Source organism: Pristiophorus japonicus, unplaced genomic scaffold, assembly GCF_044704955.1.
Source record: "Pristiophorus japonicus isolate sPriJap1 unplaced genomic scaffold, sPriJap1.hap1 HAP1_SCAFFOLD_308, whole genome shotgun sequence".
NCBI classification, from domain to species: domain Eukaryota; kingdom Metazoa; phylum Chordata; class Chondrichthyes; family Pristiophoridae; genus Pristiophorus; species Pristiophorus japonicus.
The window spans coordinates 1-119,442 of NW_027252868.1; the positions used below are offsets into that span (position 1 = coordinate 1).

Genomic DNA, 119,442 nt, shown 5'->3' on the forward strand with positions numbered 1-119,442 from the left:
TTCTTTTCATTTGCATCTTCTTTTCGTCTTTCCTTGTTGTTCATCTCATCTTCTTGTTTCTCTTCCTTTTAATTCATCTTCTTTTCTCTTCCTTTTTAATTCATCTCTTTCATTTCATGCTGCTTTTTCTCTTCCTTTCATTTCATCTTCTTTTTCCTTCCTGTTTTCATTTCAGCTTCTTTTTCTCTTCCTTTTTTCATTTCATCTTATTTTGTCTCTTCCGTTTTCATTTCATGCTTCTTGTTCTCTTCCTTTTTCATTTCATCTTCTGTTTCTCTTCCTGTCATTGCATCTTGCTTTTCTCTTCCTTTTCCCACCACACACACACATCACACACACCCCCCCCCCCCCCTGCTGCTTCTTCCCCTCTCTCTCACCCTCTCTCACTACAACCCCAACCACACCCCACCACCACCCCACCCCATCCTCCCCCTCCTCATCCCCATCCCCCTTCCTCTCCCCCTCCTCTTCCCCTCCTCTCCCCCTCCCCTCCATCACCCCCTCCTCTCCCCTCCTCATCCCACCACCTTCCTCTCCCCTTCCTCTCCCCCTCCTCATCCCCACCTCTCCCCACCCTTCCTCTCCCCCTTCCTCATCTCATCCCCCATTCCTCTCCCCCTCCTCATCCCACCCCCTCCTCCTCCCATCCCCCTCCTCATCCCATCCCCCTCCTCATCCCATCCCCCTTCCTCTCCCCCTCCTCATCCCATCCCCCTTCCTCTCCCCCTCCTCATCCCATCCCCCTTCCTCTCCCATCTCCTCATCCATCCCCCTTCCTCTCCCCCTCCCTTCCTTCCCCTCCCCTTCCATCCCCCTCCTCATCCCATCCCCCTTCCTCCTTCCTCTCCCTCTCCTCCTTCCTCTCCCCCTCCTCCTTCCTCTCCCCTCCTCCTTCCTCTCCCCCTCCTCCTTCCTCTCCCCCTCCTCATCCCATCTCCCTTCCTCCCCCCTCCTCATCCCATCCCCCTTCCTCTCCCCTCCTCATCCATCCCATCCCCCTTCCTCTCCCCCTCCCTCTCCCCCTCCTCATCCCATCCCCCTTCCTCTCCCCCTCCTCATCCCATCCCCCTTCCTCTCCCCCTCCTCATCCATCCCCCTTCCTCTCCCCCTCCTCATCCCATCCCCCTTCCTCTCCCCCTCCTCATCCCATCCCCCTTCCTCTCCCCCTCCTCATCCCTTCCCCCTTCCTCTCCCCTCCTCATCCCATCCCCCTTCCTCTCCCCCTCCTCATCCCATCCCCCTTCCTCTCCCCCTCTTCATTCCATCCCCCTTCCTCTCCCCCTCCTCATCCCATCCCCCTTCCTCTCCCCTCTCATTCCATCCCCCTTCCTCATCCCCCCTTCCTCTCCCCCTCCTCATCCCATCCCCCTTCCTCTCCCCCTCCTCATCCCATCCCCCTTCCTCTCCCCCTCCTCATCCCATCCCCCTTCCTCTCCCCCTCCTCATCCCATCCCCCTTCCTCTCCCCCTCCTCATCCCATCCCCCTTCCTCTCCCCCATCCCCTTCCTCTCCCCATTCCCCTTCCTCTCCCCATTCCCCTTCCTCTCCCCATCCGCCTTCTCCTCCCCATCCCCTTCCCCTCCCCATCCCCCTTCCCCTCCCCTCCTCATCCCATCCCCTTACTCTCCCCCTCCTCATCCCATCCCCCTTCCTCTCCCCCTCCTCATCCCATCCCCCTTCCTCTCCCCCTCCTCATCCCATCCCCCTTCCTCTCCCCCTCCTCATCCCATCCCCCTTCCTCTCCCCCTCCTCATCCCATCCCATCCCCCTTCCTATCCCCATCCCATCCCCTTCCTCTCCCCCTCCCTCTCCCCCTCCTCATCCCATCCCCCTTCCTCGCCCCCTCCTCATCCCATCCCCCTTCCTCTCCCCCTCCTCATCCCATCCCCTTTCCTCTCCCCCTCCTCATCCCATCCCCCTTCCTCTCCCCCTCCTCATCCCATCCCCCTCCTCGTCCCATCCCCCTTCCTCATCCCATCCCCCTTCCTCTCCCTTCCTCATCCCATCCCCCTTCCTCTCCCCTTCCTCATCCCATCCCCCTTCCTCTCCCCTTCCTCATCCCATCCCCTTCCTCTCCCCTCCTCATCCCATCCCCCTTCCTCTCCCCCTCCTCATCCCATCACCCTCCCTCTCCCCCTCATCATCCCATCCCCCTCCCTCTCCCCCTCCTCATCCCCCTCCTCATCCCATCCCCCTCCCTCTCCCCTCCTCATCCCTCTCCCCCTCCTCATCCCATCCCCCTCCCTCTCCCCCTCCTCATCCCATCCCCCTCCCTCTCCCCCTCCTCATCCCATCCCCCTCCCTCTCCCCCTCCCTCTCCCCCTCCTCATCCCATCCCCCTCCCTCTCCCCCTCCTCATCCCATCCCCCTCCTCATCCCATCCCCCTCCTCATCCCATCCCCCTTCCTCATCCCATCCCCCTTCCTCTCCCCCTCCTCATCCCATCCCCCTCCCTCTCCCCCTCCCTCTCCCTCTCCCCCTCCCTCTCCCCCCTCCCCCTCCCTCTCCCTCTCCCCCTCCCCCTCCCTCTCCCCCTCCCCCTCCCTCTCCCCCTCCCCCTCCTCATCCCATCCCCCTCCCCCTCCTCATCCCCCTCCCCCTCCCCCTCCTCATCCCATCCCCCTCCCCCTCCTCATCCCATCCCCCTTCCTCTCCCCCTCCTCATCCCATCCCCCTTCCTCTCCCCCTCCTCATCCCATCCCCCTCCCTCTACTCATCCCATCCCCCTCCCTCTCCCCCTCCTCATCCCATCCCCTCCCTCTCCCCCTCCTCATCCCATCCCCCTCTCCCCCTCCTCATCCCATCCCCCTCCCTCTCCCCCTCCTCATCCCATCCCCCTCCCTCTCCCCCTCCCTCTCCCCCTCCTCATCCCATCCCCCTCCCTCTCCCCCTCCTCATCCCATCCCCCTCCCTCTCCCCCTCCTCATCCCATCCCCCTCCCTCTCCCCCTCCTCATCCCATCCCCCTCCCTCTCCCCCTCCTCATCCCATCCCCCATCCCACTCCCCACCCCATCCCACTCCCCACCCCATCCCACTCCCCACCCACTCCCCACCCCATCCCACTCCCCACCCCATCCCACTCCCCACCCCATCCCACTCCCCACCCCATCCCACTCCCCACCCCATCCCACTCCCCACCCACTCCCCACCCCATCCCACTCCCCACCCCATCCCACTCCCCACCCCATCCCACTCCCCACTCCCCAATGCACATTGGGCCCATACTCTCTGGAATTAAGAAGAAAGAGTGGTGATCTAATTGAAATACAAGATTCTGAGGGGGACTGACAGTGTAGATGCTGAGAGGTTGTTTCCCCTGTCTGGAGAGTCGAGAACTAGGGAACATAGTCTCAGGATAAGCGGTCGGCCATTTAAGACCGAGATGAAGAGGAATTTCTTCACTGAGAGGGATGTGAATCTTTGGAGTTCTCTAACCCAAAGGGCTATGGATGCTGAGTCCCTGAATATATTTAAGGCTGAGATCGATAGATTTTTGGACTCTGGGGGAATCAAGGGATATGGGGATTGGGTGGGAAAGTAGAGTTAAGGTCGAAGATTGACCATGATCTTCTTGAACGGGGGAGCAGGCTTGAATGGTAAAGGTGGGGGGGGGGGGGGGGGGACCCTGATAATAAAGGATGACAAAGAATAATAAAGAACCTAGTTTCCCCTTAATTGCATCTCTGCTATTCTCCTCAACAATTCCATGCGGCAGCAAATCCCACATTCTCAACACTCTCTGGGTAAAGAAGTCATTCTCTTAAAACTGTGCCTTCATATAGTGTGACAGGAGGGAGATAATTGCACCAAGACCTGCCCCCAACTCCTCCTGTCTATTTTTCTGTATTACCAATTTGGGTTTTTTTAAGACTCAGAAGGTTATGGGTTTAAATCCTGCTCCAGAACCTTGAGCACAAAATCTAGGCTGACACACCAATGCAGTGCTGAGGGAGCACTGCACTGTCGGAGGTGCCGTCTTTCGGATGAAATCTTAAACCGAGCCCCCCCCCCCGGTCTACCCCCTCAGGTGGATGTAAAAGATCTCACGGCACTATTTTGAAGAGCAGGGGAAGTTATCCACAATACCCTGGCCAATATTTATCCCTCAACCAACATCAACAAAAACATATTATTTGGTCGCTAACACATTGCTGCTTGTGGGAGCTTGCCGTGTGCAGATTGACGGCCACGTTTCCTACATTACAACCACAAGTACACTTCAAAAGTAGTTCCAGATCACAACAACTCGCTGTGTTTAAAAAAACAAAGTTGCATTTCACCCCGCTTCTTAAATCGGTGCCAACACTGAGCCACGTGAGGAGATATTAAGTCAGGTGACCAAAAGCTGGTAAAAGAGGCAGGTTTTAAGGAGCGCTTTAAAGGAGAGGGGTAGAGAGGCGGAGAGGTTTAGGGAGAGAATCCAGAGCTCAGGGCCCAGGCAGCTGAAGGCACGGCTGCGGTTTGTGAATTTAAAAATGATCCGCTATATGGTGCCCACTCCAAATAACAGACTTGGCAGGTCCGGAATTAGGTGCATTACCTTCCAATAGATGAAACATTTGATCTGTGCCCTCTGCAGCACATCCTGTACCCAGCAGCCAGGCCTGTGGCTCACTCACTGGGCAGCAGACCCTGTCATTGCAAACACTATTTCAATGTGTTTCCCCTCTGTAACAATCCACAACAACATTCAACACATTATATATAGTACAGACTGGAGCAAACACATCCTCCTCATCCTCCTCCTCCTCCTCCTCCTCCTCCTCCTCCTCAATCCCCCCCTCCCCTCATCCCAGCCCTCACCCCCCGGGTATAAAACCAGGCGGCCGCTCCCACCGGCTCCAACTCACCGACACAAGGGCCCAGCGCCGCGTCACTGGCGCCCGGCCCAAACACACTGCCCGAGCTCCGAGTCCCACTGAGGCCCGGGTCCGGGCCCACCTCCCTCACTCTGAGTGACAGACGCTCCGGCCAATCCGCTTCCCCCGGGAGAGCCCCGCCACCGCAAACCCGTCTCCCTCACTCTGAGTGACAGGCGCTCCGGCCAATCGGCTTCCCCCGGGAGCTCTTCACCGGGCCGCCCCTGGCCAATCAGTGCCGCCGGGAGGCGGGGTTTGCGGCCATGATTTGGGTTGAGCGAGGCTCGCGCTCAGAGCTTGGCGGTTGGGTTGAAATATTTGAATGTTTAACGGGCGGTGACCTTTGCCCCTGTGTTCCACTCCAGGACATTGTGACGTATTTACTGAGGCGGCCGAGAGCTCGGGCCTTACACTAAACATCCGTAAGACAAAGGTCCTCCTGCAGCCTGTCCCCGCCGCACAGCACTGCCCCCCAGTCAGCAAGGTCCACGGCGCGGCCCTGGACACCGGGGACCATTCCCCAAACCTCGGGAGTCTCTTATCAACAAGGGCAGGCATTGACCACCAGATCCAACACCGCCTCCAGTGCAGCCTTCGGCCGCCTGAGGAAAAGAGTGTTTGAAGACCAGGCCCTCAAACCTACCACCAAGCTCATGGTCTACAGGGCTGTAGTAATAGCTGCCCTCCTGTATGGCTCAGAGACATGGACCATGTACAGCAGACAGCTCAAGTCGCTGGAGAAATACCACCAACGATGCCTCCGCAAGATCCTGCAAATCCCCTGGGAGGACAGACGCACCAACGTTAGCGTCCTCGACCAGGCCAACATCCCCAGCATTGAAGCACTGACCACACTCGACCAGCTCCGCTGGGCAGGCCACATTGTCCGCATGCCAGACACGGGACTCCCAAAGCAAGCGCTCTACTCGGAGCTCCGTCACGGCAAACGAGCCAAAGGTGGGCAGAGGAAACGTTATAAGGACACCCTCAAAGCCTCCCTGATGAAGTGCAACATCCCCACTGACACCTGGGAGACCCTGGCCAAAGAGCGCCCTAAGTGGAGGAAGTGCATCCGGGAGGTTGTTGAGCACTTCGAATCTCAACACCGCGAGCGTGAAGTGGTCAGGCACAGGCAGCGGAAGGAACGTGTGATAATTCAGTGCCACCCACCACTTCCTCCGACGAATATCTGTTCCACATGTGACAGGGTCTGTGGCTCTCATATTGGACTGTTCAACCACCAAAGATCTCATATTTTAGGAGTGGAAGCAAGCCTTCCTCGATTCCGAGGGACTGCCTATGAAAAAAAAGAGGGATTGGCGGGACAACAACAACAACAACTTGTCTTTATATAGCGCCTTTAATGCAGTAAAACGTCCTCTGGCGCTTCACAGGAGGGTCACAGATTGTTTTATCTATTCCGAGGTGGATCTGCGATTGTCACCAAACTAATCTGCCTCCCACAATATCTACAGAATCCCGGGAATAACCACAACTTCCCCGAGAATGGTTTTCATCATCAGCAGCGCTCCCTGGAACCAGGATGACTTGCTTCCACATGGGCTTGCAGATGTTTCAATGAAGGAGCCGATATTCCAGTCCTGAATTCCAATTGAAGGGTGGAAGATGCCTGTGCCTGGATTGTTTTAACGTGTGGTGACCGTCTCACACCAGCCACCACACGGGATTGACAGAGCTCGGCTTTTATCCAGTGGCAAGGGTTAACCACGATGGCTGGAGACCTGCTCTGCTTCAAGGACCTAGTGCGCACACATCGCAGTGTGGGCAGGTCCGTGCTGCCCCTGGGCTCTCGGCTCTTCTGGGCCCCGAACCCTCATTCATAGCACCTCCACCACGATCTCTCACCATTTCTCCGCCACGATCTCTCACCGTTCCTCCGCCATGATCTCTCACCGCTCCTCCGCCACGATCTCTCACCGTTCCTCCGCCACGATCTCTCGCCGTTCCTCCGCCACGATCTCTCACCATTCCTCCGCCACGATCTCTCACCGCTCCTCCGCCACGATCTCTCACCGTTCCTCCGCCACGATCTCTCACCGTTCCTCCGCCACGATCTCTCACCGCACCTCCGCCACGATCTCTCACCATTCCTCCGCCACGATCTCTCACCGTTCCTCCGCCACGATCTCTCACCGCACCTCCGCCACGATCTCTCACCGCTCCTCCGCCACGATCTCTCACCGCACCTCTGCCACGATCTCTCACCGCACCTCCGCCATGATCTCTCACCGTTCCTCCGCCATGATCTCTCACCGCTACTCCGCCACGATCTCTCACCATTCCTCCGCCACGATCTCTCACCGTTCCTCCACCACAATCTCTCACCGCACCTCCGCCACGATCTCTCACCGTTCCTCCGCCACAAAAACATTCGCCACACCTCCGCCACGATCTCTCACCGTTCCTCCGCCACGATCTCTCACCGCTCATCCGCCCCAACCTTCCCGCTCCTCCGCTGTACCTGGACCCCGCCGATGTTCCTGCCCACGCTCCAAACTGTGACCTGGGTTTAGATGATGTCATCCAGTCGCCCACCTCGAAGCCGTCGCATACTTGTAGCAGCTCACTCTGGAAGCTGCAGTGGTATGCTCTTTTATCCTCCTGACCCGCGGTGGTCTTTTTTTCCTTCAAAAATATACTTTATTCATATAAAATTTTCACAATACATTGGAAAATAGTTCAGTACCTTGCGGTCAGCAATTCCATACAATTCGTTTGGATGCTGACAGCAATTCCATACGATGCACTAGCGTGCATTTCATTTCAAGGTACAGTTTAGTACAATCCATAAATCACGTTACATGTAGTACTGTGCAAATAAGGGTATTACATGGAGCAGATAATAACAGGTTTACATTACGTTCCAGGATACATTTCAATACCGATCACGAATCACGTTACATGTAGCACTATGCAGATGAAAGCAGTACACGGAACGGATAAGAATATGTCCTCTCACAGGTCGAGGTGACCTACGATATTCCAAGACCCACGCTGCTCTTTTATCCTCCCGACCTGCGGTGGTGCCCTCTCACAGGTCGGGGTGGCCCACGATATTCCAGGACCCACGCTGCTCTTTTATCCTCCCGACCTGCGGTGGTGTCCTCTCAGAGGTCAGGGTGGCCCATGATGAATGAATGCCCCGGGAATAAGTTGCCCTGATGTTGACGCTCAGATTGTAATTATTTCTGTGGTGCCCAACTTTAATATTCTCCTGAAAGTCCCACTGCAATCCAGTTCCAGTTCCATTGAGGGTGCAAAATAAAAGATAGCCATCCGTGGCTAACTAAAGAAATAAAGGACGGTATCCAATTAAAAACAAAGTCATAAAAAAGTTGCCCAAACTCGTGGAAGGACAGAAGATTGGGAAGCTTTTAAAAGCCAGCAAAGAATGACTAAAAAAATCATTAAGAAAGGGAAGATAGACTATGAAAGTAAACTAGCACAAAATATAAAAACAGTTGGCAAGAGTTTCTCTCGGTATATAAAAAGGAAAAGAGTGGCTAAAGTAAATGTTGGTCCCTCAGAGGACGAGAACGGGAATTAGTGATGGGGAACATGGAGATGGCAGAAACTGTGAACAAATATTTTGTATCAGTCTTTACGATAGAGGACACAAACAATATTCCAACAGTGGATAGTCAAGGGGCTATAGGGCGGGGGAGGAACTGATCACAATCACTAAGAAGTAAGGTAATGGGTCTAAAGGCAGATAGATCCCCTGGACCTGATGACTTGCATCCTAGCGTCTTAAGAGAAGTAACAGCAAGGATAGTGGATGCATTGGTTATAATTTACCAAAATTCCCTGGATTCTGGGAGGCCCCAGCAGATTGGAAAACTGCAAATGTAACGCCCCTATTTAAAAAAGGAGGCAGACAAAAAGCAGGAAACTAGACCAGTAGCCTAACATCTGTGGTTGGGAAAATGTTGGAGTCCATTATTAAAGAAGCAGTAGCAGGACATTTGGAAAAGCATAATTTGGTCAGGCAGAGTCAGCATGGATTTATGAAGGGGAAGTCATGTTTGACAAATTTGCTGGAATTCTTTGAGGATGTAACGAACATGGTAGATAAAGGGGAACCAGTGGCTGTGGTGTATTTGGACTTCCAGAAGGCATTTGACAAGGTGCCACATAAAAGGTTACTGCGCAAGATAAAAGTTCACGGGGTTGGGGGTAATATATTAGCATGGATAGAGGATTGGTTAACAGAAAACAGAGTCGGGATAAATGGTTCATTCTCGGGTTGGCAATCAGTAACTAGTGGGGTGCCGCTGGGACCCCAACTATTTACAATCTATATTAACAACTTGGAAGAAAGGACCGAGTGTAACGTAGCCAAGTTTGCTGACAATGCAAAGATGGGATAAAAAGCAATGTGTGAGGAGGACACAAAATACCTGCAAAACGACATAGACAGGCTAAGTGAGTGGGCAAAAATTTGGCAGATGCAGTATAATGTTGGAAAGTGTGAGGTCATGCACTTTGGCAAAAAAAAATCAAAGAGCAAGTTATTATTTAAATGGAGAATAAGTGCTGCAGTACAGCGGGACCTGGGGGTAGTTGTGCATGAAACACAAAAGGTTAGTATTCAGGTACAGCAAGTGATCAGGAAGGCCAATGGTATCTTGGTCTTTATTGCAAAGGGGATGGAGTATAAAAGCAGGGAAGTCTTGCTACAGTTTTACTGGGTATTGGTGAGGCCACACCTGGGATATTGCCTTGGTTTCCATATTTACAAAATGATATAATTGCTTTGGAGACAGTTCAGAGAAGGTTCACTCGGTTGATTCCGGAGATGGGGTTGTTGACTTACGAGGAAAGGTTGAGTAGAATGGGCCGATCCTCATTGGAATTCAGAAGAATGAGAGGTGATCTTATCGAAACATATAAGATTATGAGAGGGCTTGACAAGGTGGATGCAGAGAGGATGTTTCCACTGATAGGGGAGACTTGAACTTGGGGGCATGATCTTAGAATAAGGGGCCGCCCATTTAAAACTGAGATGAGGAGAACTTTCTTCTTGCAGGATTGTAAATCTGTGGAATTCGCTGCCTCAGAGAACTGTGGAAGCTGGGACATTGAATAAATTTAAGATAGCGGTAGACAGTTTCTTAACCGATAAGGGATTAAGGGGTTATGGGGAGCGGGCAGGAAAGTGGATCGGAGTCTATAATCAGATCAGCCATGATTGTATTAAATGGTGGAGCAGGCTCCAGGGGCCATATGGCCTACTCCTGCTCCTATTTCTTATGTTCTTATGTAAAAGGCCGATGATAATCAGCCCTTGATGAATCGACTAACTGTGGCAGATCAGGATGTGATCTTTGGGTTTGAGCTTCCCGTGTGCTAATCTTCTCCTTCTAATACCCTGTAAAAGGAGTTTACAAAAGTCATCACTGTAAGTCCAGGATAGAACTTCAGAACATTCTCTCCTTCCTGTCCCATGGGCCATGCAGCGCCGATACACCTGGGTAATCTGGGCCTATCACTGATCGTAAAACCCGCAGCTCCCTCCCCGCTGGACACACACGTGACAACCAATGGGTCAATGGTTTTCCTGGTGCCCTCCCCGCCCCTGGTGCCAGGCTCGGTACTCGGCCATCCTGTGGAGTCGGTGCCCTCCCCACCAGGCTATATGACGTCACAGAGACTGCGTTGCCAGGTTACTGATGTCACACAGCTTGCGTTGCTGGGGTTCTGACGTCACACACCCCTTGCTAGATTACTGATGTCACACAGCTCGCGCTGCGGATTGGTGACGTCACTGGCGCTGAGCGAGCGGCGGCGCGTGTTTGAATCGCAGACATGTGACCCGGAGCGAGCCCGCCTCCGACTGTGGTCGGGGTAAATAGCAGATACTTGGCCGCGATTGGTGGGCCGCCTGTCAATCACGTAAACCAACCAATTGCGGGGGCGGACAACGCCTCCCTGAGCGCGCTGTGAGGCGGCACTGCGCATGTCCAGGATCCCCGGAGATCGGCCGTTGGTGAAGGTAAACAAGATGGCGGAAAGTGAGCGGAGCTGAGCGGCGCCGGGGGAGAGTGTCCCGGGGGGGAGAGGGTGAGAGACACGGACACACAGACTGACAGAGGCTCACCCCCAGTCTGGGGGGAGGAGACAGATGTGGGGGGGGGGCGGTGGGAAAGCTGAGGGACTCTGAAATCGTCCCCCTCCTCCCCCTCCTCTTCGCCCCCTCCCCTCGGCTCCTCATCACGGTCCCCGGGGCCCAGTGAGATCAGACAGTGTGTAACCCGGGGAGATTTCTGGTGATTTTCTGTAAGTCCAGACGGGCGGGAGAGATCTGAGGAAATGGATAAAATCAAACAGAAATACTGGAAACTTTGGAAAAACACTTTACACTAGATTCCACTTCACAACATTAATCTTCTAATTTTCTGCCCTGTGATAATTAGATCTCCTGGTGAATGGCAGAGTGATTGAGAAAGTTCCACAGCTGGAAGGAAACGGGGATTGTGGACTGAGGAACAACAGCAGGTGAACCAGCACAGGATTGTGAGAGCACCAACCAGTGAGCCCCTTCCGATTGAAAGCGCTTCAATAGATCGACTGTGGAGAAAGGTAAGAGAAAGTGCCATTTACTCAGATATACACCGATCCTGTAGACAGTACACACAGGTTACAAGGTAAGACAGGAAATGAGACCGGGAGAGACTAACCACCAAGTACAATTATCCAGCATGAGGCCGTGCAATGGGATGTGAAGTGAGATCAGTTTCTGTCTCTAAACACAGTCACAGTGAATCTTGTGTGTGTTTTAGAGTAAAGGGCTTTGATCTAAGAGGTGACTCCAGTTTGAGGCACAGCCCAGCAGATGGACCGGTCTCTGTACATTAGGTGCGGCTGAACTCACACCGACACCATCAGATCTCAATGTTCAAATATTTCCCATCTGGTGAGAAAGCCAATGGAAAGATTGAACCGGAAGCACATCGTCAATTCACTGATCACGGTGCACAGACCCATCTGAAAGACCAGCACGGCCTATCACCCACAGAATCAATTATTCATTCATGAACATTGAGAATTATAAGAAAATATATTGATAACTACTTATATTGATAACTACTAATATTGAAGCATTGATCACTAGAGATGTATAGTATTCTAATGTACTGAAACACAGATATGGAGAGTTGCAATTTATTGATTGGCGTCGTACTTGACCCCGAGATGAGCTTCCGAACCCATATTCCCTCAGTCACCAAGTCCGCTTACTTCCACCTCCATAACACCGCCGGTCTTTGCCCCCTCCTCAGCTCATCTGCTCAAACCCACATCCATGTCTCTGATCGTCCTCACAACTCACATTCTCCGTAAACTTAAGCTTAAACTGAGGGGGCTTAGTTTTAAGGTGGTTGATGGGGATTTGAGGGGGGGGGGGCTTTTTTACCCAGAGGGTTGTGGGGATCTGGAACTCATTGCCTGGAAGAGTGGTGGACACAGAAACCCTCACCACTTTTAAGTGATGGTTGGATGGGCACAAAGTGCCGTAACCTGCAGGGTTACGGACCTAGAGCTGGTAATTGGGAATAGACCAGATCACCTCTTGTTGGCCGGCGCAGATATAATGGTAAGTGCTGCAGGGAATTGAATATGGCCAGGGTGATCTGGACTAGTTTCGATCGCCTGGATGGGTAGGAGAGAAATTTTCCCAGATTTCTTTTTCCCTAAATTGGCCTGGGTTTTTGCCTCTCCCAGGACTTCACATGGCTCTGGTTGGGGTGGAGTGTGGAATTTTTCGGTGCAAGGGGCGTCGCAGTTGTGTGAGGCGGACTGGTTGGGCTGGGTGCTATTTACCTTTCCGCCATTGTTCATAGGTTTACATAGAAACATAGAAAATAGGTGCAAGAGTAGGCCATTCGACCCTTCCAGCCTGCACCGCGATTGAATGAGTTCATGGCTGAACATGCAACTTCAGTACCCCATTCCTGCGTTCTCGCCATACCCCTTGATCGTCCTAGTAGTAAGGACTACATCTAACTCCTTTTTGAATATATTTAGTGACTTGGCCTCAACAACTTTCTGTGGTAGAGAATTCCACAGGTTCACAACTCTCTGGGTGGAGAAGTTTCTCCTCATCTCGGTCCTAAATGGCTTACCCCTTAACCTTAGACTGTGACCCCTGGTTCTGGACTTCCCCAACATTGGGAACATTCTTCCTGCATCCAACCTGTCTAAACCCGTCAGAATTTTAAACGTTTCTATGAGATCCCCTCTCATTCTTCTGAACTCAGTGAATACAACCCCGGTTGATCCAGTCTTTCTTGATATGTCAGTCCCGCCACCCCGGGAATCAGTCTGGTGAATCTTCGCTGCATTCCCTCAATAGCAAGAATGTCCTTCCTCAAGTTAGGAGACCAAAACTTTACACAATACACCAGGTGTGGCCTCACCCAGGCCCTGTACAACTGTAGTAACACCTCCCTGTCCCTGTACTCAAATCCCTCGCTATGAAGGCCAACATGCCATTTGCTTTCTTAACCGCCTGCTGTACCTGCATGCCAACCTTCAATGACTGATGTACCATGACACCCAGGTCTCGTTGCACCTCCCCTTTTCCTAATCTGTCACCATTCAGATAATAATCTGTCTCTCTGTTTTTACCACCAAAGTGGATAACCTCACATTTATCCACATTAAACATCATCTGCCATGCATTTGCCCATTCACCTAACCTATCCAAGTCACTCTGCAGCCTCATAGCATCCTCCTCGCAGCTCACATTGCCACCCAACTTCGTGTCATCCGCAAATTTGGAGATACTACATTTAATCCCCTCGTCTAAATCATTAATGTACAGTGTAAACAGCTGGGGCCCCAGCACAGAACCTTGTGGTACCCCACTAGTCACTGCCTGCCATTCTGAAAAGTAGCCATTTACTCCTACTCTTTGCTTCCTGTCTGCCAACCAGTTCTCAATCCACGTCAGCACACTACTCCCAATCCCATGTGCTTTAACTTTGCACATTAATCTCTTGTGTGGGACCTTGTTGAAAGTCCAAATACACCACATCAACTGATTCTCCCTTGCCCACTCGACTGGAAACATCCTCAAAAAAGTCCAGATGATTTGTCAAGCATGATTTCCCTTTCACAAATCCATGCTGACTTGGATCTATCATGTCACCTCTTTCCAAATGCGCTGCTATGACATCCTTAACAATTGATTCCATCATTTTACCCACTACTGATGTCAGGCTGACCGGTCTATAATTCCCTGTTTTCTCTCCCTCCTTTTTTAAAAAGTGGGGTTACATTGGCTACCCGCCGCTCCATAGGAACTGATCCAGAATCTATGGAATGTTGGAAAATGACTGTCAATGCATCCACTATTTCCAAGGCCACCTCCTTAAGTACTCTGGGATGCAGTCCATCAAGCCCTGGGGATTTATCGGCCTTCAATCCCATCAATTTCCCCAACACAAATTCCTGACTAAGAAGGATGTCCTTCAGTTCCTCCTTCTTACAAGACCCTCTGACCCCTTTTATATCCGGAAGGTTTTTTGTGTCCTCCTTAGTGAATACCGAACCAAAGTACTTGTTCAATTGGTCTGCCATTTCTTTGTTCCCCGTTATGACTTCCCCTGATTCTGACTGCAGGGGACCTACGTTTGTCTTTACTAACCTTTTTCTCTTTACATATCTATAGAAGCTTTTGCAGTCCGTCTTAATGTTCCCTGCAAGCTTCCTCTCGTACTCTATTTTCCCTGCCCGAATCAAACACTTTGTCCTCCTCTGCTGAGTTCAAAATTTCTCCCAGTCCCCAGGTTCGCTGCTATTTCTGGCCAATTCTTATGCCACTTCCTTGGCTTTACTACAATCCCTGATTTCCCTTGATAGCCACGGTGGAGCCACCTTCCCTATTTTATTTTTACGCCAGACAGGGATGTACAATTGTTGTAGTTCATCCATGCTGTCTCTAAATGTCTGCCATTGCCCATCCACTGTCAACCCCTTAAGTATCATTCGTCAATCTATCCTAGCCAATTCACGCCTCATACCTTCAAAGTTACCCCTCTTTAAGTTCTGGACCATGGTCTCTGAATTAACTGTTTCTTTCTCCCTCCTAATGTAGAATTCCACCATATTATGGTCACTCTTCCCCCAAGGGGCCTCTCACAACGAGATTGCTAATTAATCCTCACTCATTACACAACACCCAGTCTAAGATGGCCTCCCCCCCACCACCCCCCGAGTTGGTTCCTCGAAGTATTGGTCTAGAAAACCATCCCTTATGCACTCCAGGAAATCCTCCTCCACTATATTGCTTCCAGTTTGGTTAGGCCAATCTATATGCATATTTTTATGTAACCTTCAGGGCTGCTGACCGAGGGCCGTGCAGCTCTTTGTTGGCCGGCTCGGACACGATGGTCCGAAATGGCCTCTTCTGCGCTGTAAATTTCTATGTTTCTTCAACACTCCTGCCCGTATCCTTACTCAAGAACACAAGAAGTAGCAGCAGGAGTTGGCCATACGGCACTCCCATCTGCTTCGCCATTCAGTAAGATCTCTCTTCGATAGAGAATTTTAAAGATTCACAACTCTGAGTGAAGAAATAGCTCCTCCTCAAAGTCTTAAATGACCGATCTCTTATCCTAATACTAGGACCCCTAACTCTAGACTATCCAGCCCTTGTCAATTCCTCTAAGAATTTTATATGTTTAAATGATATCACCTTCCGTTCTTCTAAACTCCAGAGAATATAGGCCTATTCTACTCAATCTGTCTCAGCCCTCTCATCCCAACTTGTACCAATTTCCGTTCATCCATCACCCCTGTGCTCGCTGAACTAAATTGGCTCCTGGTCCATCAATGCCTCGCTTTCAAAATTCTCATCCTTGTTTTGAAATCCGTCCAGGATCTTGCCCCTCCCTATTGCTGTAACCTCCTCCAGCGCGACAACCCTCAGATCTTTGCATTCCTCCAATTCTGGCCTCTTGAGCAGCCCCAATTTTCATTCCACCAATATTGGTGGCCGTACCTTCAGCTGCCAAGTCCATAAGCTCTGGAATTCCTCCCAAAACCTCTCCACCTTTAAAATGCTCCTTAATACCTACCCTTTGAACAAGCTTTCAGTCACCTGTGCTCATATTTCCTTGCGTGACTGGGTGTCAAATTTTGTTTGCTAACAGCCCTGTGAAGTGTCTTGGGACATTTTACTACGTTTAAGGCGTGATATAAATGCAATTTGTTGCTGATAACTGAAGATATTTTGAATTGTAATATAACGAGACTACAAGCATGGGGAATTGAAATAGATTGATAACTGCAGAGGAAGAGGTTTGTTATGTATTGCTAATAGCGTGAATTCTTTTAACGTGAGGTGGCCCTTGACATTAGCTACCACACAGGCTTGGCAGAGCACAATCTTGGTCCAATGGCAAGGGGATTCAAGATGACTGGAGACCAGGCTCTGCTGCATGTTTCCTCTGGCACTGATTCTCACTGGAATACAGTTTCCTCTGGCACTGACTCTCACTGGGATACAGTTTCCTTTGGCACTGACTCTCACTGGGGTAGTTTCCTCTGGCACTGACTGTCACTGGGGTAGTTTCCTCTGGCACTGACTCTCACTGGGGTACAGTTTCCTCTGACACTGACTCTCACTGGGGTACAGCTTCCTCTGACACAGATTTACTGTGTACCTAATTTGTGCTGTCCCTGCCCTGAAAGTGCATGATGGGACAGTTTAACCTGAAACTGATCAGGAGCTGTGGATGGAAAGTTTTCATTGCAGTGGCAGATCGTACTGCTGCTGAATTTTAATTGATAAGCTGCTCAGCACGATCGGGACGGACACCGAAGTTTGCCCTGCGGCAGAGTAGAGGGAACTTTACTCTCTATCTAACCCATACACCACCTTGTCTGTGGGAATTTAGTGGCATTTTGAAAGCAATTGCTCGGGTACATCAAGAGAAATTTATTCTGCTGCTTGGGGTGTTTAGGACGAGGGGACATAACCTTAAAATCCGAGTCAGGCCATTCAGGAGCGATGTTAGGAAACACTTCTTCACTCAATGGATGTTTGAAGTGTGGAACCCCACAATAAGCAATTGATGCTCACCCATTGAATAATTCTGGGCCGGTTGTGATGTCTGCCCAATGACCGTTGCTTGTTCCCTTGGATTGGATCATTATTTATTCCCTTTGGTTTGTTTTCAGTTTCACTGCTGGACCCACCACTTAAAGCACTTTGTCTGATCTGCCTCTGGGAATGAGCAGACTCCTCCCTCATCTCCCACACTGCACCAGCTCTCCTCCTCTTTCCCCCCCCCCCCTTGGTTGTGTTCCACACTTTGGGCCTTGGACCTTCACCGGGGATTCTCAGTATGAACAGGGGGATGTGTGTTGAGACAGGATGTCCCAGCTCTCCTCCTTTAAAGGGACATGGAGAGGACCCACTGGGCTGAATGGCCTTGCTTTATGACATCACTGCAGTGCCTAGCAACCAACCTCCCTGAGCCCTGCTCATTATGGGCTGGCAGTGTCTGATGGGACAGTGTAGAGGGAGAAAGATTTAGATTTATTTGGCGCCTTTCATGACCACCGGAGCCCTCAAAGCGCTTTACAGCCAATGAAGTACTTTTGGATTGTAGTCACTGTTGTAGTAAGGGAGCTTTACTCTGTATCTAACCCGTGCTGTACCTGCCCTGGGAGTGTTTGATGGGACAGTGTAGAGGGAGGTTTACGCTGTAGCTCACCTGTGCTGTACCTGCCCTGGGAGTGTTTGATGGGACAGTATATAGAGAGTTTTACTCTGTATCTAACCCGTGCTGTACCTGCCCTGGGAGTGTTTGATGGGTCAGTATCGAGGGAGCTTTACTCTGTATCTAACCTGTGCTGTACCTGCCCTGGGAGTGTTTGATGGGACAGTTTAGAGGGAGCTTTACTCTGTATCTAACCCGTGTTGTACATGTCCCGGGACTGTTTGATGGGATAGTATAGAGAGGGTTTTACTCTGTATCTAACCCTGTGCTGTACCTGCCCTGGAAGTTTTTGACGGGATAATGTAAAGGAAGCTTTGCGCTGTATCTAACCCATGTTGTACCTGATCTGGCAGAGTTTGATGGGACAGTTTAGAGGAAGCTTTTCTCTCTATCTAACCCATACTGTAACTGCCTTGGGAGTATTTGATGGGACAGTGTGGTGGGAGCTTTTCTCTGAATCTAACCCATACTGTACCTGCCCTGGGAGTGTTTGATGGGATAATGTAGACGGAGATTTACTGTGTACCAAACCTGTGCTAACCTAGCAAGTTGTGAAGAGGACGCCAATAATCTACAAAGGAATATAGATAGGCTAAGTGAGTGGGCAAAACTTTGGCAGATGGAGTATAATGTGGGAAAATGTGAGCTTGTCCACTTTGGTAGGAGAAATAAAAAAGCAAATTATTATTTAAATGGGGAGCGAATACAAAATGTCGTGTACAGATGGATCTGGGGGTCCTTGTACATGAAACACAAAAATTTAGCATGCAGTTACTGCAATTAATTAGGAAGGCAAATGGAATGCTGGCCTTTATTGCAAGAGGGATGGAGTATAAAAGTAGGGAAGTCCTGCTGCAACTGTATATAGCATTGGTAAGACCATAACTAGAGTACTATGTACAGTTTTGGTCTGCTTGTTTTAGGAAGGATATACTTGCAATGGAGGCAGTTCAGAGAAGGTACACGAGGTTGATTACTAAGATGAAAGGTTGAGCAGGTTGGGCCTATACTCCTTGGAGTTTAGAAGACTTAGAGGTGATCTCATTGAAATGTATACAATTTTGAGGGGGCTTGACAGGATAAATGCAGAGAGCATGTTTCCCTTCGTGGGGGAATCTAGAACTAGGTGGCATAGTTTCAGGATAAGGGGTCGCTCATTTAAAACGGAAATGAGGAGGAATTTCTCCAGGAGGGACGTGAATGTTTGGAATTTTGTACCTCCGAGAGCTGTGGGGGCTGGGTCATTGAATGTATTTAAAGTGGGGATAGACAGATTTTTGAAAGATAAGGGAGTCAAGGTTTATGGGGAGCGGGCAGGGAAGTGGAGTTGAGGCCTGGATCCGATCAGCCATGATCTTATTGAATGGCGGAGCAGCCTCGGGAGGCCAAATGGCCTACTCCTGCTCCTATTTCTTGTGTTCTATACCTGCCCTTGGAGCTTTTGATGGGACAGTGTCAAGGGAGCTTTACTCTCTGCCTAACCCGTGCTGTACCTGCCCTGGGAGTGTCTGATGGGACAATATAGAGGGAGGTTTACTCTGTTTCTGACCCGTGCTGTACCTGTTCTGGGAGTGTTTGATGGGCAGTGTAGAAGGAGCTTTACTCTGTATCCAATTTTGCTGTACCTGCCCTGGGAGTGTCTGATGGGACAGTGCAGAGGAAGCTTTACTCTGTATCTGACCTGTACTGTACCTGCCCTGGGAGAGTTTGATGGGATAATGTAGATGGAGATTTACTGTGTATCTAACCTGTGCTAACCTAGCAAGTTATGAGGGGGACGCAAGGAATCTACAAAGGGATATAGAGAGTCTAAGTGAGTGGGCAAAACTTTGGCAGATGGAATATAATGCGGGAAAATGTGAGGTTATCCACTTTGGTCAGAGAATAATAAAGCTAATTATTATTTAAATTGTGAGATTACAAAATGCGGTGGTACAACGGGATCTGGGGGACCTTGTACATTAAACACAAAAAGTTAGCATGCAGTTACTGCAATTAATCTGGAAGCAATGGAATGTTGGCTTTATTGCAGGGGGGATGGAGTATAAAAGTGGGGAAGTCCTGCTGCAACTGTACAGGGTGTTGGTAAGACCACACCTGGAGTACTGCGTACAGTTTTGGTCTCCTTATTACAGGAAGGATATACTTGCACTGGAGGCAGTTCAGAGAAGGTTCCCGAGGTTGATTACTGAGATGAAGGGATTTTCATAATGAGAAATGTTGAGCAGATTGGGCCTGAACTCATTGGAGTTTAGAATACTTATTGAAAAGTATAAGATTCTGAGGGGGCTTGACAGGGTAGATACAAAGAGGATGTTTCCCTTCGTGGGGGAATCTAGAACTAGGGGGCATAGTTTCAGAATAAGGGGTCGCCCATTTAAAACGGAAATGAGGAGGAATTTCTTCTCTGAGGGTTGTGAATCTCTGGAATTCTCTCCCTCAGAGAGCTGTGGGGGCTGGGTCATTGAATGTATTTAAGGTGGAGATAGAAAATGTTTGAACGATAAAGGAGTCAGTGATTATGGGGAGTGGGCAGTGAACTGGAGTTGAGGCCTGGATCTGATCAGACATGATCTTGTTGAATGGCGGAGCAGCCTCGAGGAGCCAAATGGTCTACTCCTGCTTCTATTTCTTATGTTCCATACCTGACCTTGGAGTGTTTGATGGGACAGTGTAGCAGGAGATTTGCCCTGTATCGAACTCGCGCTGTACCTGCCCCGAGAGTTTTTGACAGGACAGTGTAGGCGGAGGTTTACTCTGTATCTAACCTGTGCTGCACCTGCCCTAGGAGTGTTTCGTTAGACAGTTTACAGAAGAACATAAGAAACAGGAGTAGGCTATATGGCCCCTCGAGCCTGCTCCGCCACACAATAAGATCATGGACTCAGCTCCACTTTCCCGCCCGCTCCCCATAACCCCTTATCCCCTTATCGTTTAAGAAACTGTCTATTTCTGTCTTGAATTTATTCAATGACCCAGCTTCTACAGCTTTCAGAGGCAACGAATTCCACAGATTTACAACCCTCTGAGAGAAGAAATTTCTCCTCATCTCTGTTTTAAATGGGCGGCCCCTTATTCTAAAATCATGCCCTCTAGTTCTAGTCTCCCCCATCAGTGGAAACATCCTCTCTGCATTCACCTTGTCGAGCCCCCTCATAATGTTATGCGTTTCGATAAGATCACCTCTCATTCTTCTGAACTCCAATGAGTAGAGGCCCAACCTACTCAACCTTTCCTCATAAGTCAACCCCCTCAGCTCCGGAATCAACCTTGTGAACCTTCTCTGAATTACCTCCAAAGCAAGTATATCCTTTCGTAAATATAGAAACCAAAACTGCACACAGTATTCCAGGTGTGCCCTTACCAAAACCTTGTATAGCTGTAGCAAGACTTCCCTGTTGTTATACTCCATCCCCTTTGCAATAAAGGCCAAGATACCATTCGCCTTCCTGATCACTTGCTGTACCTGCCTACTATGCTTTTGTGTTTCGTGCACATGTACGCCCAGGTCCCGCTGCACTGTGGCACTTTGCAATCCTTCTCCATTTAAATAATAACTTGCTGTTTTATTTTTCCTTCCAAAGTGGATAACCGCACATTTTCCCACATTGTACTCCATCTGCCGAATTTTTGCCCACTCACCTAGCCTCTATGTCCTTCTGCAGATTTTTTGTGCCCCGGTCACACATTGCTTTTCCTCCCATCTTTGTATTGTCAGCAACCTTGGCTATGTTACACTCAGTCCCTTCTTCCAAGTCGTTAATATAGATTGTAAATAGTTGGGGTCCCAGCACTGATCCCTGCGGCACCCCACTAGTTACTGCTTGCTAACCAGAGAATGAACCATTTATCCCGACTCTCTGTTAGTTAGCCATCCTCTATCCATGCTAATATATTACACCCAACCCCGTGAACTTTTATCTTGTGCAGTAACCTTTTATGTAGCACCTTGTCAACTTATCTATTTTGTTACAAATGCTACGTGCATTTAGACACAGTGCCTTTAAGTTTGTTTTTTTACCTTTAAATCCTGCTTATTTCCTATCTCCTTCAAACTCACTTTCTTTATTTTTGCTTTCTAATTCCAGCTTTACTCCTCTCCCTACTGAATCTATTTTCAGGTTCCCATCCCCCTGCCAAGCTAGTTTAAACCCTTCCTAACAGCACGAGCAAACCCACCCGCGAGGATATTGGTCCCTGCTATGTTGAGGTGCAACCCGTCCGACTTGTACAGGTCCCATCTCCCCTCAAAGCAGTCCCAATGCCTCAGGAAACTAAAGCCCTCCCACCTGCACCATCTCTCCAGCCATCTGCTCGATCCTCCTATTTCTGTACTCACTAGCTCGTGGCACCGGGAGTAATCCAGAGATTACTACCTTTTGAGGTCCTGCTTTTTAATCTCTCTCCTAGCTCCCTAAACTCTGCCTGCAGGACCTCATCCCTCTTCCTACCCATGTCATTGGTACCAATGTGGACCACGACCTCTGACTGTTCAACTCTCCCCCCAGAGTGTAGAGAGAGCTTTACTCTCCACATAACCTGTGGTGTACCTGTCTTGTGAGTGATTGATGGGATACTTGAGAGGGAGCTTTGCTCTGTATCTAACCCATGCTCTACCTGCCCTGTGAGCTTTGATGGGTTGGTGTAGGGGAAGCTTTCCTCTATATCTAACCCATATTCTACCTGCCTTAGTTGTGTCTGATGGGACAGTGTAGAGGGCGGTTTACCCTGTATCTAATCCGTGCTGTACCTGTTCTGGGAGTGTTTCAGGAGACAGTTAGAGGGAGCTTTAATCTGTACCTAACCCATGTTGTGCCTGCTCTGCGAGTGTTTGATGGATAATGTAGACGGAGATTTACTTTGTATCTAACCTGTGCTAAATTAGCAAGTTGTGAGGAGGACGCAAAGAATCTACAAAGGGATATAGAGAGGCTCAGTGAGTGGGCAAAACTTTGGCAGATGGAGTATAATGTGGGAAAATGTGTGGTTATCCACTTTGGTAGGAAAAATAAAACAGCAAGTTATTATTTAAATGGGGAGAGATTACAAAATGCGCCAGTACAGAGGGATCTGGGGGTCCTTGTACATTAAACACAAAAAGTTAGCATGCAGTTACAGCAATTAATTAGGAACGCAAATGGAATGTTATCCTTTATTGCAAGGGGGATGGAGTATAAAAGTGAGAAAGTCCTTCTGCAATTGTACAGGGCGTTGGTGAGACCACACCTGGAGTACTGCGTATAGTTTTGGTCTCCTTATTTAAGGAGGGTAAACTTGCACTGGAAGCAATTCAGAGAAGGTTCCCGAGGTTGATTACTGAGATAAAGGTGTTGTCATAAGAAGAAAGGTAAAGCAGGTGGGGCCTATACTCATTGGAGTTTAGAAGACTTAGAGGTGATCTTATTGAAACGTATAAGATACTGAGGGATTTGACAGGGTAGCTACAGAGAGGATGTTTCCCCTCGTGGGGTAATCTAGAATTAGGGGGCATAGTTTCAGAATAAGGGGTCACTCATTTAAAACTGAAATGAGGATGAACTTCTTAACTGAAGGACGTGAATCTTTGGGATTCTCTACCTCCGAGAGCTGTGGAGGCTGGGTCATTGAATGTATTTAAGATGGGGATAGAGAGATTTTTGAATGATTAGGGAGTCGAGGGTTATGGGGAGCGGGCAGGGAAGTGGAGTTGAGGCCAGGGTCAGATCAGCCATGATCTTATTGAATGGCAGAGCAGGCTCGAGGAGCCAAATGGCTTACTCCTGCTCCTATTTCTTATGTTTATACCTGCCTTGGGAGTGTTTAATGGAACAGTGCAAAGGAAGCTTTCCTCTATATCTAATCCAGGCTGTACCTGCCCTGAGAGTGTTTGATGGAACTGTGTAGAAGGAGATTTACTCTGTATCTAACCAGTACTGTACCTGTCCTGGGAGAGTCTGATGTGACAGTGTCGAGGGAGGTTTACTCTACCTAATCCGTGTTGTACCTGCCCTGGTGGGAGAGTGTAGACGGGGCTTTCCTCTGTATCTGACCCGTGCTATACCTGCCCTGAGAGTGTTTGATCAGGGTGTGTAGAAGGAGCCTTGCTCTTATCTATCCTATGCTATGCCTGCCCTGTGTGTGTTTGATGGGACAGTGTAGAGGGAGCTTTACTCTGTATCTAACCCGTGCTGTACCTGCCCTGGCATTGTTTGATAGGGGAGTATAGATGGAGCTTTACCCTCTGCCGAACCCATGCTATACCTGCCCTTGGAGTGTTTGTTGGCCGGTGTAGAAGAATCTTTTCTCTGTATCTAACCCGTACTGTACCTCCCCTGGGAGTGTTTGATGGGACGGGATCGAGGGAGCTTTACTCTGTATCTAACCCGTGCTGTGTGGGCCCTTGGAGTATTTGATGGGACAGTGAAGTGGGACCATTACTGTGTATTAAGACCCAAGGTTGCAAGCCATCAGGTCCAGGGGACTTTTCCATCTTGAGTCCCATTATTTTACTGAGCCCTATTTTTGTGATAGTGATTGCTTTAAGTTTCTCCCTCACTATAGCCCCTTGATTATCTATTATTGGGATGTTTTTAGTGTCTTCTACCGTGAAACCTGATACAGATTATTTGTTCAAAGTCTCTGCCATTTCCCTGTTCCCCATTATTAATTCCCCAGTCTCATTCTCTAAAGGACCAATGTTTACTTTAGCTACCCTATCCTTTTTACTTACCTGTAGAAGCTCATACTATCTTTTTTATATTACTTGCTAGTTTACTCTCATAATCTATCTTCCCTCTATTATTTCTTTAGTCATTTGCTGTTTTTTTTTAAAAATTGCCAATGCTCCGGCCTCCCACTGATCTTGGCCACTTTGTATGACATTGTTTTCAAATTGATACCATCCTTTACTTCCTTCGTTAGCCACGGATGGTTCTCCCTTCGCTTAAAGTCTTTCCTTCTCACTGAAATATATTTTTGTTGAGTTATGAAATATCTCCTTTATTGTCTGTCACTGCTTCTCAACTGTCTTACACTTTAATCTATTTTCCCAGTTGACTTAAGCCAACGTTTTTTTTTATACGTTCCCGGGATGTAGGCGTCGCTGGCAAGGCCAGCATTTATTGCCCATCCCTAATTGCCCTTGAGAAGATGGTGGTAAGCCACCTTCATGAACTGCTGCAGTCCGTGTGGTGATGGTAGTGCCACAGTGCTGTTAGGGAGGGAGTTCCAGGAATTTGACCTCGCGACGATGAAGGAATGGCGATATGCTTTCAAGTCAGGATGGTGTATGACTTGGAGGGGAACGTGGAGGTGGTGGTGTTCCCATGCGCTTGCTGCCCTTGTCCTTCTCGATGTTAGAGGTCGCGGGTTTGGGAGGTGCTGCCGAAGAAGCATTGGTGAGTTGCTGCAGTGCATCTTGTAGATGGTACACACTGCAGCCACGGTACGCCGGTGGTGGAGGGAGTGAATGTTTAAGGTGGTTGATGAGGTGCCAATCAAGCGGGCTGCTTTGTCCTGGATTGTGTCGAGCTTCTTGAGTGTTGGAGCTGCACTCATCCAGGCAAGTGGAGAGTATTCCATCACACTCCTGGCTTGTGCCTTGTAGATGGTGGAAAGGCTTTGGGGAGTCAGGAGATGACACACTTGCCGCAGAATACCCAGCCTCTGACCTGCTCTTGTTGCCACAGTATTTATTTGGCAGGTCCAGTTAAGTTTCTGGTCAATGGTGACCCCCAGGATGTTGATGGTAGGGGATTCGGCGATGGTAATGCCATTGAATGTTAAGGGGTGGTGGTTAGACTCTCACTTGTTGGATATAGTCATTGTCAGGCACTCGTGTGGCACGAATGTTACTTGCCACTTATCAGCCCAAGTCTGAATGTTGTCCAGGTCTTGCTGCAAGCGGGCATGGACTGCTCCATTATCTGAAGAGTTTCGAATGGAACTGAATATTGTGCAGTCATCAGCGAACATCCCCAGTTCTGCTTTCATACCTTTGTAGTCACCTTTATTTAGAATCAGGGCACTGGTTTGAGGTCTGACTTTCTCGCTCTCCAACTGAATTTGAAATTCAACCATGTTATGGTCACTTTTTCCTAGAGGATCCTTTACTATGAGATAATTTATTAATCTTGTCTCATTACACAGTACCAGATCTAAGATAGCCTGCTCCATGATTGGTTTCTTCAACTTACTGTTCAAGGAAACCATCCCGGATACACTCTTATAAACTCTTCCTCAAGTCTACCTTGGCCAATTTGATTTGTCTAATCAATATGAAGATTAAAGTCGCCCATGATTATTGCCGTACCTTTCTTACAAGCCTCCATTATTTCTTGATCTATACACCGTCCAACAGTGTAGCTACTGTTAGGGGGCCTATGGACTACGCCCACCAGTGACTTCTTCCCCTTATTATTTCTTATCTCCACTCAAACTGATTCTACATCTTGATCTTCTGAGCCAATATCATTTCTCACTACTGCACTGATCTCATCTTTTATTAACAGAGCTACCTCACCTTTTCCTTTCTGTCTATTCTTCTGAATTGTTTAATACCCCTGAATATTCAGTTCCCAGCCTTGGTCACCTTGCAACCACGTTTCTCTAATGGCTATCAGATCATACCCATTTGTATCTATTTGTGCCGTCAACTCATCTATCTTGTTACGAATATTATGTGCATACAGATAAAGAGCTTTTAATTTTGTTTTTTTACCATTTTTACCTGCTTTGACCCTACTTTCTGTTACACTCTTATTTTATACATTCTGTCCCTTCCTGTCACAGTCTGGTTATCATTTCCCCCACCGCTACCCTGCTCTATTGCCTTCTCCATGCTCTTTGCCTTTTTAAATTTCTGCTCACCTGAACCCTCCCCCCACCCCCAGTACTGATGCCAGTGCCCCATGAACCGAAACCCATTTCTCCCACACCAGTCTTTGAGCCACACAGGCAACACAGCCTTCAGGACTCACGCTCTTGGCTACAGAGAACAGTATCTATCCCCCTAACTGTACTCTTTCCTACCACTACAACATTTATTTTTAGTCCCCCCACTTGAATGGCCTGCTGTATCACGGCACTGTGGTCAGTTTGCTCATCCTCCCTGCAGCCCCTGCCCTCGTCCAAACAAGGAACAAGAATCTCGTACCTGTTGGACAATTGCAAGGGCTTTGGCTCCTCCACCACTACCTCCTGGGTCATAAGAACATAAGAATTAGGGACAGGAGTAGGCCATCTAGCCACTCGAGCCTGCTCCGCCATTCAATAAGATCATGGCTGATCTGGCCATGGACTCTGCTCCACTTACCCGCTCTCTCCCCATAACCCTTAATTCCCTTATTGGTTAAAAATCTATCTATCTGTGACTTGAATACATTCAATGAGCTAGCCTCAACTGCTTCCTTGGGCAGAGAATTCCACAGATTCACAACCCTCTGGGAGAAGAAATTCCTTCTCAACTCGGTTTTAAATTGGCTCCCCCGTATTTTGAGGCTGTGCCCCCTAGTTCTAGCCTCCCCTACCAGTGGAAACAACCTCTCTGCCTCTATCTTGTCTATCCCTTTCATGATTTTAAATGTTTCTATAAGATCACCCCTCATCCTTCTGAACTCCAATGAGTAAAGACCCAGTCTACTCAATCTATCATCATAAGGTAACCCCCTCATCTCTGGAATCAGCCTAGTGAATCATCTCTGTACCCCCTCCAAAGCCAGTATATCCTTCCTTAAGTAAGGTGACCAAAACTGCACGCAGTACTCCAGGTGCGGCCTCACCAATACCCTGTACAGTTGCAGCAGGACCTCCCTGCTTTTGCACTCCATCCCTCTCGCAATGAAGGCCAACATTCCATTCGCCTTCCTGATTACCTGCTGCACCTGCAAACTAACTTTTTGGGATTCATGCACAAGGAATCCGTACCTCCACGGCCGAGGCTTTATGTGGCGGTCGGAAGAGAGGGCTGTGGCTGGTGAGGTGACCAGGGTCAGGGACCTGCTCGATGGCGGAGGAGCGGGCTGGATGGCGCCAGACACGCTGGCGCGGCGCCTAAATTCTGCCAACGTCCGCCACGCGGCCGATGCCATCGAGTCGCTAAAAACAGCTCTGGGCCCTGACTCCGTTAGGTGCATCGAGGAGGCTCAAGCACGTGGGGAGATCCCGTCCGAACTGACCCCCGTCCGGACGGAATTCCTCATCGGCGCCAAACCCCGGAACCTCCCTCGGGGGCCGGCGCCTCACAACTTGAGCCGCCTCGGGGAAATCCCCTCCGTGCCTTTCAGTTCCGCGCGGAGGGGTTTCCTGTACGGGCTGCTCCTGCACACCCTCAACTTTGCCATCCTCGCCGGCCGTCCGGACACGCCATGGCGTACCATCTTGCCGTCCGGAGGAGGCGGGGGTCCCCGATGGAGGGCACTCTACGCAGGGGTCCTCCCACTATTCATCGGGGACTTGGCCTGGAGGGTGGTGCACGGAGCAGTGCCGTGCAACAAATTTTTAAGCCGGTTCACGGACTCCCAGGCCGCCTGCAATTTCTGCAGTCTGGAGGAGTCCGTGTTCCATGTTTTTATTGAATGCACAAGGTTGCAGCCCCTGTTCCACTATTTGAAGGGGCTGCTCCTGAAATTCTGGCTGCACTTCAGTCCCACTCTCCTGATCTTTGGGCACCCTGTGCGGAGGGGAGCGGGTAGGTCCGAAGGCCTCCTCGTAGGACTGCTCCTGGGCACGGCCAAGGGTGCCATCAGCCGGTCCAGGCAGCGGGCGGTCGAGGGGGTCGTTCAACCTGACTGCCTGCCTCTCTTCCGCTCTTACATCCGGTCCAGGGTGTCCTTGGAGATGGAGCACGCGGTGTCCACCGGTACGCTCGCGGCCTTCCGCGAGAGGTGGGCACCGGAGGGACTGGAGTGCATCATCACGCCCGGCAACCAAATTTTAATTTGATTTTACGTTTTTAAGTTTAATTTGTTTTAATTGCCGGTGCTTTTAGTGTCCCCCTTCCCTTTTATAGGGGGCACTGGAAAAATTTGATTTTAGCGCCCCAAAAAAAAAACCAAAAAACAAAAAAAAAAAGGGGCCTTGAAAATGTCTGGAGTGTCACCCAGGTCGGGTGGCACCGTTTAATGTTTTTATGTTTTGCAGGTAAACTCAAAAGAGTTTCATGCACAAGGACCCCCAGGTCCCTCTGCATCTCAGCATGTTATAATTTCTCCCCATTCAAATAATATTCCATTTGACTTTTTTTTCCCCAAGGTGGATGACCTCACACTTTCCGACATTGTATTCCATCTGCCAAACCTTCGCCTATTCGCTTAACCTATCCACATCTCTTTGCAGCCTCTCTGTGTCCTCTACACAACCCGCTTTCCCACTAATCTTAGTGTCATCTGCAAATTTTGTTACACTACACTCTGTCCCCTCTTCCAGGTCATCTATGTATATTGTAAGCAGTTGTGGTCCCAGCACTGATCCCTGTGGCACACCACTAACCACCGATTTCCAACCCGAAAAGGACCCATTTATCTGTTCGCCAGCCAATTCTCGATCCATTCTAATACATTTCCTCTGACTCCGCGTACCTCTATCTTCTGCAGTAACCTTTTGTGTGGCACCTTATCGAATGCCATTTGGAAATCTAAATACACCATATCCATTGGTACACCTCTATCCACCATGCTCGTTATATCCTCAAAGAATTCCAGTAAATTAGTTAAACATGATTTCCCCTTCATGAATCCATGCTGCGTCTGCTTGATTGCACTATTCCTTTCGAGATGTCCCGCTATTTCTTCCTTAATGATAGCTTCAAGCATTTTCCCCACTACAGATGTTAAACTAACTGGCCCCCACAGCTGCCTCGCATGTAGTCACACCCTCCTGTCCCTGACCACAGACCAAATTTGAATTAATTAATCTAAGAGGTGTGACTGCCTCCTGGAACACAGGGTCCAGGTAAGTCTCCCCCTCCCTGATGTGTCGCAGTGTCTGCAGCTCAGACTCCAGCTCATCAACGCGGAGCCGAAGTTCCTCGAGCAGCCAACACTTACTGCAGATGTGGTCGCCTTGGACCTCAATGGGGTCAACCAGCTCCCACATGCAGCAGCAGTAACACATCGCTGCCCTGCCATCTCGAATAGATTTAATTAAGTTTTCACGTTTTGAAAGTTTAGATTTTTAATCCCAGCTCTTAATTTAAACCAATGCCCAAGAAAGGAGGGAGAGAGAAAACAGGGAATTATAGACCGGTCAGCCTGACATCGGTAGTGGGTAAAATGATGGAATCAATTATTAAGGATGTCATAGCAGTGCATTTGGAAAGAGGTAATATGATGGGTCCAAGTCAGCATGGATTTGTGAAAGGGAAATCATGCTTGACAAATCTTCTGGAATTTTTTGAGGATGTTTCCAGTAGAGTGGACAAGGGAGAACCAGCTGATGTGGTATATTTGGACTTTCAGAAGGCTTTCGACAAGGTCCCACACAAGAGATTAATGTGCAAAGTTAAAGCACATGGGATTGGGGGTAGTGTGCTGACATGGATTGAGAACTGGTTGTCAGACAGGAAGCAAAGAGTAGGAGTAAATGGGGACTTTTCAGAATGGCAGGGAGTGACTAGTGGGGTACCGCAAGGTTCTGTGCTGGGGCCCCAGCTGTTTACACTGTACATTAATGATTTAGACGAGGGGATTAAATGTAGTATCTCCAAATTTGCGGATGACACTAAGTTGGGTGGCAGTGTGAGCTGCGAGGAGGATGCTATGAGGCTGCAGAGTGACTTGGATAGGTTAGGTGAGTGGGCAAATGCATGGCAGATGAAGTATAATGTGGATAAATGTGAGGTTATCCACTTTGGTGGTAAAAACAGAGAGACAGACTATTATCTGAATGGTGACAGATTAGGAAAAGGGGAGGTGCAAAGAGACCTGGGTGTCATGGTACATCAGTCATTGAAGGTTGGCATGCAGGTACAGCAGGCGGTTAGGAAAGCAAATGGCATGTTGGCCTTCATAGTGAGGGGATTTGAGTACAGGGGCAGGGAGGTGTTGCTACAATTGTACAGGGCCTTGGTGAGGCCACACCTGGAGTATTGTGTACAGTTTTGGTCTCCTAACCTGAGGAAGGACATTCTTTCTATTGAGGGAGTGCAGCGAAGGTTCACCAGACTGATTCCCGGGATGGCGGGACTGACCTATCAAGAAAGACTGGATCAACTGGGCTTGTATTCACTGGAGTTCAGAAGAATGAGAGGGGACCTCATAGAAACGTTTAAAATTCTGACGGGGTTAGACAGGTTAGATGCAGGAAGAATGTTCCCAATGTTGGGGAAGTCCAGAACCAAGGGACACAGTCTAAGGATAAGGGGGAAGCCATTTAGGACCGAGATGAGGAGGAATTTCTTCACCCAGAGAGTGGTGAACCTGTGGAATTCTCTACCACAGAAAGTTGTTGAGGCCAATTCACTAAATATATTCAAAAAGGAGTTAGATGAAGTCCTTACTACCAGGGGAATCAAGGGGTATGGTGAGAAAGCAGGAATAGGGTACTGAAGTTGCATGTTCAGCCATGAACTCATTGAATGGCGGTGCAGGCTAGAAGGGCAAAATGGCCTACTCCTGCACCTATTTTCTATGTTTCTAAAAGAGAGAAAAACTGACCAATCAATCACTTCCCTGCTTTCCTGTGACCTCACACTTTGAATCTTTTTACTTCTTACCCTCCCAGGTCACTTGGTGCTGTTTCGGCTGTCTGCTCGGCTGACTCACGCCCTTTGTAGGCTTACCGCTGCTCCCACTCTCGGGCCCTTTCCGAAGTCCCGCTGCTCGGCTGACTCACACTCTTTGTAGGCTTACCGCTGCTCCCACTCTCGAGCCCTTTCCGAAGGGATGGGCGCAAGTAGGTTTTTCCCCCTCGTGTTGGTTCTCTCACCACCTGCTGCAGGCCCAGTCTGACAGCTATATCCTTCAGGACTCGGCCAGCTCGGTCAGTAGTGGTGCTGCTGAGCCAGTCTTGATGGACATTGATGTCCCCCACGCAGAGTACATTCTGTGCACCTTGCTACTCTCAGTGCTTCTTCCACGTGGTGTTAAACATGGAGGAGCACTGATTCATCAGCTGAGGGAGGGCGGTGGGTGGTAATCAGAAGGAGGTTTCCTTGCCCATGCTTGACCTCGAGCCATGAGACTTCATGGGATCCGGAGTCAATGTTGAGGACTCCCAGGGCCACCCTCCCGACTGTATACTACTGTGCTGCCACCCCTGGTGGGTCTGTCCTGACGGTGGGACAGGACATACCCAGGGATGGTGATGGAGGAGTCTGGGACATTGGTTGAAAGGTATGATTCTGTGAGTATGACGATGTCAAGCTGTTGCTTGACTAGTCTGGGACATCTCTCCCAATTTTGGCACAAGTCCCCAGATGTTGGTGGGAAAGACTGGGCTGGGTGTCCCGTTGTCGTGTCCGTAACCGGGCGGAGCTCGATGCCGGGTGGTCAGTCCGGTTTTATTCTTATTATTGATTTTCGTAGCGGTGGATCAATTGATGAATCAGTATGGTCTTGAATGGCGGAGCAGGGTCGAGGAGCCAAATGGCCTACTCCTGCTTCTAATTCTTATGTGTTTATATCTTAGCCCAGATCATTTCTCTATATTAAGAGCAATGGTCCCAACACTGACCCTGGGGAACACCACTGTTTACATCCCTCCAGTCTGAAGAACATCCATTAACCACTACTCTCTGTTTTCTGTCCTTTACCCAACTTCCTCTCCACGCGGCCCCACTCCCTTTAATACTGTGAGCCTTAATTTGATCAACAAGCCTCCTGTCCGGCACCTTATCAAACACCTTTTGACAATCCATCTACACAACATTCCCTGCATTTCCTTTCTCACTGCACTGTGTTATTTCCTGCAATAATCCCTGCTGTCTGTCCTGAATCAACCCATTTCACCACCAAATGTTGCAAAGTTTACTTCTGTAGCCAGAATCCCCCGCGCAGGGGTAAAGTGCTCTATCAATGACAACAGGAGCCCAGACGTGGGACCGTGCTGTGCTCTGAGCAGGCGCAGTGTCAGTGGTGGAGGTGGTCTGAGGCGGAAGAGACGTTCCGCGAGTCGGTAGGAGCTTGTGGGCTCAGCGGAGGAATTGGACCCCTGGGTGGGCTGGGCAGCTTCATAAATACCTGGTGTTGGCCTCAGGCCCCGAATACGAGCCCACAGGCCCCATGTTTGACCCGCGGTGATAGACTCGACCGCTCGGGGTAACTAGCCAAATTCTTGGACAGGATCAGGGTGCCTGCGCGGCCATCTTGCTACAGGAGCAGAGGGTGGGCGGGGCTTTAGAGTCCCAGTGACCAGAAGAGAAACTCATTCCTCATTTATTCTCAGTCTGCACACTAGGAATGTAGAACTGAACTCAACCAGAGAAGAGGGAGTGAGAAAACAGCAGATGGAAGAAAGAAATGATGGAGATGGTGCGATGACTTTGGATTTCAGCAGCAGGAGGAGGGAGAGTGTGTGGGACGGGAATTTACAGCTTTGGGGGAACAAGAGAGGAAAGAATGTTCCGTAGAAACTAGGATTGTCTGTCCTCAATTTCTATCCTGCACTTCCAGTGCTGACTTTTGTAAACTCCTTTTACAGGATATTAGAAAAGGAGGATTTGCAGACGGGAAACTCCAACCAATCATATCGAGATCTGACAGAGTCACTCGATTCACCTGTATATCATCAGCCTTTGAATGTGGAAGGAGAAACATTTGTCTGTTCTGTTTGTGGGAAAAGATTTTCAACATTAGTGTGACTGCTAAAGCACTGAGACACAGACACCCGAGTGTTCCAGTGCACTGACTGTGGAAAGAGCTTTAACCAGTTACACAACCTGAAAAAACATCGCACTATTCACAGCGGGGAGAAACCGTACACGTGCTCTGTGTGTGGTTGAGGCTTCAACTGATCATCCAACCTGGAGAGACACAAGGACACCCACACCATGGAGAAACCGTGGAAATGTGGGGATTGTGGGAAGGGATTCAATTGTCCCTCTGAGCTGGAAACTCATCGCTGCAGTCACAACGGAGAGAGGCTGTTCACCTGCCTCGTGTGTGGGAAAGGATTCACTTATTCATCCAGCCTGCTGGTACATGAGCGAATTCACATTGGGGAGAAGCCGTTCACCTGCCCCGTGTGTGAGAAGGGCTTCACTCAGTCATCCAACCTGCGGACACACCAACTCACTCACACTGGGGAGAGGCCATTCATCTGTTCCGAGTGTGGGAAGGGATTCACTTGTTTATCCAACCTGCTGAGACACCAACGCATTCACACTGGGGAGAGGCCGTTCATCTGCTCTGCGTGTGGGAAGGGATTCACTCGATCATGTGAGCTGCTGACACACCAACGCATTCACACTGGGGAGAGGCCGTTCATCTGTTCTGAATGTGGGAAGGGTTTCACTCGATCAACCCATCTGCTGACACACCAACGCATTCACACTGGGGAGAGGCCGTTCACCTGCTCCGTGTGTGGGAAGGGATTCACTCAATTATCCATCCTGCTGATACACCAACGCATTCACACTGGGGAGAGGCCGTTCACCTGCTCTGAGTGTGGGAAGGGGTTCACTCAGTCATCCAACCTGCTGAGACACCAGCGACTTCACAAGTGACTGCGGGGGTTGGACTCTGCTGTTATTGTTGCTGTTAATCACATCCTGGTCTGAACCATGTTCACTCAGACCGTTGGGGTTTGTTGCTGCTGGTGTAATTAATCCCTACAACTGGGCTGGAGTTTAATTTTCTGGATATCATCGAATGGTTACAGCAGAGAGGGAGGCCTTTCGGACCGTCGAGCCCGTGCTGGCTCTCTGCAAGAGCACTTCAGCTAGTCCCACTCCCTGCCCTTTCCCCGTAGCCCTGCACATGCTTTATTTCCGATACTTATCCAATTCACTTTTTGAAAGCCACGATTGAATCTGCCTCCACCAGCCTTTCAGGCTGTGCATTCCAGATCCTAACCACTCGCTGCGTAAAAAAAAAAATATTTTCTCATGTCGCCTTTGGTTCTTTTGCCGATCACCTTGAATCTGTGTCCTCTGGTTCTCCACCCTTCCGCCAATGGGAATATTTTCTCTCTACTCTGTCTAGACCCCTCATGATTTTATCAAATCTCCTCTCAACCTTCTCTGTTCTAAGAACAACCACCCCAGCTTCACCAGTCTATCCATGTAACTGAAGTCCCTCATCCCTGGAATCATTCTTGTAAATCTTTTCTGCACCCTCTGTCAAATAACTGTCAAATAAATCAGCTTTGTTTCCTACATACAGTGAGTCGATTCCTTGATTTCTCCATGGGGGAGACTAATTGATGTCCTGTTACCGATTGTTTCAGTTTTGAACCTTTTTTCCGTTGTTAAAGGAAGACTTGTATTTATAAAATGTTTTTCATGGCCTCTGTTTTAGTGAGGTTGATTGAGGGATAAATGTTAGCCAGGACACCAGAGATCTCTTCTTCGAAATAACGTCGTGGAATCTTTTACGCCCACTTGAGAGGTCAGATGGTTCTGATTCTTTTTTTATTCGTTCACAGGATGTGGGCATCGCTGGTAAGGCCAGCATTTATTGCCCATCCATAATTGCCCTTGAGAAGATGATGGAGAGCCACCTACTTGAACTGCTGCAGTCCATCTGGTGATGGTACTCCCATAGTACTGTTGGGGAGGAAGTTCCAGGATTTTGACCCAGCGATAATGAAAGAACGGCGATATGCTTCCAGATCAGGATGGTGTGTGACTTGGAGGGGAACGTGGAGGTGGTGGTGTTCCCATGCGCCTGCTGCCCTTGTCCTTCTTGGTGGTACAGGTCGTGGGTTTGGGAGGTGCTGCCGAAGAAGCCTTGGCGAGTTGCTGCAGTGCATCTTGTACCTGGTAAACACTGCAGCCACGGTACGTCAATGATGGAGGGAGTGAATGTTTAAGGTGGTGGATGGGGTGCCAATCAAGCAGGCTGCTTTGTACTGGATGGTGTCGAGCTTCTTGAGTGTTGTCACAGTTGCACCCATCCAGGCAAGTGGAGAGTATTCCATCACACTCCTGACTTGTGCCTTGTAGATGGTGGAAAGGCTTTGGCGAGTCAGGAGGTGAGACACTCGCCGTAGAATACCCAGCCTCTGACCTGCTCTTGTTGCCACAGTATTTATGTGGCTGGTCCAGTTAAGTTTCTGGTCAATGGTAACCCCGAGGATGTTGATGGTAGGAGATTCGGCGATGGTAATGCCATTGAATGTTATGGGACAGTGGTTAGACTCTCGCTTGTTGGAGATAGTCATTGCCTGGCACTTTTGTTCGTGAATGTTACTTGCCACTTATCAGCCCAAGCCTGAATGTTGCCCAGGTCTTGCTGTATAAAGGCATGAACTGCTCCATTATTTAAGTTGTGAATGGAACTGAACACTGTGCAGTCATCAGCAAACATCCCCACTTCTGACCTTATGAAGAAAGGAAGGTCATTGATGAAGCAACTGAAGATGGTTGGGCCTAGGACACTGCCCTGAGGAGCTCTTGCAGCAATATCCTGGGGCTGTTGATGATTGACCTCCAACCACCACAACCACCTTCCTTTGTGCTAGGTATGATTCCAGCCAGTGGAGAGTTTTCCCCCTGATTCCCATTGACTTCAGTTTTACTAGGGATCCTAGATGCCACACTCGGTCAAATGCTGCCTTGATGTCGAGGGTAGTCATTCTCACCTCACCTCTGGAATTCAGCTCTTTTGTCCATGTTTTGACCAAGGCTGTGATGAGGTCTGGAGCTAAGTGGTCCTGGTGGAACCCAAACTGGGTATCAGTGAGCAGGTTATTGGTGAGTAAGTGCAGCTTGATAGCACTGTTGACAACACCTTCCATCACTTTGCTGATGATTGAGAGTAGACTGATGGGGCGGTAATTGGCCGGATTGGATTTATCCTGCTTTTTGTGGACAGGACATACCTGGGCAGATTTCCACATCGTCTGATAGATGCCAGTGTTGTAGCTGTACTGGAACAGCTTGGCTAGAGGCGCGGCTAGTTCTGAAGCACAAGTCTTCAGCACAACAGCCAGTATGTTGTCAGAGCCCATAGCCGTTGCTGTATCCAATGCATTCAGCCGTTGCTTGACATCACGTGGAGTGAATCGAATTGGCTGAAGACTGGCTTCCTTAGGACGCGGCTGATATTGATCATCCTCTTGGCATTTCTGGCTGAAGATGGTTGTAAACACTTCAGCCTTTTCATCTCACAAGATCAAGATGTAGAATCAGTTTGTGTGGAGATAAGAAATCACTGGTGGGAGCAGTCTATAGGCCCTCTAACAGTAGCTACACTACAGGACAGCATATAAATCAAATTATTTTAATTTTGATTGGACAAATCAAATTGGCAAAGGTAGCCTTAAGGAAGAGTTCATAGAGTGTATTCGGGATGTTTTCTTAGAACAATAGGATGTGGAACCAACCAGGGAGCAGACTATTTTAGATCTGGTAATATGTAATGTGACTGGATTAATTAATGATCTCATAGTAAAGGATCCGCTTGGGAAGAGTGATCATAACATGGTATAATTTCAAATTCGGTTTGAGACTGAGAAACTTGGATCTCGTACTAGCGCCCTGAACTTAAATAAAGGCAATTACAAAGGAAGGGTAAGATGGTAGCTAAGCAGTGGCAGACATTTAAGGAGATATTTTATAACTCTCAGCAAAGATATATTCCAGTGAGAAAGAAAGACTGAAGAAGGGTGAACCAGCCATGGCTAACTAAGAAGTAAAGGATGGTGTCAAATTGAAAACAAAAGCATACAATGTTGCAAAGATTAGCGGAAGGCCAAAAGATTAGGAACAACTAAAAAAAGAAAAAAGGGAAAGGAGATAGATTGAGAGTATACTTGCAAGAAATATAAAAAGAGACAGTTAGAGATTCTACAGGTATATAAAAAGGAAGAGAGCAGCTAAGTTGGTCCCTTAGAGGATGAGACTGGGGAATTAATAATGGGAAACCGGGAAATGGCAGAGAATTTGAACAAATATTTTGTATCGGTCTTCACTGTAGAAGACACTAAAAGCATCCCAATCATGGATAATCAAGGGGCTATCGGGAGGGTGACAAGATGGGCAAGTCCCCTGGACCGAATGGCCTGCATCCTATGGTATTAAAAGAAGTGGCTATAGAGATAGTGGCTGCATTTGCAAAAATCCCTGGATCCTGGAGAGGTCCCAGTGGATTGGAAAACAGCAAATGTAATTCCCCTATTTAAGAAAGGAGGGAGACAGAAAGTAGGAAACCATTAGCCTAACATCAGTCACTGGGAAAATGCTAGAGTCCATTACATAGAAACATAGAAATAAGTGCAGGAGTAGGCCATTCGGCCCTTTGAACCTGCACCACCATTCAATAAAATCATGGCTGATCATTCCCTCTACCCCTTTCCTGCTTTCTCTCCATATCCCTTGATCCCTTTAGCCGCAAGGACCATATCTAACTCCCTCTTGAATATATCCAATGAACTGGCATCAACAACTCTCTGCGGTAGGGAATTCCACAGGTTAACAACTCTGAGTGAAGAAGTTTCTCCTCATCTCAGTCCTAAATGGCCTACCCCTTATCCTAAGACTATGTCCCCTGGTTCTGGACTTCCCCATCATCGGGAACATTCTTCCTGCATCTAACCTGTCCAGTCCCGTCAGAATCTTATATGTTTCTATGAGATCCCCTCTCATCCTTCTAAACTCCAGTGTATAAAGGCCCAGTTGATCCAGTCTCTCCTCATATGTCAGTCCAGCCATCCCGGGAATCAGTCTGGTGAATCTTCGCTGCACTCCCTCAATAGCAAGAACGTCGTTCCTCAGATTAGGAGACCAAAACTGAACACACTGTTCCAGGTGAGGCCTCACCAAGGCCCTGTACAACTGCAATAAGACCTCCCTGCTCCTATACTCAAATCCCCTAGCGATGACGGCCAACCTTCGCCGCCTGCTGTACCTGCATGCCAACTTTCAATGACTGATGAACCATGACACCAAGATCTCGCTGCACCTCCCCTTTTCCTAATCTGACGCCATTCAGATAATCTGCCTTTGTGTTTTTACCCACAAAGTGGATAACCTCACATTTATCCACATTGTACAGCATCTGCCATGCCTATAAAAGGCCGTGAGAGGTGTCAGTAGGTGCGTCGGAGAGTCGTGAGTCCGGGGTCGGCGAGAGGCCTACAAAAGGCGTGTCGGTGCAGCTACAGGGAGAGGGGAAAAAAGAAAGAAATAGAAAGGTGACGTCACAGCCAAGGGGGTAAGTGGCTGGTGATTGGTAAGTAGTTTTCCTTGTTCTTTTTTCTCTTCTATATCAGTGAGTAACTTTTAGCACTGTTGTTGCCAATTTAAGTGTATCTAAGGGTTAAGTCATGGCAGGAGAGCTCGGACACGTGTTATGCTCCTCCTGTACTATGTGGGAAATCAGGGACGCCTCCGGTGTCCCTGACGACTACGTGTGCGGAAAGTGTATCCGCCTCCAACTCCTGATGGACCGCGTTGCGGAATTGGAGCTGAAGGTGGATTCACTCTGGAGCATCCACGATGCTGTGAATAGCACGTGCAGCGAGTTGCTCTTACCGCAGGTAAAAGGTCCACAGCCAGATAGAGAATGGAAGACCAAGGAAGGTAGTGCAGGGATCTCCTGCGGTCATCCCCCTGCAAAACAGATACACCGCTTTGAGTACTATTGAGGGGGATGACTCCTCGGGGGGGGGGGAAACAGCAGCAGCCAAGTTCATGGCACCATGGCTGGCTCTGCTGCACAGGAGGGCAGGAAAAAGAGTGGGAGAGCGATAGTGATAGGGGATTCAATTGTAAGGGGAATAGATAGGCAATTCTGCGGCCGCAACCGAGACTGCAGGATGGTATGTTGCCTTCCTGGGTCAAGGATGTCTCTGAGCGGGTGCAGGACATTCTGAAAAGGGAGGGTGAGCAGCCAGTTGTCGTGGTGCATATAGGTACCAATAACAAACGTAAAAAACGGGATGAGGTCCTATGAGGCGAATTTAGGGAGCTAGGAGCTAAATTAAAATGTAGGACCTCAAAAGTAATCTCAGGATTGCTACCAGTGCCACGTGCTAGTCAGAGTAGGAATTGCAGGATAACTCCGATGGCTTGAGGAGTGGTGCAGAAGGGAGGGATTCAAATTCCTGGGACATTGGAAGCGGTTCTGGGGGAGGTGGGACCAGTACAAACTGGATGGTCTGCACCTGGGCAGGACCAGAACCAATATCCTCGGGGGAGTGTTTGCTAGTGCTGTTGGGGAGGAGTTAAACTAATCTGGCAGGGGGGTGGGAACCTATGCAGGAAGACAGAGGGAAATAAAAAGGAGGCAGAAGCAAAATATAGAAAGGAGAATAGTAAAAGTGGAGGGCAGAGAAACCCAAGGCAAAAAACAAAAAGGGCCACATTACAGCAAAATTCTAAGGGGGCAAAGTGTATTTAAAAAAAAAAGCAAGCCTGAAGGCTCTGTGCCTCAATGCGAGGAGTATTCGGAATAAGGTGGATGAATTAACTGCTCAGATAGCAGTTAACGGATACGATGTGATTGGCATCACGGAGACATGGCTCCAGGGTGACCAAGGCTGGGAACTCAACATCCAAGGGTATTCAGCATTTAGGAAGGATAGACAGAAAGGAAAAGGAGGCAAGGAGGCGGGGTGGCGTTGCTGGTTAAAGATGAAATCAATGCAATTGTAAGGAAGGACATTAGCTTGGATGATGTGGAATCGGTATGGGTGGAGCTGCGGAATACCAAAGTGCTGAAAACACTAGTGGGTGTTGTGTATAGACCACCAAATAGTAGTAGTGAAGTTGGGGACAGCATCAAGCAAGAAATAAGGGATGTGTGCAATAAAGGTGCAGCAGTAATCATGGGCGACTTTAATCTACACTTTGATTGGGCTAACCTAACTGGTAGCAATGCGATGGAGGAGGATTTCCTGGAGTGTATTAGGGATGGTTTTCTAGACCAATATGTCGAGGAACCAATCAGGGAGCTGGCCATCCTAGACTGGGTATTGTGTAATGAGAAGGCACTAATTAGCAATCTTATTGTGCGAGGCCCCTTGAGGAAAAGTGACCATAATATGGTAGAATTCCTTATTAAGATGGAGAGTGACAAAGTTAATTTGGAAACCAGGGTCCTGAACTTAAGGAAAGGTAACTTCGACGGTATGAGGTGTGAATTGGCTAGAATAGACTAGCAAACGATACTAAAAGGGTTGACGGTGGATAAGCAATGGCAAACATTTAAAGATCACATGGATGAACTTCAGCAAATGTACATCCCAGTCTGGAGTAAAAATAAAACTGGGAAGGTGGCTCAACCCTGGCTAACAAAGGAAATAAAGGATAGTGTTTAAAGCAAAGGAAGGGGGCATATAAATTGGCTAGAAAAAGCAACAAATCTGAGGACTGGGAGAAATTTAGAATTCAGCAGAGGAGGACTAAGGGTTTAATTAAGAGGGGGAAATAGAGTATGAGCTGAAGCTTGCAGGGAATATAAAAACTGACTGCAAAAGTTTCTATAAATATGTGAAGAGAAAAAGATTAGTAAAGACAAACGTAGGTCCTTTGCAGTTAGATGCAGGTGAAATTATAGTGGGGAACAAAGAAATGGCAGACCAATTGAACCAATCTTAGGTTCTGTTTTCACGAAGGAAGATACAAATAACCTTCCGAAGGTACTAGGGGACAGTGGGTCTAGTGAGAAGGAGGAACTGAAGGATATCATTATTAGGTGGGAAATTGTGTTAGGAAAATTGATGGGATTGAAACATAGAAAAACATAGAAACATAGAAAATAGGTGCAGGAGTAGGCCATTCAGCCCTTCTAGCCTGCACTGCCATTCAATGAGTTCATGACTGAACATGCAACTTCAGTACCCTATTCCTGCTTTCTCGCCATACCCCTTGATCCCCCTAGTAGTAAGGACTTCATCTGACTCCCTTTTGAATATATTTAGTGAATTGGCCTCAACTACTTTCTGTGGTAGAGAATTCCACAGGTTCACCACTCTCTGGGTGAAGAAGTTTTTCCTCATCTCGGTCCTAAATGGCTTACCCCTTATCCTTAGACTGTGACCCCTGGTTCTGGACTTCCCCAACATTGGGAACATTCTTCCTGCATCTAACCTGTCTAAACCCGTCAGAATTTTAAACGTTTCTATGAGGTCCCCTCTCATTCTTCTGAACTCCAGTGAATACAAGCCCAGTTGATCCAGTCTTTCTTGATAGGTCAGTCCCACCATCCCGGGAATCAGTCTGGTGAATCTTCGCTGCCTCCCTCAATAGCAAGAATGTCCTTCCTCAAGTTAGGAGACCAAAACTGTACACAATACTCCAGGTGTGGCCTCACTAAGGCCCTGTACAACTGTAGCAACACCTCCCTGCCCCTGTACTCAAATCCCCTCTCTATGAAGGCCAACATGCCATTTGCTTTCACGTCACCGCGCAGTTTAAATCCAATCAGTGCCTGGACGGGCCAAGTGATATACAAGGTCGACGTCACACCTGACTTGGACACTTATTTTCTAAGTTTAGAAGGTTGACCTGGATCTCGTTCAGACACTACCTGAGAACCAGCGAATGGCTAAACTTTCCTCAGACTTTTGAAACCGGGGGAAACTGGAGCAGTATTGAAATCATACTCACTCCAGTGGCCACTTTCCCCTCGTCTCGTCCAAGGCTAGTCTGGCTCTTAATTCGCAAGTTTTCGGCAGTCGTCCGTTGAGATCACACTTCTGACACCAAATGTTGATTTCTAGATTATTTTCCTTCAATCTGTTTCAGTGAATACACTGAGGCGAACACCAAAGGAGCTTGTAACAAAGCAGTCTTTATTTCTCTCACCGGTCGAGACTTATCAGACAGAAGGAATACTCTCTTGATAGAGCGTACACACTTCCTACGGACAAGTAGTTTTCATTGTGAAGGCACACAGTTATACATTTTTTGGTACAAGATAACAAGATACAATTAGAGTGACATCCTAGTTCAGCCTATCCCTTTTGATCCCTCCTTTCCTTTGTCCACTCATGAGCCGACATCTATATGAGCTGTTTTTACTAAAGCTCAGGCATTGTTTCTAAATGTTACAATTTTACTGGCGTGACTAGTAACTGAGACCTTGCAATTCTGCTAATTGTGCTGATGTTGTAATATTTGCAATCTGACATTCTCTTAGTTATTTTTCCATGGCTTATACATTTTCATATATTTAGTTCACTTCACTGTCTTTATTTTCATATATCCAGTTCACATATCCACACCTGGGGAGCTGGCCAAGCACGCCGTGTCGGAAGGGACAAAGGCGGTGACCGAGTACACCAGCTCCAAGTAAAACTCCACGCTGTCCTGACAGAACACCCCAAACACAACGGCTCTTTCAAGAGCCACCCACAACCTCGCTGAAAGAGCTGCACAAGCATCACCCTTTAGACTCAATTTACTGTAATTATTTACTGTAATTATTTCCTAAACAAATGTGTTTGAGAACCTTTGCAGTTCCAGCTGTGGATTTAGTTTTGAATTCTCATAAGCAGCTTCACTGACCGGTTCGATGTTGAGCCGCTGTTGAATTTCCCGCCATTCAAGCTACAAACACAGTTCCTCTCGCTCTTTCCCATTTACAGTGCCTGCCGAAGAATTAAGAGCTTGTTTAGGGGATGAGACTCAGATTTCAGTCACCTCATTCTCTCGCAAGCCCTTTTCAAGTTTATTTTTCAATTCCTATTGTGGGTCAATCCGTTTATTAACCCGGGACTCCCCGCAGTGTAACAAACCAGAATGGGAGTTCGGACAGAGACCAGAACGGGAGCAGTGTGAACACTCTGTCCCTCTTATCTTTTCACAGAAGGACCCCCAGTTCTGGTCTCACTCCCGGCTGTGCGGAGGATCGATCCATGATCTGTGATTCCCAACTTTTACACAGTTTGAGCTGGAATGTGTCCCTGTTACAGAGTCAGTGGGGATTGATTGCTGTCCGTTACAAACAGTTTGAAAGTGAACGTGAATTTAATCCTGATTGTAACAGCCTGGAATTTGCAAGGGAAATATGGAATAAAATAAAAGGAAGTAAAACCTGTTTGTAAACCTTTGGCTAATGGTGAATTTATTAACATAATCCGCACTTAAAAAAATTATTGGGGTTTTTGAAATTAAAAATGGTTCGAGGTCTGACTGTTGACAGGAATTTCCGCCCTCGTTTCATTGGTGGTCTCAACAGACTATGGGTAAGGCGAGAGATTAACATTCAGCGGCGATTTGAGTGAAGAATCATCATGTCTGGCCAAGGTAAAGGAGGCAAAGGACAAGGTAAAGGCGGGGCCAAACTGCACTGTAAAGTGCTCCGTGATAACATCCAGGGCATCACAAAACCAGCCATCCGCCGCCTGGCTTGCCGTGGCGGTGTCAAGCGGATCTCGGGCCTGATCTACGAGGAGACCCGCGGGGTGCTGAAGGTTTTCCTGGAGGATGTGGTCACCTACACTGAGCACGCCAAGCGCAAGACGGTCACTGCCATGGATGTGGAGTACGCTCTGAAACGGCAGGGCCGCGCTCTCTGTGGATTCGGTGGCTGAACAACTCGACCCTTTCCCCCCAACACAACATAAAGACTCTTCTCAGAGCCGCCCACCGCCTCACAGAGAGAGCAGTGACCTGGGGAACGGGGCGGGGGCGAGACAGTTGATTTACATTTTGTTCAGCATAGATATGTTTTTCGCCAAGATCTGTATTGTGGCGTTAGGTTTATTAAATCAGCATATGCACGATGGACGCAATGTCCTTTTAGTCTTCGAATCATAGACATTTACGGCATATTCCAGGTGAAGGTAATACTGAAACAACTAATGTAGTTACAGCAGTGACCGATAAGAAAGGTGTTGAATTAACCGGTGGGAGGACAGTGAGGGTCTCTTGCCCTCACAGAAGGATTCCCAAGTCCTGATCAGAAGTGACCCTCAGGCAATCTCGGATATAAACAGGTCAATGTCTGGAACATGTAGACATCTAGACCGACAAAGACAGCAGCGAGTTTGCTGTTCAGATTATTGAATATATATATATATAGGAAAACACGTGAATGAACCTTCCTCACAAGACCTCCGTCAGTAAGCATGTTTGCCTGAGAGCAGAATAGAAACATAAAGAACAGAGTATAAATCGGGAGGGGATGTAACTGATGAGCTCATACAAGAATTTGAGATTGTGGCGAGCAATAAATCTGATTGGATGTTTAAAGAGACCAATCAGAGACATATGGAACAATGGAAATTGACAACGCGACCAATGAACCAATCACATTCATTGCCTTCACCCATCCCTCATTAGCATAGGGCTGTGGGCGGAGTGTGGGGGCTGCCTATATAATGCGAGCCCGGAGCAGAGCTCCCTTCAGACCTGTGCCTGACTGAACAAGACGATGCCTGAGGAAAAGAAACCAGCTTCAAAGAAAGGCGCCAAGAAAGTAATCAAGAAAACACCACCGAAGGGCGGCAAGAAGCGCAGAAAGTCGAGGAAGGAGAGTTACTCCATCTACATCTACAAAGTGATGAAGCAGGTTCACCCCGACACCGGCATCTCCTCCAAGGCCATGGGCATCATGAACTCGTTTGTGAACGATATTTTCGAGCGCATCGCGGGTGAGGCTTCCCGCCTGGCCCATTACAACAAGCGCTGCACCATCAGCTCCCGGGAGATCCAGACCGCCGTGCGCCTGCTGCTGCCTGGGGAGCTGGCCAAGCACGCCGTGTCGGAAGGGACAAAGGCGGTGACCAAGTACACCAGCTCCAAATAAAACTCCACGCTGTCCTGACAGAACAAACCCCAAACACAACGGCTCTTTTAAGAGCCATCCACAACATCATTGAAAGAGCTGCACACACCCTTTATACTGAATTTACTGTAATTATTTCCCGAACGAGTGTGTGTGAGAACCTTTGCAGTACTAGTTATAGATTCAGTTTTGAATTCTCAAGCAGCTTCACTGTCTGGTTTGACCTTGGCGTCGCTGGAATTTCCCGCAGTGAGTAAACGACAAACACGGTCCCTGGTCGCTTTCCCTTTACTCTCAGACCCGTTCATTCACAGCGCCTGCTGACAAAGGGCTTATTTTGGGGAGCGGGGAAACTCCGATTTCAGTCATACATTCTCACTCAAGCCCTTTTCACTTTTTTTTTAATTCCGTTGCGGCTCAGTCCGTTATTAACCTGAGACTTCCCTCAGTGTAATAACCCAGAATGGGAGTTCTTAGAGACCAGAACGGGAGCAGTTTAAACACACTATCTCTCTTCACAGAAGAACGCCCAGTTCTGGTCTCACTTCCACAGCAGTTCCTGTGAAAAGAAGTTCACTTTTTTACAAAGATGAGCTGGAATGTGTCCCATTACAGAATCAGTGGGGACTGAGTCCCGCCCGTTACAGACAGTTTGAAACTGAAGCCGAATGTAATCCTGATTGTAGCAGCCTGGAGTTTGCAAGGGAAATATGGAATAAGATAAAAGGAAACAGTGTTTTGAAGTATTTGCTAATGGTGAAGTTACTAGTATAATTCACAATTTTAACAATTATTGGCGGGATTTTTTAATTTAAAAAATCGTTAGCTTCTGACTGTTGAGAACCAGTAATTTCCGCCCTCCTTTCATTGGTGGACTAAGCAGGCTGTGATTGGTCATCGGAAACAACCAATGAAATTCACTAGAGAGTGACCAATTACAACTTCACTCCCTGAATCCCTCCAGAAGCTATAAGAAGGGCAGATGTGGGAGGAGCTTCTCATTCTTTCTCTGAGCTTGTGAATTGTGCAAATGTCTGGAAGAGGGAAAACTAGCGGAAAAGCTCGGGCCAAGGCCAAGTCTCGCTCCTCCCGGGCCGGACTGCAGTTCCCTGTGGGCCGTGTTCACAGGCTGCTGCGGAAGGGGAACTACGCTGAGCGTGTGGGTGCCGGAGCCCCGGTCTACATGGCTGCTGTGCTCGAGTATCTGACCGCTGAAATCCTGGAGCTGGCCGGCAACGCGGCCCGTGACAACAAGAAGACCCGCATCATCCCCAGGCACCTGCAGCTGGCCATCCGCAACGACGAGGAGCTCAACAAGCTGCTGGGAAAGGTGACCATAGCTCAGGGCGGGGTGCTGCCTAATATCCAGGCTGTGCTACTACCCAAGAAAACCACCACTTCGTCCAAGAGCAAGTAAAGCGGACAGGATTTAATCTAATAACCCAAAGGCTCTTTTCAGAGCCACCCACAGTATCTGTGAAAGGCTGCTTACTGTCTGAATGGAGACTTTGAGGTAATGTACCGATAAATTGGCCTATTTCAGACCTGTATGCGGGAGTTTTCAGTTACCTGTCTCTGCATTACGGTTCTCTACTCACACAAACGCTCTTCTAGTTAGCAGCGAATAATTGAACTACAGTTGTTAAAGTCTCAAAAATTGTATAAATACCGCAACCGGTTCCCTTCATATTTTTTAGTCTGTCAATGAAAGCTGTATAAAGAGAGTCGGCGGTTATTAAAAGGGCCTAGTTTAATTCTGGTCTGGTTTGAGATAGTTTGAATGCTGGTTCTGCTCTCGGGAGCTCCGGCCGTTTCCGGGCTGTGTATTTCTCTCCTGAGCCGGTCAGTTCAGACCTACACTGAGCAGCCAAGCGCAAGATGGTCACTGCCATGGATGTGGTGTAGGCTCTGAAACGGCTGGGCCGCATTCTATGGATTCAACGCGACCCTCTTCCCCCAAGCAAAAAGCAAAGGCTCTTCTAAGAGCCACCCACCGCCTCACAGGCGGGCGGGGGAGGGAGAGATAGTTGATTTACATGTTGGTCTGTATAGATATATGTTTTTCGCCAAGGTCTATGTTTTAAATCAGCATATGCACGATGAACGGAATATCCTTTTAAGTCTGAGAATTATAGACATTTATCATCGAAGCTTACATAGAAACATAGAAAATAGGTGCAGGAGTAGGCCATTCGGCCCTTCGAGCCTGCACCGCCATTCAATGAGTTCATGGCTGAACATGCAACTTCAGTATCCCATTCCTGCTTTCTCGCCATACCCCATGATTCCCCTAGTAGTAAGGACTACATCTAACTCCCTTTTGAATATATTTAATGAATTGGCCTCAACAACTTTCTGTGGTAGAGAATTCCACAGGTTCACCACTCTGGGTGAAGAAGTTTCTCCTCATCTCGGTCCTAAATGGCTTACCCCTTATCCTTAGATGGTGACCGCCTGGTTCTGTACTTCCCCAACATTGGGAACATTCTTCCTGCATCTAACCTGTCTAAACACATCAGAATTTAAACGTTTCTATGAGATCCCCTCTCATTCTTCTGAACTCCAGTGAATACAAGCCCAGTTGATCCAGTCTTTCTTGATATGTCAGTCCCGCCATCCCGAGAATCAGTCTGGTAAACCTTCGCTGCACTCCTTCAATAGCAAAAATGTCCTTAAGTTAGGAGACCAAAATTCTACATAATACTCCAGGTGTGGCCTCACCAAGGCCCTGTACAACTGTAGTAACACCTCCCTGCCCCTGTACTCAAATCCCCTCGCTATGAAGGCCAACATGCCATTTGTTTTCTTAACCGCCTGCTGTACCTGCATGCCAACCTTCAATGATTGATGTACCATGACACCCAGGTCTCGTTGCACCTCCCCTTTTCCTAATCTGTCACCATTCAGATAATAGTCTGTATCTCTATTTTTAACACCAAAGTGGATAACCTCACATTTATCCACATTATACTTCATCTGCCATGCATTTGCCCACTCACCTGACCTATCCAAGTCACTCTGCAGCCTCATAGCATCCTCCTCACAGCTCACACTGCCACCCAACTTGGTGTCATCCGCAAATTTGGAGATACTACATTTAATTCCCTTGTCTAAATCATTAATATACAATGTAAACAGCTGGGGCCCCAGTACAGAATCTTGTGGTACCCCACTAGTCACTGCCTGCCATTCTGAAAAGTACCCTATTACTCCTACTCTTTGCTTCCTGTCATAAGATTTAGGAACAGAAGTAGGCCATCTAGCCCCTCGAGCTTGCTCCACCATTCAACAAGATCATGGCCGATCTGGCCGTGGACTCAACTCCACTTACCCGCCCGCTCCCCATAACCTTTAATTCCCTTATTGGTTAAACATCTATCTATTTGTGATTTGAATACATTCAATGAGCTAGCCTCAACTGCTTCCTTGGGCAGAGAATTCCACAGATTCACAACCCTCTGGGAGAAGAAATTCCTTCTCAACTCGGTTTTAAATTGGCTCCCCCGTATTTTGAGGCTGTGCCCCCTAGTTCTAGTCTCCCCGACCAGTGGAAACAACCTCTCTGCTTCTATCTTGTCTATCCCTTTCATTATTTTAAATGTTTCTATAAGGTCACCACTCATCCTTCTGAACTCCAACGAGTAAAGACCCAGTCTACTCAATCTATCATCATAAGGTAACCCTCTCATCTCTGGAATCAGCCTAGTGAATCGTCTCTGTACCCCCTCCAAAGCTAGTATATCCTTCCTTAAGTGAGGTGACCAAAACTGGCAACCAGTTCTCAATCCACATCAGCACACTACCCCCAATCCCATGTGCTTTAACTTTGCTCATTAATCTCTTGTGTGGGACCTTGTCGAAAGCCTTCTGAAAGTCCAAATACACCACATCAACTGGTTCTCCCTTGTCCACTCTACTGGAAACATCCTCAAAAAATTCCAGAAGATTTGTCAAGCATGCTTTCCCTTTCACAAATCCATGCTGACTTGGACCCATCATGTCACCTCTTTCCAAATGCGCTGCTATGACATCCTTAATAATTGATTCCATCATTTTACCCACTACTGATGTCAGCTGTCTGGTCTATAATTACCTGTTTTCTCTCTCTCTCCTTTTTTAAAAAGTGGGGTTACATTGGCTACCCTCCACTCCATAGGAACTGATCCAGAGTCTATGGAATGTTGGAAAATGACTGTCAATGCACCCGCTATTTCCAAGGCCACCTCCTTAAGTACTCTGGGATGCAGACCATCAGGCCCTGGGGATTTATTGGCCTTCAATCCCATCAATTTCCCCAACACAATTTCCCGACTAATAAGGATTTCTCTCAGTTCCTCTTCCTTACTAGACCCTCTGACCTCTCTTATATCCGGAAGGTTGTTTGTGTCCTCCTTAGTGAATACCGAACCAAAGTACTTGTTGAATTGGTCTGCCATTTCTTTGTTCCCAGTTATGACTTCCCCTGATTCTGACTGCAGGGGACCTACGTTTGTCTTTACTAACCTTTTTCTCTCTACATATCTATAGAAGCTTTTGCAGTCCATTTTAATGTTCTCTGCAAGCTTCCTCTCGTACTCTATTTTCCCTGCCCTAATCAAACCCTTTGTCCTCCTCTGCTGACTTCTAAATTTCTCCCAATCCCCGGGTTCACTACTATTTCTGGCCAATTTGTATGCCACTTCCTTGGCTTTAATACTATCCCTGATTTCCCTTGATAGCCACGGTTGAGCCACCTTCCCTTTTTTATTTTTACGCCAGACAGGGATGTACAATTGTAGTTCATCCATGCGGTCTCTAAATGTCTGCCATTGCCCATCCACTGTCAACCCCTTACAGCATGGAAGGAGGCCACTTCGGCCCATCGTGTCCGCCGGCCAACAAGAGGCTATCCAGCGGAATCCCACTTTCCAGCTCTAGGTCTGTAACCCTGCAGGTTACGGCACTTCAAGTGCACATCCAAGTAGTTTTAAATGTGGTGAGGGATTCTGCCTCTACCACCCTTTCAGGCAGTGAGTTCCAGACCCCACCACCCTCCGCGTGAAGACATTTCCCCTCTAAACCTTCGACCAATTACTTTAAATTTATGCCCTCTGTGCTAAGGGAAATAGGCCCTTTACGGCACAGAAGGTACGGCATATTTCAGGTGAAGGTAATACAGAAACAGCTAATGTAGTTACAGCAGTGACCGATAAGAAAGGTGTTGAATTAAACGGTGAGCGGAAGGACAGTGAGGGTCTCTTACCCTCAAAGAAGGACTCCCAGGTCGTGATCAGAAGTGACCCTCAGGCAATCTCGGTGATAAACCGGTTAATGTCTCTCGAACATGTAGAAATCTAGATCGACAGCGACTTTGCTATTCAGATTATTGAATATATATATATATAGGAAAACACGTGAATGAAGCTTCCTCACAAGACCGTCCGTCAGTAACCATTTTTGCCTGAGAGCAGAATAGAAACATAAAGAACAGAGTATAAATCGGGAGGGGATGTAATTGATGACTTAGAATTTGAGATTGTGGCGAGCAATAAATTTGATTGGTCTCTTTAAACATCCAATCAGAGAGATACAGAACAATAGAAATTGACAACGCAGCCAACGAACCAATCACAATCATTGCCTTCACGCATCCCTCATTAGCATAGGGCTGTGGGCGGAGTGTGGGGCTGCCTATATAATGCGAGCTCCGAGCTGAGTTTCTTTCATAATTGTGCCTGACTGAACGAGACGATGCCTGAGGAAAAGAAACAAATTGCCAAGAAAGGCGCCAAGAAAGTAATCAAGAAAACACCACCGAAGGGCGGCAAGAAGCGTAGAAAGTCGAGGAAGGAGAGTTACTCCATCTACATCTACAAAGTGATGAAGCAGGTTCACCCCGACACCGGCATCTCCTCCAAGGCCATGGGCATCATGAACTCGTTTGTGAACGATATTTTCGAGCGCATCGCGGGTGAGGCTTCTCGCCTGGCCCATTACAACAAGCGCCGCACCATCAGCTCCCGGGAGATCCAGACCGCCGTGCGCCTGCTGCTGCCCGGGGAGCTGGCCAAGCACGCCGTATCGGAAGGGACAAAGGCGGTGACCAAGTACACCAGCTCCAAGTAAAACTCCATGCTGTCCTGACAGAACAAACCCCAAACACAACGGCTCTTTTAAGAGCCACCCACAACATCGTTGAAAGAGCTACACAAACGCGTCATCCTTTCAACTCAATTTACTGTAGTTATTGCCTGAGCAAATGTGTTTGACAACCTTTAAAGATCCAGCTGTAGATTTAGATTTGAATTCTCAGATAAGCGGTTTTACTGTCCAGTTCAACCTTAGCTTCGCTGATGAATTTCCCTCCCAGTAAACTACACACACTGTCCCTGGTCGCCTGCCGACGAATTATGATCTTGTTTTAGGGGTTGAGACTCAGACTTTAGTCACCTCATTCTCTCTATAGTTTAAAATAAAATTGTAGTTCGGGGTCAATCTGCTTATTAACCGAGACTCCGTGTGTAACAAGCCAGAATGGGAGTTCTTCCAGAGACCAGAACGGGGGCAGTTTGAACACTCTGTCCCTCTTTTCTCACAGAAGGACTCCCAGTTCTGGTCTCACTCCCGCCTGTGCGGAGGATCGATCACCATCTGTGATTCCCAAATTGTACAAAGATTGAGCTGGAATGTGTCCCGTTACGGAAAATTCCCGCCCATTACAGACTGTTTGAAACTGAACCCGAATTTAATCCTGATTGTAACATCCTGGAATTTGCAAGGTAATATAGAATAAGACAAAAGGAATTAAAACTCTTTGACTAATGATGAATTTATTAATATAATCCGCACTTGTAAAAATTATTGGCGGGCTTTTTGAAATTGAAAATTCGTCAAAGATCGGACTGTTAACAATAATTTTCGCCCTCTTTTCATTGGCGGACTAAAAAGACGGTGATTGGTCATCAGAAATGACCAATCACAAGTTCACTCCCTGCATCCCTCCAGGATGTATAAGGGGGGCAGATGTGGGAGGAGTTTCTCATTCTTTCTCTGAACTTGTGGATTGTGGAAATGCCTGGAAGAGGAAAAAGCGGCGGAAAAGCTCGGGCCTAGGCCAAGTCTCGCTTCTCCCGGGCCGGACTGCAGTTCCCTGTTGGCCGTGTTCACAGGCTCCTGCGAAAGGGGAACTACGCTGAGTGTGTGGGTGCCGGAGCCCCGGTCTACATGGCTGCTGTGCTCGAGTATCTGACCGCTGAAATCCTGGAGCTGGCCGGCAACGCGGCCCGCGACAACAAGAAGACCCGCATCATCCCCAGACACCTGCAGCTGGCCATCCGCAACGACGAGGAGCTCAACAAGCTGCTGGGAAAGGTGACCATCGCTCAGGGCGGGGTGCTGCCTAATATCCAGGCTGTGCTGCTGCCCAAGAAAACCACCACTTCGTCCAAGAGCAAGTAAAGCGGACAAGATTTAATCTAATAACCCAAAGACTCTTTTCAGAGCCACCCACAGTATCTGTGAAAGGGCTGGTTACTGGTCTATGGATTATAATTGTTCGAGATCTAATTTAACAGATTGAATCTCTGGCAATCAAGCTGCGAATTTCCTGATCAGAAATGAGGCTAAAACATTTTCAGTATAAGCGAATGCATTGAACCAAGCAGAATTTTACCCTTTAAATTTGCATACAGGAATGACCCAGAATTACAGCTCTGGTCATTTTAAAATATTCCAAATAGTATCCCACCTGTCACCGCATTAAGAGCTGGGTTTAAAGGCAGGATTCAGACTTCGTGCTCTCTCCTGAAAATCTATCCCGGTCTGTGGATAATGTACTTATTCCTACCCACGTTGAGCAGGTGCAATCAGTATATGGGACACCTCGACCAAAACCCACATGGTGAGATCTTAACCGCATGCACTGTATAAACCCCCAGTTACAGTAACACTACAAGACCCACACAGTCAGATATTCACCACCTGCACTGTATAAACCCCCAGTTACAGTAACACTACAAGACCCACACGGTCAGATATTCACCACCTGCACTGTATAAACCCCCAGTTACAGTAACACTACAAGACCTGCATGGTGTGTGCATAGGCCAGTTTACCTGGTGCCGGTCGCAGCTCTTTCCTTTGCTGATTTGATGGCTCTGAAAAGAGCCGTTGTTGCACTTGGTGCTGAGTCTCGGCGCGCTCCCCACGGATGCGGCGGTCCAGCTGGATGTGTTTGGGCATGATTGTGACTCGCTTGGCGTGGATGGCTTCAAAGAGCCCCACCAGGTAAGCCTCGCTGGCCTCCTGCAAGGCCATGACGGCCGAGCTCTGAAAGCGCAGGTCGGTCTTGAAGTCCTGAGCGATCTCCCACACCAGGCGCTGGAAGGGCAGTTTGCGGATCAGCTGCTCGGTGGATTTCTGGTAGCGGCGGATCCCCCTCAGAGCCACGGTGACGGGTCTGTAGCGATGAGACTTCTTCACTCCGCCTGTGGCCGGGGCGCTCTCCCGGGCCGCTTTGGTCGCCAGCTGATTGTGAGGAGCTTTCCCTCCGCTCGGTTTGCGCTCTGTCTGCTTGGTCCTGGTTCACCAAGAGAAAAACAATGTGCACAGAATGATCCCAAATTGAGCATCTCAAAGGGTCAAGGCTCCCAGCTTTAAACATTCTCTGTCCTTGCCCCCCAGGTCCAGTTCCTTTGCTCAGATTCTGATAAAAGTAAATTGGGAAAAGTTCACTTTGATTTAAAGGCTGAATTATTGCAGAGAGCTGCGCATGCGGGGTTAAGCCCCGCCCCCCGGTGTCGATTTCCAGGAAGCAGAAGGGCGCATGCGCCCTCCCTCCCCCAGCCCTGCCTGTGAGCGCCATTCACTCAGTGAGCGGAAGGAGATGGTTTAAACAGCCGGGAATGGAGACTCCGCGGCCCCGGGGTAAGGCAGCGAGCAGCAGCCTCCTTACAACAGCACATCGCTTTGGGAGCGTGTCCGCAGATGGGCTCAGAGATCGGCACTGAGTCCGGGGGAAGTTCAGGGGGAATCGGGGTCTGTGTGTAACAGGCGGAGTGGAGCAAGAACTGGTTTTAGTGCTTGGAGTGAGTGGGGGAAGGGAGAGGCCATTCTCGGGCTGTGTGTGGACAGCGTGTGTCCCGGATAAGGGAGACAGAATGGGAAGGATCTGCTGTTTACAATCATTGCTGCTTTCTCCCTGCAAACCAGTAGTGAACGTTCGTGCTTTAGTTCCAGTCTCACCGTGTTTGTTGTCACTGGACAGCGAGCAGTGGAAACAGAGCCGGACACTGAGGATTTATACAAGGACCATCTATTGCAGGCACCGGGTGAGAAATGTGAAGGACATGTTTTAAACAGCGGCTTATTGTTTTTGGTTGAACGGTTAGTGCCCTGGGAGAGGGGAGGAGCAATCTGAGCTGTGTAAAGATCCGTGCTCCATCGGGCAGTCCCATTCCTGAAGCAGGGCAGGGGTTGGGTTGTGTCTGGATGTCAGTAAATTGCTGTAAATCTGCCTAACACACTTGGTGTGCAGAAGCTGGGTGCTACAATACTGCAGTCGAGTCAGACACAAACTGTTTGTATCGCTGGCTTCCCTTTGTGAATGTTCATAACGAATATTAATTGAACGATTACATTCATCACTTTAGTATTTTCTACCTCTCCTGTTCTTGAATGATCAGAGATACATTTTCTTCCTCCAGGTAAGTAATTGAAGGAACCGGAACAAACGTGAAGTTTGTTCCACCTGAGACATAAGGAACAGTGCAACCGGCTCCTTGTCACACACAGTAAGTACGGTATCACTCACAGAGTGCAAATACACAGAGAGATAAGAACATAAGAAATAGGAGCAGGAGCAGGCCATATGGCCCCTCGAGCATGCTCCGCCATTTAATACAATCTTGGCTGATCCGATCCTGGACTCCGGTCCACTTCCCTGCCCGCTCCTCATAACCCCTTATTCCCTTATCGGTTAAGAAACTGTCTATTTCTGCTTAAATATATTCAATGTCCCAGTTTCCACAGTTGTCTGAGGCAGCGAATCCACAGATTTACAACCCTCGGAGAAAATACATTTCTCCTTATCTCTGTTTTAAATGGGCGGCCCCTTATTCTAGGATTATGCCCCATAGTTCTAGTCTTCCCCCATCAGTGGAAACATTCTCTCTGCATCCACCTTGTCAAGCCCACTCATGATCTTATATGTTTCGATAAGATCACACCTCAATCTTCTGAATTCCAATGAGTAGAGGCCCAACCAACTCAACCTTTCCTCCGAAGTCAACCCCCTCATCTCCGGAAATAACCAAGTGAACCTTCTATGAACTGCCTCCAAAGCAAGTATATCCTTTTGTAAATATGGAAACTAAAACTGCATGCAGTATTCCAGGTGTGGTCTCACCAATACCCTATGCAACTGTAGCAAGACAATAGTTGGGTTCCCAGCACTGAAACCTGCGGCACCCCACTAGTTACTGATTGCCAACCCGAGAATGAACCATTTATCCTGACTTTCTGTTTTCTGTTCATTAGCCAATCCTTTATATCAGCCATGCTGATATAATACCCCCAACCCCGTGAACTTTTATCTTGTGTAGTAACCTTTTATGTGGCACCTTGTCAAATGACTTCTGGAAGTCCAAATACACCACATCCACTGGATTTTATCCACCTTCTTCATTACATCCTCCTTCTTCATTACATCCTCAAAGAATTCCAACAAATTTATCAAACATGACTTCCCCTTCATAAATCCATGCTGTCTCTACCTGACTGAATTATGCATTTCAAAATGTTATGCTACTGCTTCTTTAATAATGGACTCCAACATTTTCCCAACCACAGATGTTAGGCTAACTGGTCTATAGTTTCCTGCTTTTTGTCTGCCTCTTTTTTTTTAAATAGGGGTGTTACAGTTTCAGTTTTCTAATCTGTTGGGACCTCCCCAGAATCCAGGGATTTTTGGTAAATTACAACCAGTGCATCCACTACTCCTCTTAAGGCCCAAGGATGCAAGCCATCAGGTCCAGGGGATTTATCTGCCTTTAGTCCCATTATCTTACTGAGTACCACCTTCTTAGTGATTGTGTAAAGTTCCTACCCCCCCATAGCCCCTTGACAATTCACCTTTGGGATATTGTTAGTGTCCTCTACTGTAAAGACTAATACAAAATATTTGTTTAGAGTTTCTGTCATCTCCATGTTCCCCATTACTAATTCCCCGGTCCCGTCCTCTAAGGGACCAATGTTTACTTTAGCCACTCTTTACCTTTTTATATACCTATAAAAAGTTTTGCTATCTGTTTTTATATTTTGTGCTAGTTTACTTTCATAGTCTATTCTCCCTTTCTTAATCATTTTTTTAGTAATTCTTTGCTGATTATCAATTCCACACTCACAGACAGCAGAAGTAGTCAGTCCTGCAATGATCCCAATTTGCAGATATACATTTTCAATCCAGCAATCAAACAGAGCAGGAGAGACAGAAGTTGTTAACATTTCACCACAACTCAATACCATTCACAGGTGGATCCATCAATCCCAGTCCAAAAACACACCCATTATCAGCTGGAAAGCCACTATGCTAATCTCACAATTGTGCAGCCTTAGTGACAAATCAAATATCAGAGAGAATAGACAAATAGTATCTGAAAGATAGAGAATAAAACCACATCATATACCCCAGATTGGAGACTTATCTACACATTACATACCCATCCAAAAGTCTCAGGAAGATTCAGACTGAGAGATACAGAATGAATCCCACAATCACTAACAGTACCAGAGACTGAAAAATGCAGAATGTATTCCACACTCACACAGTACCACAGATGGATAGAGACAAAATCAATCCTACACTCACACAATACTTGAGACTGAACGATACTCAATGAATCCCAGACTCTCACACCGTACCAGAGACTGAGCTACAGAATGAATCCCATACTCTCACACAGTACCAGAGACTGAGAGCTACAGAATGAATCCCATACTCTCACACCGTACCAGAGATTGAGAGCTACAGAATGAATCCTATACTCTCACAAAGTACCAGAGACTCAGAGCTACAGAATGAATCCCATACTCACACACCGTACCAGAGACTGAGAGATACAGAATGAGCCCACGTTAATAAACTATACCAGAAGCTGACAGACATTGAACAAATTCAACACATACATTAAGTGGCAAATAACAACTAAAGCATGATTAACCCCACATTCAACTATTTAAATCTATATTAATGACTTGGATGAAGGGACTGAGTGTAATGCAGCCAAGTTTGTTGTTGATACAAATATGGGTGGGAAAGCAAATTGTGAGGAGGACACACAAAATCTGCAAAGGGATATAGACAGGCGAAGTGAGTGGGCAAAAATTTGGCAGATTGAGTATAATGTGGGAAAATGTGAGGTTATCCACTTTGGCTGGTTACAAATTTACAATTGGTAGTTTTTGACCAATATCGACTCCCACAGGGAGGGATAATTCTGCAATAAGGAAGGAACTGGGCAAGATTTGAAATGTTTTAACAAAGGATTCGAGGGACTCTTGCATTTTGGATCTTTATTTTGTCCACTCGAGTTAGATAATAGACTTTCTCCTGTGAATATAGAGCTGTAATATTAGGCCATGATCTGTTTACTTGTTCATCTTCTGTTCAATACATTTGCTGAGTAAATTGAAAACCAGATTTGCAGGCGTGATGCTCTATTCACACATCGAAGGTGAGGGAATGCTGTGGGGCACACGTTAAGTCCAGTAGCTGAAAGCAATTAACAGACTGGGTTAAATGATTCCGGGCATGTGAAGAAACGTTGCATAGAAACTAGAATTGTCTGTTGTGAATTTCTATCTTGTACTTACAGTGATGACTTTTGTAAACTCATTTTACAGGGTATTAGAAGAGGAGGATTTACAGATGAGAAACTCAAACCAAACATCACATCAAGATCTGACAGAGTCACTCAAGTCATCAGGACCAGAATATCATCGGCTTTTGAATGTGGAAGGAGAAATGTTTGTTTGTTCTGTCTGTGGGAGAGGATTTCAAACATCAGTGTGACTGGATAAGCACCGAGACACACACACCCGAGTGAGAGTGTTTCAGTGCACTGACTGTGGAAAGAGCTTTAATCAGTTACAAATCCTGAACAAACATTGCACGATTCACAGCGGGGAGAAACTGTACACTAGTTCTTTGTGTGGATGAGGCTTCAACTGATCATCCAACCTGGAGAGACACATGGACATCCGCACCATGGAGAAACCGTGGAAATGTGAGGGCTGTGGGAATAGATTCAATTACCCATCTCAGCTGGAAACTCATCAACGATTTCACACTGCGGAGAGGCCATTCACCTGCTGTGTGTGAGAAGGGATTTGCTCAGTTATCCAACCTGCTGAATCACCAGCGAGTTCACACCGGGGAGAGGCCGTTCACCTGCTCCGTTTTTGGGAAGGGATTCACTCTGTTCGTCTGTCTCCAGATACACCAGCGAGTTCACACTGAGAAGAGGCCGTTCAGCTGCTCTGTCTGTGGGAAGAGATTCACTCAGTCATCCCACTTGCTGGTACACAACAAGCGAGTTCACACGAAGGAGAGACCGTTTCCTTGCTCCGTGTGTGTGAAGGGATTCACTGTATCATCCGACCGCCTGAAACACCAACAAGTTCACAACTGACTGCAGGGGTTGGATTCTGCTGTTAATTACACCCAAGACAGAACTATGTTAATTCTGGAAATTGGGATTTGTCTCTGCCTGTAACTGGGCTATAGTTTGATAATCTGTATAAATGTCAAATAAATCAATCAGCTTTCTTTTAAACACCGTGTGCCTAGTCCTTGATACCTCAATGACAAGACAAGCTGATTGAGGACTTGTTACGAACTGGGTGGAATCCAGCTTAGAACAGAGTTCCCACAACTTTTTAAAAGATGAATCTACAAGACATCCAAGTCTGACATTCGATTTCAAATTATGGGAAATATTCTGATAATCTGTTACTGTCACGGGGCAAAGCAGCATTGTTACTTTAACATCAGTTTAATCAAACTCAATGGGCAATCTGATCTCCAAAGGGAAACGTCTTCTTAAAGCTGATGGTGTCGGCAGTTCTGCAGCTCCTTTCTCACTGTGAGTTCATTCTTTATTTCTTCATTCATTCTCGGGATGTGGGCGAGCCAGGTCGGCATTTATTGCCCATCCTTAATTGCCCCTTTAGAAGGTGGTGGTGAGCCGCTGTCTTCTTGAACCATGCTGCAGTCTATGTGCTGAGGTCAGGCTGGTGTGTGACTTGGAGGGGAACTTGGAGGAGCTGGTCTTTCCATGGACCTGATGTCCTTGTCCTTCTACATGGTGGAGATTATGGGTTTAGAAGGTGCAGTCGCAGAAGCCTTGTTGACTTGCTGCTGTTGATGGTGACACAGTGGTCCTCATGTTTTTAATCCAGGACAGGCCTCAGCCCAGTCATTTGTTCCCAATCTTGATGCAGTGGTTCAAGAGATGACAGGTATCTGGAGCAGTATCGAGAGGTGCTGGGTATCAGGAGCAGTATCTGGGATGGGTGGGACAGTAAGCTGTGCCGAGAACACAAAGCATCTGCAAAAGGATATGGACAGGTTAAGAGAGTGGGCAATAAGGTGGCAGATGGAGCATAATGTGGGGGACTGCGAGGTTATTCACTTTAGTAGGAAGGACAGAAAAACTGAATGTTTTAAGTTGTGAGAAAATGTTAAATGTTGGGTGTTCCGAGAGGCTTGGGTGTCCTCGTACAGGAAACACACAGTTGGCATGCAGGTACAGCAAGCAATTAGGAAGGTGAATGGCATGTTGGCCTTTATTGCAAGGGGTTTGGAGTACAAGAGTGAGAAAGTCTTACTACAATTGTACAGGGCTTTGGTGAGGCCACAGAGGCGGTCCAACGAAGGTTCACCAGATTGATCCCTGGGATGAGAGGGTTGTTCTATGAGGAGAGATTGAGTAGATTATACTCTCTGGAGTTTAGAAGAATGAGAGAGGATCTCATTGAAAAATATTAGATTCTGAGGGGGATTGACAGGGTAGATGCTGAGAGGTTGCTTCCCCTGGCTGGAGAATCCAGAAATAGGGGGCATAGTGTCAGGATAAGGGGTATGCTTTTTCAGACCAAGTTGAGGAGGAATGTCTTCACTCAGAGGGTTGTGAATCTTGGGAATTCTCTACCTAAAAGGACTGTGGATGCTGAGTCATTGAGTATATCCAAGGCTAAGATAGATAGATTTATGGACTCTAGGGGAATCACGGGACTATGGGGAACAGGCCTGAAAGTAGAATTGAGGTCGATGATAATCCATGATCTTATCGAGTGACAGAGCAGGCTCCAAGTGCTTCCAATTCTTATGCTCTTCTGTTCTTAACTAGTTTCCAGAGACTGAAGGGTGTGTAACCAGAGGACATAGTTTTAACTAGCGAAAGAATCAGAGGCGAAATGAGGAAAGTAAGTACGCAGTGAGCTGTTATGATCTGGAATACATGGCCTGAAATGGTGCGAGGAGCAGATTCAGTAATAAGTTTCTAAAGGGAATTGAGTAAATACTTGAATTGGAAAAAATGCAGGGCTATTGGGAAAGAGTAGGGGGAATGGGACTAATTGGGATATTGGGAAGGAGCAGAGGGAGTAGGACTAATTGGGATATTGGGAAGGAGCAGGTGGAGTGGGATAATTGGTTAGATCTTTCACATGAGTTCCAGCACAGGCACCAGTGGGCTGGATGTACACGATCTGAAATGTATCATTCTTCGACTCTGTGATTCAGTAACTACATCATGTCTCTGTTTATATTACACTACACCCTGTCTCTGTTCATATTATACTAGACCCTGTCTCTGTTTATATTACACTAGGCCCTGTCTCTGTTTATATTACACTAGACCCTGTCTCTGTTTATATTAACTCGACCCTGTCTCTATTTATATTACACTAGACCCTGTCTCTGTTTATATTACACGAGACCCTGTCTCTGTTTATATTAAACTAGATCCTGTCTCTGTTTATATTACACTAGACCCTGTCTCTGTTTATATTACACTAGGCCCTGTCTCTGTTCATATTACACTAGGCCCTGTCTCTGTTTATATTACACTAGGCCCTGTCTCTGTTTATATTACACTAGGCCCTGTCTCTGTTTATATTACACTACACCCTGTCTCTGTTCATATTATACTAGACCCTGTCTCTGTTTATATTACACTAGGCCCTGTCTCTGTTTATATTACACTAGACCCTGTCTCTGTTTATATTAACTCGACCCTGTCTCTATTTATATTACACTAGACCCTGTCTCTGTTTATATTACACGAGACCCTGTCTCTGTTTATATTAAACTAGATCCTGTCTCTGTTTATATTACACTAGACCCTGTCTCTGTTTATATTACACTAGGCCCTGTCTCTGTTCATATTACACTAGGCCCTGTCTCTGTTTATATTACACTAGGCCCTGTCTCTGTTTATATTACACTAGGCCCTGTCTCTGTTTATATTACACTAGGCCCTGTCTCTGTTTATATTACACTAGGCCCTGTCTCTGTTTATATTACACTAGGCCCTGTCTCTGTTTATATTACACTAGGCCCTGTCTCTGTTTATATTACACTAGGCCCTGTCTCTGTTTATATTACACTAGGCCCTGTCTCTGTTTATATTTCTCCTGACCCTGTCTCTGTTTATATTAAATTAGATCCTGTCTCTGTTTATATTACACTAGACCCTGTCTCTGTTTATATTACACTATACCCTGTCTCTGTTTATATTACACTAGACCCTGTCTGTGTTTATATTACACTAGGCCCTGTCTGTGTTTATATTACACTAGGCCCTGTCTCTGTTTATATCACACTAGGCTCTGTCTCTGTTTATATTTCTCCTGACCCTGTCTCTGTTTATATTAAATTAGATCCTGTCTCTGTTTATATTACACTAGACCCTGTCTCTGTTTATATTAACTCGACCCTGTCTCTATTTATATTACACTAGACCCTGTCTCTGTTTATATTACACGAGACCCTGTCTCTGTTTATATTACACGAGACCCTGTCTCTGTTTATATTAAACTAGATCCTGTCTCTGTTTATATTACACTAGACCCTGTCTCTGTTTATATTACACTAGGCCCTGTCTCTGTTCATATTACACTAGGCCCTGTCTCTGTTCATATTACACTAGGCCCTGTCTCTGTTTATATTACACTAGGCCCTGTCTCTGTTTATATTACACTAGGCTCTATCTCTGTTTATATTACACTAGGCCCTGTCTCTGTTTATATTACACTAGGCCCTGTCTCTGTTTATATTACACTAGGCCCTGTCTCTGTTTATATTACACTAGGCCCCGTCTCTGTTTATATTACACTAGGCCCTGTCTCTGTTTATATTACACTAGACCATGTCTCTGTTTATATTACACTAGGCCCTGTCTCTGTTTATATTACACTAGGCCCTGTCTCTGTTTATATTACACTAGGCCCTGTCTCTGTTTATATTTCTCCTGACCCTGTCTCTGTTTATATTAAATTAGATCCTGTCTCTGTTTATATTACACTAGACCCCGTCTCTGTTTATATTACACTATACCCTGTCTCTGTTTATATTACACTAGACCCTGTCTGTGTTTATATTACACTAGGCCCTGTCTGTGTTTATATTACACTAGGCCCTGTCTCTGTTTATATCACACTAGGCTCTGTCTCTGTTTATATTTCTCCTGACCCTGTCTCTGTTATATTAAATTAGATCCTGTCTCTGTTTATATTACACTAGACCCTGTCTCTGTTTATATTACACTATACCCTGTCTCTGTTTATATTACACTAGACCCTGTCTGTGTTTATATTACACTAGGCCCTGTCGTGTTTATATTACACTAGGCCCTGTCTCTGTTTATATTACACTAGGCCCTGTCTCTGTTTATATTTCTCCTGACCCTGTCTCTGTTTATATTAAATTAGATCCTGTCTCTGTTTATATTACACTAGACCCTGTCTCTGTTTATATTACACTATACCCTGTCTCTGTTTATATTACACTAGACCCTGTCTGTGTTTATATTACACTAGACCCTGTCTCTGTTTATATTACACTATACCCTGTCTCTGTTTATATTACACTACACCCTGTCTCTATTTATATTACACTAGACCCTGTCTCTGTTTATATTACACTAGGCCCTGTCTGTGTTTATATTACACAAGACTCTGTCCCTGTTTATGTTACACTAGGCCCTGTCCCTGTTTATAATACACTAGACCCTGTCTCTGTTTATATTACACTAGGCCATGTCTCTGTTTATATTACAGTAGGCCCTGTCTCTGTTTATATTACACTAGGCCCTGTCTCTGTTTATATTACACTAGGCCCTGTCTCTGTTTATATTACACTAGACCATGTCTCTGTTTATATTACACTCGGCCCTGTCTCTGTTTATATTACACTAGGCCCTGTCTCTGTTTATATTACACTAGGCCCTGTCTCTGTTTATATTACACTAGGCCCTGTCTCTGTTTATATTACACTAGGCCCTGTCTCTGTTTATATTACACTAGGCCCTGTCTCTGTTTATATTACACTAGACCATGTCTCTGTTTATATTACACTAGGCCCTGTCTCTGTTTATATTACACTAGGCTCTGCCTCTGTTTATATTACACTCGACCCTGTCTCTGTTTATATTACACTTGGCCCTGTCTCTGTTTATATTACACTAGATCCTGTCCGTGTTTATATTAAATTAGATCTTGTCTCTGTTTATATTGCACTGGACCCTGTCTCTGTTTATATTACACTATACCCTGTCTCTGTTTATATTAAACTAGACCCTGTCTCTGTTTATATTAAACTAGACCCTGTCTCTGTTTGTATTACACTAGAACCTGTCTCTGTTTATATTAAACTAGACCCTGTCTCTGTTTATATTAAACTAGACCCTGTCTCTGTTTATATTACACTAGACCCTATCTCAGTTTATATTAAATTAGATCCTGTCTTTGTTTGTATCACACTAGGCCCTGTCTCTGTTTATATTACACTAGGCCCTGTCTCTGTTTGTATTACACTAGACCCTGACTCTGTTTATATTACACTAGACCCTGTCACTGTTTATATTACACTAGACCCTATCTCTGTTTATATTTCTCCTGAACCTGTCTCTGTTTATATTAAATTAGATCCTGTCTCTGTTTATATTACACTAGACCCTGTCTGTGTTTATATTACACTAGGCCCTGTCTCTGTTTAGATTACACTACACCCTGTCTCTGTTTATATTACACTACACCCTGTCTCTATTTATATTACACTAGACCCTGTCTCTGTTTATATTACACTAGACCCTGTCTGTGTTTATATTACACTATACCCTGTCTCTGTTTATATTACACTACACCCTGTCTCTGTTTATATTACACTACACCCTGTCTCTATTTATATTACACTAGACCCTGTCTCTATTTATATTACACTCGACCCTATCCCTGTTTATATTTCTCTCGACCCTGTCTCTGTTTATATTATACTAGACCCTGTCTCTGTTTGTATTACACTAGACCCTGACTCTGTTTATATTACACTAGACCCTGTCACTGTTTATATTACACTAGACCCTATCTCTGTTTATATTTCTCCTGAACCTGTCTCTGTTTATATTAAATTAGATCCTGTCTCTGTTTATATTACACTAGACCCTGTTGTGTTTATATTACACTAGGCCCTGTCTCTGTTTAGATTACACTACACCCTGTCTCTGTTTATATTACACTACACCCTGTCTCTATTTATATTACACTAGACCCTGTCTCTATTTATATTACACTATACCCTGTCTCTGTTTATATTACACTAGACCCTGTCTGTGTTTATATTACACTAGGCCCTGTCTGTGTTTATATTACACTAGGCCCTGTCTCTGTTTATATCACACTAGGCTCTGTCTCTGTTTATATTTCTCCTGACCCTGTCTCTGTTTATATTAAATTAGATCCTGTCTCTGTTTATATTACACTAGACCCTGTCTCTGTTTATATTACACTATACCCTGTCTCTGTTTATATTACACTAGACCCTGTCTGTGTTTATATTACACTAGGCCCTGTCGTGTTTATATTACACTAGGCCCTGTCTCTGTTTATATTACACTAGGCCCTGTCTCTGTTTATATTTCTCCTGACCCTGTCTCTGTTTATATTAAATTAGATCCTGTCTCTGTTTATATTACACTAGACCCTGTCTCTGTTTATATTACACTATACCCTGTCTCTGTTTATATTACACTAGACCCTGTCTGTGTTTATATTACACTAGACCCTGTCTCTGTTTATATTACACTATACCCTGTCTCTGTTTATATTACACTACACCCTGTCTCTATTTATATTACACTAGACCCTGTCTCTGTTTATATTACACTAGGCCCTGTCTGTGTTTATATTACACAAGACTCTGTCCCTGTTTATGTTACACTAGGCCCTGTCCCTGTTTATAATACACTAGACCCTGTCTCTGTTTATATTACACTAGGCCATGTCTCTGTTTATATTACAGTAGGCCCTGTCTCTGTTTATATTACACTAGGCCCTGTCTCTGTTTATATTACACTAGGCCCTGTCTCTGTTTATATTACACTAGACCATGTCTCTGTTTATATTACACTCGGCCCTGTCTCTGTTTATATTACACTAGGCCCTGTCTCTGTTTATATTACACTAGGCCCTGTCTCTGTTTATATTACACTAGGCCCTGTCTCTGTTTATATTACACTAGGCCCTGTCTCTGTTTATATTACACTAGGCCCTGTCTCTGTTTATATTACACTAGACCATGTCTCTGTTTATATTACACTAGGCCCTGTCTCTGTTTATATTACACTAGGCTCTGCCTCTGTTTATATTACACTCGACCCTGTCTCTGTTTATATTACACTTGGCCCTGTCTCTGTTTATATTACACTAGATCCTGTCCGTGTTTATATTAAATTAGATCTTGTCTCTGTTTATATTGCACTGGACCCTGTCTCTGTTTATATTACACTATACCCTGTCTCTGTTTATATTACACGAGACCCTGTCTGTGTTTATATTACACTAGACCCTGTCTCTGTTTATATTACACTCGACCCTATCCCTGTTTATATTTCTCTCGACCCTGTCTCTGTTTATATTATACTAGACCCTGTCTCTGTTTGTATTACACTAGAACCTGTCTCTGTTTATATTAAACTAGACCCTGTCTCTGTTTATATTAAACTAGACCCTGTCTCTGTTTATATTACACTAGACCCTATCTCAGTTTATATTAAATTAGATCCTGTCTTTGTTTATATCACACTAGGCCCTGTCTCTGTTTATATTACACTAGGCCCTGTCTCTGTTTGTATTACACTAGACCCTGACTCTGTTTATATTACACTAGACCCTGTCACTGTTTATATTACACTAGACCCTATCTCTGTTTATATTTCTCCTGAACCTGTCTCTGTTTATATTAAATTAGATCCTGTCTCTGTTTATATTACACTAGACCCTGTCTGTGTTTATATTACACTAGGCCCTGTCTCTGTTTAGATTACACTACACCCTGTCTCTGTTTATATTACACTACACCCTGTCTCTATTTATATTACACTAGACCCTGTCTCTGTTTATATTACACTAGACCCTGTCTGTGTTTATATTACACTATACCCTGTCTCTGTTTATATTACACTACACCCTGTCTCTATTTATATTACACTAGACCCTGTCTCTATTTATATTACACTCGACCCTATCCCTGTTTATATTTCTCTCGACCCTGTCTCTGTTTATATTATACTAGACCCTGTCTCTGTTTGTATTACACTAGACCCTGACTCTGTTTATATTACACTAGACCCTGTCACTGTTTATATTACACTAGACCCTATCTCTGTTTATATTTCTCCTGAACCTGTCTCTGTTTATATTAAATTAGATCTTGTCTCTGTTTATATTACACTAGACCCTGTTGTGTTTATATTACACTAGGCCCTGTCTCTGTTTAGATTACACTACACCCTGTCTCTGTTTATATTACACTACACCCTGTCTCTATTTATATTACACTAGACCCTGTCTCTGTTTATATTACACTAGTCCACGTCTCTGTTTATATTATACTAGACCCTGTCTCTGCTTATATTACAAGAGACCCTGTGTCTGTTATAATACACTCGACCCTATACCTGTTTATATTTCTCTCGACCCTGTCTCTGTTTATATTACAGTAGACCCTGTCTCTGTTTATATTACACTCGACCCTGTCTCTGTTTATATTTCTCTCGACCCTGTCTCTGTTTATATTACACAAGACTCTGTCTCTGTTTATATTACACTAGGCCCTGTCTGTGTTTATATTACACAAGACTCTGTCCCTGTTTATGTTACACTAGGCCCTGTCCCTGTTTATAATACACTAGACCCTGTCTCTGTTTATATTACACTGGACCCTGTCTCTTTTAATATTGCACCACACTCTGTCTCTGTATTCCACTAGATCCTGTATCTGTTTACATCACTCTGGGCCCTGTAGCAGTTATTACTGCACTAGACCCTGTCTCTGTTTATATTACATGAGGCCCTAACTCATTTACTTGACACGATTCCCTTTCTCACTTTATATTACAATACAACCTCTCTCAGCTAATACTGAACCCGGTCTTGCATCTGTAAGATATAGAGACAGATGATAGATAGAGGAATTTATAAATATTGATATAAAGATATGTATTTGCATGTGTGAAAGAATGCAATCATTTTGTTTTTTTACTTAGAAGCAGGTTTATTCTTGTTAATAGCTATCAGCAGCTGTGGGCAATGTCCTATTGATCTGGTATTGTGTGGGTAATATTTGTGTTGAGAGGATGGGGTGAATCTTGTAACAATCTCCCAGAGATGGACTGGGATTGAGGGACAGGACTGAAGGGGAGCAATTCACTTTGCACTACTTAGTGGCACTCTGTGTGTTAAAGGTTACTAATTCACACTGTGTCCTGTGCCAACTGTTCACAGATTTTAATGCTAAGGATTGTTTTTCCTGCAGTGTTTTCCATTGAGCTTTGCCTGGCCCACTGATTGTGTCAGACAGAGCCTGGAACCGGGACCTTACAGCACCGCCGGATGGGCAGCCGCAGGGTCCTAATGTCCGCCGGGTTCACTAACTCTCATCTGGTTAAGAGAAACAACTGGGAAAAAAAGCACACACCTCACTCTATATATGTGGGGTGTGTGGGTGTACAAAGTACATCATAATGTTTGCAACTGCATTCTGCAAAAATAAATGATTATCTTCACCAGTTATTTTTCACCATTTTATATCCTTTTATTCAGAATGTAATTGCAGATAGTTTAATATCATTCCCATTTATTGATAACCCATTGTCTTGTTTAGAAAGTGATGTCACACTGACCATTCCGTTACCAAGGTGACCATGTCTGTCCACAGTATTCAGTGGGAAAGGGGATTCAATCACACTGAGGATAATGAGCAGCACACACTGGTCTCTGCACTGATCGCCTCACCATCACACAGAATCTCCTGATATACACCTGGAGTGTGTGATGATTGGTGTAAGTGATGGTAAAAATAAAACTACCTGTACGTGGCATGAAGTTAATAAACCTGTAATTCTCTGCCCAAATAGTTCCCTCATTTGAAAAGAATGAAACACTTTTTACTCTCGAGAGTGGGAGAGCTATAGTGGTAGGGGGTTCAATTGTAAGGGGAATAGATAGACGTTTCTGCGGCCGTACTCAAGACTCCAGGATGGTATGTTGCCTCCCTGGTGCAAAGGTCAAAGATGTCTCAGAGCGGGACATTTTGGAGGGGGGTGGGGGGTGAACAGCCAGTTGTCGTGGTGCATATAGGTACCAACGATATAGGAAAAAAATGGGATGAGGTCCTACAAGCTGAATTTATGGAGCTAGGAGTTAAATTTAAAAAGTAGGACCTCAAAGGTAGTAATCTCAGGATGGCTGCCAGTGCCACGTGTTAGTCAGAGCAGGATAGCTCAGATGAATACGTGGCTTGAAGAGTGGTCAGAAGGGAGGGATTCAAATTCCTGGGACATTGGAATCGGTTCTGGGGGAGGTGGGACCAGTACAAACAGGACGGTCTGCACCAGGGCAGGATTGGAACCAACGTCCTCGGGGGTGTGTTTGCAAGTGCTGTTGGGAGGTGTTAAACTAATATGGCAGGGGGATGAGAACCTATGCAGGGAGACAGAGGGAAGTAGAATGGGGGCAGAAGCAAAAGATAGAAGAAGAATAGTAAAAGTGGAGGGCAGAGAAACCCAAGGCAAAAATCAAAAAGGGCCATATTACAACAAAATTCTAAAGGGGCAAAGTGTCTTAAAAAGACAAGCCTGAAGGCTCTGTGCCTCAATGCGAGGAGTATTTGGAATAAGGTGGACGAATTAACTGCACAGGCAGCAATGAATGAATATGATATCATTGGCATCACAGAGACATGGCTCTAGGGTGACCAAGGCTGGGAACTCAACATCCAGGGGTCTTCAACATTCAAGAAGGATAGACAGAAAGGAAAAGAAGGTGGGGTAGCATTGCTGGTTAAAGAGGAAATTAACGCAATAGTAAGGAAGGACATTAGCTTGGATGATGTGGAATCTGTATGGGTGGAGCTGCGGAATACCAAAGGGCAGAAAACATTAGTGGGAGTTGTGTACAGACCACCAAACAGTAGCAGTGAGGTTGGGGACAGCATCAAACAAGAGATTATGGATGCATGCAATAAACATACAGCAGTTATCATAGGTGACTTTAATCTACATATAGATTGGGCTAACCAAACTAGTAGCAATACGGTGGAGGAGGATTTCCTGGAATGTATTAGGGATGGTTTTCTAGACCAATACGTCGAGGAACCAAGTAGAGGTCATCCTAGACTCGATGATGTGTAATGAGAAAGGACTAATTAGCAATCTTGTTGTGCGAGGCCCCTTGGGGAAGAGTGACCATAATATGGTAGAATTCTTCATTAAGATGGAGAGTGATACAATTAATTCAGAGACCAGGGTCCTGAACTTAAGGAATTTAAACTGGCAGATGATACTTAAAGGGTTGACGGTGGATAGGCAATGGCAAACATTTAAAGATCACATGGCTGAACTTCAACAATTGTACATCCCTGTCTCGAGTAAAAATAAAACGGGGAAAGTGGTTCAACCATGGCTAACAAGGGAAATTAAGGATAGTGTTAAATCCAAAGAAGAGGCATATAAATTGGCCAGAAAAAGCAGCAATTCTGAGGGCTGGGAGATATTTAGAATTCAGCAGAGGAGGATAAAGGGTTTAATTAGGAGAGGGAAAATGAGAGGAAGCTGGCCAGGAACATAAAAACTGACTGCAAAAACTTCTATAGATATGTGAAAAGGAAAAGATTAGTGAAGACAAACGTAGGTCCCTTGCAGTCACATTCAGGTGAATTTATAATGGGGAACAAAGAAATGGCAGACCAGTTGAACAAATACTTTGGTTCTGGCTTCACGAAGGAAGACACAAATAACCTTCAGGAAGTACAAGGGGACCGAGGGTCTAGTGAAAAGAAGGAACTGAAGGATATCCTTATTAGGCGGGAAATTGCATTCAGGAAGTTGATGGGATTGAAGGCCGATAAATCCCCGGGATAAATCCCCGGCCCTAGAAATAGTGGATGCATTGGGGATCATTTTCCAACAGTCTATCGACTCTGGATCATTTCCTATGTGCTGGAGGGTAGCTAATGTAACACCACTTTTTAAAAAAGGAGGGAGAGAGAAAACAGGTAATTATAGACCAGTTATGCTGACATCAGTAGTGGGGAAAATGTTGGAATCAATTATTAAAGATGAAATAACAGCGCATTTGGAAAGCAGTGATAGGATCGGTCCAAATCAACATGGATTTATGAAAGAGCAATCATGCTTGACAAATCTTTTGGAATTTATTAAGGATGCAACTAGTAGAGTGGACAAGGGAGAACCAGTGGATGTGGTGTATTTGGACTTTCAAAAGGCTTTTGACAAGGTCCCACACAAGAGATTGGTGTGCAAAATTAAAGCACATGGTATTGGTGGTTATGCACTTACGTGGATAGAGAACTGGTTGGCAGATAGGAAGCCGAGAGTCGGGATAAACGGGTCCTTTTCAGAATGCCAGGCAGTGACTAGTGGTGTGCCGCAGGGCTCATTGCTGGGATCCCAGCTATTTATAATATACATTAATGATTTGGATGAAGGAATAAGAACATAAGAACATAAGAATTAGGAACAGGAGAAGGCCATCTAGCCCCTCGAGCCTGCTCCGCCACTTAACAATATGATGGCTGATCTGGCCGTGGACTCAGCTCCACTTACCCGCCCGCTCCCCATAACCCTCAATTCCATTATTGGTTAAAAATCTATCTATCTGTGACTTGAATACATTCAATGAGCTAGCCTCAACTGCTTCCCTGGGCAGAGAATTCCACAGATTCACAACCCTCTGGGAGAAGAAATTCCTTCTCAACTCGATTTTAAATTGGCTCCTCTGTATTTTGAGGCTGTGCCCCCAAGTTCTCGTCTTCCCGACCAGCAGAAACAACCTCTCTGCCTCTATCGTGTCTATCCCTTTCATTATTTTAAATGTTTCCATAAGATCACCCCTCATCCTTCTGAACTCCAACGAGTAAAGACCCAGTCTACTCAATCTATCATCATAAGGTAACCCCCTCATCTCCGGAATCAGCCGAGTGAATCGTCTCTGTACCCCCTCCAAAATTAGTATATCCTTCCTTAAGTAAGGTGACCAAAACTGCACGCAGTACTCCAGGTGCGGCCTCACCAATACCCTGTACAGTTGCAGCAGGACCTCCCTGCTTTTGTACTCCATCCCTCTCGCAATGAAGGCCAACATTCCATTTGCCTTCCTGATTACCTGCTGCACCTGCAAATTAACTTTTTGGGATTCATGCACAAGAACCCCCCAGGTCCCTCTGCACCGCAGCATGTTGTAATTTCTCCCCATTCAAATAATATTCCCTTTTACTGTTTTTTTTTTCCAAGGTGAATGACCTCACATTTTCCAACATTGTATTCCATCTGCCAAACCTTAGCCCATTCGCTTAACCTATCTAAATCTCTTTGCTGCCTTTCTGTGTCCTCTACACAACCCGCTTTCCCACTAATCTTAGTGTCATCTGCAAATTTTGTTACACTACACTCTGTCCCCTCTTCCAGGTCATCTATGTATATTGTAAACAGTTGTGGTCCCAGTACCGATCCCTGTGGCACACCACTAACCACTGATTTCCAACCCGAAAAGGACCCATTTATCCCGACTCTGCTTTCTGTTCGCCAGCCAATTCTCTATCCATGCAAATACATTTCCTCTGACTCCGCGTACCTTTATCTTCTGCAGTAACCTTTTGTGTGGCACCTTATCGAATGCCTTTTGGAAATCTAAATACACCACATCCATCAGTACGCCTCTATCCACCATGCTCGTGATATCCTCAAAGAATTCCAGTAGATCAGTTAAACATGATTTCCCCTTCATGAATCCATGCTGCGTCTGTTTGATTGCACTATTCCTATCTAGATGTCCCGCTATTTCTTCCTTAATGATAGCTTCAAGCATTTTCCCCACTACAGATGTTAAACTAACCGGCCAATAGTTACCTGCCTTTTGTCTGCCCCCTTTTTTAAACGGAGGCGTTACATTAACTGCTTTCCAATCCGCAGGTACCTCCCCAGAGTCCAGAGAATTTTTGTAGATTAGAAACATAGAAACATAGAAAATAGGTGCAGGAGTAGGCCATTCGGCCCTTCTAGCCTGCACCGCCATTCAATGAGTTCATGGCTGAACATGCAACTTCAGTACCCCATTCCTGCTTTCTCACCATACCTCTTGATTCCCCTAGTAGTAAGGACTTCATCTAACTCCTTTTTGAATATATTTAGTGAATTGGCCTCAACTACTTTCTGTGGTAGAGAATTCCACAGGTTCACCACTCTCTGGGTGAAGAAATTCCTCCTCATCTCAGTCCTAAATGGCTTCCCCCTTATCCTTAGACTGTGTCCCCTGGTTCTGGACTTCCCCAACATTGGGAACATTCTTCCTGCATCTAACCTGTCTAACCCCGTCAGAATTTTAAACGTTTCTATGAGGTCCCCTCTCATTCTTCTGAACTCCAGTGAATACAAGCCCAGTTGATCCAGTCTTTCTTGATAGGTCAGTCCCGCCATCCCGGGAATCAGTCTGGTGAACCTTCGCTGTACTCCCTCAATAGCAAGAATGTCCTTCCTCAGGTTAGGAGACCAAAACTGTACACAATACTCCAGGTGTGGCCTCACCAAGGCCCTGTACAATTGTAGCAACACCTCCCTGCCCTTGTACTCAAATCCCCTCGCTATGAAGGCCAACATGCCATTTGCTTTCTTAACCGCCTGCTGTACCTGCATGCCAACCTTCAATGACTGATGTACCATGACACCCAGGTCTCTTTGCACCTGCCCTTTTCCTAATCTGTCACCATTCAGATAATAGTCTGTCTCTCTGTTTTTACCACCAAAGTGGATAACCTCACATTTATCCACATTATACTTCATCTGCCATGCATTTGTCCACTCACCTAACCTATCCAAGTCGCTCTGCAGCCTCATAGAATCCTCCTTGCAGCTCACACTGCCACCCAACTTAGTGTCATCCGCAAATTTGGAGATACTACATTTAATCCCCTCGTCTAAATCATTAATGTACAGTGTAAACAGCTGGGGCCCCAGCACAGAACCTTGCGGTACCCCACTAGTCACTGCCTGCCATTCTGAAAAGTCCCCATTTACTCCTACTCTTTGCTTCCTGTCTGACAACCAGTTCTCAATCCATGTCAGCACACTACCCCCAATCCCATGTGCTTTAACTTTGCACATTAATCTCTTGTGTGGGACCTTGTCGAAAGCCTTCTGAAAGTCCAAATATACCACATCAACTGGTTCTCCCTTGTCCACTTTACTGGAAACATCCTCAAAAAATTCCAGAAGATTTGTCAAGCATGATTTCCCTTTCACAAATCCATGCTGACTTGGACCTATCATATTACCTCTTTCCAAATGCACTGCGATGACATCCTTAATAATTGATTCCATCATTTTACCCACTACCGATGTCAGGCTGACCGGTCTGCAATTCCCTGTTTTCTCTCTCCCTCCTTTTTTAAAAAGTGGGGTTACATTGGCTACCCTCCACTCCATAGGAACTGATCCAGAGTCAATGGAATGTTGGAAAATGACTGTCAATGCATCCACTATTTCCAAGGCCACCTCCTTAAGTACTCTGGGATGCAGTCCATCAGGCCCTGGGGATTTATCGACCTTCAATCCCATCAATTTCCCCAACACAATTTCCCGACTAATAAGGATTTCCCTCAGTTCCTCCTTACTAGACCCTCCGACCCCTTTTATATCCGGAAGGTTGTTTGTGTCCTCTTTAGTGAATACTGAACCAAAGTACTTGTTCAATTGGTCCGCCATTTCTTTGTTCCCCGTTATGACTTCCCCTGATTCTGACTGCAGGGGACCTACGTTTGTCTTTACTAACCTTTTTCTCTTTACATATCTATAGAAACTTTTGCAATCCGTCTTAATGTTCCCTGCAAGCTTCTTCTCGTACTCCATTTTCCCTGCCCTAATCAAACCCTTTGTCCTCCTCTGCTGAGTTCTAAATTTCTCCCAGTCCCCGGGTTCTCTGCTATTTCTGGCCAATTTGTATGCCACTTCCTTGGCTTTAATGCTATCCCTGATTTCCCTTGATAGCCACGGTTGAGCCACCTTCCCTTTTTTATTTTTATGACAGACAGGAATGTACAATTGTTGTAGTTCATCCATGCGGTCTCTAAATGTCTGCCATTGCCCATCCACAGTCAACCCCTTCAGTATCATTTGCCAATCTATCCTAGCCAATTGACGCCTCATACCTTCAAAGTTACCCTTCTTTAAGTTCTGGACCATGGTCTCTGAATTAACTGTTTCATTCTCCATCCTAATGCAGAATTCCACCATATTATGGTCACTCTTCCCCAAGGGGCCTCGCACAACGAGATTGCTAATTAATCCTCTCTCATTACACAACACCCAGTCTAAGATGGCCTCCCCCCGAGTTGGTTCCTCGACATATTGGTCTAAAAAATCATCCCTTATGCACTCCAGGAAATCCTCCTCTACCGTATTGCTTCCAGTTTGGTTAACCCAATCTATGTGCATATTAAAGTCACCCATTATAACTGCTGCACCTTTATTGCACGCACCCCTAATTTCATGTTTGATGCCCTCCCCAACATCACTACTACTGTTTGGAGGTCTGTACACAACTCCCACTAACGTTTTTTGCCCTTTGGTGTTCTGCAGCTCTACCCATATAGATTCCACATCATCCAAGCTAATGTCCTTCCGAACTATTGCCTTAATTTGCTCCTTAACCAGCAATGCTACCCCACCTCCTTTTCCTTTTATTCTATCTTTCCTGAATGTTGAATACCCCTGGATGTTGAGTTCCCAGCCCTGATCATCCTGGAGCCACGTCTCCGTAATCCCAATCACATCATATTTGTTAACATCTATTTGCACAGTTAATTCATCCACTTCATTGCGGATACTCCTTGCATTAAGACACAAAGCCTTCAGGCTTGTTCTTTTAACACCCTTTGTCCTTTTCGAATTTTGCTGTACAGTGGCGCTTTTTGTTCTTTGCCTTGGGTTTCTCTGCCCTCCACTTTTCCTCATCTCCTTTCTGTCTTTTGCTTTTGCCTCCTTTTTGTTTCCCTCTGTCTCCCTGCATTGGTTCCCATCCCCCTGCCATATCAGTTTAAATCCTCCCCAACAGCACTAGCAAACACTCCCCCTAGGACATTGGTTCCGGTCCTGCCCAGGTGCAGACCGTCCGGTTTGTACTGGTCCCACCTCCCCCAGAACCGGTTCCAATGCCCCAGGAATTTGAATCCCTCCCTGTTGCACCACTGCTCAAGCCACGTATTCATCTGCGCTATCCTGCGATTCCTACTCTGACTATCACGTGGCACTGGTAGCAATCCCGAGATTACTACTTTTGAGGTCCTACTTTTTAATTTAGCTCCTAGCTCCCTAAATTCGTTTCGTAGGACCTCATCCCTCTTTTTACCTATGTCGTTGGTACCAATGTGCACCACGACAACTGGCTGTTCTCCCTCCCTTTTTAGAATGTCCTGCACCCGCTCCGAGACATCCTTGACCCTTGCACCAGGGAGGCAACATACCATCCTGGAGTCTCGGTTGCGGCCGCAGAAACGCCTATCTATTCCCCTCACCATTGAATCCCCAATCACTATTGCTCTCCCACTCTTTTTCCTGCCCTCCTGTGCAGCAGAGCCAGCCATGGTGCCATGAACTTGGCTGCTGCTGCCCTCCCCTGATGAGTCATCCCCCTCAACAGTACCCAAAGCAGTGTATCTGTTTTGCAGGGGGATGACCACAGGGGACTCCTGCACTACCTTCCTTGCACTGCTCTTCCTGTTGGTCTTCCATTCCCTATCTGGCTGTGGACCCTTTCCCTGTGGTACGACCAACTCTCTACACGTGATACTCACGTCATTCTCAGCATCGTGGATGCTCCAGAGTGAATCCACCCTCAGCTCCAACTCCACAACGCGGTCTGTCAGGAGCTGGAGGCGGATACACTTCCCGCACACATAATCGTCAGGGACACCGGAAGTGTCCCTGAGTTCCCACATGGTACAGGAGGAGCATAACACCCGACCGAGCTCTCCTGCCATGACTTAACCCTTATATACACTTAAATTGGCAACAACAGTGTTAAAAGTTACTCACTGATATAGAAGAGAAAAAAGAAAAACTACTCACCAATCACCAGCCAATCACTTACCCTCTTGGCTGTGACGTCACCTTTTGATTTCTTTCTTTTTTGCCTTCTCCCTGTAGCTGCACAAGTACGCCTTTTATAGGCCTCTCCACGCACCTCCTCGACGCTGCTCCCGACTGCCGCCGACGCTGGACCCCGGACTCCCTGCTGTGCCTTTTATAGGCCTCTCCACGCACCTCCTCGACGCTGCTCCCGACTGCCGCCGACGCTGGACCCCGGACTCCCTGCTGTGCCTTTTATAGGCCTCTCCACGCACCTCCTCGACGCTGGGCCCGACTGCCGCCGACGCTGGGCCCCGGACTCCCTGCTGTGCCTTTTATAGGCCTCTCCACGCACCTCCTCGATGCTGCTCCCGACTGCCGCCGACGCTGGACCCCGGACTCCCTGCTGTGCCTTTTATAGGCCTCTCCACGCACCTCCTCGACGCTGCTCCCGACTGCCGCGACGCTGGGCCCCAGACTCCCTGCTGTGCCTTTTATAGGCCGCTTCACGTACCTCCTCGACGCTGCTCCCGACACTGGGCCCCGGACTCCCTGCTGTGCCTTTTATAGGCCTCTCCACGCACCTCCTCGACGCTGCTCCCGACTGCCGCCGACGCTGGGCCCCGGACTCCCTGCTGTGCCTTTTATAGGCCGCTCCACGTACCTCCTCGACGCTGCTCCCGACTGCCGCCGACACTGGGCCCCGGACTCCCTTCCTTGCCTTTTATAGGCCTCTCCACGCACCTCCTCGACGCTGCTCCCGACTGCATCTGCTATAACTTCCGCCATCTCTTTTAATACCCTGGGATGCATTTCATCAGGAACAGGGGACTTGTCTACCTTGAGTCCCATTAGCCTGTCCAGCACTACCCCACTCGTGCTCGTGATTATCTCAATTGAGTATAATATCTCCAAGTTTTCAGATGACATTAAACTGGATTGTGGTTTGAGTTGTGAGGAGGATGCTAAGAGGCTGCAGGGTGACTTGGACAAATTAGGTGAGTGGGCAAATGCATGGCATATGCAGTATAATGTGGATAAATGTGAGGTTAGAATATTATCTGAATGGCGGCAGATTAGGAAAAAGGGAGGTGCAACGAGACCTGGGTGTCATGGTACATCACTCATTGAAAGTTGGTATGCAGGTACAGCAGGCGGTGAAGAAGGAAAATGGTATGTTGGCCTTCATAGCTAGGGCTTTTGAGTATAGGAGCAGGGAGCTCTTACTGCAGTTGTACAGGGCCTTGGTGTGGCCTCACCTAGAATATTGTGTTCAGTTTTGGTCTCCTAACCTGAGGAAGGACGTTCTTGCTATTGAGGGAGTGCAGCGAAGGTTCACCAGACTGATTCCTGGGATGGCAGGATTGACACATGAGAGACTGGATCAACTGGGCCTTTATGCACTGAAGTTTAGAAGGATGAAAGGGGATCTCATAGAAACGTATAAGATTCTGATGGGACTGGACAGGTTAGATGCAGGAAGAATGTTTCCGATGTTGGGGAAGTCCAGAACCAGGGGACACAGTCTAAGGATAAGGAGTAAGCCATTTAGGACTGAGATGAGGAGAAACTTCTTCATTCAGAATTGTTAACCTGTGGAATTCCCGACCGCAGAGAGTTGTTGATGCCAGTTCATTGGATGTATTCAAGGGGGAGTTAGAGACGGCCCTTATAGCTAAAGGCATCAAGGGGTATGGAGAGAAAGCAGGAAAGGAGTATTGAGGTGAATGATCAGCCATGATCTTATGGTGGTGCAGGCTCGAAGGGCCGAATGGCCTACTCCTGCACCTATTTTCTATGTTTCTATGTACAGAAGGATCTGGGGGTTCTTGTACATGAAACTCAAAAAGTTAGCATGCAAGTACAGCAAGTAATCAGGAAGGCAAATGGAATATTGGCCTTTATTGCAAGGGGGGTGGAGTATAAAAGTAGGGAAGTCCTGCTGCAACTGTACAGGGCGTTGGTAAGACCACACCTGGAGTACTGCGCACAGTTTTGGTCTGGAATTGTCTCTATTCCCATGCCGAGTGGATTGCTGCACCAGATGGGAGGGGCAACATTTGGGGACACATTTCTCACTAATTCCCATTTCCCTTCTGTCTGGTGGATAATGGAGGGGCCAGTGTGTGTAATGTGCAAGTCAGTAAGAATTGTCAGCCAGCTCTTTCTAATTGGACATTTTATTCGGTAGAAACTTTCACACACTATTGCAGATTTTGTACGAAAGATCAATTTAGGATTAAAGTAAAAGTTCATAATTTTATTGCAAACTAACTTTCTGTTGAGAGTTGCTGAATTAAGGGGAAAGATAACACACAGCGTTTCTTAAATGGACACTGCAGCCCCGAGAACACAATCAGCAATATATCCAGAATATTAAAGTCCAGCCCAGTTATAGGGTTATCAGCAGAAACAAACCCCAACTGTCAGAATGAACATGGTTCAGTCGGGATGTGATTAACAGCAGTAATAACAGCAGATTCTATTCCCTGCAGTCACTTGTGAACTCGCTGGTGTGTCAGCAGGTTGGATGACCGAGTGAATCGCTTTCCACACTCAGAGCAGGTGAATGGCCTCTCCCCAGTGTGAACCCGCTGGTGCCTGAGCAGGTCAGACGAACAAGTGAATCCCTTCCCACACACGGAGCAGGTGAATGGCCTCTCCCCAGTGTGAACTCGCTGATGTTTCAGCAGGGTGAATGAACAAGTGAATCCCTTCCCACACATGGAGCAGGTGAACGGCCTCTCCCCAGTGTGAACTCGCTGGTGATTTACAAGGTCGTGTGACACATTGAATCCTTTCCCACACTCAGGGCAGGTGAATGGCCTCTCCCCAGTATGAATTCGCTGGTGTTTCAGCAAGGTGGATGACTGAGTAAATCCCTTCCCACACTCAGAGCACGTGAATGGCCTCTCCCCAGTGTGAACTCGCTGGTGTTTCAGCAGGTCAGATGACTGAGTGAATCCATTTCCACACTCAGTGCAGATGAATGGCCTCTCCCCAGTGTGAACTCGCTGGTGTTTCAGCAGGTTGGATGAACAAGTGAATCCCTTCCCACACTCGGAGCAAGTGAATGGCCTCTCCCCAGTGTGAACTCGCTGGTGATTGACAAGGTCGTATGACACATTGAATCCTTTCCCACACTCAGGGCAGGTGAATGGCCTCTCCCCAGTGTGGACGCGCTGGTGTATCAGCAGGCTGGATGACGTAGTGAATCCTTTCCCACACTCGGAGCAGGTGAACGGCCTCTCCCCAGTGTGAACTCGCTGGTGTGTCATCAGGTCAGATGACTGAGTGAATCCCTTCCCACACTCGGAGCAGGTGAATGGCCTCTCCCCAGTGTGACTGCGTCGATGAATTTTCAGCTTAGACGGTGATCTGAATAGCTTCCCACAGTCACCACATTTCCACGGTTTCTCCATGGTGCGGGTATCCTTGTGACTCTCCAGGTTGGACGATGGGTTGAAGCCTCGCCCACACACACAACACGTTTACAGTTTCTTCGCGCTGTGAATGGTGCGATGTTTTTTCAGGCTGTGTAATTGGTTAAAGCTCTTTCCACAGGCAGTGCACTGGAACACTCACTCGGGTGTGTGTGTCGCGGTGCTTTTCCAGTCACACTGATGTTTGAAATCTTTTCCCACAAACAGAACAGACAAACATTTCTCCTTCCACTTTCAAAGACCGATGATATTCAGGTCCTGATGAATCGACCGACTCCGTCAGATCTTGACGTGATGTTTGATTTGCGTTTCCTGTCTGAAAATCTCCCCTTCTAATATTCTGTAAAAGGAGATAATAAAACTCATCGCTGTCAGTACAAGACAGAAATTCAGGATAGACACATCTAGTTTCCATGGAACATTCTTTCCTTTCTTGTTCTTCCAAAGCTGTAAATCCCTGTCCCACACATTGTCCCTCCTGCTGTGCTGAAATCCAAACCATCACACATTTCTACACTGTTTCTCCTCCACTCCCAGTTTTCACCACCAATTCTGGCTGGGTTCAGTTCTACACTCTCTGGTTCCCCTCCCTCCCCACCCCTGAAGGTGCTGAGTCTGGCTGCATTAAGTTCCACATTCACTAGTTTCCCTCCCTCTCTTCCCCTAAAAGTGCTGACTCTGGCTTTGATGAAGGGGACCAGTGGATGTGGTGTATTTGGACTTCCAGAAGGTATTTGACAAGGTGCCACATAAAAGGTTACTGCACAAGGTAAAAGTTCATGGGGTTGCGGGTAATATTTCCGCATGGATAGAGGATTGGCTAACTAACAGAAAACAGAGAGTCGGGATAAATTCTCGGGTTGGCAATCAGTAACTTGTGGGGTGCCGCAGGAATCAGTGTTGGGACCCCAACTATTTACAATTTATATTAACGACTTGGGTGAAGGGACCGAGTGTAATGTAGCCAAGGTAGGAGGAAATGCAATGTGCGAGGACACAAAAAACCTGCAAAACGACATAGACAGGCTAAGTGAGTGGGCAAAAATTTGGCAGATGGAGTATAATGTTGGAAAGTGTGAGGTTATGCACTTCGGCAGAAACAAAATGTGAAGAGCAAGTTATTATTTAAATGGAGAAAAATTTGCAGTCCAGTGGTACCTGGGGGGTCCTGCTGCATGAAACACAAAAGGTTAGTATGCAGGTACAGCAAGTGAACAGGAAGGCCAATAGAATCTTGGCCTTTATTGCAAAAGGGGATGGAGTATAAAAGCAGGGAAGTCTTACTACAGTTATACAGGGTATTGGTGAGGCCACACCAAGAATACTGCGTACAGTTTTGGTTTTCATATCTAAGAAAGGATATACTTGCTTTGGAGGAAGTTCAGAAAAGGTTCACGAGGTTGATTCCAGAGATGAGGGGGTTGACCTATGAGGAAAGGTTGAGAAGTTTGGGCCTCTGCTCATTGGAATTCAGAAGAATGAGAGGTGATCTTATCGAAACGTATAAGATTATGAGGGAGCTTGACAAGGTTGATGCAGAGAGGATGTTTCCACTGATATAGGGGAGACTAGAACTAGGGGCATAATCTTAGAATAAGGGGCCGCCCATTTAAAACTGAGATAAGGAGGAATGTCTTCCCTCAAAGGGTTAGAAACATAGAAACATAGAAAATAGGTGCAGGAGCAGGCCATTCAGCCCTTCTAGCCTGCACCGCCATTCAACGAGTTCATGGCTGAACATGAAACTTCAGTACCCACTTCCTGCTTTCACGCCATACCCCTTGATCCCCCGAGTAGTAAGGACTTCATCTAACTCCCTTTTGAATATATTTAGTGAATTGGCCTCAACTACTTCCTGTGGTAGAGAATTCCACAGGTTCACCACTCTCTGGGTGAAGAAGTTTCTCCTTATCTCGGTCCTAAATGGCTTACCCCTTATCCTTAGACTGTGACCCCTGGTTCTGGACTTCCCCAACATTGGGAACATTCTTCCTGCATCCAACCTGTCCAAACCCGTCAGAATTTTAAACGTTTCTATGAGGTCCCCTCTCACTCTTCTGAACTCCAGTGAATACAAGCCCAGTTGATTCAGTCTTTCTTGATAGGTCAGTCCCACCATCCCGGGAATCAGTCTGGTGAATCTTCGCTGCACTCCCTCAACAGCAAGTATGTCCTTCCTCAAGTTAGGAGACCAAAACTGTACACAATACTCCAGGTGTGGCCTCACCAAGGCCCTGTACAACTGTAGCAACACCTCCCTGCCCCTGTACTCAAATCCCCTCGCTATGAAGGCCAACATGCCATTTGCTTTCTTAACCGCCTGCTGTACCTGCATGCCAACCTTCAATGACTGATGTACCATGACACCCAGGTCTCGTTGCACCTTCCCTTTTCCTAATCTGTCACCATTCAGATAATAGTCTGTCTCTCTGTTTTTACCACCAAAGTGGATAACCTCACATTTATCCACATTATACTTCATCTGCCACGCATTTGCCCACTCACCTAATCTATCCAAGTCACTCTGTAGCCTCATAGCATCCTCCTCGCAGCTCACACTGCCACCCAACTTAGTGTCATCCGCAAATTTGGAGATACTACATTTAATCCCCTCGTCTAAATCATTAATGTACAATGTAAACAGCTGGGGCCCCAGCACAGAACCCTGCGGTACCCCACTAGTCACTGCCTGCCATTCCGAAAAGTACCCATTTACTCCTACTCTTTGCTTCCTGTCTGACAACCAGTTCTCAATCCACGTCAGCACACTACCCCCAATCCCATGTGCTTTAACTTTGCACATTAATCTCCTGTGTGGGACCTTGTCGAAAGCCTTCTGAAAGTCCAAATATACCACATCAACTGGTACTCCTTTGTCCACTTTATTGGAAACATCCTCAAAAAATCTGTGCCATTTGCTGCCTCAGAGAGCTGTGGAAGCTGGCTCATTGAATAAATTTAAGACACTGGTTCCCCTCCCTCTCCTCTCCTCTCCTGATGGTGCTGACTCTGGCTGGGTTCATTTCCACACTCACTGGTTCCCCTCCCTCTCCTCCACTGAAGGTGCTGACTCTGTCTGGGTACAGTTCTGCACTCACTGGTTCCCTTCCCTCTCCTCCCCTCATAGTGCTGACTGTGGCTGGGTTCAGTTCCATACTCACTGGTTCCCCTCCCTCCCCTGATGGTGCTGACTCTGGCTGGGTTCAGTTCTGCACTCACTGGTTCCTCTCCCTCTCTTCTCCTGAATGTGCTAGATCTGGCCGAGTTCAGTTCTATACTCATTTGTTCCCCTCCCTCTCCCTCCCCTGATGGTGCTGACTCTGGCTGGGTTTAATTCTACAATCACTGGTTTCCTCTCCCTCGCCTCCTCTGAAGTGCTGACTATCTTAGATCTGGTCCTGTGTAATGAGATAGGATTAATAATCAATCTCCGAATAAAGGACCCCCTTGGAATGATCATAGCATGGTTGAATTTCAAATTCAAATGGAGGGCGAGAAAATTGGATCTCAAACCAGCGTTCTAAGCTTAAATGATGGAGATTACAAAGATATGAGGGAAGATTTGGCTAAAGTCAACTGGGAAAATAGATTAAAATGTAGGACAGTTGATGAACAGTGGCGTCCATTTAAGGAAATATTTCGCAACTCTCAGGAAAAATATATTGCAGTGAGGAGGAAAAGGTGTAAAAGAAAAGATATCCATCCGTGGCTAACCAAAGAAATAAAGGGCATACAAAGTGGCCAAAACTATTGGTAGGACAGAAGATTGGGACGCTTTTAAAAGCCAGCAAAGAATGACTAAAAAAATGATTAAGAAAGGGAAGATAGACTATGAAAGTAAACTAGCACGAAATATAAAAACAAATAGCAAGAGTTTCTACAGGTATATAAAAAGGAAAAGAGTGGCTAAAGTAAATGTTGGTCCCTTTGAGGACGAAACCAGGGAATCAGTGATGGGGAACATGCAGATGGCAGAAAATCTGAACATATATTTTGTATCAGTCTTTATGGTTGAGGACATTAAAAAATATCCCAACAGTGGATAGTCAAGGGGCTATAGCGGGGGAAGGAACTTACCACAATCATAAAGGAGGTAGTATTCGGACTAAAGGCGGACAAGTCCCCTGGACCTGATGCCTTACATCCTAGAATCTTAAGAGAAGTGGCTGCAGAGATAGTGGATGCATTGTTTGTAATCTACCAATGTTCCCTGGATTCTGGGGCGGTCCCAGCAGATTGGAAAACTGCAAATGTAATGCCCCTATTTAAAAAAGGAGGCAGACAAAAAGCAGGAAACTATAGACCATTCGTCTAACATCTGTGGTTGGGAAAATCCTGGAGTCCAATATTAAGGAAGCAGTAGCGGATCATTTGGAAAAGCATGATTTGATCAAGCAGAGTCAGCATGGTTTTATGAAAGGGAAATCATGTTTGACAAATTTGCTGGAGTTCTTTGAAGATGTAACGAGCAGGGTGGATAAGGGGGAACCAGTGAATGTGGTGTATTTGGATTTCTAAAAGGCATTCGATAAGGGGCCACATGAGAGGTTACTGCACAAGATAAAAGCTCACAGGGTTGAGGGTAATATATTAGCATGGATAGAAGATTGGCTAACTAACAGAAAACAGAGTCGGGATAAATGGGTCATTTTCCGGTTGGCAAACAGTGACTAATGGGATGCCGCAGGGATCGGTGCTGGGTGCCCAACTATTTACAATCTATATTAATGACTTGGATGAAGGGACCGAGTGTAATGTAGCCAAGTTTGCTGACTACACAAAGATGGGTGGCAAAGCAAATCTGCAAAGGGATATAGACAGGCTAAGTGAGTGGGAAAAAACTGGCAGATGGAGTATAATGTGGGAAAATGTGAGGTTATTCACTTTAGCAGAAATAATAGAAAAGCAAATTATAATTTAAATCGAGAAATATTGTAAAGTGCCTGCAGTACAGAGGGACCTGGGGGTCCTTTTGCATGAAACACAAAAAGTTAGTGTGCAGGTACAGCAAGTAATCAGGAAGGCAAATAGAATGTTGGCCTTTATTGCAAAGGGGATAGAGTAGAAACATAGAAAATAGGTGCAGGAGTAGGCCATTCGGCCCTTCGAGCCTGCACCGCCATTCAATGAGTTCATGGCTGAACATGCAACTTCAGTACCCCATTCCTGCTTTCTCACCATACCCCTTGATCCCCCTAGTAGTAAGGACTACATGTAACTCCTTTTTGAATATATTTAGTGAATTGGTCTCAACAAATTTCTGTGGAAGAGAATTCCACAGGTTTACCACTCTCTGGGTGAAGAAGTTTCTCCTCATCTCGGTCCTAAATGGCTAACCCTTATCCTTAGACTGTGACCCCTGGTTCTGGACTTCCCCAACATTGGGAACATTCTTCCTGCATCTAACCTGTCTAAACCCATCAGAATTTAAAACGTTTCCATGAGGTCCCCTCTCATTCTTCTGAACTCCGTGAATACAAGCCCAGTTGATCCAGTCTTTCCTGATACGTCAGTCCCGCCATCCTGGGAATCAGTCTGGTGAACCTTCGCTGCACTCCCTCAATAGCAAGAATGCCCTTCCTCAAGTTAGGAGACCAAAACTGTACACAATACTTCAGGTGTGGCTTCACCAAGGCCCTGTACAACTGTAGCAACACCTCCCTGCCCCTGTACTCAAATCCCCTCGCTATGAAGGCCAACATGCCATTTGCTTTCTTAACTGCCTGCTGTACCTGCATGTCAACCTTCAATGACTGATGTACCATGACACCCAGGTCTCGTTGCACCTCCCCTTTTCCTAATCTGTCCCCATTCAGATAATAGTCTGTCTCTCTGTTTTTACCACCAAAGTGGATAACCTCACAGTATAAAAGCAGATAAGTCCTGCTACAACTGTACAGGGTATTGGTGAGGCCACACCTGGAGTACTGCGTACAGTTTTGGTCTCCGCATTTAAGAAAGGATATACTTGCATTGGAGGCGGTTCAGAGAAGGTCACTGAGTTGATTCCGGAGATGAGGGGGTTGACTTATGAGGATAGGTTGAGTTGGTTGGGCCTATACACATTAGCGTTCAGAAGAACGAGGGGTGATCTTATTGAAACTTAAGATTATGAGGGGGCTCGACAAGGTGGATGGAGAAAGGATATTTCCACTCATCAGGGAACCTAAAACTAGGGGACATAGTCTCAGAATAAGGGGCCACCCATTTAAAACTGAGATGAGGAGAAATTTCTTCTCTCAGAGGGTTGGAAATCCATGGAATTCCCTGCCCCAAAGGGTCATTGAATATATTTAAGTTGAAGATAGACACATTTTTGAGCGATAAGGGAGTAAAGGGTTATGGGGAGCGGACAGGGAAGTGGAGACGAGTCCATGATCGGATCAGCCATGACCTTATTGAATGGGGAGCAGGCTCGAGGGGCCAAATGGCCTACTCCTGCTCCTATTTTTTATGGTCTAACCTGTTTCCCCTCCACTCCCAGTTTTCACCACCGATTCTGGCTGCGTTCAGTTCCACACTCACTGGTTCCCTTCCCTCTCCTCCCCTGAAGGTGCTGATTCTGGCTGCGTTCAGTTCGACACTCACTGGTTCCCCTCACTCTCCTCCCCTGAAGGTGCTGACTCTGGCTTGGATCAGTTCTAAACTCACTGTTTCCCCTCTCTCCCATCAATATGCTGACTGTGGCTGGGATCAGTTCCACACTCGCTGGTTCCCCTCTCCTCGCCTGAAGACGCTGATTCTGTCTGGGTTCAGTTCCACACTCACTGGTTTCCCCTCCCCTGAAGGTGTTGACTCAGTTCTCTTTATTCACTTCGTCCCTGCACAAAGATGGCCGCGCATGCGCTGTGCTACTCACGGAATCAAGATAGCGGAGCACTGATTCTGCCTTCCTCCACCAAGATGGCCGCCGTTAGCCTGGGCCTATGACCGGTAGAAATCCCAGAAGCTGCAACCACCGATATTCCGGTAAACATTCCGGGCTTGCGGCGGGCACGGGTTGTTTATGAAGCCTCCCCTGCTCCCCGCTGGTCAATTACTCCACTCCGTACCGCTGAAAAAGACACTTCTGAGGAGCCTGTCCAAAGCGTGTCACCTCCTCCAAAGCCAGGCAGGGCCCGCGCCTGCGCATTGAGCTCCTGTAGTCTGGGTGCGACACATTCTCCCCCGCGGGGCATGCTGGGTAGATAAGACCATGAGACATTGGAGCAGGAGTGAGCCACCAGGCCCCCCCTCCCCGAGCCTGCTCCCCATTCAATAAGATCATGGCTGATCTGATCAAAGACTCAGCTCCATTTTCCTGCCTGCTCCCCATAACCCTTTACTCCCTTATCGCTCAAAAATCTGTTTATCTCCGCCTTAAATATATTCAGTGACCCAGCCTCCATGGCTCTCTGGGGCAGAGAATTCCACAGATTTACAACCCTCTGAGAGAAGAAATTCCTCCTCAGCTCAGTTTTAAATGGCCTGAGGAGAAAGGCTGCATTTGTAAATAGAACAGGATTTATTGTGATTGCATTGGGCACTGAACCATATTCATTCTGGCAGCTTTTGTTTGTTTCTGATCATCTTAATAACCCCTATACCTGAGCTGGAAATTAATACCCTGTATAAAAGTTGAATAAATTATCTTTGTTTCAAACACAGCGTGTCGAATATTTGATTCCTCCATGATCAGAGGAGACAAATCGGTGTTCCATTTTAGTGCTTTTTCTGAATCTAACTTTTAGCAATTCTCACCTAGTTAGAAACATAGAAACATAGAAAATAGGTGCAGGAGCAGGCCATTCAGCCCTTCTAGCCTGCACCGCCATTCAATGAGTTCATGGCTGAACATGAAACTTCAGTACCCCCTTCCTGCTTTCTCGCCATAACCCTTGATCCCCCGCGTAGTAAGGACTTCATCTAACTCCCTTTTGAATATATTTAGTGAATTGGCCTCAACTACTTTCTGTGGTAGAGAATTCCACAGGTTCACCACTCTCTGGGTGAAGAAGTTTCTCCTCATCTCGGTCCTAAATGGCTTACCCCTTATCCTCAGACTGTGACCCCTGGTTCTGGACTTCCCCAACATTGGGAACATTCTTTCTGCATCTAACCTGTCTAAACCCATCAGAATTTTAAACGTTTCTATGAGGTCCCCTCTCATTCTTCTGAACTCCAGTGAATACAAGCCCAGTTGATCCAATCTTTCTTGATAGGTCAGTCCCGCCATCCCGGGAATCAGTCTAGTGAACCTTCGCTGCACTCCCTCAATAGCAAGAATGTCCTTCCTCAAGTTAGGAGACCAAAACTGTACACAATACTCCAGGTGTGGCCTCACCAAGACCCTGTACAACTGTAGCAACACCTCCCTGCCCCTGTATTCAAATCCCCTCGCTATGAAGGCCAACATGCCATTTGCTTTCTTAACCGCCTGCTGTACCTGCATGCTAACCTTCAATGACTGATGTACCATGACACCCAGGTCTCGTTGCACCTTCCCTTTTCCTAATCTGTCACCATTCAGATAATAGTCTGTCTCTCTGTTTTTACCACCAAAGTGGATAACCTCACATTTATCCACATTATACTTCATCTGCCATGCATTTGCCCACTCACCTAACCTATCCAAGTCACTCTGCAGCCTAATAGCATCCTCCTCGCAGCTCACACTGCCACCCAACTTAGTATCATCCGCAAATTTGGAGATACTGCATTTAATCTCCTCGTCTAAATCATTAATGTACAATGTAAACAGCTGGGGCCCCAGCACAGAACCTTGCGGCACTCCACTAGTCACTGCCTGCCATTCTGAAAAGTACCCGTTTACTCCTACTCTTTGCTTCCTGTCTGCCAACCAGTTCTCAATCCACGTCAGCACACTACCCCCAATCCCATGTGCTTTAACTTTGCACATTAATCTCTTGTGTGGGACCTTGTCGAAAGCCTTCTGAAAGTCCAAATATACCACATCAACTGGTTCTTCCTTGTCCACTTTACTGGAAACATCCTCAAAAAATTCCAGAAGATTTGTCAAGCATGATTTCCCTTTCACAAATCCATGCTGACTTGGACCTATCATGTCACCATTTTCCAGATGCACTGCTATGACATCCTTAATAATTGATTCCATCATTTTACCCACGACTGAGGTCAGGCTGACCGGTCTATAATTCCCTGTTTTCTCTCTCCCTCCTTTTTTAAAAAGTGGGGTTACATTGGCTACCCTCCACTCCATAGGAACTGATCCAGAGTCAATGGAATGTTGGAAAATGACTGTCAATGCATCCGCTATTTCCAAGGCCACCTCCTTAAGTACTCTAGGATGCAGTCCATCAGGCCCTGGGGATTTATCGGCCTTCAATCCCATCAATTTCCCCAACACAATTTCCCGACTAATAAAGATTTCCCTCAGTTCCCCCTCCTTACTAGACCCTCTGACCCCTTTTATATCCGGAAGGTTGTTTGTATCCTCCTTAGTGAATACCGAACCAAAGTACTTGTTCAATTGGTCTGCCATTTCTTTGTTCCCCGTTATGACTTCCCCTGATTCTGACTGCAGGGGACCTACGTTTGTCTTCACCAACCTTTTTCTCTTTACATACCTATAGAAACTTTTGCAATCCGCCTTAATGTTCCCTGCAAGCTTCTTCTCGTACTCCATTTTCCCTGCCCTAATCAAACCCTTTGTCCTCCTCTGCTGAGTTCTAAATTTCTCCCAGTCCCCAGGTTCGCTGCTATTTCTGGCCAATTTGTATGCCACTTCCTTGGCTTTAATACTATCCCTGATTTCCCTAGATAGCCACGGTTGAGCCACCTTCCCTTTTTTATTTTTACGCCAGACAGGAATGTACAATTGTTGTAATTCATCCATGCGGTCTCTAAATGTCTGCCATTGCCCATCCACAGTCAACCCCCTAAGTATCATTCGCCAATCTATCCTAGCCAATTCACGCCTCATACCTTCAAAGTTACCCTTCTTTAAGTTCTGGACCATGGTCTCTGAAATTACTGTTTCATTCTCCATCCTAATGCAGAATTCCACCATATTATGGTCACTCTTCCCCAAGGGCCCTCGCACAATGAGATTGCTAATTAATCCTCTCTCATTACACAACACCCAGTCTAAGATGGCCTCCCCCCTAGTTGGTTCCTCAACATATTGGTCTAGAAAACCATCCCTTATGCACTCCAGGAAATCCTCCTCCACCGTATTGCTTCCAGTTTGGCTAGCCCAATCTATGTGCATATTAAAGTCACCCATTATAACTGCTACACCTTTATTGCATGCACCCCTAATTTCCTGTTTGATGCCCTCCCCAACATCCCTATTACTGTTTGGAGGTCTGTACACAACTTCTACTAACGTTTTTTGCCCTTTGGTGTTCTGCAGCTCTACCCATATAGATTCCACATCATCCAAGCTACTGTCTTTCCTAACTATTGCATTAATCTCCTCTTTAACCAGCAATGCTACCCCACCTCCTTTTCCTTTTATTCTATCCTTCCTGAATGTTGAATACCCCTGAATGTTGAGTTCCCAGCCCTGATCATCCTGGAGCCACGTCTCCGTAATCCCAATCACATCATATTTGTTAACATCTATTTGCACAATTAATTCATCCACCTTATTGCGGATACTCCTTGCATTAAGTCACAAAGCCTTCAGGCTTCTTTTATTAACACCCTTTGTCCTTTTAGAATTTTGCTGTACAGTGGCCCTTTTTGTTCTTTGCCTTGGGTTTCTCTGCCCTCCACTTTTCCTCATCTCCTTTCTGTCTTTTGCTTTTGTCTCCTTTTTGTTTCCCTCTGTCTCCCTGCATTGGTTCCCATCCCCCTGCCTTCTATCATAACAAACCCCAAACTTGTTCCGTTTGAGTACATGAGTTGTGGTTGTAGTAGACTTAACTGCAGTTTCTCACTTTAAACACAGCTGAAAAATTTGAATCACCCCGTTATTGAACTGTCTTGCATAAGATTTGAAATCCGTTACTTTCTGTGTCAATTAACCCAGTTTTGGAACCGATTGAATTTAAAAAACTCATCCACACATTTTACACGTGATAGCCTGTGAAATATTTGAATATTTGTAATTGTCTTTTCTACAAACTCCTTTCCCAAGCCACTGACTCCATCCCTCGCCCCAACTTCTTTCTGAGGCTGAACCAGACTGTTCACAGCCTTGGTGTCATACTTAACCCTGAAATAAGTTTTTGACCACATATCCACAACATAACTAAGATTGCCTATTTCCACTTCTGTAACATCGCCCGTCTTCGCCCCTGCCTCAACTCATCCACTGCTGAAGCCCTGATCCATGCCTTTGTTACTTCTGGTCTTGACTATTCCAATGCACTTCTCCCACATTCTACCCTACATAAACTAGAGTTGATCCAAAACTCAGCTGCCCATGTCCTAACAAGTCCAGCTCACCCATCACCCCTGTGCTCGCTGACTGACATTGGCTACTGGTTAAGCAACGCCTTGATTTAAAAATTCGAATACTTATTTTCAACTCCCTCCATGGCCTCGCCCCTCCCTAGCTCTGTAAACTCCTCCAGCCCCACATCTGCTCCCCCCCATCCCGCCCATGAGATATCTGTCTTCCTGAGCATCCCTAATTCTAATTGTTCAACCATTGATGGTTTTGTTTGCTGTACCTTCTGTTGCCCAGGCCCCAAGTTCTGGAATGCCTAGCTTAAACCTTCCTGTCCAACCCGTGCTGTACGTGCCCAGGCAGTTTTTGATGGGATAGTGTAGAGCAAATTTTTCTCTGTATCTAGTGGACATAGTCTCAGAAAAAGGGGCCGCCCATTTAAAACTGAGATGAGAAGGAATTAATTTTCTCAGAGGGTTGTAAATCTGTGAATTTTCTACCCCAAAGAGCTGTGGAGGCTGGGTCATTGAATATATTTAAGGCCGTGATAGACAGATTTTTGAGCGATAAGTGAGTAAAGGGTTCTGGGGAGCGGGCAGGAAAGTGGAGCTGAGTCTATGATCAGACCAGCCATGATCTTATTGAATGGGGAGCAGGCTCGGGGTCCGGGTGGCCCACTCCCGCTCCTATTTCTCATGGTATCCACCCACCGAGCCTGTTTTTTTCCTTGTCTCCAGTGCCCACTGATCATTATCCCACCATTCACACCCTATCCTGACTAATGTTGTTCTAACTCCTGCCAGTACCATTTGAATTCGGCCCATCCTCCCTGTTGTCTCTCTAATCTCTCCCTTCCCCCCTATCACAGACCTTCCCTGTTGTCCTTTCTCCCCCTCCCCCTTTCAGTGCTCCCTCAGGATCTGTTCTTTCCCAGCACTCTCCAGTTGTGACGGAGGGCCGCGGCCCCGCCCCCTCTGACGCTGCCCACAGATGCTGCCTGAGCCGTGGACACTTCCAGCATCTTCTGTTTGTGTCGCCAGAGACACTTTCCCTTCAGCACCGCGCGCCCTGGATTGTTCGCCGATTGATTGATTGGTGCCGCGGCCCCGCCCGCACTGATTGGCGCGGAGCAGCGCGCGCTGCGTGGGCTGGTGCCCCGCGCCGCCTCGCCATTGGCTGCGGGCTGAGTGCTGCGCGCGCGCGGGCGGTTGGTCGTTTGTTGGTGGGCTCCGCTCGCGGCCTTTGAGCTCGGGGGCCCGGGTGAGGCGGGGCGGAGTTGTGCGCAGGCGCGGGCCAGCCTATTGGCCGCGGATTGAACGGACGTTTCGCCGCTGCTGTGGAGGATGGAGGAGCGGCCCGAGCAGCGCGCCCGGTCTCCCTGTGGACTCACGGACACACGCGGGCAGCGAGATTTGGCCGCCGAGTCGGCGAGTGGCGGCTGCGGGGCACCTTCGGGTGGGGACGGGCCTTGGTTACTGTCGGGGGTTGCGGGGAGTTCGGCCGCCATCTTTGAGTAGCGCGGGACTGCTCACCGCAGGGAGCGACAGCAGCGGGGCTTCCTCGACGTCACAATGCTTGCCATTGTCCCACTGCAGGGCAGGGAGCATGCGTGGCGGCCATCTTACTGCAGGGAGGCCATCAGGTGCAGGATGGGGACCAGTGACATGAATACATGAGAAAATCCGATATAGGAGATGAATCGGCTTTTGGTCCCGCCATTCAATAAGATGATGGCTGCAACATCTAAAGTGGTTCTCCTTGGAGCTGTGAAGGTGCAGGGCAGGTTTAACAGAGGTGCTCACAATCAGGAACGCTTTAGATTGAGTCAGGGACCAGACTTATGTGTTCTGCTCACACAATCAGAATGGTTACTGCACGGAAGGCCATTCAGCCCATCCAGCCCTTGCTGGCTCCCAGCTAGTCCCACTGCCCCGCCCTTTCCTCCGGCCCTGCAAATGTTTTCTTTCAGATAATTATACAACTCCCTTTTGAAAGCAGTGATTGAGTCTGCCTCCACCACCTTTTTCAGGCCGTGCATTCCAAATCGTAACCACTTGCTGCATAAATAAGATTTTTCTTACATCACCTTTGGTTCTTCTGCCAATTCGCTCATGTACCAGCAGGTTGGATGAACGAGTGAATCCCTTCACATACTCAGGGCAGTTGAACGGCCTCTCTCCATTGTCACGGCGTCGATGAATTTCCAGTGCAGAGGGGCAATTGAATCCCTTCCCACAATCCCCACATTTCCACGGTTTCTCCGTGGTGCGGGTGTCCTTGTGTCTCTCCAGGTTGGACGATCAGTTGAAGCCTGATCCACACACAGAACATGTGTACGGTTTCTCCCCACTGTGAATGGTGCGATGTTTTTTCAGGCTGTGTAACTGGTTAATGCTATTTTCACAGGCAGTGCACTGGAACACTCTCTCTCGGGTGTGTGTGTGTCTCGTTCACCCCACCTACTGGTACACAAGCGAATTCACACTGGGGAGAAGCTGTTCAACTGTCCTGTGTGTAGTTTCTTTGTGTGCCTTACCCACAGTCTACCAAAGAGTGCACCATCGGAGCAGGCCGGGGAGCAGAAGGAGCAGCATGGCGGCCTGGCCCAGCAGTGTGCGGACCCTAGCCTGCGACCACCATTGGAGCACGCCGGGGAGCAGAAAGAGAAGCATGGCAACCTAGTCCAGCAGACTGAGCGGCCCCCGGCCTGCGAGCACCATCGGAGCAGGCCAGCGAGCGGACGCAGCAGCGTGGTGGCCTAGACCAGCAGTCTGAGCGGCCCCCAGCCTGCGACCACCATTGAAGCAGGCCAGGGAGTGGAAGGAGCAGTGTGGCAGCGTACCACTCCAGGGAGCAGAATGTCCTGCAGCAGGTGAGCAATGGCAGTGAAAAGGGCCGTCATCAAGGTCCAGCTCAGTGATTGGAGCGTGGGCAGGTACAGCAGGAGCGGCGAAGTCGGGGTGAAGGAGCGGCGAGAGATTGTAGAGGGACGTAATCGGGGCCCAGGAGAGGCGCAAGTTCAGGGCCTAGAAGAGGCGAGGACCCAGGTGCAGCATGGACCAGTCCACACTGCGATTTGTGTGCACACTAGGTCCGTGCAGCAGAACTGGTCTCCAATCGTCTTGATTAATCCTTGCCACTGGACCAAGACCTAGCTCTGTCAAGGCCGTGTGGTGGCTGGCATGCAACGGTCACCACACGTTAAAAATTCCACGTACAGGCATCTTCCAGCCTTCAAGATTTAGTTTGGACCTGGAATTTTAGGTCCTTCATTGAAACACGTGTGAACTTTTTAACATGGAAGCAAGTCATCCTCGATTCGAGGGACTGCCTATGATGATGATGATCTTCTGCCAATCACCATAAATCTGTCTCCTCTGGTTCTCAACCCTTCTGCCAGCGGGAACAGTATCTCTCTATCTAATCTGTCTGGACCACTCATGATTTGGAACACCTCCATCAACTCTGCTCTCAACCATCTCTGCTCAAAGAAGAACAACCCCAGCTTCTCCAGTCTATCCACGTAACTGAAGTCCCTCATCTCATGAATCATTTTTGTCAATCTTTTCTGCACCCTCTCTAAGACCTTCACATCCTAATGTGCGGTGCCCAGAATTGGACACAATGCTCCAGTTGAGGCTGAACTAATGTTTTACAAAGGTTCATCATAACCTCCTTGCTTTTGTACGCCATGCCTCTGTGATGCACAGGATCCTGTAAATGTTTTAACTGCTTTCTCAACCTGTCCTGCCACCTTCAGCGATTTGTGTGCGTAAACCCGCTCACTGTTCATGCATCCCCTTTAGGATTGTACCCTTTAGTTTATGTTGCCTCTATTCATTCATTTATTCATGCTTCTCTAATTTTATTTCTTAACTCAGATTCACGGCCTCAATTTATTACCTCCTCTGAGCCCCTCAACTTAATCTGGCAGCATAATGTTGGCGAGTGGTGATTGATTGCTCGGGAATCAACAGGAAGAGAGCTCAGAGATCGGTGGTGTTATGCTCATAATAAAGTAATGCAACTGAGTACTGTAGACAATGAGTAAGTGTGACCTTAGCTCCTTTATTCAGACTCCAAAGTGTTGGTACAGTGTGGGAGGCCTGCTTATATGCAGTGCTCCCAAGGGATGCTGGGATCCAACAGGTAAGCCCTCTGGTGGCAGTATTATACAGGTTGCCTGGGGTTGCATACATGACATCACTCCCTCCCAAAGTCAATAGTACTCTTATTTACAGGGTGAGACGATTTGGGGCTTTTCACTCCCTTGTCGATCGTCTCGGTACAAATGCAGTTGTGGGTGAGTTGGTTGCTTCTTCGCTGGGCTGCTGGACAGCTGCCCTTGCCGGGCTACTGGGGATGGTGAGTTCAGTTTCGTGGTCAACCGTGATGTCGGTTGTCGCTTGTGTATATGTTGGAGGGTCGAAGTTGGTGGTGTCATCAGGTTGCTCGTGGCTGTTTGTGAATCGCAGTTTGGTTTGGTCCAAATGATTTCTGCACATTAGTCCATTGGCAAGTTTGACCTGAAACATCTGACTCCCTGCTTTGGCTATCACAGTGCCAGCAAACCATTTGGGATCATGTCCATAATTGCATACTAATACAGGGTAATTGACTTCAATATCACGTGATAAGTCTGCATGATCATGGTACATGCTTCATTCATGCCACCTGTCCTCAACGTGATCATGGTGGAGATCAGGGTGGACAAGAGAGAGCCTTGTTTTGTGCGTCCTTTTCATGAGCAGTTTGGCTGGGGGAACCCCCGTGAGTGAGGGGGGTCTGGTGCGGTAGCTGAGCAGGACTTGGGACAGGCGGGTCTGCAGGGAGCCTTCCGATAAGCATTTCAAGCTTTGCTTGATGGTCTGGACTGCCGGTTCTGCCTGACCGTTGGATGTGGGCTTGAACGGGGCAGATGTGATGTGCTTGATCCCATTGCGGGTCATGAATTCCTTGAATTCAGCACTGGTGATGCATGACCCATTGTCGCTGACAAGGACATCGGGCAGACCGTGTGTGGCAAACATGGCTTGAAGGCTTTCGATGGTGGCAGTGGATGTGCTTACAGACAATATTACACATTCAATCCATTTTTAAGCATCCACAACAACCAAAAACATTTTGCCTAGGAACGGGCCTGCAAAGTCATTGTGGATCCTCGACCATGGTTTGGAGGGCCATGACCACAAACTTAGCGGTGCCTCTCTGGGTGTATTGCTCAGTTGAGAGCAAGTGTTGCATTGGCGCATGCATGACTCTAAGTCTGCGTCGATGCCGGGCCACCACCCTTGGGATCTGGCTATAGCTTTCATCATTACTATGCCTGGGTGGGTACTGTGTAGGTCGTGTATGAACATTTCCCTGCCTTTCTTAGGCAAAACCATGCGATTACCCCACAATCGCCTGTATGGACATTTCGTCGTTGCACCGCTGGAACGGCTTGATCTCTTCATGCATCTCTGCTGGGATGCTGGACCAGCTCCCATGGAGGACACCGTTTTTTACAAGGGACAGTAAAGGATCCTGGCTGGTCCAGGTTCTGATCTGGCGGGCGGTAACGGGTGACTTTTCATTTTCGAATGCATCCATCACCAAGAGCAAGTTGCAGGCTGTGCCATTTCCACCCCGGTGGTGGGCAATAGTAGTTGACTGAGAGCATCAGCGCATTTCTCTGCCTGGTCTGTGGTGGATTACATAGTTGTATGCAGCCAGTGTGAGCACCCATGTTTGGATGCAGGCAGAGGCATTGGTATTAATCCCTTTGCTCTCTGAGAATAGCGATATGAGTGGCTTATGGTCAGTTTTCAGCTCAAACATGAGACCAAACAGATACTGGTGCATTTTTTTCACCCCGTAAATGCATGCCAGAGCTTCTTTTTCAATCATGCTATAGACTCTTTCGGCCTTGGACAAACTCTTGGATGCATAGGCGACCGGTTGCAATGTTCCGATTTGTTAGCTTGTTGTAACACACACCCGATCCTGTAAGAAGATGCATTGCAAGCTAGCACTAAGCGTTTACATGGGTTATACAAGACAAGCAGTTTGTTGGAACATAACAGATTTCTGGCTTTCTCAAAAGCAGCCTCTTGTGATTTACCCCATACCCAGTCATCTCCCTTGCATAGCACATGTAGAGGTTCTAGCAAGGTGCTTAACCCAGGTAGGAAATTACCAAAATAGTTGAGGAGTCCCCAGAATGACGGCAGCTCTGTCATGTTCTGTGGTCTTGTCGCATTCTTGATGGCCTCCGTCTTGGCATCGGTGGATCTGATGCCATCTGCCGTAATTCTTCTCCCTAAGAACTCGACCTCTGGTGCCAGGAAAACACACTTTGCGCATTTCAACCTGAGTCCTACATGATCTAGCCGACTTAGAACCTCTTCCATGTTCTGCAAGTGTTCGACGGTGTCCCGACCTGTGACCAGTACGTCGTCCTGGAAAACCACGATGCGTGGAACCAACTGTAGCACACTTTCCATGTTCCTTTGGAAAATTGCTGCGGCCGATCGAATCTCAAACGGGTACCTATTGTAGATGAACAGATCTTTGTGCGTGTTGATGCAGGTGAGGCCTTTCGAAGATTCCGCCAGCTCCTGCGTCATGTAGGCCGAGATCAGGTCCAACCTGGTGAACTTCTTTCCTCCAGCCAGAGTCACAAATAGGTCATCTGCCTTGGGTAGCAGGTACTGGTCCTGTAGCAAAAAACAGTCAATCGTTACTTTCTAGTCCCACAAATTCTGACCGTGCCGTCGCCTTTGAGAACCAGAACAATAGGGCTGGCCCACTCATTGAACTCTACCGGTGCAATGATGTCTTCTCACTGCAGCCTGTCCAGCTCAATTTCCACTTTCTCTCGCATCATATATGGTACTGCCTGTGCCTTTTGCTGGATGGGTTGTGTACCGGGAACCAAGTGGATCTGTCCCTTTGACCCCGAGAAACTTCCGATGCCTGGCTCAAACAATGACGGGAACTTGCTCAGAACCTGGGCACATGAGGCATCATCAACAGACGAGAGTGCTCGGATGCTGTCCCAGTTCCAGCGGATTTTTCCCAGCCAGCTTCTGCCGAACAGCGTGGGGCTATCTCCTGGTGCAATCCATAGTGAGAGTTCGTGCACTGCTCCATCATAGGAGACTTTTACTGCTGCGCTGCCAATTACAGGGATCAGCTCTTTAGTGTAAGTTCTTACCTTGGTATGAATGGAGCTAATCTTGGGCCTGTGTGCCTTGTTGCACCACAGCCTGTCAAAGGCCTTTTTGCTCATGATAGACTGACTCACACCCGTGTCCAGTTCCATGGATACTGGAATTCCATCCAGTTTGACTTTTAGCATGATCGGTGGCCATTTCGTGGTGAAGGTGTGTACCCAGTACACTTCTGCCTCCTCAGTTCTAGTCTCTAGTTCAGCCTGATCCGTCATGGATCTGTTCTCCTCCGCAACATGGTGGTTTGCAGGGTTTGCAGCTCATCTGCACATTCGCTGGAGGTGTCCCATTGTTCCACAGCCTTTGCACACACAGTGTTTGAAGCGGTATTGATGGGCTCAATGATCACCTTCACAGCAACATCAAGGTGTTAACTGCCTTGCATTAATGATTGATGGCAGACTCTGGGTCATCTGCGGACGTACAGCTACAGGCGTGTACATTCTGCCATATCCATTTCTGCCTGAAAAGGACATTACTTTGTGTACAGTACTTGGCAAAACCTCTTTATGCTGCAAAATTCGTTTAGTGTTATCGTTGGTGGCCATAAATGCCTGGGCTATCGTTATGGCTTTGCTCAGATTTGGTGTTTCAACAGTCAACAGTTTGCGAAGGATAACCTTATGGCCAATGTCAAGCACAAAAAGTCTCTAAGCATTTGCTCAAGGAATCCATCGAATTCCAATGTCCTGCAAGGTGCCTTAGTTCGGCGATGTAGCTTGCCACTTCCTGGCCTTCAGACCACTGACACATGTAGAATTGAAACCTTGCCATCAGAACGCTTTCCTTCGGATTTAGGTGTGTTCAGACCAGCGTACACAGTTCTTCATAGGATTTGGTTGTTGGTTTCACCGGAGCGAGAAGATGCTTCATGAGGCCATAGGTTGTTGCCCCGCAGACGGTGAGGAGAATCGCCCCTCGTTTGGCAGTGTTCTCATCTGCTTCTAGCTCGTTGACTACAGAGTATTTGTCGAGTCACTCCATGAAGGCCTCTCAATCATCCCCTTCTGAGAATTTCTACACGAGACCAACAGTGTTCCATGGTTGTTCGCGTGGTTGTTCATTATCTCGTCGCCAATTGTATGCTCATAATAAAGTAATGCAACTGAATACTGTAGACATAGAAAATAGGTGCAGGAGTAGGCCATTCGGCCCTTCGAGCCTGCACCACCATTCAATAAGATCATGGCTGATCATTCCTTCAGTACCCCTTTCCTGCTTTCTCTCCATGCCCCTTGATCCCTTTAGCCGTAAGGGCCATATCTAACTCCCTCTTGAATATATCCAATGAACTGGCATCAACAACTCTCTGTGGTAGGGAATTCCACAGGTTAACAGCTCTCTGGGTGAAGAAGTTTCTCCTCATATCAGTCCTAAATGGCCTGCCCTTAATCCTAAGTCTGTGTCCCCTGGTTCTGGACTTCCCCAACATTGGGAACATTCTTCCCGCATCTAAGCTGTCCAGTCCCATCAGAATCTTACTTGTTTTTATTAGATCCCCTCATCCTTCTAAACTCCAGTGTATAAAGGCCCAGTTGAACCAGTCTCTCCTCGCATGTCAGTCGAACCATCCCTGGAACCAGTCTGGTGAACCTTCGCTGCACTCCCTCAATAGCAAGAACATCCTTCCTCAGATTAGGAGACCAAAACTGAACACAATATTCCAGGTGGAGCCTCACCAAGGCCCTGTACAACTGCAGTAAGACTTTCCTGCTCCTATACTAAAATCCCCTTGCTATGACGGCCAACATACCATTTGCCTTCTTCACCGCCTGCTGTACCTGCATGCCAACTTTCACTGACTGATGAACCATGACACCCAGATCTCGCTGCATCTTCCCTTTTCCTAATCTGCCGCCATTCAGATAATATTCTGCCTTCGTGTTTTTGCCCCCAAAGTGGATAACCTCATATTTATCCACATTATACTGCATCTGCCATGTATTTGCCCACTCGCCTGACCTGTCCAAGTCACCCTGCCGCCTCTTAGCATCCTCCTCACAGCTCACACCGCCACCCAGTTTAGTGTCATCTGCAAACTTGGAGATGTTGCACTCAATTCCATCATCTAAATCATTAACATATATTGTAAAGAGCTGGGGTCCCAGCACTGAGCCCTGCGGCACTCCACTAATCACTGTCTGCTATTCTGAAAAGGACCCGTTTATCCCAACTCTCTGCTTTCTGTCTGCCAATCAGTTTTCTATCCTCATCAGTACATTACCCCCAATGCCATGTGCTTTAATTTTGCACACAATCTCTTGTGTGGGACCTTGTCAAAGCCTTTTGAAAGTCCAAATACACCACATCCACTGGTTCTCCCTTGTCCACTCTACTAGTTACATGCTCAAAAAATTCCAGAAGATTTGTCAAGCATGATTTCCCTTTCATAAATCCATGCTGACTTGGACCAATCTATCACTGCTTTCCAAATGCACTGCTATTTCATCCTTAATGATTGATTCCAACATTTTCCCCACTACTGATGTCAGGCTAACTGGTCTATAATTACCCGTTTTCTCTCTCCCTCCTTTTAAAAAAAAAAAGTGGTGTTACATTAGCAACCCTCCAGTCCATACGAACTGATACAGAGTTGATAGACTGTTGGAAAATTACCAATGCATCTGCTATTTCTAGGGACACTTGCTTAATTACTCTGGGATGTAGACTATCAGGCCTTGGGGATTTATCGGCCTTCAATCCCGTCAATTTCCCAAACACAATTTCCCGCCTAATAAGGATATCCTTCAGTTGCTCCTTCTCTGGCCCCTCGGTCCCCTGGTACATCCAGAAGGTTATTTGTGTCTTCCTTTGTGAAGACAGAACCAAAGTATTTGTTCAATTGGTCAGCCATTTCTTTGTTCCCCATTATAAATTCACCCGAATCCGACTGCAAGGGATCTACGTTTGCCTTCACTAATCTTTTTCTTTTCACGTATCTATGGACGCTTTTGCAGTCAGTTTTTATGTTTCCAGCAAGCTTCCCCCTCTTAATTAAACCCTTTATCCTCCTCTGCTGAATTCTAAATTTCTCCCAGTCCTCCAGTTTGCTGCTTTTTCTGGCTAATTTATATGACAATGAGTAACTGTGACCTAAGCTCCTTTATTCAGACTCCAGAGTGCTGGTACAGTGTGGGAGACCTGCTTATATACAGTGCTCCTAAGGGATGCTGGGATCCCTTAGGACTCCAACAGGTAAGCCGTCTGCTGGTAGTATGCAACCCCAGGCAACCTGTATAATACATGACAGTTGGGTCAAGGCAGCAGCATGTTCTGCAACCAATCGCGCTGATTGAGGGTTGGATCCTGAGTCAGACTGTCAGGTGAATCAGTGTGAACCCCTCTTAAAGAATTTATCTTTTCACAGTTAAATCGAGGTTTGTTTTGGCAACATAAGAGGTGAACATTTGTCAGTATTTTGTTTCCTTGGAGTTCCTATTATGAGTTCCAGGCACTTCAGTGCCAAGTCGAATAAAAATTGAAAAGATCATTCATTTCCCTCTTAGCATGTCACTGTTAGTTAAAGGAACATAGATTGATTTCCCCTCATTATGCATTTGTAGTAGTTAAAGTAACAGCCTTCCTATTGGTAGTGAGTCACATTCTGTGCTGGAGGAGATGGCTGGTGGTTTCAGCCTTTAAAATACTCCTCCACTTGTTGAAATTCCTCCAAAGTATCACCCTTGCCTATCTCTGTAGCCTCCTCCAGCCCAGCAACCCTCTTAATATTTTGGGTTTGTTTTCTTTGGAACAGAGGAGGCTGAAGGGAGATGTTATTGAGGTGTATAAAATTATGAGGGGTCTAAATCGAGTGCATAGGAAGGACCTATTTCCGCTCGCAGAGGGGGGTCAACAACCAGGGGGCATAGATTTAAAGTAATTGGTAGGAGGTTTAGAGGGGAAATCTCCTCACCTAGAGGGTGATGTGGGGTCTGGTACTCACTGCCTGAAAGGTTGGTAGAGGCAGAAACCCTCATCACATTTAAAAAATACTTGGATGTGTACTTGAAGTACTATAACCTACATGGCTACGGACAAAGAGCTGGAAAGTGGGATTAGGCTGGATAGCTCTCTGTCGGCCTGCGCAGACACGATGGGCCTAAATGGCCTCCTTCCATGCTGTAAATTTCTATGCTTCTATAATGAGAAACAATTTACAGTGTCGGGGGTCTGTGTTGCTGTTAGTTAAAAGGTAGAGAGATTGATTTACCCTCATTATGCATCTTTAGTCATTAAACAAAAACTTTTTCTGTTAGCAGTGAGTCACATTCTGCACTGGGAGAGACAGCTGGTGGCCTCAACCTTTAAAATACTCCATGTCCAAGTCCCACCAAGGCCTCGCCCCTCACTATCTCTGTAACCTCCTCCAGCCCACCAACTCTCTTAATAATAAGGAGAAACAATTTTCAGTGTCAGAAGGCTCGGTAACCAGAGGTCACCGATTTAATGTGATTGGCAAATGAACCAGATGCTACACGAGGGGGAAAAAATTAAGCAGCCAGATGTTATGGCCTGTAACGCACTGCCTGTAAGGGTGATGGAAGCAGATTCACATGTTACTTTCAAAAGAGATAAATATTTGAGTTGGAAAGATTTGCAGGGTTATGAGGCAAGAGGAGTGGTTTGCATCCTCATGTCTGAAGAGAAGTAGCGGCAGGGATAGTGGATGCACTGGTTGTAATTTACCAAAATTCCTTGGATTCTGGGTAGGTCCCAGCAGATTGGAAAACTGCAAATGTAACGCCCCTATTTAAAAAAGGAGGCAGACAAAAAGCGGGAAACTACTTCGCCTAACATCTGTGGTTGGGAAAGTGTTGGAGTCCATTATTAAAGAAGCAGTAGCAGGACATTTGGAAAAACAAAGTTCGGTCAAGCAGAGTCACCATCGATTTATGAAGGGGAAGTCATGTTTGACAAATTTGATGGAATTCTTTGAGGATGTAATGAACAGGGTGGATAAAGGGGAACCAGTGTATTTGGACTTCCAGAAGGCATTTGACAAGGTGCCACATAAAAGGTTACTGCACAAGGTAAATGTTCATGGGGTTGGGGGTAACATATCAGCATGGATAGAGGATTGGCTAACTAACAGAAAACAGAGAGGTGGGATAACTGGTTCATTGTCTGGTTGACCATCAGTAACTAGTGGGGTGCTGCAGGGATCAGTGCTGGGGCCTCAACTATTTACAATTTATATTAATTACTTGGATGAAGGGACCGAGTGTAACGTAGCCAAATTTGCTGATGATACAAAGATGGGTGAGAAAGCAAGTTGTAAGGAGGACACAAATAATCTACAAAGGGATATAGATAGGCTCAATGAGATGGCAAGAATCTGGCAGATGGACTATAATGTAGTAAAATGTCAGGTTATCCCCTTTGGTTTGAAAAATAAAAAAGTAAATTATTATTCAAATGTGACAATTACAAAATGCTGTAGTACAGAAGAATCTGGGGGTTCTTGTGCATGAAACTCAAAAAGTTAGTATGCAGGTACAGCAAGTAGGCAAATGGAATGCTGGGGGATGGTATAAAAGTAGGGAAGTCCTGCTACAACTGTACAGGGTGTTGGTAAGACTACACCTGGAGTACTGCACACAGTTTAGGTCTGGATTGTCTCCATTCCCGTGCCGAGGGGATTGCTACACAAGACGGGAGGGGCAATAATTGGGGACACTGATTCCCCACCAATTCCCATTCCTCTTCTTCCTGGTGGATAATGGAGGGGCCACTGTGTGTAATGTGCAAGTCAGTAAGAATTGTCAGCAAGCTTTTTCTAATTGGAGATTTTATTAAGTGGAAACTTTGACACTATTGTAGATTTTGTACCAAAGATCAATTTAAAATTAAAGTAAAAGTTCATAATTTTATTCCAAACTGAATTTCTGTTGTGAGTCGCTGAATTAAGGGAAAAAAATAACACACAGTGTTTCTTAAATGGACACTGCAGCCTCGAGAACACAATCAGCAATATATCCAGAATATTAAAGCTCAGCCCAGTTATAGGGTTATTAACATCAGCAGAAACAAACCTCAACTGTCACAATGAACATGGTTCAGTGGGATGTGATTAACAGCAGCAATAACAGCAGATTCCAACTCCTGCAATCACTTGTGAACTCGCTGGTGTGTCAGCAGGGTGGATGACTGAGTGAATCCCTTCCCACACTCAGAACAGGTGAACGGCCTCTCCCCAGTGTGAAGTCGCTGGTGTGTCAGCAGGGTGGCTAACTGAGTGAATCCCTTCCCACACTCAGAGCAGGTGAACGGCCTCTCCCCAGTGTGAATTCGCTGGTGTGTCAGCAGGGTGGATGATCGAGTGAATCCCTTCCCACACTCAGAGCAGGTGAACGGCCTCTCCGCAGTGTGAAGTCGCTGGTGTCTCAGTAGGGTGGATGACCCAGTGAATCCCTTCCCACACTCAGAGCAGGTGAATGGCCCCTCCCCAGTGTGAACTCGTTGGTGTGTCAGCAGGTTGGATGAATAAGTGAATCCCTTCCCACACTCAGAGCAGGTGAACGGCCTCTCCCCAGTGTGAACTCGCTGGTGTTTCAGCAGGGTGGATGACCCAGTGAATCCCTTCCCACACTCAGAGCAGGTGAACGGCCTCTCCCCAGTGTGATTGCGTCTATGTATTTCCAGCTCAGATGGTTTTCTGAATCCTTTCCCACAGTCACCACATTTCCACGGTTTCTCCGTGGTGCGGGTATCCTTGTGACTCTCCATGTTTGGACGATCAGTTGAAGCCTCACCCACGCACACAACATGTTTACAGTTTCTCTGCAATTTGAATGGTGCAATGTTCATTTAGGCTGTGCAGCTGGCTAAAGCTCTTTCCACAGTCAATGCACGGGAACACTCACTCGGGTGTGTGTGTCGCGATGCTTTTCCAGTCACACTGATGTTTGAAATCTTTACCCACAGACAGAACAGACAATCATTCCTCCTTCCACTTTCAAAGGCCTGAATATTCAGGTCCTGAAGAATCGATTGACTCCGTCAGATCTTGACGCGACGTTTGATTTGTGTTTCCTGTCTGAAAATCTAACCTTCTAATACGCTGTAAAAGGAGATAACAAAACTCATCACTGTCAGTACAAGACAGAAATTCAGGATAGACACATCTAGTTTCCATGGAACATTCTTTCCTCTCTTGTTCTTCCAAAGCTGTAAGTCCCTGTCCCACACATTGTCCCTCCTGCTGAAATCCAAACCCATCGCACTTTTCTAGACTGTTTCTCCTCCACTCCCAGTTTTCACCACCAATTCTGGCTGGGTTCAGAAATACACTCACTGGTTCCCCTCCCTCTCCACCTCTGAAGGTGCTGATTCTGGCTGGGTTCAGTTCTACACTCAATGGTTCCCTCCCTCTCCTCCCCTGGAGGTGCTGACTCTGGCTGTGGTCAGTTCTACATTCACTGGTTCCCCTCCCTCTGCTTCCCCTGATGGTGCTAGCTCTGGCTGTGTTCAGTTTTGCAATCACTGGTTTACTCCCTCTCCTCTCTGCGGGGAGTGTTCAGAGTGGGGTGGATGAGTTGACTGTGCAGATGGCGGTTGGTGGATGTGGTGTGGTTGGCGTCGTGGGGACGTGGCTCTGGGGTGGCCGGGGCTGGGGGCTCGACATCCAGGGGTGTTCGGCATTTGGGAAGGATTCTGACAGGATGGGGCGGGTTGGGTGCGGGGGGAGTGTTCCCGGTGTTGGGTGGGTCCAGAGCCGGGGGTTGGCATGCTCTTGGGATGGGGGGTGGGCTGTTTGGGGCTGGGATTGGGAGAGACTTCTTCACTCGGGGAGTTATTGGCCTGTGGGGTTCCCTGCTGCGGAGAGTTGTTGATGCCAGTTCATTGGATGTGGTCCTTGCAGCTAGGAGGGTCGGGGGTTATGGAGGGGGCGTGGGGGGTGAGGTGATGGGTTGGGTGATCAGCCATGATCTTGTTGAATGGTGGTGCAGGCTCGAAGGGCCGAATGGCCTACTCCTGCACCTAGTTTCTATGTTTCACCGGTTCCCCTCCCCTGAAGGGGCTGACTCTGGCTGGGTTGAGTTCTATAATCACTGGTTCCCCTCCCCTGAAGGGGCTGACTCTGGCTGGGTTCAGTTCTACACTCACTGGTTCCCCTCCCCTGAAGGGGCTGACTCTGTCTGGGTTGAGTTCTATACTCACTGATTCCCCTCCCCTGAAGGTGCTGACTCTGTCTGGGTTGAGTTCTATAATCACTGGTTCCCCTCCCCTGAAGGTGCTGACTCTGACTGAGTTCAGTTCCAGAAACTGACATCTTTCACTTTGTTCCTGCACCAAGATGGCCGCGCATGCGTTGTGCTACTCACTGAATCAAGATGGCGGAGCGCTGAACCTGACGTCCTGCACCAAGATGGCCGCTGTTAGCCTGGGCCTGTGACCGGAAGAAGGGCCTGTGACCGGGAGAAAGCCCCGAACCTACAACCGCCGATATTCCGGTTATTATTCCTGGCTTCCGGCGAGCACCGGTTGTTTATGAAGCCTCCCCGCTGGTTCATTACTCCACTCCATCCCGCTGAAAAGGGCACTTCTGAGGAGCCTGTCCAACATGTGTCTCCTCCGCCATTATACGCACCGTGCATGCTCCAAACCCAGCCAGGGCCCGCGCCTGCGCACTGAGCTCCTGTAGTCTGGGTGTGGCACAGTCTCCCCCGCGGGGCATGCTGGGAATATAAGACCATGTGAAATAGGAGCAGGAGTGGGCCACCCGGACCCCGAGCCTGCTCCCCATTCAATAAGATCATGGCTGGTCTGATTATTGACTCAGCTCGACTTCCCTGCCCGCTCCACAGAACCCTTTACTGCCTTACCAAACCTGGAGTACCGTGCACAGTTTTGTTCTCCTTATCTAAGGAAGGATGTACTTGCCTTACTTCCTCAACACTTCCTCACCAGACATTCTCAAAGCTTCCTCAACACTGTCTCACCAGACATTCCAAAGGCAGGCAATAGGTGCGGCGTGGGAGGATGAAGGGTGGCGGCAGCAGCGACCGAGAGCGGCGGCAGTCCGAGGGGCTAGCATCACGAGAGGAGCAGCTTGGGAGGATGAAGGGCGGCAGCAGCGACTGAGAGCAGCGGCAGTCCGAGGGGCCAGCATCGCGAGAGGAGCAGCTTGGGAGGATGAAGGGTGGTGGCAGTGATTGAGAGTGGCAGCAGTCCGAGGGGCTAGCATCGCGAGAGGAGCAGCTTGGGAGGATGAAGGGTAGTGGCAGTGATTGAGAGTGGCAGCAGTCCGAGGGGCTAGCATCGCGAGAGGAGCAGCTTGGGAGGATGAAGGGTAGTGGCAGTGATTGAGAGTGGCAGCAGTCCGAGGGGCCAGCATCGCGAGAGGAGCAGCGCGGGAGGATGAAGGGTAGTGGCAGTGACTGAGAGTGGCTGCAGTCCGAGGGGCTAGCATCGCGAGAGGAGCAGCGCGGGAGGATGAAGGGTAGTGGCAGTGATTGAGAGTGGCAGCAGTCCGAGGGGCTAGCATCGCGAGAGGAGCAGCGCGGGAGGATGAAGGGTAGTGGCAGTGACTGAGAGCGGCAGCAGTCCGAGGAGCGAGCTGGTGCAGAGGCCGAAGGTAAAACAAAGAAGTAGAAAGAAATCAAAAGGTGACGTCCCAGCCAAGTGGGTAAGTGATTGGCTGGTGGATTGGTGACTATTTAATCTTTTTTTTCTTCTTTTTATTTCTTTATCAGTAGGTAACCTTTGACATTGTTGCCAAATTAAGTTAATCTAATGGTTAAGTCATGGCAGGATAGCCGAGATCCATGTCATGCTCCTCCTGTGCTATGTGGGAAGTCAGGGACGCTTCCAATGTCCCGGATGACTACATGTGCAGGAAGTGTATCCAGCTGCACCTCCTGATGGATCGTATTGCAGCACTGGAGCTGCGCATGGATTCGCTCTGGAGCATCCGCGATGCTGAAGCTGTCATGAATAGCACGTTTAGTGAGTTGGTCACACCGCAGGTAAAGGTTATTCAGGCAGATAGGGAATGGGTGACCATCAGGCCGAGCAGCGGAAGGAAGGTAGTGCAGGGGTCCCCTGCGGTCATCCGCCTCCAAAACAGATACACCACCTTGGGTGCTGTTGGGGAGATGACTCATCGCGGGGGGTGGGGGCGGGCGGGTAGCAGCAGCCAAGTTCATGACACCAACGGTGGATCTGCTGCACAGGAGGGCAGGGAAAAGAGGGGAGAGGTATAGTGGTAGGGGATTCTATTGTAAGGGGAATAGATAGGTATTTATGCAACCGCAATCGAGACTTCAGGATGGCATATTCCTTCCCTGGTGCAAGGGTCAAGGATGTCTCGGAGCAGCTGCGGCACATTTTGGAAGGGGCGGGTGAACAGCAAGTTGTCGTGGTGCATATAGATACCAACAATATAGGTAAAAAAACAGGATGAGGTCTGACAAGCTGAATTTAGGGAGCGAGAAGTTAAATTAAAAAGCAGGACCTCAAAGGTAGTAATCTCAGGATTGCTACCAGTGCCACGTGCTAGTCAGAGTAGAAATAGCAGGATAGCTCAGATGAATATGTGGCTTGAGGAGTGGTGCAGGAGGGAGGGATTCAAATTCCTGGGACTCGGGGAGGTGGGACCAGTACAAACCGGATGGTCTGCACCTGGCAGGACTGGAACCAATGTCCAAGGGGAGTGTTTGTTAGTGCTGTTGGGGGGGAGGGGGGATAAACTAATATGGCAGGGGGATGGGAACCTATGCAGGGAGACAGAGGGAAGTAAAATGGGGGCAGAAGCAAAAGATGGAAGAAGCAAAGTAAAACTGGAGGGCAGAGAAACCCAAGGCAAAAATCAAAACGGGCCGTATTACAGCAAATTTCTAAAGGAACAAAGTATGTTAAAAAGACAAGCCTAAAGGTTCTGTGCCTCAATGTGAGTATTCATAATCAGGTGGACGAATTAACTGTGCAGGCAGCTATTAACGAATATGATATGATTGGGATTATGGAGACATGGCTCCAGGGTGACCAAGGCTGGGAACTCAACATCCAGGGATATTCAACATTCAGGAAGGAATAGACAGAAAGGAAAAGGAGTTGGAGTAGCATTGCTGGTTAAAGAGGAAATTAACGCAATAGTAAGGAAGGACATTAGCTTGGATGATTTGGAATCTGTACGGTTAGAGCTACGGAATACCAAAGGGCAGAAAACGCTCGTGGGAGTTGTGTACAGACCACCAAACAGTAGTAGTGAGGTTGGGGATAGCAGCAAACAAGAAATTAGGGATGCGTGCATTAAAGGTACAGCAGTTATCATGGGCGACATTAATCTACATATAGATTGGGCTAACAAATTGGTAGCAATACGGTGGAGGAGGATTTCCTGGAGTGTATTAGGGATGATGTTCTAGACCAATATGTCGAGGAACCAACTAGAGGCTGGCCATCCTAGACTGGGTGATGTGTAATGAGAAAGGACTAATTAGCAATCTTGTTGTGCGAGACCAAGAGTAACCATAATATGGTAGAACTCTTTATAAAAATGGAGAGTGACACAGTTAATTCGATGGTATGAGATGTGAATTGGCAAGAACAGACTGGCAAATGATACTTAAAGGGTTGACGGTGGATAGGCAATGGCAAACATTTAAAGAGCACGTGGATGAACTTCAACAATTGTACATCCCTGTCTGGAATAAAAATAAAACGGGGAAGGTGGCTCAACCGTGGCTAACAAAGGAAATTAGGGATAGTGTTAAATCCAAGGAAGAGACATATAAATTTGCCAGAAAAAGCAGCAAACCTGAGGACTGGGAGAAATTTAGAATTCAGCAGAGGAGGACAAAGGGTTTAATTAGGAGGGGGGAAATAGAGTATGAGAGGAAGCTTGCTGGGAACATAAAAAACTGACTGGAAAAGCTTCCATAGAGATGTGAAGATTAGTGAAGACAAACGTAAGTCCCTTGCAGTCAGAATCAGGTGAAAGAAATGGCAGACCAATTGAACAAAGACTTTGGTTCTGTCTTCACTAAGGAAGAGACAAATAACCTTCCGGAAATACTAGGGCACTGAGGGTCTATCGAGAAGGAGGAACTGAAAGAAATCCTTATTAGTCAGGAAATTGTGTTAGGGAATTGATGGGATTGAAGGCCGATAAATCGCCAAGGCCTGATAGTCTGCATCCTAGGGTACTTAAAGAAGTGGCCTAGAAATAGTGGATTCATTGATGATTTTTCAACAGTCTATCGACTCTGAATCAGTTCCTATGGACCGGAGGGTAGCTAATGTAACACCACTTTTTTAAAAAGGAGGGAGAGAAAACGGGAATTATAGACTGGTTAGCCTGACATCGGAGGTGGGGAAAATGTTGGAATCAATTATTAAAGATGAAATAGCAGCGCATTTGGAAAGCAGTGACAGGATCAGTCCAAGTAAGCATGGATTTATGAAAGGGAAATCATGCTTGACAAATCTTCTAGAATTTTTCAGATGTAACTAGTAGAGTGGATAAGGGAGAACCAGTGGATGTGGTGTATTTGGACTTTCAAAAGGCTTTTGACAAGGTCCCGCACAAGAGATTGTGTGAAAAATTAAAGCACATGGTATTGGGGGTAATGTATTGATGTGGAGAGAGAACTGGTTGGCAGACAGGAAGTAGACAGTCGGGATAAACGGGTCATTTTCAGAATGGCAGGCACTGACCAGTGGAGTGCTGCAGGGCTCAGTGCTGGGACCCCAGTTCTTTGCAATATACATTAACGATTTGGATGAAGGAATAGAGTGTAATATCTCCAAGTTTGCAGATGACACTAAACTGGGTGGCGGTGTGAGCTGTGAGGAGGACGCTAAGAGGCTGCAGGGTGATTTGGACAGATTAGATGAGTGGGCAAATGTATGGCAGATGCAGTATAATGTGGATAAATGTGAGGTTATCCATTTTGGGGGCAAAAACACGAAGGCAGAATATTATCTGAATGGCGGCAGACTAGGAAAAGGGGAGGTGCAACGAGACCTGGGTGTCATGGTTCATCAGTCACTGAAAGTGGGCAAGCAGGTACAGCAGGTGGTAAAGAAGGCAAATGGTATGTTGCCCTTCATAGCAAAGGGATTTGAGTATAGGAGCAGGGAGGTCTTACTGCAGTTGTACAGGGCCTTAGTGAGGCCTCACCTGGAATATTGTGTTCAGTTTTGGTCTCCTAGTCTGAGGAAGGACATTCTTGCTATTGAGGGAATGCAGCGAAGGTTCACCAGACTGATTCCAAGGATGGCTGGGCTTTCATATGAGGAGAGACTGGATCAACTGGGCCTTTATTCACTGGAGTTTAGAAGGATGAGAGGGGATCTCATAGAAACATATAAGATTATAAGATTCTGACGGGACTGGACAGGTTAAATGCAGGAGGAATGTTCTCGATGTTGGGGAAGTCCAGAACCAGGTGACATAGTCTTAGGATAAGGGGTATGCCATTTAGGACTGAGATGAGGAGAAACTTCTTCACTCAGAGAGTTGTTGATGCCAGTTCACTGGATATATTCAAGAGGGAGTTAGATATGGCTCTTACGGTTAAGGGGATCAAGGGGTATGGAGAGAAAGCAGGAAAGGGGTACTGAAGGAATGATCAGCCATGATCTTATTGAATGGCGGTGCAGGCTCGAAGGGCCGCATGGCCTACTCCTGCACCTATTTTCTCTCTTTCTATGGACTAGGCTCCACTTCCCTATCCGCTCCCCATAACCCTTTACTTCCTTATCACTCAAAAATGTATCTAAATCCACCTTAAATATATTCAATGGCACCCAGATTCCACAGCTCTTTGGGGCAGAGAATTCCATGGATTTACAACCTCGTCTCAGTTTTAAATGGGTGGCCCCTTATTTGAGACTGTGTCCCCGAGTTTTAGTTTCCCTGATGAGTGGAAATATCCTTTCTACATCCACCTTGTCGAACCCCCTCATTATCTTATAAGGTTCAATAAGATCACCCATCATTCTTCTAGACTCCAATGTGTATAGGCCCAACCTATCCTCATAAGTCAACCCCCTCATCTCCGGAATCAGCCTAGTGAACCTTCTCTGAACAGCCTCCAATACAAGTATATCCTTCCTTAAATACGGAGACCAAAACTGTGCGCAGTACTCCTGGTGTGGCCTCACCAATACCCTTTACAGTTGTAGCAGGAATTCTCTGCTTTTATACTCTATCCCCTTTTGCAATAAAGGCCAACATTCCATTTGCCTTCCTGATTACTTGCTGTACCTGCACAATAACTTTTTGTGTTTCATGCACCAGACCCCCAGGTCCCTCTGTACTGCAGCACTTTGCAATTTTTCTCCATTTAAATTATAATTTGCTTTTCTATTATTTCTGCCAAAGTGAATAACCTCACATTTTCCCACATTATACTCCATCTGCCAATTTTTGCCCACTCACTTAGCCTGTCTATCTCTTTGCAGATTTTTTGTATCCTCCTCACAATTTCCTTTCCCACCCATCTTTGTGTAGTCAGCAAACTTGGCTACATTACACTCAGTCCCTTCATCCAAGTCATTAGTATAGATTGTTAATAGTTGGGAACCCAGCACCAATCCCTGCAGCATCCCACTAGTCACTGTTTGCCAACCGGAAAATGACCCATTTATCCCGACTCTATTTTCTGTTAGTTAGCCAATCTTCTATCCATGCTAATATATTACCCCCAACCCTGTGAGCTTTTATCTTGTGCAGTAACCTCTTAAGTCGCCCCTTATCGAATGCCTTCTAGAAATCCAAATGTACCACATTCACTGGTTCCCCCTTATCTACCCTGCTCATTACATCCTCAAAGAACTCCAGAAAATTTGTCAAACATGATTTTCCTTTCATAAAACCATGCTGACTCTGCTTGATCGAATCATGCTTTTCCAAATGATCCGCTACTGCTTCCTTAATAATGGGCTCCAGCATTTTCGCAACCACATATGTTAGGCTTACTGGTCTATAGTTTCCTGCTTTTTGTCTGCCTCCTTTTTTAAACAGGAGCGTTACATTTGCAGTATTCCAATCTGCTGGGACCGCCCCAGAATCCAGGGAACTTTGATAGATTACAACCAATGCATCCACTATCTCTGCAGCCACTTCTCTTATGATCCTAGGATGTAAGGCATCAGGTCCAGGGGCCTTTAGTCCCATTATCTTACTGAGTACCACCTCCTTTGTGATTGTGGTAAGATCCTTCCCCGCCTATAGCCCCTTGGCTATCCACTGTTGGGATATTTTTAATGTCCTCAACCATAAAGACTGATACAAAATATGTGTTCAGATTTTCTGCCATCTCCATATTCCCCATCACTGATTCCCCGGTTTCATCCTCGAAGGGACCAACATTTACTTTAGCCACTCTTTTCCTTTTTATATACCTGTAGAAACTCTTGCTATCTGTTTTTATATTTCGTGCTAGTTTACTTTCATAGTCTATCTTCCCTTTCTTAATTTTTTTAGTCATTCTTTGCTGGCTTTTAAAAGCTTCCCAATCTTCTGTCCTCCCAGTACTTTTGGCCACTTTGTATGCCCTTGTTTTTAATTGGATACCATCCTTTATTTCGTTAGTTAGCCCTGGATGGCTATCTTTTCTTTTACACCCTTTCCTCCTCACTGGAATATATTTTCCTTGAGAGTTGTGAAATATTTCCTTCAATGTATGCCACTGTTCATCAACGGAAGAAATAGCGGGACATATAGATAGGAAAAGTGCAATCAAGCAGACGCAACATGGATTCATGAAGGGGAAATCATGTTTAACTAATTTACTGGAATTCTTTGAGGATATAACGAGCATGGTGGATAGAGGTGTACCGATGGATGTGGTGTATTTAGATTTCCAAAAGGCATTCGATAAGGTGCCACACAAAAGGTTACTGCAGAAGATAAAGGTACGCGGAGTCAGAGGAAATGTATTAGCATGGATAGAGAATTGGCTGGATAACAGAAAGCAGAGAGTCGGGATAAATGGGTCCTTTTCGGGTTGGAAATCGGTGGTTAGTGGTGTGCCACAGGGATCGGTGCTGGGACCACAACTGTTTACAATATATGTTGTAGGCATTAGGCACCTGCTGAATATATCAAAACTCATATAAGTTTAATGTGGACACATATAAAATGGCTGCCCAAGCATGATGGGAACCCCGTTAGTCAAGTAATGACCGAGCAATGACCGAGCAATGATCCTGTGAGGCCCACTACCAGGAATGCCTTGGATACAAGATAATTATAATGAACCATTATAGTACACTGGTATAATCAGTGACTTCACACAGCCGAACCCCAAGGAACAGAGCGAAGGGGAGAACCTGCCTCACATAACGAGGTCATTAATCAGCCTGAGCTGACAAAAACCGAACACACAGCTCCTGAGGTATCAGGGGAATTCTATTGGGTTAAAGAAATCTATATGTAATCTATAATCGTTATGATTGGATTGTGTCCAGCCGAAGTGGGCTGAGTAACTGTAAAGAACTATTGTAAAACATATAAATATCGATGAGCTTCTTTGTTCGTTGGAGGGAAGTGCCTGGATCCAGTCCTGAGGCTTCCTCCCCGCATGTGAAAATAAAGGCCGCATTGGCGTTGGAACCGACTCTGAGTGTTGAGTGATTCTTCTGAGAAAACATTCACGCTAACAGTGGCGTCACAAACAGGATTTCGGGGTCGCTGATGCTCTTGGAGAAACCGGGTGAGTATACCTTAAACAAAATTTTATAACGGGTGCGGAAGGTGGATGCTGGTTGATCGACACGAGGAGACGGTCCAATATCTCAAAAACCTAGCATGAGCCTGAATTAAGAGGACTTTAGTCTCATGTGACGGCCAGGAACTAAGTAGGTGCCGGGAATACACTTGGACCGTGGGATCGTGATACCGAAAGACATCTTCCGGACCCAGTAGTGTAATTTGAAATATACCCCGGGGTAGAACCAAGCAGTGTACAGCGGCTAATGGAATCCAAACCTGTGAACAGGGTCGGACCAACGGGCAGAGCGGTGGTAGGTAGTCATTAAGGATACGTAGAGCACTGCAGGAATTGTTTAAATGCATTTTAAGAATTGTATAAGTTTGTGTAAAGCAGAACTTGTGACCTGACAGTAGCCAGGAGACGGTCTACTACAAGTTACGCTAGGTAGAAAGCGGACCTCTGAGAGTAGATTCCTAATGGTTCTAGTCCTACCCAGGAATGGCCATGAAAGCAAGTAACCTCGAGTGGGGACCAGAAGGGCCGCTTACCCGCCACCTGGCGGAAAAACAAAAGAAACTAATCGAGAAAATGATTCGAGCAGGGTTGGATCCTCAGGACCTGCCAGCGAAGCAAAGGGAATGGTGGGAGAAGGAAAAGAAAGACAAAGAGGGAAAGGCAGTAGTTTTGATACTGCGAGCCCATGTAAAGTTAACAGAGAAAGTAAACCAGTATGTGCAAACAAAAAGAAAGCAAATAACTGGTGAAAACGGACAGACAGTTTTGCCAGTCCTGACCATAAATAGCCCAAGTGCGCCACCTAGTGAGGAAGGTTGGGAATGCCTGGGGAATGAAACGGATAGTTGCGACTCGGTTAAAGGGGATGTCTTGCCACCCCCATATGCCACAATAAACCCGGCCAAGATCGCGCCGCTAAAGGTGGAACGCATACCCGCGGTCCCAGCAGGAGCAAGACGTCATGGCAGTCCCGCCCCCACCCACACAAACACGAATAACATATACATCGTTGTTCCCCGGGGACACGATGTAGTTGTTAGACAAACTGCCACCCCTAATACCCCGCCATAGCAATGCAACCTTCTGGCAGAAGCTCAAGGAAATGAAAATTTGCCACCAGCTCCACAATCAAGACATCGCTGGTATAGTTAGGATTAAAATGCCAGAAAACTACTGGGACAGACTACATAATGAGTACCGAAGTGGTGCCTGGTGTACCGACCTATCTGCTACTAGGCAGCAGCAGGAGACGAGCATGACAGCATTCAAAGCGAACGTGACACTCGTCTTAGGCCAGGTTCCCGTAAACTGGAACTCTATAGTGGGAGTAGTGCAAAAGAAGGACGAACGGGCACAAGAGTATGGGGTTAGAAAATTTGAGGCGTTCTTGGCACATAACAGAGTACTGGACGCAGACCGGCAGAACCCGGCCTTCATACAGTTGTATAAGGATGGACTAAGCTCCGTACACCAAGCCATCCTAAAAACAGGCTTAGTGGTATATAATAATTTTGATGATCTGGAAAGTTGGGTGACCTCGGTAGACAATCAACAAAGGTCCAAAATAGCCGACAGTACAGCGGAGGTCTGCGCGGCCACCGACAAAATGACGGCTGAGACATGCTATAACTGCAACAAAACGGGACATCACCGCGCCGAGTGTAGAGCCCCAAAACGCGACGGACGCAAAAAGTGTAGGAACTGTGACCAATTAGGTCACGAGTCAAAGGACTGTTGGGCAAAGGGAGGCAGCAAGGAAGGGAAGGGACCGCAACGGGGACCTAAAACAGGACAAAACCCCAATGAAAGAGCCCCAGACGTTAGTACCCTCGGAAATCAGCAGCTGCTGGACATTATACAGCAGCTGACCCAGAAGCAGACGAATCCCCAATGAATCGCATCGGCCCCCAGCCAAGAACCCGATCCCCGTATGTGGATCAATGCATCATTAGGGGGCCGGCGATGCGGTATGTTGATAGACACCGGGGCATCGGTATCCCTAACCAATCTCGACCTACCCACTACCCGGCGATCCATCATAATCCAAGGGGTAGGGGGAGACAGGACCACGGCATATCAAAGTGAAACACAAGTGCTCGAGGTGGACGGTATAATGGTACCGGTCCAGTTCTGGGTATGTCAAAATTCAGAGGGCACTATATTAGGGATGGACCTACTCCGCGAACTAGGCACCATAGTGGACGCACAGCGAAGGCGGGTAACCTGGAAGACTAAGAAAGGATATAAGGATAAAATTGCCAGGAGATGGGCCCCAGTAAAAAATATAGCCACATTAGGTAAAACAGGCACCTTGACGAGAGACTGGTCTAAGGACGGGATGTTGGGATTACTGTGTCAGGCCATCCCGGGAGTTTGGGAAAAAAGCAAACAGGACTGTGGACTCATTGATATAACACCGGAGAAGGTCACGGGACCAGTACATCCTCGCCACAAACAATACCCTATTAAACCAGAGGCCATGCGGGCCACTGAGGAAATAATAGAAGCCCTGGTAGACCAAGGCATATTACGACAGACAGTGTCAGTCACGAACTCCCCGATATGGCCAGTTAAAAAGCCGGATGAGAGTTACCGACTAACGATAGATTATACAGTCCTAAATAAAGTAACGCCCAGGGAACACCCGATTGTGGCCAGCCCAGCGACTATCTTCAACGGTCTGAATCCGGAACACAGGATTTTCACCCTTTTAGATATTGCTAACGGATTTTGGTCAATCCCACTGGACCCTGCGTCTCAGGAAAGATTCGCATTTACCTCCAGAGGCAGACAATACACGTGGATCCGACTCCCTCAGGGATTCCATAATAGTCCGAACATTTTCCACCGAGTCATGAGTAATGCCTTGGAACAGTGTAACTTAACCCCTTACAATAGCTCAATCCTTCACTACGTGGATGACATCTTGATAGCCTCGTCAAGCGACCGAGAGCACTTAGGGGCCGTAGCCACGGTTTTAAGGACTCGAGACAAGGCAGGTTTTAAAATAAATCCAAAAAAGGCACAGATCGGGCAAGCCACGGTTCGATATCTGGGACATGATATCAGTCAGGGGAAAAAGACCCTTCCGACAGACCGAAAGACAGCCATCGCTGATATGCCCCGACCAACTAAGGTGCAGGCAGTGTGACGGGTGATGGGCTTGTTCAACTATTGCAGGAATTTCATTCCTCAATTTGAGAATATGGCCGAACCCATTCAGCGACTAGTGAGGGGAGGGAAACCAGGAACAGAACAGGTAGAGTGGGGATTGGAGCAAGAGGAAGCCTATGGGAAATTAAAAGCCGAATTATTGGCAGCCCCGGCGCTGAAGCTACCTGACATGATGAAGCCGTTCTCGAGGGAGGTTTCTATAGCGCCGTCATAACCCAGGAAAAGGGAGGGGTAATGAGACCAGTAGCGTA

General features: G+C 47.0%; 3 protein-coding genes and 2 pseudogenes across 18 annotated transcripts; 3 read left to right on the forward strand and 2 right to left on the reverse strand.

Moving 5' to 3' along the window:
- Positions 1 to 10,874: 10,874 nt before the first annotated feature.
- Positions 10,875 to 43,740, forward strand: LOC139249360 (zinc finger protein 239-like). Of its 10 annotated transcripts, none has more exons than XR_011591138.1 (5): positions 10,875 to 10,944; positions 11,298 to 11,463; positions 38,744 to 38,920; positions 42,439 to 42,563; positions 42,903 to 43,740. XR_011591138.1 is itself a non-coding variant. In XM_070872350.1 (4 exons), exon 3 carries the CDS (start codon positions 33,577 to 33,579, stop codon positions 34,249 to 34,251), a length of 675 nt encoding a protein of 224 aa, XP_070728451.1. In that variant the 5' UTR covers positions 10,875 to 10,944; positions 11,298 to 11,463; positions 33,228 to 33,576; the 3' UTR covers positions 34,252 to 35,526; positions 42,903 to 43,740. The 10 variants fall into 10 exon arrangements, 3 of the variants coding, with proteins under 3 accessions (XP_070728451.1, XP_070728453.1, XP_070728452.1); XR_011591137.1 differs by having other exon boundaries at positions 38,744 to 38,902; XR_011591143.1 differs by having other exon boundaries at positions 38,744 to 38,902; positions 43,502 to 43,740.
- Positions 43,741 to 46,162: 2,422 nt separating this feature from the next.
- Positions 46,163 to 77,608, forward strand: LOC139249365 (histone H2A type 2-A-like). Of its 7 annotated transcripts, none has more exons than XR_011591149.1 (5): positions 51,865 to 52,182; positions 55,108 to 55,194; positions 58,304 to 59,544; positions 60,811 to 60,886; positions 68,496 to 68,991. XR_011591149.1 is itself a non-coding variant. In XM_070872367.1 (2 exons), the coding sequence occupies exon 1, from the start codon at positions 46,455 to 46,457 to the stop codon at positions 46,839 to 46,841; it is 387 nt and encodes a 128-aa protein (XP_070728468.1). In that variant the 5' UTR covers positions 46,163 to 46,454; the 3' UTR covers positions 46,842 to 46,937; positions 58,304 to 59,235. The 7 variants fall into 7 exon arrangements, 1 of the variants encoding a protein (XP_070728468.1); XR_011591147.1 differs by lacking the exon at positions 51,865 to 52,182 and adding an exon at positions 54,249 to 54,328; XR_011591150.1 differs by lacking the exon at positions 51,865 to 52,182 and adding an exon at positions 54,592 to 54,732.
- LOC139249366 (histone H2A type 2-A-like) lies at positions 52,475 to 53,066 on the forward strand (annotated as a pseudogene).
- On the reverse strand, positions 53,480 to 54,175 carry LOC139249376 (histone H3-like). Its single transcript, XM_070872372.1, has 2 exons — positions 54,162 to 54,175; positions 53,480 to 53,981 (listed from the first exon to the last, which is right to left on the reverse strand). Exons 1-2 carry the CDS (start codon positions 54,173 to 54,175, stop codon positions 53,480 to 53,482), a joined length of 516 nt encoding a protein of 171 aa, XP_070728473.1.
- Positions 77,609 to 79,483: 1,875 nt separating the features above from the next.
- On the reverse strand, positions 79,484 to 107,884 carry LOC139249371 (zinc finger protein 420-like; annotated as a pseudogene).
- Positions 107,885 to 119,442: the final 11,558 nt, after the last annotated feature.

Bases quoted from the DNA above. Each gene is read 5' to 3' on its own strand.
- LOC139249360 (XM_070872350.1), top strand. From the start codon at position 33,577: ATGGAGAAACCGTGGAAATGTGGGGATTGTGGGAAGGGATTCAATTGT.
- LOC139249365 (XM_070872367.1), top strand. From the start codon at position 46,455: ATGTCTGGAAGAGGGAAAACTAGCGGAAAAGCTCGGGCCAAGGCCAAG.